General features: G+C 38.4%; 6 protein-coding genes and 1 pseudogene across 8 annotated transcripts in view; 3 read left to right on the top strand and 4 right to left on the bottom strand.

Moving 5' to 3' along the window:
* The window catches only part of LOC105052939 (putative disease resistance RPP13-like protein 1), a 16,845-nt gene extending 7,906 nt beyond the window's left edge, over nt 1-8,939 (top strand). Inside the window, exons 2-3 of the mRNA XM_029266973.2 lie at nt 3,776-6,786; nt 8,355-8,939. Of these exons, the coding sequence (XP_029122806.2) occupies nt 3,776-6,786; nt 8,355-8,403 (3,060 nt within the window). The 3' untranslated portion in view covers nt 8,404-8,939. The remainder of the gene's footprint in view (nt 1-3,775; nt 6,787-8,354) is intronic.
* A 12,371-nt stretch (nt 8,940-21,310) lies between these two features.
* Nucleotides 21,311-24,672, top strand: LOC105052940 (probable receptor-like protein kinase At1g80640). The gene is made up of 10 exons (XM_010933924.2): nt 21,311-21,678; nt 22,340-22,504; nt 22,608-22,858; nt 22,949-23,081; nt 23,170-23,233; nt 23,345-23,441; nt 23,552-23,654; nt 23,795-23,913; nt 24,026-24,115; nt 24,201-24,672. The coding sequence occupies exons 1-10, from the start codon at nt 21,498-21,500 to the stop codon at nt 24,363-24,365; spliced, it is 1,368 nt and encodes a 455-aa protein (XP_010932226.1). The 5' UTR covers nt 21,311-21,497; the 3' UTR covers nt 24,366-24,672.
* A 12,369-nt stretch (nt 24,673-37,041) lies between these two features.
* On the top strand, nt 37,042-111,367 carry LOC105052941 (endoribonuclease Dicer homolog 4). 2 transcript variants are annotated; one of them, XM_010933926.4, is made up of 25 exons: nt 37,042-37,683; nt 37,872-38,049; nt 42,001-42,111; nt 55,882-56,022; nt 56,102-56,174; nt 63,358-63,422; nt 63,538-63,681; nt 63,771-63,899; nt 77,264-77,399; nt 79,875-79,971; nt 83,294-83,486; nt 84,309-84,469; nt 84,584-84,790; nt 84,910-85,175; nt 85,278-85,552; nt 85,648-86,084; nt 93,005-93,105; nt 94,336-94,541; nt 94,693-94,902; nt 98,056-98,520; nt 98,665-98,937; nt 104,163-104,492; nt 106,439-106,796; nt 106,916-107,030; nt 110,888-111,367. In XM_010933926.4, exons 1-25 carry the CDS (start codon nt 37,541-37,543, stop codon nt 111,042-111,044), a joined length of 4,971 nt encoding a protein of 1,656 aa, XP_010932228.2. In that variant the 5' UTR covers nt 37,042-37,540; the 3' UTR covers nt 111,045-111,367. The 2 variants fall into 2 exon arrangements, with proteins under 2 accessions (XP_010932228.2, XP_019708963.1); XM_019853404.3 differs by having other exon boundaries at nt 93,002-93,105.
* On the bottom strand, nt 45,882-52,956 carry LOC140851962 (uncharacterized; annotated as a pseudogene).
* Nucleotides 111,368-120,056: 8,689 nt separating the features above from the next.
* On the bottom strand, nt 120,057-131,037 carry LOC105052942 (uncharacterized). Its single transcript, XM_010933927.4, has 4 exons — nt 130,204-131,037; nt 128,329-128,735; nt 121,876-121,974; nt 120,057-120,520 (listed from the first exon to the last, which is right to left on the bottom strand). Exons 1-4 carry the CDS (start codon nt 130,888-130,890, stop codon nt 120,310-120,312), a joined length of 1,404 nt encoding a protein of 467 aa, XP_010932229.1. The 5' UTR covers nt 130,891-131,037; the 3' UTR covers nt 120,057-120,309.
* A 623-nt stretch (nt 131,038-131,660) lies between these two features.
* Nucleotides 131,661-138,029, bottom strand: LOC105052943 (plasma membrane ATPase 4). Of its 2 annotated transcripts, XM_010933928.4 has the most exons (14): nt 137,344-138,026; nt 137,117-137,236; nt 136,923-137,021; nt 136,692-136,829; nt 136,289-136,603; nt 135,874-136,200; nt 135,155-135,274; nt 134,777-134,899; nt 134,261-134,675; nt 133,656-134,170; nt 133,387-133,560; nt 132,901-133,083; nt 132,604-132,791; nt 131,661-132,150 (listed from the first exon to the last, which is right to left on the bottom strand). In XM_010933928.4, the coding sequence occupies exons 1-14, from the start codon at nt 137,389-137,391 to the stop codon at nt 132,054-132,056; spliced, it is 2,862 nt and encodes a 953-aa protein (XP_010932230.2). In that variant the 5' UTR covers nt 137,392-138,026; the 3' UTR covers nt 131,661-132,053. The 2 variants fall into 2 exon arrangements, 1 of the variants encoding a protein (XP_010932230.2); XR_012135010.1 differs by lacking the exon at nt 131,661-132,150 and having other exon boundaries at nt 132,640-132,791; nt 132,901-133,096; nt 137,344-138,029.
* Nucleotides 138,030-142,402: 4,373 nt separating this feature from the next.
* LOC109506370 (uncharacterized) overlaps nt 142,403-144,179 on the bottom strand; it is a 4,769-nt gene continuing 2,992 nt past the window's right edge. The window contains exons 2-4 of the mRNA XM_073245141.1: nt 143,022-143,256; nt 142,814-142,917; nt 142,403-142,695 (exon numbers count right to left, since the gene is read on the bottom strand). Of these exons, the coding sequence (XP_073101242.1) occupies nt 142,647-142,695; nt 142,814-142,917; nt 143,022-143,256 (388 nt within the window). The 3' untranslated portion in view covers nt 142,403-142,646. The remainder of the gene's footprint in view (nt 142,696-142,813; nt 142,918-143,021; nt 143,257-144,179) is intronic.

Genomic DNA, 144,179 nt, shown 5'->3' with positions numbered 1-144,179 from the left:
AATTTGAGCTTCTGTAGATACCTAGAAAGAATAAGATCTCGGACCTCATATTCTCTTTGAGATTGTCCAGCGATCAGTTGCGAGTCAATAAACACCTTTAGGTATTTTACATTGAGATCTTTGACGATCTTCAATCCGTCCAGCAGAGCTTCGTACTCAGCTTGATTGTTTGAAGCTTTAAAATCAAACTAAAGAGCATACTTAGTCACCATCCCATCGATGTTGGTTAAGATCATACCCACACTGCATCCTTGGGCGTTTAAAGCTCCATCCATATGTTGAATCTAGGCTGGCTCTGAAGTTTTTTCTTGAGGTTGATATTCGACTTGACTATCATTGGTTGGCGTACACTCGACAATAAAGTCGATGAGTATCTGAACCTTCATTGAAGATCGAGAAATATAAAAAAAATCGAACTCACTAAGTTCGATCACCCATTTGGTCATTCTTTCCGAAATGTCTGACCATTGAAGTAGGGTTCTCAAGGGGGGATCGATCAGGATTTTTACTGAGTGGGCCTGAAAGTAAGATCATAGTAGTCGGACAGTTGTGATAATCATGAAAATGACCTTTTTGATCCAAGAATATCTTACCTCGATCCTATATAGCATCTGACTTATGTAGTAGATGGGATTTTGCACTTTATTTTCTCTTGGATCAGTACCGAGCTGATAGCTTCAGAAGTTGTTGTCAAATACATGAATAATTCATTGTCGATATTTGGCCTTATCAGAAGTGGAGGAGAGTTTAGGTATTGCTTCAGGTCATCGAAAGTCTTCTGACACTCTTCCGTCCAAGTGAAGTCTTTCATCTGTCTGAGGACTTTGACGAAGGGGAGGCACCACTCTATGGATTTGGAGATAAATCAGCTTAAGGATGCAACACATCCTGTCAATTTTTGAATATCCCATCAAGAAGTCGGAGGCTTCATATCGAGAATAGTCTTGATCTTCTCAAGATTAGCCTCGGTGCCTAGTCTTGTCACCATAAAATCAAAAAAAATTTTCGTCGTAACACCAAAGGCACACTTAGTCGAATTTAGCTTCATCTGATGTCTCCTCAAGGTGTCGAAAGTTTCTATCTGATCATCAATATAGAGAGAAGCCTCGTTGTTCTTCATGAGTATGTCATCAACATAGACCTCCATGTTACGATCGATCTAGTCTTGATCGACCTAGTTTTTAAAGACTTTATTGATCAGTCTCTGATATGTAGCTCCGACATTTTTGAGATCCAAAGACATGACTTTATAGTAGTACAAATCTTTATCGGTGATAAACATCATCTTCTCCTCATTCTCGAGCATCATTTAGATCTAATTATAGTTGGAGAAGGCATCCATAAAGCTGAGTAGCTGATGGCTTGATGTAGCGTCAACTAATTGATCGATCTGGAGGAATAAAAAGATGTCCTTAAGATAAACTTTATTCAGGTCGATGTAGTCGATGCATATTAGCCATTTGCCATTAGTCTTCTTGACCATCATAACGTTCGTGAGCCAATCTGCGTAGATTGCCTCACGAATGAAATCGGCTGCAGCAACTTGTTTACTTCTTTATCGATAGCCTTCTGTCACTTGAGAGTGAAATTTTTTTTCTTTTGTCTCACCAGATTGTACTTGATGTCGATATTTAGTCAGTGGACAATCACATCAGGAGAGATGCCCAGCATGTATGAGGTAGATCAGGCGAAGACATCTGCATTCTTCTTGAGAAAGTTGATCAGCTTCTCCTATAGTTTGTCGTTCATTGAAGATCTGACCTAGATGATTTTCGTCGAGTCTTCGACATTAAGGGGCACTAAGATGAGTCACTCTATGGGTTCTCCCCAACTTTCTTCTTCTCTTTGATCCAGTCCATCGTCGATGGAAAGAGCTTCAGTTGGCTTCTTTCCTTTGATGATGGTTAATATTCTCGGACCAATTGTTGATCTCCTCTCATTTCACCAATTTTCTTGTCGAAAAATGCATGAGCAAGTGGTAAGTTGAGACAATCACTCAGACTACATTCAATCCAAGTCATCCCAAGATAACATTATAGGTGGAAAGTACCCAAACTATGAGTAAGTTGAGTCAAACAGTCGATTATCGACGTGGTTGCCTAGCAGTAATAGGGAGTTCTATCTCTCCTTCTACTTTGATCGAGTCGTCAGTGAATCCAATTAAATGTATGTTAACTGATTTTAGTAAGTCAGTAAAAAATCATATTCGGGAGAAACAATCGTAGAAAATTATGTCAGCTGAGCTTCTATTATCAACAAAATATCGTTTTACATCATTATTAGCTATTGTCATAGATACAATAACAGCATCATTATGAAGAGTTTGGACCTCTCGTAAATCTTCTTCGAAAAAAATGATGTCATCATTTGCCCACTGATATGTGGAGGAGCTTTCTGAATCATCTGGCCTCCGAAGTCTCAGACCTACCAAGATCATGTTGATCACGCCCGTTGTAGGTTGAGCATGAGTTTCTTCGTCAGGATGCGGCTGTGGTTGAGGATCACCAAGCAACTGCACAGATCGGTTCGGTACGTACTTTCCAAGATATTCCCATCTTATGAGGTCCTCTATCTCATTTTTCAATTGGATACACTCTTTAATATCATGACTGTGATCATGATGAAACTGATAGTAGCACTTTCGATTGCAAAATATTGGCTTTGACTTCATAGGCTGGGGTCGTCGAAGGTAGTTCTCTCCCTTTATCTCCATAAGAATCTGCACACAAGGAGTGGTTAGTGGGGTATAAGAATCATGCCTGCTACCGAAGTTTTTAGCCTTTGGACTTGTTCTAAAAGGTGGGGTCTCCTCAGCATGGGTTCGACTGAGTCCCGTGGAGGTTCCTTCCTTCTTCATCTTCTTCTTCTGATTTTTTTCTCGGACTGATTCGATCAGTTGCACCTTTCTCGATGCGAATGTACTTTTGTGCATGTTCGAGGAGTTCGACAAAGGACTGAGGAAGTATTTTATCTAGAGAATAAGTAAATTTGGAGCTTCGCAGTCCTCGCTTGATGGCCGCGATGGCTGTAGCCTCACCACAAAGTTTCGAAGAGATTCTCCATCTTGCTGCCTGATGAAGAAAATGTTGTCGAACATCCGTAGCATCCTCCGGTTGGTGCCAAAGTGCGCCACGAAGAGTTGTTCGAACTGCTTGCTGAGATTCTTTGGGATATTGGGAATATCCTGGGCTAGAACCTTCTCCAGAAGAATCAAAATCGATATGTGGAGCATATCGAGAGTCAAGATGTAATGATCGGCTTTAACTTGCTGTACCAAGGCAGTAAATGGTTATGTCGGTAGTCAAGATGTAATGACCGACTTTAACTTGCTGCACCAAGACGGCAAATTGTTGCTGGTCCACTGTAACTATCAATCGTGAAGCACTGGACTTGAGGGTCATCGGAGGTACCTCATGCCGCGATGAACGTCAGACGGAGTATTCCACTTACTAACAATCAGTCAGATTAAGCAAATAATATTTGGAGAGATAGGTCATGGATCTCAATGATGGCCTCGAACTTTCAATGAAATTGGCCATCCAATGAGATCGACCTTATAACAAGCTCCTCAACAAAAAAAAAAAAAAAAAGAAAAGAAAAGAAAAAGAAGAAGAAGAAGAAGTAGTCAGTTAAGTGCCCAAGATCTACCCCAACGTCTATAAAACAAGAGAACTTATATTTATCTTTCGAAGGCGGCACTAAAAGAAAAAAATAAGCATTTGATAAGATTTCGTTTAAAAATCTAAATCTTTTAAAAATTCAAATTTTCCAACAGGTCGAATCTGAGGTTGTGGGAACAGCGATCGATGGTGATACGCGGATGCTGGTAGATCGGTTGCTGAAAACAAGCCATGAAAAGAAGGTGCTCGTTTATGCGATTACCGGGATGGGCGGGATCGGTAAAACAACTCTCGCTTGGAAAATCTTCAACCACGAGATGATCCAAAGTAGCTTTAACCAGATTCGGCCGGCGTGGGTGTGCATATCTAAAGCCTATGAGCAAACGACTGTGCTGAAGAAGATCATCATGGCTTTCAAAGGTGGTCGAGATGAGATCCAGAGCTCGGACGACGAATTGCCGAATAAACTCCGCCAGCTTGTTACTGGGAAGAAATTTTTTCTGGTGTTGGACGATGTTTGGAGCATAGAAGTATGGGATGAAGTGCTGAAGCCACTCCTACCGGATGCCGGCCCCGGCAGCCGTATCTTGATTACCACCAGGAACACAGCCATTTCAAAGGGCATGGACGCCGAACGCTGCCACGCGGTACAGAAACTGTCTTCCGAAGATAGCTGGTCCCTGCTTTGCAAGATGGTGTTTCGGGGGGGCGGGGATGAGAGACTGAAGCAAAACTTGAAGCATATTGGAATGAGGATCGTGGACAAATGCGATGGCCTTCCACTTGCACTGAAGACCATCGGAACAGTGCTGAGAGGCCGGGACTTGATACAAGCCGAATGGGAGAAGGTTGCCGGCGACAGCACCTGGTGGTTTGAGCAACAGGGGGATATAGAGGGAATCGGTAAGCAACTAATGACAGAAGTACTGTATCCGAGTTACGAGGACCTATCTTCCCAGCTAAGGCTATGTTTCGTCTACTGTGCAATGTTCCCCAAGGATTGTATACTTCGAAAAGACATGCTTGTCCCTCTCTGGATCGCGGAGGGATTTATAAAGGCGAGCAAGGATTCATCGGTGGAAGACACGGCGGGAGAGTACTGGAAGCAACTGGAACGGCGGTGCCTTCTGCAACCAGATCCCGGTCGTTATGACCAAGGCGGATTCAAAATGCACCCTGTCGTCCGTTCGCTCGCTCTGTACTTGGCACAGGACGAGTGCTACTCCGGAGACGTGCGGGGATTAAGGGAGAACCAGACGGCAGACGTCACTTCAAGCTCGCCCAAGAGACGCCGCGTGCTCATCAAGGATGCGGAAGGAGTATCCATTCCCGAAGTGATGAAAGAACCGACATGCCTGAGGACCATCATCTTCCTCGACACGCCACCGCTTCAAGAAGTCGCAGAGAATTTCTTCGAAAAGTTCACTTGCCTACGCGTCCTGGATCTCAGCGAAGCACCAAATTCCAAGCTTCCAGACGCTGTACAGAATCTCATACACCTGCGGTATCTGAATCTATCCCGTTCTCAGATGAGCGAGCTCCCGAACACTATAGGGACGCTCAGGAGTCTTCAATTCTTAGGCCTGGCAGAGTGCACAATGCTTCGGATCCTTTCGGATGCTATTTTAGAGCTACGCAACCTGCGGGTTCTGGATGTTGATGGAACACAGCTGGAAGGCATGCCTAAAGGAATCGGGAAGCTTCAACATCTCAACAGACTTGTTGGATTCAGAGTCAATAGCAGCACAAACAATGCTGACATAAGTGGAGCAGAGGGTGGTGAAAGGCAGAATGGCCGGCAGCGAAGTCCAGCTAGTTGGTGCAATTTGGAAGAACTAAAGTCCCTCACCCAACTCAAATTTCTCGCTGTACAGAACTTAGAGAGCATTTCAAGCATAGATGAAGCAGAAAGAGCAGAACTATCGAGCAAATCTCGTCTAGACGACCTCCGATTAATTTGCAATCCGGCACAAGAAATCATTACAGATGAAGAGAAGAGGAAAATTAAGGAGGTCTTTACCAAGCTCCGCCCGCCAACTCGCCTACAACGTCTTCAAATAGGCAGATACTTCGGACTCGAGTACCCTGGCTGGATGATGGGTGGCGGCATCGGTTCGCATCTTTCAGACCTGAAGCATCTAGAGCTGAGCGATTGCTTTTTCTGCCAGACGCTTCCACCACTGGGATTGCTGCCTCATCTGGAAACTCTACATATTTCAGGCGCCAATGCCGTTAAAAGAATTGGAAATGAATTTCTTCTGGGTGATGCAGCAGCAGCAGCAGCAGGGCAAGCACAGCATCGTTTCCGCGCCTTTCCAGAGTTAAAATACCTTACACTGAAAAAGATGAATAGTTGGCAGGAATGGTGGTGGAAGGGGGAGGAGGAGGATCAAGCTCTGCTGCCTCGGCTCGAGGAGTTAGTGATTGAGAGGTGCGGCAAATTGATGTCCCTCCCCAAGCACCTCCTGCGCAATGTGACTCGCTTAACCATTGAAGATGCCTACAATGTCACAGAAATTGGTAACCTCCCTTCTGTCAGGACTCTAATGATTGCTCGCAGTGGATTGGGGAGGATTCATAATCTTCTAGCACTGGACGACTTGACAATTGTCGACTGTTTTCACCTGAGACGCATGGAGAAGATTGGTGAGCTTCGGTACCTGAAGTTGCAGGATCAGAAGATGAGATCCCTTCCCAACTGGTTGCGGAACAACATGGAAGGCCAAGAGCAACTGCACTCACTTACATATGAAGGTTTTAAGAGCATGTTTGCCAGCAGTGACCGACAAGATTTCGTTGCAGCCAGGAAGTTTGAATTTATATGCAGCGGTCGGCTCCTCCAGAGGTGCATCAAAGATGCACCTGAGTCTGAGTGGCCTAAGATTCAGGACATTCCATATGTAGAAGGCTACACCATGGACAAATCAAAGTATATCTTGTATGACAAATCCAACCCGGACCATAATTTCCATACCAATATAAACAAGGAAGAAATAACCAATGAAACAACCACAAACAGTAGCAGTGACCTCGCTTCCCCATTCTCCATTGTCATTCTTTTATTGCTTATAATTGGGGTCACTAAATTGGCGTTTGACTACAAAAGCTTCCTTCTTCCCCTCTTGATGAAAGCTGCTGCTGCTATCCAAAAATTTAAATACACAAGGTATGGTCATTCAAACACCTTTTCAAAATTTCCAGCATATTGCTTTTTCTTAAAAAAATCAGCATATTTCACTCTTTAGTTTGTTACTGTAGTTCTTTTTCTCTCTGCAACTTTATTTCATCGTACCAACAAATTTACTTCTTGTGGCCATTGTAGAAAACTTGTATTGAAGTTATTATTATTACCATGTGTTTAGTTTTAAAATACGTTGTGATTGTCTTGAGTACTTTTATGTCAGATTTTTATGGTTGCTATGGTGCATGATTGTGAGCAGAAGATATAATCAAAAGCTGTTATATATTTTTCACCTTGATGTAGTTTCGTCGGAATAAGCTATGGCTTTATATACTACCTTGGTTTTGCAATACAATGTCTGTGTTTTGGGGAATATTAAACATTTCCGGTGGCTGGCAGCATCCCGTAGTTCATAGATGAAATCCTCTGGTCCACTGCAGGTTTAACTAAAGCAATCTGATTTCTGACTTTGCCTAGTAACTTTTTGGCTCCCTTTGCTGAGTGCATTTGTTCAGAAAATTAGTTGCATGGAGTCTGTTTTCCTGGATGATTTTGTGAAGATTTGTTAGGATCAAGAATAAGATATTGGGATATTCCAAGCCCCTAGGAGATAATTATGTCAAGCGCAGTCTGGTAGGTTAGAAAAATGATCATCAATTTTTTCTTTTTTTTGATGTAAAAAAAAAAAAAAAGTATGTTTGTCTTTTTGTAGCACTTGTAACAGTCAACAGGCTATCCCTACAACAACAATGCATAACAAGCCTTTATTTTGTGCACATGCATCTGGAGTTCTTGCTATATCTTAATTGATATTAATGTAGTGAATTTTATATAGGAAATGTTATGGTTGGAAATATTATGGTTTAGAAAATCCCTCTTTAGATGTGATGGCCTTTTCTCTCCATTAGTGAATAATGCTATGCAGATTTTCATTTGCATCGAGAAGCATGACTTCATTTGTCTGGACAAAATTTAACAAGGCTTTTTCCATCATTGCATGATTTCAATGAAACTCGCTTGTTGGCATTATAATTACTTGAAAGGTGAATCTCAAAGTGGGCGGATGCAGCATGAATATATAGCTATACTTGACACGGGTTTCTCTTTAGTTTCTTGGTCAAGTACTTTGATTCCTCTACTTCATAATAATACTCTAGAGTTTACACTTGAGAGTCTAAATGTGTATCTCACAAGTCACCATATTTCTATGTAACCTACACTTTATTTATTGACTAGAGAATGTAATGTTCCTTTGTGCCATGTCATCAGGAGTAGTTCCATCTTTTGTTGATGAGGTCATGATCAATTATTGTTGCATGGGACATCCTCCTCAGTTTGATACTAATGCTTGTGTGAAGTATGAATACTTTTCATGGATGGTCTGTATCTCATTAAATTGTTGTGAGATCGTGCATCTTACCCTGCTTGCAAACTTATAAATTCTCGTAGTGCATATTCTCCCAGTTTTGTATGATCTCAAGTTCGCCAAAACTTCACCTTCAACATGATCTTTGATCATTATTTTCATGACAACAATTTTTAAATGTGCCCAGGTTATGTGATGAAATTTATAGTCTCTATCATGCATGGCAGAAGCAATAGTGTTTAAAAGCACATATTTTCCGCGCATAATACGCCACAGAATTCATACTTAGGGGGAAGACAACATGGTGAGTCAACTGGAGAAGGCTGCACATAACAAGGAGATCGATGACAAAGTTATGGTGCATTCTAATGGAGGACGCTGCTTATTTGTGACCTTGTGAATGTGAGATTATAGGCACTTGTAATATTATCTGTTGGGACTTATCATAGAACTTAACTGTTATCGAACAGGTTTGTGGTGGTCAATTTGTGCATTTATGGACTTGTAATATTGCTTTAACAAGCTATGCTAGCAGAGTCGAGGAATTGTATTTTAGAACTTGTTATTTTGTGAATTTGCATATGTATCTTTGCTTGAACTTGTATTATGTAATGTACCTAGATCTGATGTTGCTTTAACAGGGCGAGCCCCGGGTGCGAATTCATGGCCCTGTGTCTTGTGGGTACTTATGCTTGTATAGGTGGACTTGTTTTGATGGACAAGCTGCCTGGAATTTAAGGGAATAGATGCTTGCAAAAAGACCTTCTATAAATTTGTTTACCATACCAAATAAGTGCTTACCTGCTTATTTATTATTATGGCATATAATTGTCTACTCTATCCAATAAGTGCTTATGTTTTACCCTGTAATAGCAAAAGCGTTTAGTTGGTGCTCAGAAATGTTTACTTCCTGCTCTCTGGGGTTACTGTGGCTAGAATCGGGTTATTGCACCTTAATTTGGACTTACTTTCTGTGGATTGCCACAAATTGTGAAGCGAAGTCAATAGAAAGTTTAGTATATCGGCACCAACTAATCAGTATTTATTTTTGTAAAGTTAGTTTTGGTGACATATTTTTTAGGTTTGTTATTGAGATTCTAACTAATTAAACTCGTACGTAATGAGCATCCACCTATAAAGTAGGCTGGAAATCATTGGGCCATCCACAATCAATCAAACTAGCTATTCAATACGTACAACATTTGGCAAGTTATTGTTAGACAAACAAATATTTTAAAAAACTTAAAACTTCCTCAAATCTAGGAACCTTAGACTGTTGATAGACTTTGGTATAACAGGGGTTCTATTAGGACCGTGTGAGGAGTTTGGTGCAGAATGATCGGAACACCTTATGGCATTATTCACCATCCAGGTATGATTTTGTAAGTTCCACTATTTCATCAGGATTAAGTTTTCAATGAATGCTACAATGGCAATCGGTTCCATTCTTGAAAACCTCAATTAGAGTTTTGGTCAGAAGAAAAGGCCTTTGAGGGGGGGAGCGTAATGGTAATTTCTCTTGGGGGGTTTTAAACATAAACCTGAATTTAGACCTGAACCCAACTGAATTCAACAAAATGATTAGAAAGTAAACATTAATAGCTTCAGTTAAGAGTCATACCTATAGAAAGTGATGAATGATTCTGTTTTTAAAGCTGCTACAAAAAACTCAAGAAGCTATAAAAAAAAGAATAATTGAAAACTAAACAACTTAGTTGCTGACCTTTCATAACTTTATCCTTATTACTTTATGATATGCATATGAGTTGTCGTATAAACTTCAAGTCGGAGAGCAATTGGTAAAGCAACGACAATGGAGTTTTGTAGCAAAGTATAAGGAGTTTGAATACTATAGTTGGTTCTGAAAATTATTCTGTTCAATGTCTAGGGAATACTTACAGTGAAAACTCATATAACCTATCTACTTAGAAGAATGTTTGCAGGATAATTTTGCAAGTATGATATTGTAATATGTTATATCAATGTTTTCATTATTTGTAGTATGTTGTGTTTGGGTTTGTCTCTGAATATATAGAAAGCATTTTGCTAAGCAAGATGTTATATTTGGTTAACAGCACATGTAAAATTTTGGAGCCAGTTTTTTTGCCTGCAAGATATTACTCTTGGTGTTTAGAGTTCAGGTCCATCATATAGAAGCAGCTAGAGATCAGGATGGGGTTTGATGTGCTACATGGCAGACTCTGAGAACCATGCAGGACTTGGAGATCATCAAAATCACCATAGCACCCATGTCATGGACCTTAAAAGCCGTCATGATGCATCGATGACATCGAAGTATAACTAAAAGTTTCTGCTCCATGGCAGACTTGAGATGCCCCCCGAGGTATCTCGGTGCTTTGGGCTGCATGATTTAGGAAAAGAATTGGACAATTAGTGGAATGATTTTATTCTCATAACAATTCTCTGGATGCCTAAATTGCATCACAATGCACGAGAAACATACATGCTTCACACTACAAACCCAGGCAACACAAATGCTGCTGAAGTGCATGTTCTCTTTGGATCTTAAGATGATTCCATCAAGTTATATCGAACGAGTTACCGCTAATACTGGTGTAATTTATTAAAACTCAAGTGATTCATGAATTGGCTTTTAATTAACCACTTTACAATACCATTTAGTCCAGTGGGAAGAAAAGAGCAAGTTAGGATTCTCGGTGAAGCTTGTTAACCTGGAAAGTTCCTAGATATGCTAAAATATACGATGCTTATTCTTCTAATTTATTTTCAAATGTTTTAATATTATTCACCTCATAAACCTTGATAAGTTGAAACCATTTCATCAGCAAACCTGATAGGATCTAAATATTCTTGCCCCCTACCAAAACGCATGAGCCAGTTATTGCTTTAGATTCCTTAATTTCGCCAAATCTTCAATAAAGAGAGAATTTGTGGCATACAAATTAATCCAAAGAAATAATGCAAACAAACTGTTGATTGATTCCTTGCAACCCTGGTTAGGTCTTAATCTTTTCACGAAAGATAAGCAAGAAAAAAGAACCAATTAAATCATAAAAGTATATCAAGTTATATAACAAGTACTCAAGTGAGCCTTGGCCCCAAATTAGTTGGGTCAGTGTTGACCAAAGATTAAAGATCAAAATGATTTCTGCTTTGACAAGATTGTTATGTAAATAGTGAACACTGGAAAAAGAAAAACTATGACAAGATTAAAGATCAAAAGGATTTCTGCCTCCAATCACAAGGATCACTTCCCAAACAATGAGACCGAAAGAATATATATGTGCAAATGGGCCGGCCTTGGTAACTTGTAAATAGAACTGGCCCAAACAACGTTTACGTCAACGTGAAACGAGAGAGACCACCGAATCTCGTGGATTTTGCCGTTGGGAAAACTGGGTATTCGGGTCCTTGAAGCCTTGGCCAGCACACAACACCCACCTCCACCTTCAAGTGGTGGCTGGCCCAACGCAAACACACAGCACATACCTAAGCTGGCTCAAGACACTTACCCAACCTACTTGATAACAACTGCTCAGCTGCTCTCGCTGGTATTCTTTGCATCATATCTTTTTATGTTTGACTTAGAGAATGCTCATGCTTCCAATATGTTATAAATTTAGAAAAACTTAATCAGCAGTTCCCATGTTAGTCAATGGTCATACTCTTTAAGTATTCATTAGTTTTTGCTCTTTTTTTTGGTAAGCATTATTTTTCTCTTTATTCTTGAAATTTCTCTTGATGATCGAGTCCTCAGGTCTTCTGTAGCAGTCAATCCTGCGTAGATCAATATGTAGATAGGAAAGCTAGATAGTTATATGATGCATGCTTCAAAGTGCCAAACGAGAAGAGACAACATTGGTGAGCAAACAAATTTATATAACTATCCACGGATCCTTCAAAAGAGCCAGTCTATTGATTTTGAGTTCACCAAAAGGAAAATCTCAAACCGATTAATTTCATTTCCATTGGTTGGCGTGCACCACGATCTCTTAATTGTGTGCTTGCATTTGTGGGGGGTCCTTGTCTTCGGATCAAGACTGAATTCTTTATTTTTTGTTTTTTCAGAAAGTTCACATTATGGAATAGATATTAATTTAAAGAAAACTTTTAAATATATTTTTATAACAGAAAAACATCAAATGTGGACTTAAAAATCACCTGAATGGGATTGTATCATCCGTATCATGGTCGTTCAGATACAAAGCAATACCAATATGGTGGCTGGGATACCAAAATCTAATATGTCGATACATATTGAACATACTAGTGCGAATGGATGGCATGTGATGACTCATGCGGGTGCTTTTTTAGTCCAAAAATGGTTGTGCCTTAAAAAATTCTTTCATACTTATATAAATTTAAAAAAATTTAATAATATCTTATAATTAATTTTTTTTGTAAAATCATGAGTTTTTATAAATGATATCAAAATAAATTTATCTATGATCTATATGGACTAAGAGACATTGCAGTATAAAATTATAAGTCTATTGTGAAGTTTGCGATTAAATTTTAAGATTTGATGGATCTAGATTGTTAACCTAATTAGAATATTAGATCTTAAACAAAAGGCGTATGCGAATTTTTAAATGGATATATTTAATCTCAAATTAATTATGTACTCAAAAGATCTTACGTAAGAGATTAAAAAATCTAAATGACATTTTTTGACAAAGCATTTTAAGTGAAATCTTTAATTATTATAAATTATGAATAAATTTTATTTTTTTCTATATTCTTGATTCCGGCAAGTATACTCTCAAACAAAAATGCTGCAAATTTTGTTAACGACGCTTAAAGTCTTAGCAGCAAAATTAGAAAAAAAACCACAGTATCCCCTTACTCTATCCTTTTGCTTCCCCAGTCTCGGCAAGTCTAACCCACGTATGAGAGGATAATCATGTGAAATGTTGCTTGGTAAATCAAGCTTGGCCATGAACCAATTGGCGTGGAGAGATGCTGTATTCTTGTATACTGGAAAAAGGATTCAGCAAGTTTAACAGGCTAATTTCTAGAAAAAAAAATTTGCAAACTGTTGCTTTGGGCCTGGCACCCACTTATCTCAGTTTGCTGAATGGTGTGTCTGGCATGGTGAAGTCAAACAAGACATAGTAACATCACATCCATCAATTAACATACCTCTATTGTCATAATTGAAATAGCTCCCCCATGGAGTCCAGACTAAGTCTCTTGGAAAATGTTTGGGTCCTGACTAAACTAATGCAAACAGTCAACATGGTATGTTTCCTCTCAAGTTGTTGGTATCACGAGGAAATACATTATTATTCCATGAGACTTAGTTGGCGTTTATCTGTCAAATATTTCTAGGAGTAGGATTCCATCATTGCATGCACGGTACGAAGAGCACTTGTGGCCCACAAGTTAATCAATCACTTAGCAATAATTTGGATTCGAGTTCAGTAAAATAATTGTCCCATGAGCATTGTTACATCCTTTTTAATGGCGATCAAATTTGACCTAGGTCTAATTCAACCAATATTGGTTAAGTATCTGTATGTTTTTCAACCAACTCCCATCCAACCACCCATCTAGGTTGTGGATTTGGTCAGATTGGGATAAGTTGGGACCAACTAAACAAAATCCAAACTAAACGTAATTTCACGTCGATCGAAGTAGATCTTCAATCTCCCTCTATTTTATTTACCTTCAAGCATCTCATAGTTCCTAAGATAGTAGAGGGAAAATGGCCAAAATTGATGAAGATGGGGCCCGAACATACATTTTTGGTAATAATCCCAATTGACTTTTGGGGTGCCCTATGATTAATGGGGTTTGTATCTTTCACACAAATCCACCATTGGATAACCCACCGTATGGATCTAAAATCATTTCAGACTCCGTCATTCATCCGCTTGCATAGATCTCAAAGCGGTGAATATGTGTTTTGCTGTAAAAAAATCGATATGAATCCATCTGTAAATAGTAATAGAAAAAAATCTATATATGGCAGAATATTGGAAGTGATTCATAAAAACTTCTTATTATAATGTTAGAAGATTCTTTCTGGAAATTAGATGATTAAAAATCCAGCCCAAACCAAGATAAAGGTGAGATTCCAACTCAGGCTATTAGTATTGTTGGGGGATACCGACCGACCGACCGACCAACGTCCCGACCGACCGCCCGACTGACCGACGGGCGTACCGACCGATTAACGGTCGGACTGACCGACTGACGGAGGGACCGACCGACCAACGGCCCGACCGAATGACCGACCGGCCGACAGCCGGGAGCGCCCGATTGCCGGACGCCACTACCGGCCATTCAACGGTCCATCACCGACTGAGAATACGTCGGGCGTATCTTTCCCGACCGGCCGAACCCAGAGGTCTGGCGGCCGACTCATATGAAACTCGCCGACCGACGGAGGAGCCCGACGCCACTCTGCTGGCCGCCAACCTAGGGTCGGCCGACTCCTCCAATCGCCGTACAGCCGCCAGACCTTGTCAGCTCTGACAGCAACATGCGGCACGGCCATTTTGGGGCATTGTCCTGCCAGGGGCATTGTCAACCCTGATGATTTGACAGCCCCCACGGCGATGTGACATCTTCACGGCGACCCTGACAGTCTACAGTGAGTTGACAGTTCCTCACTTGCCCGCGCCATTAATGACGGCGCCATACCGTGCTCCACTATATATACCGGGAAAGGCAACAGTGCAAGGGATCGATCCGCTCCGTCTCTCCCAAAAACTCAGACTCGCTCCTCTCTCTCTCTCTCTCAGAGTTCTCTGTCTATATTTCACTGTTGCCCAGTCACCTCTCTGACTTGACCGTCGGAGGGTCCTCGCCGGAGCCACCTCCGGTCAGTGCGGACTTCTTTTTGTAGGTGCACGCTTCTCGGCGATCGGACGACGAGGCGATTGGCCGCAACAAGTATCCAATCTAATATTTTTTTTGCCGCTACTGGGTGATGAACCTTGGCAGGTGGTTTTGAACCGGATACGCTTTGGAGCTAAATGGTACCACTGTTGGGTCCACATCCTAGAAACTTCCACGCGCGCCTCTTATTTGGATGGCCGTGGTTATTGTCCCAGGCTCCGCCCCCTACTCCTCACGTACCCCAGCCGCTCCTTTTGAGTTATGGCCAAGAGCGTCGCCTTCCAGGTCAACCAACGGCTTTGGTGACCAACGTCACGGCACAGATGCTGCCGGGAAGGACAGTAGCTCGTGTTGTGTCTTCTAGCCAACATTTTTTTTTTTCCTTTTTTCTAATAGAGCAAGGAACGTTTCCTTCGTGCCAAAGAATGAGGGCAAATTTCGGTAGTCAACCATGGGTGCAATGTCTACCAAAAAAAAAAAAAAAACAATGGGTGCAATTTAATTCTCCAAGTTTAAACCACTGGATAACGGATGGATGACATGGCTTGGCCTTCCTTTTTCTCAAAAAATATGGCTTCTTGGGATAGGAATTTCTACACAAACTATGGATCCAACATTGATGATTTGATGTACTAGTATCATCACTATGATCTAACCTGCCTTTCCATGTATGGTGTCACGCATGCAATGGGTTGGGCGACATTAAGGGTCCCTGCACATGCATAAGTCTTGAAAATTATCAATCAAAGCAAACATAGTCCAAAAAACTTTGCAAAGTTACCTGAGTAGTGAGCATGTTGGGTTATAGAAACTTCCAAGCAAATATCTAGAAGGGAGAATATTGGAAAGATATGCTTGCCCTTCATGCTTTTACAAGTGTCATGCTTATAGAAAGGTCAACAATGATGCTGATTAGATTATAGAACCCAGCTTCTTGGATTTATTGTATTCTAATTTTAACGAATGCATCCATGCAGGATCTCTATAATATATCCAGCTAATTAGAAAAAAAAGAATATGCTTGCTTTTGTATTATAGCTTTATTTGTATTCAATATTTAAAATTTAGCATTAATAAGTTCTTAGAAGGCTATCTTGTGTAGATTTAGTTTTTTGTGTCACTTAGAAGAGGGTTGGAGAAGCTGCCTTGAAAAATTAGTGCAATACATCCTTTAAGATGGCTTCTAGAGAGGAGTGTTTTCTCTTCTTTTTTTTTCCAGCATTTTGTAAGAGCAAAAAAATATGCGAACAAACTTTGAGAGATAAATCTATAGTAACAAACATTTCGCATTATTCCTTTTTTTTCTTTTAGTATTCCTATCCAATGACAACAAAGATACAAATGCTATTTGGCAATGACAAAGTATAGTGTACTATCTTTCGTCATAAATAATTTTTTCATTGGTTAAATTTATCTTTGTTGGGTGGATGTCTGGCCAGGACACCACCTCCCAAGATCCTTTCAGTACCACGCGATGCAGCAGGAAGAAAGAAGAAACAAAACAAAAGGAAAAAACAATCAAAATACGTGGATCAGCCACAAAAGGACTCGCCTCCACGGGGCATGCAAACTTCACTATGAAAAGAAAATTTTACAAGAGGAGACCTCACCCTCAACCCTTGTACACCCAATTCTCTCTCACCTGAAGTTCCCCTCACAAAAGCTCTCTCTCTCTTGGAGACCCCCCTGAACTCCTGAAGAGCCTGGCGACCGCTGTCCAGGAGCCTCCTGCTCCTTCTCTCTCAGCGCCCTAGCCTCTCTCTCTCCTCTGGTTCGTACGGCGGCGAGAAACCGAACCCCCACATCCCTCTGTTTCGTCTCAGGCCTTTTTAAAGGCTTAAACCTGGGTTTAAACTTGATTAGAGAGGGATTAGGAGTCCTAAACAAAGCCAAAAAACCCCCTGGACCGTCGGATCAAGACCGGAAGCCACCTGGGCCGTTGGATCGCGCTCCGGTCCACGGAATAGTGCCGTGGACCGCGAGAAACGTGTGGGAAACGCCCACGCGGTCCACAGGCCGCGCCATGGACCATCCGGTCCACGGTGGACCGAGGCAAGGGGCCAGCAGGCCTGGGTCGCGCGTCCCGTGCGGGCCTGGGACGAGCGTCCCGCGCGCCGCTGCCGCCCGCCGCCGGTCGCCGGCGGTCCTCCGCCGCCTCGATTCTTGTGCCGACTTCAAAAGCTCGTATCTCTTCCATCCGAGCTCCGATTCAGGTGATCTTGGTCTCGTTGGACTCCATTTTTCGCCACGAACCTCACTGTGGGCTCAATATGGGCTGAATCTCGAGGCGTCAAATCCTAACAATCTCCACCTCGACTCGATATTCGACCTCCTCCAAACTCCGAGAGCATCTGGATCTCCTCGCTCCCATGCCCTGGGGCAATCACCTGCTGATCATGGATGGACAAACATGAGAGTCGAGCCAGGCTGCTCGATCCCATCTCCGTCGTATGCTGTGCTCCTCCTGACCTGAGTCCTGCTCGGGGCATCATCCTGCGGCAATAGGAATCTTACCTTGCGACGTCGCCTCTCGTCCTCTCGAGTCTCCTGTCTCGTGCCCGATCCGCCTCCTGGAGCTCCACCTCGCTTTGGGCTCCACCTGACTCCCGATGCTCCACCTCGCACTGGGCTCCCTGCCAGGTAATAATGTCCTCTGCTCCCCTTCTTCCCCTCCAGCACAATCCTATCGCCGCATAGCACCCTCAGGATTCCTCCACCAGCTACCGTCCTGTAGCCTCTCGAATCCAGTCTGCTAAGTGAGATAAGATTCCGCCTGAAATCGGGGTATGTATCGGACCTCCCCCAATCTCCTCACTGCACCGTCATGTGTCCTCCAGCTGACCGTCCCAATGTCTCTGATCGCACAGCTCGATCCATCCGGCAGATATACAGTGCTCTCACTGTTCTCCAGGGAGTCAAACTGCTCCTCTCTGCAACACACATGATAGGGGCATGCAGAATCTAATATCCACTGCTGGGAAGAAGTAGATACCTCGTCAGATATCTTCAGGACATCTCTATCTGAATCGCTGTCGGCCGTCGCTACAGCAGCCACCGTCCGATTTTTCAGTTGAGGGCAATCTCTGGCTAGATGCCCCAACTCCTCACACCGGTAACACCTGGTTTTGCTCAAGTCCCTCCTGGACTTAGACCGCCCTTGTTGCGATCTCCTGTCGCTCCGTCTACCGCCTTCTGCTCCTCCAGAAGCCACCAAAGCTGAGCTACTGCCACCTGAGCTCAAAGCTGGGTTCTCTCTCCTGAGAACCTCATTTTGGAGTATCGCCGCGGTGACCTCGTCCATCTTGATAGTGCTCTTCCCCACTAGAAGAGCAGTCACCAAGGACTCGTATGAAGGGGGAAGCGACGCCAGCAAAACCAGCGTCCTGGTCTTTTCCTCAACGTTCTCGCCAACGCTGAGAAGATCGGTGAGGATCTTCTGGAAGTGGCTCAAATGCTCCTGCACGCTCTGTCCCTCAGTCATCCGCAGTTGGTAAAACTGCCTCCAGAGGAAAAGAGTGTTGGTGAGAGACTTCGCCATGTACAACTCCTCGAGCTTCGACCACAGCACCGTCGGGGAAGTCTCGCTCAACACATGGATCACCACCTCATCCGCCAGGTACATGCGGATGGTACTCACCGCCTGCATCTGTAGCCGTTTCCAATCCCGTACCTCCATGGTGGTCGGCTTCTCATTGCACAAGAGAACATCGATCAACCCCTGTTGGATGAGCACGTCTTTCACCCTTGCCTGCCACAAGGAGAAATTGCTCTTACCATCGAACTTGTTGATCTCCATCTTGATTGTTCCTGTTTTCTCCATCTTCAGTCTTGCTCACCACCACTGCAATCTGCGTCCTTGTACTACCTTGCTCTGATACCACTTGTTGGGTGGATGTCTGGCCAGGACACCACCTCCCAAGATCCTTTCAGTACCACGCGATGCAGCAGGAAGAAAGAAGAAACAAAACAAAAGGGAAAAACAATCAAAATACGTGGATCAGCCACAAAAGGGCTCGCCTCCACGGGGCATGCAAACTTCACTATGAAAAGAAAATTTTACAAGAGGAGACCTCAACCTCAACCCTTGTACACCCAATTCTCTCTCACCTGAAGTTCCCCTCACAAAAGCTCTCTCTCTCTTAGAGACCCCCCTGAACCCCTGAAGAGCCTGGCGACCGCTGTCCAGGAGCCTCTTGCTCCTTCTCTCTCAGCGCCCTAGCCTCTCTCTCTCCTCTGGTTCGTACGGCGGCGAGAAACCGAACCCCCACATCCCTCTGTTTGCCTTTTTAAAGGCTTAAACCTGGGTTTAAACTTGATTAGAGAGGGATTAGGAGTCCTAGACAAAGCCAAAAAACCCCTGGACCGTCGGATCAAGACCGGGAGCCACCTGGGCCGTTGGATCGTGCTCCGGTCCACGGAATAGTGCCGTGGACCGCGAGAAACGTGTGGGAAACGCCCACGCGGTCCACAGGCCGCGCCGTGGACCACCCGGTCCATGGTGGACCGAGGCAAGGGGCCAGCAGGCCTGGGTCGCGCGTGCAGCGCTGCCGCCCGCCGCCGGCGGTCCTCCGCCGCCTCGATTCTTGTGCCGACTTCAATAGCTCGTATCTCCTCCATTCGAGCTCCGATTCAGGTGATCTTGGTCTCGTTGGACTCCGTTTTTCGTCGCGAACCTCGCTGTGAGCTCAATATGGGCTGAATCTCGAGGCGTCAAATCCTAACAACCTTCTTATTGGTTGAAATTGAATGCCAAAATTATGGTTAAATAGAAAGATAATGTATCGCATGTTCTTCTCATCCTAAATATTTTTTTCTGTAACATAAAATTAAAAATTTTGCAGAGCAAATTTGGTGCCTGAAGGTTCAATGAGAAGGTAAAGATCAAACTTTTAACGAAGATGTAATAGTTGAGATAGAATTATGGATTAAAGAAGATACTGTGCTGCACATCCCAAATTAAAACAAATATTTTCACATGCTTTTATAGGTGCATGTTAGCATATATTTTTTGCTTGCAATTAAGAGCATGAGTGCTAGGATTTGAAAATTTTTTAAATAGAGATATGCGGCATTAACTATATTTAATGAAAGAAGGTGCACATCCATATTGCCATTCCTCAATTGTGGTAGCTTTTTTTCAGAATATCATAGAGATATGGTGTATTAAGACCAGGGTTATCAGCATAATCTGATGGTTTAAATGGACTAAATTTCTAATAGAGATTAGACACACACAAATATATATATTTATATATATAGATAAAGGCATCCGATAGGCATCATAAATAAAGAACACAGAGGTAGCAAAAAAATAAAAATATAAATTCAGGTATATTTATATATATATAGATAAAAGCATCCTATAGGCATCATAAAAAAAGAACATAGCGGTAGCAAAAAAATACAAATATAAATTCAGGTCAGGTTATATCCTCTTTCTCGGTACAATGCACGGAAAATTTAAATATGGAAAAAAAAAAAGGTGGTGCCGTGGTGGATGCGATTTCAGTCAAGGCTCAAGATATGCATGATTATTTGTCCTGGACAGCTGTCATGCATTTTTTTTTTTAATCCATTAACGAGCGCAATAAATAGGATCGAAACCTATACCAACATACCGCTATCTAAATCAATAAGACCATGAAATTATAATAAAAATTAGAATAATGTTACTGTCACGGAGCTTGTCCATTCCTCCCTTCCTGATCCTTACTTTCAAAGAACCATCAGAATATATCTATGCTGCATTAGCGAGCATTTTCCCCACCCTTGCCGATTTAATTTTATCTAATATTTTTAATCCGTAATTTAGTATAACACTAATCGAATTATTAATTTTAAATAATATTTCAATAATATTAAATAATATAATAAAAAAATTCAAAAATAATCAAAATAATGTTAACCGATGCATCAGCTATCTAAGAAAAGAACTGTATTCCCCTTTCCATTCAAAAATAATTTCGATTTTTCATACGAAGGAAAGGATTTCATTATAATTTAATAGATTGTAAGTCTAGATTTTAGAAATCATGGGATGCAAATATAATAAACAGAAATCTGAGAATTTTTTTTTTTAATGATCTATTAGGCTAATAATTGAATTCTAGATTTTATCTCTCTCTCTCTCTCCACCTTACTGTGCCTTTGGTAACCGCCACATGATTGCACCTTTATCTGGCCCCATGGAGATAAAAAGTGATCTCCTGCTTTCCGTGCAACAGTCCCTGTCCCACCTTTATTTAAAAAAAAGAAAGGAGGAGCCCCATAGAAAACAAAGAAAAGAAGCCTCAAAAGATCCAATTCAAAAGGCCGAGAGAGAGAGAGAGAGAGAGAGAGAGAGAGGAATTCAAAACAGAAAAAACCAAAGTGATTTAAACTGGGCTGTTGCCATGGTTCACCATTTGGATTCCCTCCGCACTTTGGTCTCTTTATCTCCCGAACTGGCTCTGGAGATTTCCTAAAACTTCTTGCTGTCTTTTTTATCAGTGGGGGAGGAGACATGAGGAGGCCACCATCACCTCTTCTACTCCCTTGCATTCTGGTCTTCTTCTCCTCCCTCTTTCCAGCTCTCACCCATGGCAGGGGCTCCCCCGTGCTCTCTCCCTTCTTCTCCCCCCTTCCCTCCCCTCCAATGCAACCCATTCCCGTACCTCCTCCGTCTCTGGCACCATCTCCTATAGGTAATAATCCAGCAAGTGGTCGCTGATCTCTCTGTTTTTTTGTTGTTTTTTTTGGGGGGGATTAAAAATTTCTAAGCTTTCTACACTACCGCATCTTGTGAATCTTTGCTTGTTTTCAGTGTATTTTTTTTTAATGTCTTGAAATATTGGCATCATTTTGAACATGTCTCTTTAGGTAGCATTTTGGCTGGTTATGGAAGAAAGGCTGCTCCTTTTTATTTTAATCCTGTACAGTGTTGCGAAGATGGCAACTTTCCGATGCCATGGCTGCTCCATAACCAACTTCTCTCTTAACGCTAAAGAATGTTAGCAAGTTTAAGAGAAAAAAGGCAGCTGCTTCTCTCTCTCTCTCAATCCTGTGTTTTTAGATCATACTATTTCAAAGATCGCAGCTTTTTCAGGAAGGAAAAGTTTTTCCCCCTTTGATCATCTTCTTAAACTGATTCCTTTTCCTTTTGTTTTAATGACTTGTTTTGCATTTTTTTTTATCTTTCTTCCTCCGGATCTCTATATTTTCTCGTGTGATCCAAGATTTGATTTTTAAAGAGGAAAAATAGAATAATCACATACCTAGGAAACAGCACTTCTTTGGATGATAATTTTTTTGCTTATTCCTTGGAGCATGCTAAGGTCCACGTATCATGTGGTCTTCTGAATGCAGTGACGCAGATCATAGTACGTCACCACCATTTCCACAAAGAATTGATTGTGGCAATCGTTCTGGCTTCTGTCGCGGTGGTTTCGATCATTATATCAACATTCTGTGCCCTTCTCTTTTGGCGAAGAAATCGCCATGCTCTTGATTCGAAGAACATTCAAAGTTCAGGTTTATTCTCCTCCTGCCTTTCATTTGGATCTGTGGACATGATCGTACAAATTGTTTTTTAAGTTCCATTCGAACTTAAAATGTCAAAAATTAAACATTGTAGATGGTGCTAGAGGGCTTACACTCGGTCCAATATTGAGCAAGTTTAATTCGTTGAAGATGACTGGCAAGAAAGGATTGTTGGCTATGATTGAGTATTCATCCCTGGAATCGGCAACTAATAAATTCAGTGAGAGTAATGTCTTGGGAGAAGGAGGATTTGGGTGTGTGTATAAAGGTTGCTTTGATGGGGGAATTCTTGCTGCAGTGAAGAAATTGGATGGTGGTGGCCAGGATTGTGAAAGAGAATTTGAGGTGAGATCTGTCGATCCAAGTCATGCTTGTTTCTGTTCTTCACTGTGACTGATGTCTTCACATTCAATTTTTTCTTTTTCTTATGATCAGAATGAACTGGATTTGCTTGGAAGAATCCGGCATCCAAATATAATTTCCCTTTTGGGTTACTGTGTTCATGGAGAAACAAGGCTTCTTGTTTATGACTTGATGCAAAATGGATCTCTGGAAACACAATTGCATGGTATGCTAGTACTTATCTTTTCCTTCCAGTGAAATGAAGCAAAAAAAACTGGATTTTGGCTTATTTTCTCTTTTTACTACTTTGGTAGGGCCATCTCATGGGTCAGCTTTAACTTGGCACATTCGCATGAAAATTGCACTTGATACAGCAAGGTTTACATTTTAAACGACTTTACCTTGTCCAGTTATGGTCTTTAGCTTTTAGTCTTAACAGTTAGCTCTTACGGTTGCCTCTTTAGTTCTTATAACTTTGATGCAACACAGAGGATTGGAATATCTCCACGAGCACTGCAATCCGCCTGTGATTCATAGAGATCTAAAATCATCCAATATACTTCTAGATTCAGAGTTTAATGCCAAGGTGTCTATGAATATCTTTATGTCTTTTTATCAGTTTCAAATCAATGTTCTCCTCTTCCTTGGTTAGACAACTAATTTCTCTCTCTTTTTTTGAATTGCCTTTGGGTCCAGATTTCAGATTTTGGCCTTGCAGTGACTGGTGGAAACCATCACAAAGGCAATGTCAAGCTTTCAGGCACTCTGGGTTATGTGGCTCCTGAGTACTTATTAGATGGTATACTGGATCCCTCTTATCCTGTTTCGCTTTCTCTCTCCTCTGATCCATCCGCATTTAAATTGTTATATATTTATATGCAGTTCAGCTGGTTTTCTTTGAATTAAAGTCACAGGTTTTGTGTATTGCGGAATTTTCAGGCAAGCTTACTGAGAAAAGTGATGTTTATGCATTTGGAGTAGTTCTGCTAGAGCTTCTGATGGGAAGGAAACCAGTTGAAAAAATGGCACCATCTCAATGCCAATCTATTGTCACATGGGTATTCATTGGGTTTAACGTTGCCTATCCCCAATTTTCAATTGGACCCTTAGGTGTATTTGATGTCAAATAGGAATGTGACAATTTTCTGACATAGGTTTTCATGTCTGTAGGCCATGCCTCAGCTCACGGACAGATCAAAGCTTCCCAACATAGTGGACCCGGTGATTAGGAATACAATGGATTTGAAACACTTATACCAGGTTTATAATCTGGACCTAGTCTTGTTTATCTATGTAAGTACAAACATCAGTTTTTGCCAACCAGAACGATGATGTCATTGTGCAGGTTGCTGCCGTTGCTGTGCTGTGCATCCAGCCAGAACCAAGTTATAGGCCATTGATAACTGATGTACTTCACTCGCTTGTTCCTCTGGTGCCCACAGAACTTGGAGGGACACTGAGAGTTGCAGAGCCATCTCCTCGTGCAAGCCACAAGTCTTCTTCTCACTAAGCACACAAGTGGGTGACAAACTGGATGAGTGTTGCAAGCCCGCAAGGAGTCCCAAGGTCTACAATTATTGACACGTAGGTTAATTTACTCATATCTGCACCATTTCTTGCCTACCATATGTCCCAAGTCATTTGCAACCACTTCTTCCATTCTATTTTAGTTCACTAAATGGAGGTTGGTTCACTTGAAGGAAAAATCTCATTTCCTCCATCACTGTTGTAAAGGTCAACTTATGTTACTTTTTTGCAATTGGGAAGAAAATTTGCCTGTACAGATATGAATTAGCCAGACATCATTTCGGAGATAATTTTGAATAAACTTAACTTCTTCATTTGGAGATCTTAATTCTGAAGTTGATGGGAAATAATTTTCAATTAAAACATGTGAAACTCCTGATATTTTAATGGGCAACCACTCAGTGAGCTTTTTGACCTAAGTGCTGCCCAAAAAAGGTTTGCGTGAACTCTACTTCTTGTGCTACTGTCTTTAGTCCAATCTTTGTTTTGTAATTTTAAATGCATAGAATCTCGTGATATCATAATAAGTAATCAGCTTTTTGTTTTTTTGGATCTATATGGTTGTACTCCTGTGAAATAAAGAATGGGTTCAATCTGCTTGGTTAGTGACATAGACATTGTGAAATGACTGGCACCACTTGTAGATTTTTAAAAGAATTTTAGAACATTTCTGCATGTGTCAATGCTGCAATCCTAGGTGTTGTTTCTGGACTCCACCAGCCACCACTCGTCAACTCACCCTCAAAACCTGGAAACCGAAGAATCAGAACAGTTTTGTTAAAAAATTGCTGGTTTGTTATGAATGGATGCTTTCCTGGTAGCTAGAAAGAATTGGACTTCTGTAGCATATTCGGAAACCATTCGAAGGTTTCATATTCTGGATTGTTCTGTGACTCATCATACTTAGGCACCGGCATGACTTACGGGTTTCGAACTGAATTAATTCAATATTCATGATCTATCAAATTTGTAACTGACTTGTAAAATGTGAAGCAAAAGAAGTTTGAAAGATATTGTTCTTCCAGTATAAAAAATGAAATGTAAGTGTGTTCTCAGATGTTATGCAAGTTGTATACCTTTTAAAGAAGAAAGAAAGGAAAGAGAAAGAAGAAGCAAAAGGAAAAAAGAAATAGAAGAAGGGATAAGAACAAGAAATAAAATGGAAAGGAAAGAAAGAAAGAGAAGAAAGAAAAGGAAGGAAGGAAAGAAAGAAAGAAATAAAGAAACAAAGGAAATAAGAAGGGAAGAGAGATCAAGGATATCTGCATGGATGCATGAATGGGATCGCCATCAGGATACGACGGGATAGTGGTGCATCCCGTTCTATTGAGAAACTGAGACACTCCTGCCCCATGGGATTTAAAACTTTCCAGGGAGCAACCTCAAAGAGAAGGCCGCCTTGAAATTGATGCTGGATTTCTAGCTATGGCAACTTGGCTAGGAGAAGGCCTGCTTCATATTCAGCAGACTGGTTGATGAGTACCCTGCTCATGCAACAGTGAAGCAACCATCCAAGTTTCCTCAAGATTTATAAAGATCATAGATATGAGGGAAGAATGCAAATTTTGTATTGGGAGCTGAATCTCTCTCTGTTTTGAAGCATGTGAATTTGATCAAGTGGTTTCAAGGTTTCTTAATGGGAATTTGTATCTTCACTTTGAATTGCATCTGATCTGTTAATATCATTGTTGTTACCTTATCTGTAAACTGCTGATTGCAATGTAATATTTTAACATACTTTAATAGGGCAAAGACAGTGAAGAGTTAAAGATAGGAAAGTGAAATACAAGTTCTTTTCTTGATAGTGCATGATTCTATCAGAAGTATTTTCATTTCTTCGATTGGTTCATGATTAGAGGGTGAGATTTGGCGCACATTGTAGGGTTGCTCTATTGTGATTTGGAGGTCATGGGTTCGAAACATGAAATAGTCTCTCCGCACATGGGGTAAGGCTGCATATGTTAAACTCTCCCCAAACAATACAATGGCTGGATCCTTGTGCATTTGGTCACCCCTTTTTCTAGTCAGATTTATGATTACTGTTGATGTAACCCAATGTAATTTGTCAACGAACATTATCTTTAAGTTATTTTCACTACTCTGGTTAATCATCAGATGAATGACGTGAGCCTACTGGCAGTGATATCAAGCCCAATTGATTAAGAGATGTTGTAGGTTGCTTGCATTTTAAGTAGCTAGTTAGGCTCTCTGTTAACCTAGATTGGCTCCTGGAAATATAAGCTCATCTGGTAGCAACGGAACAAATTACGTCGGGTTTAAGCTCATTTCTGGCTTATCAATGGGTTTACCATGTGTGTTCGAGCATGCCTATGCTATATTTGGAAGGTAGGTCTGTTGCTCCCATGGCTGTGATTTTTTGGCATGCTTGTCAAGGTATCAGGGGATGTTTGTGGACATGAATTACGAACTCACAATGTTATACCGATTTCATTCTGGAAAAAGATTTCTGTAGAAGATGACTGGAGGAAGTCCTCAGATATTGACAAACTGCAGGATAGCTTTTGATTTCTTCCACAGTTTCGAGGTTTCTACCTAGAGCGTATCCATTCTTGAAGATGTTAAATTATGTCAGTTGATAAACATCATTACCTTCTCTGCTAGGTGTCCCTAATGTGCAATGCCATTATAGTAAAATAGGAAAGGAGGATCTTCTCATGGCCCTGAATTGAGAGCATACCTTTTGTTTTAGTTCACATTTTCGAAATTTATATCCTTACAGTTATCTTTATATTATTCAGATCTTACACTGTGCCAGAATTTTACATATCTCTTAAAGAATGTCAGGTGTACTTATGATGATCATAATGAAGACCTGTCCACTGCTTCATTGATGATTAATTAAAGTCAAAATGATAATGTTTTGTCAGTTTCTTTTTGTGATGATAGTGTTTTATGCCAAGTGAATTACGTGTAGAATGGGAACAGGAAAAATTCTGTTGTTTGCTTCAAATTCCAATGCCAGCTTGCATGTGCACAGTCATATTTCAAGAACTCAGATAGAATACAGTTCTCTTAGATGTTTGAATAAATTCATAGATATCATCTGAAATGTGTTCTTTCAGTTCGATTGTCTGTGAACTGATGTGACAATTGATAAATCGGAGGAGGGGGATGAATATATAAATCTGTAGTTGTAGAGAATGTCTGGAAATTATTCCAACAAATATTATTGAATGCACTTTTAATGAGAATACTATATGAGGTGAGAGATCCTGTTTAATTTTCCAGAGAATGTTTTTGGTAGGAGGCAGAGCCTCAGACAAGAAAAGAAAAAGAAAATTATAAAGGGCAAAGAAAATTCTCTTGTGATGGTGCCAGTGACAAAAATTATGATGATGACAAAAAATGTAGCAATATTATATTCATCTTAAAGTTAAGCTATACCAGGCATCGAAATCCATAGACTTAAGAATGTTGAAGTGGTTGTTTGTCCGTGAAAGTGGCAACATGGAACCGATTAACGTGGTATGTTCATAAGTTTTATTAGGAGAGACTTTTGAAAGGCATGGATGGAGGCAGATGATGCATGAGGAAAAACTTGTTTTCACTTGTGGTATAGTGGTTGATGGCACTGGATGCAGAAGAAAGATTCATGAACTGAATCAGATGAGATATGGCTTGGCTGGTTTGTGTAATGGTGGCTATGTAGCTGAGGATCTAAAGTTAAGCATATATGCGTTTCTAGGAGTTACTAAATCGTCAGATTCTTACCGTGGAAGCAGGGTTTTCGGAAGACGGATGCTTGGTGCTAAAGACTAGCTATTTGAAACTCTACATTAGTAATTGCTCTCTGCAGCATGAAGCTTTCGACCTACTCTTTGGTTATTTTTGGGTGCATTTTAATCCTTACATAAGAAGCTGAAAGTTATGCAATTTAACATAGCCTTCGGTAACTTTGGTTTGGAGCTAAATTAATAGCTTAGAATAACTGGTCACTTCAGAACGTTAAATTGAAAGTCACCTCACAAATCTAGCCAAGACAACATCATTGTTTCTAAATTTCCCTAGCTTATGATTAATTTTTTCTGCTTACATAGTGATGAGATATCTAGTTTCCATCTCACCACCTGCAACTTCCCAACTTAGGTGGTCCAAGGATGCTATGTTGACACGTCCTTTTCTTCTGAATATCTAGCAATCGGTCATTTTGCTGTTGGGGCAGATGCCAGGTTGGTAAGGGATTTAGAACAAGGCAACTTCAGACAGTAGAGAAAATGACACACTTGATGGCTGTGATATCTATGGTGGTTGGACTCAAACAAATACAATCATGTGAACCAAAGCAACTGTTTGATAGGGGTGGTGTGCTGTATGTATGTGGCCATGTGCTGTAGCATTTATTTATGCTATACATTACCATATTGTGGGTGGTTGGTATATTTAATTTGATAGGAGAAAAATACAGTAGTAGAAGTAGCCCTCTCTTGAATTTTTTTTTTTTTTTTTTTTATTGTCAACATGAAACAAGGGATGGAATGTGTTCCTCATTCTACCTATTATGATTGTGTGAGTATCTGAGTTCTTTTTCGCCAATCAACTCCCATATTGATCCAGGTCGCCTAGTTTGACTTAGATAAAATTGAGGATGTCAGCTTACCAAATTGATAAGATATTTGGTAGGTGTACCAAATGAATTGAAATCAGATCTCACCTTCCCTGAGGTACCTTTGCTATTAAGTCCATTGTTGTTTATCAGAAGCAAAAAGCCAAAAACATAGATAAAATTGTTTTCCAAGGACTGGTATAATTGTATAAATTCGTTTTGGTTTATTCTCACAAGCAAACGGGGCTTTATACATTGGATTAATGTTGTAAGCATGGGACTGGATCCTGCCACCAAGGTCGGTTAGATGACCCTGGAGGAATTCACTCAAATCTGGCTTCATATCAAACTTCTTTTTATCTTTTCTTAAGAACAAAAAAAATCAATATCAACATTCTCTTTTAATCTTATGGATGATAATTTATTCAACGCTGCAGTCATTCAGTCACCCTCTATCTAGATGTGGTCCTTTTTATTCTTCCCAAGTTGCCCATTTAATATAAGTATAAGCTTTAAGTAAATAACTCCTAGGACTAGAAAAATAAATTAAAAAAATCTAATTTCTAACATCTTATATTTGAGTTGGGATCATCCAGCGTGCTGCATTTTCATTCATCTAGGTGATGGATGGCCGTAGCTCATCCTCACGACTATAATATTTGACACGTACTGTGACAATCTCTATGTCCGAGATGAGTGACAACCATCTATTAACAAAATGAATGATACGGTGGCTATGCAGGGACGCGGAGCAGCACCTATGGTGCAAAACATACATCACAAAAGAATCTGAACTCCTGTTCACTATCAGTGAGTCATCACCATTCATCAAGGAAATGGATGACATGGTGTCTATGCAGGGACATAGAGTAGCATCTATGGTGCACAACACACATCACAGAGAATCCGAACTCCTCTTGTTAACTTTATGATTCAGACTCCAAATGGGTGCGTTGGTGAAGCTTGGAGCTTCACGTCGGCATGTTTCCCTGACCACATGCATCATGCATGGCACCTACTATACCGTAGTAAATTTAAAATCATCCGTGCATGACGTTTGAGAGTGCTGAGAGGGGCTGATAGCCATCCGTTTCGCATACCTGCATTACCCAGGCCCAAGCTCAGCCCTCCGATTTCTTTAGCACAAAAAAAAAAGGGAAAAAAAAGAAAACGGAATTAAAACTCGTGAAAACGGAGTTAGGTCTCCTTATCCCTCCAAAGTACTTCATCGTCTAATCGTCGTGACCCGCTCGCTCTTGCACGGCCTCGATCGCGTCAGCCTTCTTGAACGGTCTCTGAGCCCTACATCTTGTCTCTAATCCAATCTCCGATAATACTTCCCTGCTTCTTTCGCAGCTTTGCGAAGGAGACTTGGAATGGAGGGCCAGTTGAGGCCGAACCAATTGCCCGCTTAGCAAATAAAATCTGGTTTCTTAGGCAGTCCCTGAAGCAGTATAGTAGATAGAGACAGTGTTATGATCCAGCCCAATAACCCAGCCCACAAAAGCCCATCAAAAAAGAAAAATTGAGGAAGGCTCCCGTAGGGAGCCTTCTTCCTCCCGACCGGCTCCTAATCGGAGTCGGAAAGCTCACCAGTTTTCGACTCTATTTAAGGAGGAGACTCTTCTCCCTTCCCCCATCTAAGAATCCCGAGGCAAAACGGCGAGGATCGTCGAAAATCACTCGCAAAAACTCGTCTCTGTGCCCGTCCAATTTTCTCGCCGAAAAACCCCGTCGGCGTCGAAGGTGAGCCTCCTCTCCTTCCTCTCTTCTCCTCATTTCTTCTCATGCCGGTGTGCACGCTCGCCGGCGACTGGAGTCGCTGGATTTCTTTGAGAAAGAAGTTTCGGTTTCGTTTGGATTTGGATGCTGGTGGTCGCCGCCGGCCATCGGATTTGTGTTTCCTTGAGCAGTGGGTTGCTGCCCTCCTGCCGATGGCCGCCCCCATGCCGGCTGCGCCGCCAGTCGACTAGCCAATGAAGGGATTTGAGATCCCTGTTTCGGTCCAAGGCAAGTCGTGGGAAGAAGGAAAAGAAAAGAAAAAAAAAAGAAGAAGAAAAATAGAAAAAAAAATATAGACTCTTTCTTCTCTCTCTCCCTCTTTTCTCTCTCTTCTTCTCTCTCTAATTTCTCTTTCTCTCTCTAAATCTCTCTTCACTTTCTCTCTCTACTTTCTCTCTCTAAAATTCTCTCTCTAGGTTATTTCTCTCTCCTAAGTTTTTTAGAATTTTAATAAGAATGATGATGAATTAAAATTGATCCAAATAATGAATTTTGATCTGTGATTGCCGGACGGTATACCGACATCAATCTTGATCAGACTTAATATTTTTCAAGATTCTATTTTTTATGATTTTATTGAATTACATATGATAATTTCAGCATGATTTGATCTGATCGATCGGATTTGTTGAATCATATCGTCTGAAGAGTTCAAGATGAATTTTTTCTCTAAAATTTTCTCTCTCTAAAATTATTTTTTTCTCTTGATCGATTTCTCTCTCTAAAAAGATTTATCAATGAGAAATTTCTTTTAATATTTCTGATCGAATAAAAAATTCTGGTCCATGATTGTCGAGTAGCGTACTGGCACTCACCTTGATTAGATTCGATATTTCTCAATTGATTATCCATGATCCTGATTTAATCATGATTTGGATTAGATCATTTTGATTACATCAATCGAGATGTTGGACTTTGGCATTTGATTAATTTGGATTGTACCTCATGAATTCTCTCTCTTCTAATTTTTTCTCTCTACTTGATTTTATGAAACCAATGAAGAAACCTCGATCCTAGCGCTTCGAATCCGGTTTGATTTGATAGTCAAACTTTGGATCGTTTATGTCCTAATTAGATTTTGATTAGATAAAATTAGATGATTGGATCCAATCTAAACCGTTGAAATATGGTATTCGTATTCTTTCTGATTATTGAATTTGATTTCGTATAAGTATCGTTGACATCTGATAATCGGATATTGTGATATGATTTATGAACCGAAGAATTTTAGAAGAAAATTTATTGAATTATGTGAATTTATTGGAATACATTCGAAGTAAGTAATGTTTCACTTTTTTTAGATTTATCAATAAATTATAATATATTTTTCTAACATAATTTGTGAAACAATGATGAATTGGAGGAATGATATTTTGTTATGAAAATATCTTATTCGAAATGTTATAATGAAGCATGATTGAACATATTGATTTTATGATGCATTATATTGATTGATTTCGATACTACGTGATTATATATTTTCTTATCAAAATTAGAATATGAAATATAATTTATGAAAAATTATGATATAAGAACAATATAAATTGACAACCTGACTATATAAAGGACCCCGCCAATTGGGACATATACGTTGGCAATTGATTTGTCCTGAGAGTTTATGTCGCCAGTGAGACCAGCGACGTGTCGCCAGAGAGACCAGCGACAAACCGTCAAAGAGACCAGCAGTTCTAAAGGACTTTGCTGTCAGATGATTCGCAGCTCACCGCAAGAAGATACGCGGTGTTATGACCCTGCCACAGGGAAAATGTGATCATAGCTTATGATTGATGAGAAAAACTTAAGAATGAAAGAAATTGAAATCTCGAAAGAAACTCGAATTTTTGAAAAAAAAATAAATTTGGCATGAACTATATTGTATAATCGAAATTGATTTCAAATTGATGAACTCTATATGCTTATTTTCTATAAATGATTATTTACTTAAATATCTAATGAAATCTGTTGAAAATGATCATTGCTTATTGGGCTGTCTAGTTCATTACCTCCTATTTTACTATTTTTACAGATGTTGATGAATTAAAATGATACAAGATAGGAACGGAAGAGTGATTAGAAGCAAAACTTCTATACTTTTATTTAGACTAAAAGTCTTGTTGAATTTAATGTAAGACTTATTGAATATTGTAAAAATTATTGAGATATTAAAGTTGAAATTTAGATTGTTATCTTTTTGATTTAAATTATTGACTAATTGTTCCGTTGTGAAGTATTGATATCATGATAAGATGCCTTGCATATTTATGGAAAGAGTTTCCTATAAATATGTGGTGGTTGTCATGATCTTCGATTCATAATTTCAGATTGAAGATGTGAAAGACAATTAGACGACTCACAACCAACAAAAACTGCACGTCTTGCTGAAATACATATATGGGATGTTATCTAAGAATCCACTCCACTAGCGAGTGATCGGAGATGGTCGAAAGAAAAGGCTAGAAATGAGTCACACATTCTGGCTAAGGCTGAGAAGCGTATGAACAACGAAGATTAAGATATGCATGGTTCAAAGGAGAGGGTAATATAGTTTTTTAAATTTGGCACAGAGTGCGACTGCCAAAGAAAGGTAGCCCTCAGGGCCCTGGCGCTTTAGGCCCGTTAGAATCTTGAACGGGATTTCTAATATTTTTATTAAAATTCTGGCTGTAACGGACTTTCAACTATGATCGATCGGTTGGTGAGTAATGGGCAAACAGCTTTCATCAGAGAGAGTAATTGCTGAAGGCATGGTGGAAGCACAGGAACCATCCATCATTGTCATAAATCAAAGGTTGAGGATATTGGTCCTCAAAATGAGATTTCCTAAAAGCTTATGATGCTCTGAACTGGAACTTCGTTTTGGATTCTTTGGAAGCTAGGGAATTTGGTAGGATTTGGCCAAGTTGGATTTCTGCTACTCTACAAGGTGATTCTGGTGTTCTAGTGAATGAGAGGGGTAGAGCGATACTTTGGAGGAGAGATCTCAAATAGAGCGATCCGCTATCACCTTTGAAATTTGTCGTGGCGGTTGATGCTCCAACCAAAATTTTTAATAAAGTACAGGAGGTTGGCCTAATCAAGGTTTAAGATCAGATGAGATAGCAAAATTCTGCAAGGCAGAGAGAAGGTAAGTGGTTGCTTTGGATTTATTCTCAATGCACCATACTTGAGTGCTTGATCGAGGATCAATTTCTGTAAGTCAGAATTACATCCAGTTTTTATGTTTTGAGAGAAGAGGATGGGCCTTGGTGCAACGGTAAAATAGCTACATTATGGACTAGGTATCATGGGTACGGAACATGGAAACAGTCTTCCCGCACATTCACCAGCAAGAGGAGAATTAGAGTCTGAAAGCAGAGGTCTCATTTTGAGGACCGTGAGTGAGTCGGTGGCTATTCATGATTGAGGGATAAAGCAAGGAGGATACTGAATCTTCTCTTGCTGGCCCCATTCTGGATCATATTATCCAGATTGCTAGCTCCACCTCTAATCCTTCCTAACCATGTACTTTCTCTCAATGCTCTGTTATTTTTGTTCCTGTTGTCGCTGTTTCTCAGTTAGCCATCCTTTGTTTTTCATGTTTGCGCTTCTCTTCATCTTCTTGATGAATTGCCCAGGCACGACCACGTTTCACCTCAAAAAGAATACAATGCACCCATAGCCGGATGCCTATAATTTCAGTTGCCTTCAAGTTGCCCCAGCAAATGCAGCATTTTCAATTTATTTTTCTTCTTGATGAGCTGAAATACCAGTATTAAACCCATGGGCTAAAAGCAGCATGGGTATGTGTCCTAACATAGAAGAGCATATAAGAAAATAGCATATCAGGAGATCATGGATGGCTCTCCTTAGATCACTGACTTTGGGCATAGCACACGTGGGCTCACTGATGTGAGTCATCGACATTGGGATGCGCTAAAACAAAACGGAAACCAATTTTCACCAAAGAAGAGAGCAAATTGAGAGCAGCAGCGGCAGCAGCAACTGTAACATTAGTAGTCATAGTAGGACCAACAATAACAAATTAAAACAACCTGGATCCACCACTTTGATCTCCGATCCGTCACCAGAGATGTGTTTGCTAATCGCCACATCATGGCATCCTTGCGTCGGTAGAAATGATCTGCTTCCATTTTCCATGAGTAAGTCTCGAAGCTAGCCATGAACAATCTTTCTTTCCTAAAGAATTTGGACCTGGGTAATTATATTATAGATGGGTCTCCTTCCGTTGTTCTTTTTCAAAAAATATTCTGACTTAAAGGCGAATCTTTTGTAGGATGTAAAACAGCACATCAATACAAAAGATCAATTATCTCCAGAGTATTGCAATAATTCAAACTAATTATTTCTGAAATAAGAGATGAGATGGTACCAGACTCTGGGTGCATGGCTTGTGTTAGTGAAAATGAAATACACGTCAAAAGGATATAAGATACAATATTAAAAGGGTGCTTGGTTAGAGAAAATGAAGGTTTAGAATTGGAATGGATGATTTTCATTTCAACCATTTGATCAGGAAGAATAGAGTCCTATTCTGATTCAGCTTTCAGGGTGGAATAGAAATGGCCTAATATACGTAGAACTCAATCTCCATTCTCTCCTATGAATTCAAATTTTCATTCCGATTTCGGCTATGAACCAAATATTTCGGAAGATTTGACTATTTAGATTCTGATTCCAATCCATTCTGATTCTGATCGCAAATCAAGTATCCTTTAAAATCTTGTATAAGAGTACAGAAGACATTGAAATTTAGAGAATGCTTGACTAGAGAGAGTAGGGTCCAGAATCAAAATGAGAGTAAATGACTCCCATTCTAATCATTTATTTGGATGGAGTCCCATTTCAATTCTTGAATAAAATAAAAATGGCATAATCTATCTAAAACTCAATCTCTCCTCTCTAAAGATTAAAATTTTCATTTTGATTCCGATCACAAACTAAATACTTTAAAAAATTAGATCATTCCGATTCCAATCTATTTTAATTCTCATTCCCATTTCGATCTCAATCACAAACCAAACATCCCCTTATAAGCATTCAAACTCATATTAAATGCAAACAGGTCTGCATATGCGTATTTGCATGTCATATGTGTCCATGCACAGCCAACATTCATACATAAATATGGGAAACTATGAATTAACATAGTGGCAATTGAGTCAGCTCGAATTAGAATCAATTTAGATTAGAGATGGATTGGACCAAAAATTTATCAACTCAAATTTAAAATTTACTTATTAAACAGATTAAAAATTAAAATCTGAATTCCATTTTTTTATTAAAAAAAATAAATCAACTTACCTGCATAACCTGTTAATATATGAGTGAATTAGGTTAAATTTATTAATCAGATCTTAAATAAATTAAATAAATTTTAAATAAATTAAGTGGGTCTTAAACATGTTAATTGTTAAATAATCATGATCCAGTCCAACCATTAAATGGCCAAAATAGGTTAAATGCCAGGATTTGAAAGCGGAATTTAGCCTGTTTAATACATGGCGTTTGGGTTGAGTGGAACCACACTTTAATCGATTCCTGGCCGGGCGTTAGTCACAGGAGGTGGCTGGAAAGAACAAAAAGAGGAAGGCCGATGGGAACCAAAATAGTGGAGGCGGCTGTAGTAAAAAATAGGGATGACTTACAGTTCGAAATCCGGCCGAGATTCCGGCCGGCAACGGTGCCTAGCGAAGGGCGAGGTCGGGCGAGGTGGCGTCACTTGTACCTGCTCCGGCGAGGCTGCGATGAGGGCAAATAGCAAGGAAAACGGAGGACAATAGGCAAATAAATCAAGAGAGAAATTCCAGCAAAATCGGCGGTGGTTTGTGACAAGGGCCCAGGCTTGAAGCGGGGCTTAGGGTATCCTCACAAGGGGTGGCAGGCTCTCTAAATAGCCATCGCAGCTAGGGTTTCCCAGCTTTAAGGCTCACGGAAATCGGACTCCCACCCGGAGTCGATAATGAAGAGAAAGCATGTTTCCGGCCTCGGCGGCGAAGTGGTGGTAGAGGTAGGACTTGGGGCGACGAAGTGGGCGGGCGAGGCCGGTGTCGAAGAGGAAGGCGAGGGCACACTGGGCGTTGGAGTGGCCGGCGGAGGCGACGGCCTTGATGTCGGAGGCTGCGGAATCCATAGCGGCGGTGTCGCAGGAGGAGGCGACGGAGAGCATGGCGCGGACGCCGAGAGATAGAAGGCCTCGCGAGGGTCATCGGAGGAGGAGTTGGATGAAGGGGTGGAGGGCGGAGGTGATGGGGAGGAGGGCGAGGAGGTGGTGGAGTTCAGAGAGGCCGGCGAGGCATCGCGTATCCTTTGAGAAGGGCCGGTGAGTGGTGGGGAGAAACGAATAGGGGAAAGGGAGAGAAGAAGGGCCAACGAACCAACCACGACCTCCACGCCCATGACCGGCTTCAACCTGTTGACCGTGGATAAATCAAAGCCGTCTACACTAAATCGGACGGCTTCAACCTTTAGAGAACTGTAGCCAAAAACCAATATTATAATAATATCCCACAATCTCATTCTATTTTCCTCATAATCTTTATGCGGACCATCTCCACCATTTCACTTTTTAATCCGACGGCAGCCGTTACATTTCCATAGAAATAACTATGCGCATCTAAAATGATAGACTGCATACTCCATTGACCAACCCCAGCTCAGCCAGCTATCCGAATAAATTCGCTTACTTAAGCGGGGGGGGGGGGGGGGTTCTCGCGTATCTTTCTAAGGAACGCACCTCACCCCCACCCCACGCAAACAAAAAAGCGTACGGTTTTTCGCGTGCGCTCGCTCCCTCCAAGTTCTTTTTCTTATTTATGTTCCCTCCGCTCCTCCGTCTTTTCGTGCTCCCCTCTCCCTGTCAGGAGAAGAATTCTCGGAAGCTTCTTGGAAGCGTCGCCATGGACGGGAGATCGGAAGCTTCTCCTCGAGTCAAAGATCCGAGAACCATCGCGAGAAAGTAAGCCATTTCACTCCGATTCCCAGTCGATTTCACTGTGATTATCTATCTCGAGTGAATTTCTAGACTTTTACCTGTTTTTTTTTTGATCTTTTAGGGCTTTTGTGTGGATTCGTATGATCTTGTTTTATTGATTTCTTCGGGGGTTTTTAATGGGTTTATGAATTGTTGCCCCCCTCGATTTCTAGGTACCAGTTGGAGCTATGCAAGAAAGCTGTGGAGGAGAACATCATTGTGTATCTAGGGACGGGGTGTGGGAAGACCCACATCGCGGTGCTGCTCATGTACGAGCTCGGACATCTCATCAGGAAGCCAAGCAAGAATATCTGCGTGTTTCTTGCTCCAACCATCCCCCTCGTTCGCCAGGTGTGTGTATTACTGGTTGACAGCTTTTATTCTTTTAGTCATGGGAACGCCAGTTCCCTCTGAATAACTCTGAGGGGTTTGCTAGTAGTTGTCGTGATTGTGTTATGATGGTTTTGTTGAGTTCTTGCGAATTTTAGATATTTTCTATAAAGATCTTAGTTTTTGGTACCGTTGATTGGAACTTATTATCAATCGCATCATACCCAGAGTTGATGGCATGGAGATATTAGTTGTTGGAACTTGGAACTGTGGGATTCTCGAAACTGTATGGAAAACTTTTTTAGTTTGTTTTCCTTGTGTACATGGGATGCCATAAAGTTTTTATTAGCATGTTATTGGTATATTAGTGTATTCCACAAGTTGGGTATGAAGAAATAATGTGGAATGACCTTCTAATTTTCCTTTTCTTTTTTTGAACATTTTGTTTGCTATCCATATTAAATCAGGTAAGATTGAAGAATTTCTATAATTTAATTGTGCTGCTTGACCAGAAAAGAGTGCAAGCTCACATGCTCTGTTGGTTATTTTAACGGAATTGTACAGATGGAGAATTAGAGGCAACAAGAAAAGTTACCCAGTAATGATAATATATATTTCCCTTCTCCTAATATTTTCTGTATTTTGGTATGTGTTAAATTTGTAAACTTTTTAACATTGAGCATCATGCTGGAACAGTCACAGCAATCATATATTGTGAATGATCTTAGATATACATTATAGTGCAAACAAGAAAAATATCAATAATTAAAGTTTAAACCTTGAATTTTAATTAATGTTACCTGGACACTCATGTCTAGCTTAAAAAATTCATGTCGGATGCGTACCCGAGTCAAATACACATCAGATACTTGGATATTTATGAAGTTCTGAGGTAGTCAATTTTAAAGATTGGAAGAGGTTTGAACTCTTCCAACAATGAGCGAGTTGAACTCTTCCAACAATGAGCAAGTTGAACTCTTCCAACAATGAGTTTGACCCTTTGATTTGATATTGGAAGTGGGTAGTTGTTCTTTTTCAAGATTTGTTAAGGGTTTAGGTATCAAAACAACTTTGCCAAATACTATTTCGCTAATATCCTTAAGTTAGTTGGAAAGTTTGAATGAGAACATGTATATTGAACAATCTTAACAAACAATATCTTTTTAACTTTTCTTTTTAATGTTTAAATAGATAATATTTAAAGGTATAAATATATAATTTAGTTAAATATATATATAATATATATTTAAATTTATATGTTTAAAGGTATAACATATGGTTATTAATTCTCGAGTATATGGAAATATAAGCTAGGTTTCTACTGTCGCATGCCATGAGCCTTGAGCACCGGTACATGCCATGTGCCATAACATCTTGACACATGGCACGAATTGGCACACAGTTAAATAGTTTAGCATGTCTAGATAAGCTATGTAAGTTTTCATCTTCTTGTTTATAGCAAGTCTATCCTCCTTCCAGGTACTTTAAATATTATTTTCTGGGGAAAAAATAATACCCTATTATCAATAAGCATCCTATTTTTGCTTGCTGATTGCTGCCTTATGTGCAGTACATTACTTAGAGTGTTTTGTAGCATGCAATGCCACCATATTTATGTATTAACAGCCATGAAAAGGTCATGATTCTTAAAATTCTACTATTCATTATTGAAAGAAAGCAATAAAATGTAGCATGAATAAAACCAATAATTAGCATGTTTCATATCTTGGGTTGGCACAACATGTGTATATTTCGTATCATGTCAACACTTGGGATCACTAGTATTAAAATATAGCAAGTCTTTAAAAAGATCCATAATTGGCAAACCAGGGTTTGTTGTATTGGTATTGGAGCTCGGATTGGTTGGCCGATGGTATGGTTCAGTATGGCCCCATTCTGTTCCATATTGGGCCTGAATTGACACAGAGAAAGCGGAGGGAGAATGAGAGAGAGGAAGAGAGAGGGAAGGAGTGAGAGGGAGAGAGGGCTTCCGAGGCCGTCAGAAGGCGGAGGGAGGGAAAGAAAGGGAGATGAGGCCACCGAAGGCCTCTAGAGGGCCGACGAGGTTGCCATGTTGCTAAGAGGTGGTTTCAAAGTCGGAGGAGAGGCTCCGGTGCTTCATCCTCTTCTCGATCGAAATAGGGGTCTCTGTTTCATATTTTATAGTTTTTATCAGGCAAAGTCAGCAACATGGTTGCCGATTTCGCCATTTTATTTATTTATTTATTTTTGATTTTGGGTTGAAGTTGGCAATTGTTTTGCCGACTTCATTCAAAAATCCAAAAAAAAATGAAATAGTGAAGTTGGCAAGTCACCTGATAAAAATAAAAAAAAAAACGAAATAGGGGTTGAAGCACTTGTTTTGATTAGGAGGAGAGTGGAGCCCCTTATTTGACCTTCCACTGATACGGCTAAAGCCCCTCTCGTTCGAATGTCAGGACCATCCTGATCGGCCATCGGTGCGGTTTAGCATGTCCTGAATTGGGTGGTGTGGCAAATCATGGGGTAAACTATAATATTATACTTCTTCAAACTTTCTTAAATGTAGAGCCATTTTAGTCACTTCATCTTATTTGTACATCTGTTTGAAACAAATAAATATATATTTAATTGATTCAGTAAAAAAAAAAAGAGGATCAAATTCATCGTATATCGTAGTTTAACATGTGCATTGTACAACTTTGTAATTTGTTATAAAATTAGCTCTACATAACATTTTGACACACATCAGCAGAAAATAATGTTGAAATTTGAGATAAAACTACAAGGGAAAAAGAAGCAACATTTGTGTACTAGCACATATTTTAGGTGTTATTCATATGCTATCGGTGCTATTCATTTGATCTGGGTGTCATGGGTTCAAAACATGGAAACAATCTCTCTACATGTGGGGAAAAGGCTGTGCAATCTGACCCTCCCTAAACCCTATAGTGGCGGGAGACTAATGCACTAGGATGCCCCTTTTTTTCCATTTACCATTGGTGCAATGGGATGGTTAAATACTAGTAGTATTATGGGAAGATTATACTACATGGGATGAATTTTTAACCTATAATCTGGTATAAAAATGATTTCTTATCATTATTTGGCTTGATTTATAGATCAGGCTTTCAAATCCTTGTATTTAGAAAAATCAACAGGGAAGAGTCCTAGATCATCTAGAGTTGAAACAGAGGTTATTCAAGATGGATGGATATGTATTTAAAGCAATAAATTTGGTTACAATCCTGTGCCACAAAGAATTGGCTTGTGCCAATGTGTAGCGAAGTGATGTGCATTAACACAGGCTAGTATGCATCAAAACAAGCTTGCGCACATGTTACGGTGGATGTATGTGCCATGCTATGTTGATGACTTGCCAAAATAGCATGCATCATTGACACAATTTAGTATAACTGGGCACTTTTCAGTCCTTACTTTAGACTGAATTTTGTGAACCATACTTGATTCCTAAAAACTGCTTCTATTGGGTATAATTAGCTTAAGTGGGTTTTCCCTTTTTGTCTGTCCAGTTTTCTAAACTTGGACCCTAGCTGGTTGGAAATTTTTTTTTTTTTTTTTTTTGGACTTAGACTTGACTCATGACTTTGTTGAGGTCCACCTGGTAAATTTGGGAGGAAGATATCCAGGCTCAGACACTAGAACAACTATTGTATAAGTAAAATGATCTTGCCAGTTTGATGATTCTTAATTGTTTGCCTTATGGATGTGTTGGTGTTCTTCATAACCATGTACAATCAACTTAATCATCTTCTTCAGAATTTGATCATATATTTTAATCTCCACAAGTCCACATTATGTTACTGGAATATGTGATTTAACATAACTTGATGTATTGGTCCGTTTTTTGGTTGGAGGTACAATCTTGATAACATATGTAGAACAATAATAGCATATATTCAACTTAATACAACTTAAGCATAGCCAGCATGGATATTTTTGGGAAAGTTAACATCATATGTTTTTTTGTAGCAAGCTGTGGTCATTGAGAACTCCACTGATTTTAAAGTTCAGTGCTACTATGGTGGCCACAGGCATTTGAAGGATCATGATCAGTGGAATAAGGAGATCGACCAATGTGAAGTAAGCTGATATTATGTCACTTTTTTAATTTCCTTTCTCTCGAAATTAGAGCCCAATATATTTATTTTTATGTTAAATGCTTCTCATATAGATAATCACCCGGAGATGCCTGTCATCATTAAAAGATGAGCTTGACTATAAATCATACCAAAATCTTTTAATGTTGCATCAACTATGAATAGAAGAATAATTTTTACGATCACTGATTTGGATTTCTTTACCAACATGTATTTTTAGATAATGGATTTTCATTAGCTTCATGCTATGTGCTATGTTAAGGTGATTATTATTTAAACAAATTATGATGTCTAGCAGATTGATAGCTTACATTTTTATTACTGTTAGTTGATACCTGAACATTTCTGTTTTGAAATTATTTGCTTCATATTTGCTGTATCAGAAGGATTCACGTTGGATATAATTTAAAAATATGTTTTAGAACCAGAGTGAGGGTATTCATTGTCTTAGTTACCTAAAATTTTAAAGTCAGGGGTCTGGTGGCACAATAGGTTGGAGGATATGAGTTCTTGCAATATACCATTAAAACAAAATAATTCAACAAATTATGTGAGGACCAAAATGCTACTATATGAGACTACTCTAACTAGATAATGTAGTTATTAGTTTTGTATTTTTACGGTAGGGAGCAAGAAGAAAAAATGGTGATCAAGATGCTTTGGGCTAGGTTGGTGGACTCTAGGGTTCCAACGTGGCAACATTTAATGGCAATCAATGGAGGAAGGTAATTGACATATAAATATAAAAGATTATATGGTGGTGAACAATAAGTGATGTTAAATGATGAGCTATGGGACCTAACCTATACTTCTGACTTCTCTAGTTAAAAAAATACCAAAGTAATTAGATATTAATGTAGTCCATTTTTAGGTGTAGGATATTGCTTACTGGTTAGACTTGAATGAATATCCTGGTTAGACTTTTGTTCCTTGTTTTTGCAGACAGAGCTTAAGGATATATGTAAATCATCCAAGTGGGTTCATAAATACTAGACTCAACTTGATAATGGACTTATTGATGTTTTTTACCCCTTGAATGTTAATGCTTGTTTTTGTAGTAAACAAGGCAAGATCAAGATCCATTTTTGGTATAGGGTAATAAGCTATTCAAAAACAAAAGTTATCCAGCTTGCAAAAATGGAAGCTCAGGCTTAACTTGATACTGGGCTGGAGCTTTAATTGAGCTTGAACACATTGCTCATGAATGAGCCTGACCAGCCCAAAGTTTGGCTCAACTCAGTTCAGAGGGGCACTAAGTTGTCTTCTCCAGTTTTAGCTGCTATTGATCTATTTACCTCTAATTAATTTGCCACTATACCACGTTATTTAGGCTTTATGAACTTGTCAATACCTACGCTCCGATATGCCTTCTGGAGTTCTTTAATAATTAAGGAATCTCTTGCTTTATTTGTATATGGTTCATCCAATTTTTCATTAAAGCTGTCACATTGTGTCTTTTCTAGTTAACATTTTGAACCTTAAGATTAGATCGATAGAAAAAATTTGAGCCTTCAGGACACTCTAGGTTCATATGGTTCCAAGAAACCAAATTCATAATTTTATGAGAAGGAAACATTGCTAAATTCAAAGAAGAAGTACATGGTAGATATATGAAGGAGCAGTTTTAGTGCGCATAGAGTTATGACCAAAGTTCACCATCTCGGTATTGGATCCTATACTAGTGCCATCCTATTATAGCATCGGTATGCTTGATATAGTATGCAGTTCAGCGTACCAAATGTTGGTATGCCCTTTGTATCATTACGATATGATACAGTCAGTATGCACAGGTATTGACCGGTAAGGCAAGCCTTGGTTATAATTGTAGTTTGAACTTGCGAGGTCGAAAGCAAATTGTTTTCTGTTCCTTTTTGCAAACGAAAGGAATGCTATTTCGCATGTGAAGTAGTAGACTACCATAGATGTCCACTATGGTAAAGCTGACATCCAAGAGTTTCTATTTCTTTCTTCATAAAGGAATATATATCCTTTTTTTAAGGGAGGGGTGGGGTTTGGGTGGGGTGTAGGGGGATCTGATATTTCATTTAGTGTCAATTATTATTCAAAAGACATGTTTAATCAGTGTTGTGTTCATGTGAAAAAGTGGCTACAGCCACTCTCAACGTGATGCATGTTATTTTATGCTTGCATATTATAGGCACATAGGGAGAGAATTGTAATTTTGCTTTGTTTACATCTACATTTTTTAGTCATCTTTAAAATGTTTTTCCATTTTTATCTTTACAATCTCAGTCATTCTTTATGTGAAATCTAAATTACATAATTAAAATTTTTAATTAGTAGATTAGCCTGACAAAGTAGGTGAAAAGATAATCTAGTGATGAACCATGGCACCTTTCTGGGGCATGTATATGGGCACAATGTTCTGTGGATTTTTCTGTGGAAGCCCGAGTATTGACATTCCACCTTGCTGTGTAAAAAAATCTACCATAATCATGAGCGTTGATATTAAAGAAAAGATAACTATTATGAGTGGTGCCTTCTCTCTGCTTTATATAATGATGATGGAGCAATGAAGCGAAGATATCCTATATGAAACCTTAATGGTTTACTAGTTCAACTTCCATACACTTGTGTCTTACGACCTTAAGGTTAAGCCCGACCTCCAAATACAGTTTACAATACGTATTTATAATTTGGTAAAATGACCATTATCTATTTCTAATTGACGTAGATTTTCTGTATCGGTATCGGACGGCGTGCCAGTGCCAGCCCGGTACGGTATGGTACCGATACCATATTGTACTGACATATGGTACGCCAAAGCGTATCGGTCCGGTATCGGTACACAATTTTTTTTTTCAGTTTTCAATTTTTTTTTTTTGGATGTTGAAGTTAATAATTGATAAATACAATCTCAAAATGGCATTATATTGCATATTATTGACATATTTGGGTTCAATTTGGAGTTAGGTAGCGGTACAAAGACTCTTGATCCAAAATTTCAAACATATATTTATTTACATTATATTTCAATTATGTCATCTTAAAATTAAAGAAAAAATATATAAAATATGCATTAAAATATATCTAAATATTTAAGTACAAAGTGCAATAACTGATATACGAACTTCAAGATGTACTCTGCATTTAATTTCTTGTCGAGTGTTTGTGATGCTCGTAGATGTCTGGATCATTAACGTAGTCTGGAGGGACATCATTTCAACTCTCTAGTCAAGCTGCACCGTACTCTTGAATATTCATTCTATAAGGCATCCTCTCTGGCAAGGTTTCCTGTACCGGTACTGGACTGCATGCCGGTGTCGGCCCGGTACGGTATCGGTACTGTACCGTATCGACACACGGTATGCCAAAGCGTACGGGTTCGGTATCGGTACATAATTTTTTTTTTCGGTTTTCATTTTTTTTTGATGTTGAAGTTAATAATTGATAAATACAATCTCAAAATGGTATTATATTGCATATTATTGACATATTTGGGTTCAATTTGGAGTTAGCGGTACAAAGACTCTTGATCCAAAATTTCAAACATAGATTTATTTACATTATATTTCAACTATGTCATATCAAAACTAAAGAAAAAATATATAAAATATGCATTAAAATGTATCTAAATATTTAAGTACAAAGCGCAATAACTGATATACGAACCTCAAGATGTACTCTGCATTAAATTTCTGATCGAAATCTGTGATACTCGTAGATGTCTGGATCATTAACATAGTCTGGAGGGACATCAGTCCAACCCTCTAGTCAAGCTGCACCGTACTCTCAAATATTTATCCCATAATGCATCATCTCTGGATTGTAAGACATCTCAGACCTCTCACTAAAACTCTGATTCTGAGAAGTATCCTCGGAATGATGGTACGGCTGTGGAGGAGTCCATCCAAATATGTCAGTAGCAAAATTTGATCCGTAAGATGCTCCAGACTGCATTGGGTAGTAACCACTAGAAGATGATTCCTCGGATGCACCATATGCATATAGATCATAAGGTGGCTGCAGATAATAGGATCCATAATGCGAGGATGATGTAGATACATCTATGGACCCTACTCCACGTGCAAGATCGTCCGCAGCTACATCATGTGCTGGACAATCTCTAGGAGTCCGTCGTCTATATGAAATCAGCTCCCACGATCTCTATCGACTCGTCCACCATGATCCCTATCCTGTGTGACATGTGTAAACTGAGACTCATCGGTGAATCGAATGTCATCCTGTGGCTGTGTCTCATAAACGGTGGTCTTTTGTCCTCCAGTTCCTTCCTGATCATCAGATCCATGATTACTACTACCAGTATCATTATCACTCTCCCTGGTGTCCGTATCTGAGCCAGATAGCTCCTATACTCTCGAAAGTGGTGCACGTACAACTGTCTTTTTTTTCCCCCCTTGTGCCCCTCTGTGATTGAGTTTCCTGTGATTGGGAGGATGGATGTTTTCTTGCTGGCTGCCGGAAGGATCGTCTATACATCTCTCGCTCGAATCTCTGGGAAGATGTATCGGACAGCGAGTCATGTGATGAATGAGTCCCTTGTGTCTCCTCAGGCTGTGGCTGATCAGCTGGAACCCTATGTGGAATATTTTCTTCTGCCCATTGCCTTGGATCCACCTGATCTTCCTCGCTACCACACTGGCTGGTCGTGGAGGGGACCCCAGCTCATCAAGCTCTGGCTCCTGCTGTTGACCTGCAAGCCATCCGATGATCGGATCGTCGTCCTCGTCGGCATAATCATCCAGCATCGGATCGGTGTACTTCAACTGAACTTTCTCTCGAATGCATTTTGTCTCAACCTCAGATTGTAGTGAACATATACAAGATTGTCGAGATATTTTTGTGTCAGACGATTTCTCTGTTTGCCGTGGATAAGAGCGAAAGTGGACCAATTACACTCACAGCCACTAGCAGAGACCGTCTGAGAAAGAATACGGATAGCCATATTTCTCAAATTTTTTGCTGACGTTCCAAAATGAATCCACCATTTAGCTGCAAAAGTAAAATTACATATCAAATTTGATGATATTATTAAGCAAAATTACATATCAATCTATGTTGCTTATTATTGATATGTAATTTACCTGGATTCATCTGCTTTTTGCTTACGACAGCTGATGGAACTCCAAAACTGTCTAATCCATCTCTAAACTGTTTCGTCTGAAATAAAATATATTTATTATTTATAAATATATCAGATCGAATTCAGTTGAATAATTACATCTATTTTAAACTAGCATATCTCTTGCAGACACAACAACGCGATTTCTGGATCGGACATCATCTTATATATGACATTGCGAAGAGCAGCAAGAAGCTCGCTGTCCATATCTATTTTTGGAATGGTATACTGAAATCTCGGATTCAAGTAATAAGCTGCAAATAAATTTCAAGACTGATTAAGCACACTTTTATTTTCATGCTTCAAAAAAATATTTTAAAACATTCTTGAATCCAAACTTACCAGACAGATGTAAATCTCTACCCATCTAATAGTCCCAACGACGCTCAATGATGTTAATGAATTCTTGAGCATGCTTGGGATCATTCTCACTGATCTGTTTTTTTGTCCTCTCCATCACTCATATAAAGGCTTGATAGCCTTCACTACCTTCTCAGCCCGCTGCCAAAATGACTGACTCGTTATCAAGTTCTCCACATGACTTCCATCAGTGCCGGCCCTCGCATATCTGCTCTTCTGCCACTCGGCACTGACAAACATTTGACGTAGGGCTGCTTTTTTCTGAAGAAGACTATCAAGTGCTATGTAGTTGGTAGTAAATCGTGTGATACCCGGTCGTAAGATCTGTCCCCCAGTATACGTCCGCATCAATGAAAGAAACCCATGTGTGGTTGTTGATAAATCTAGTAATGATCTGGGCAGTCTTCACTACCTATTGCACCCTGCGAATCTTCCCAATATCCATCAATATAAGATCAATGCAATGTGCAGCACATGGGGTCCAGTATATCTGCGGTCGCTGCTCTATCAGCAACTCTCCGGCAGCCTTATATTATGGTCCATTATCTGTGATAACTTGCACGACATGTTGCTCACCTATTGAATCAATTACCTCCTCCATCAGATCAAGGATATATGTGGTATCGTGCATCTTATCTAAAGCATCAATTCATTTGTGAAAAAATATTTTTTCATCACAGTATGTCAAAAAATTAATGATGCTCCGTCTAGTAGGATCTGTCCAACCATCACACATCACTGTCAGACCGTATGTAGGCCATTTATTTTTGTAAGAAGCAATCCACCTCTACAGATCCTCCTTGTTGCTGTCAAGAAGCTGACCATAGATGTCCTTAGGTCTTGGAGAATCTACACCCTGGCCGGCAGCCTCTATGGTTGAAATAGCAGATCGGTAGTAAGGATTGGTTGCTGCATTTGTTGGAATATGGCTGAAATGAAATCATGATTCAATAGCTCGCTACATATTCTTCTTCTTATTTTTTTTCAGCATACTGTCAATTCTCTGCTGCTTTGAATCCTTGCTGGGCAAAGCATGTGGATCCAAATCCTGAATGCTGGCTCCTGCTGGAATATCTCTGGAGGACCTCCTTCTACTGCCACAAGCTCCCAACAAAGAAGACATGCTGCGTCTGTTCCCTTACCATCAGGCTCTCTGACTGAGGTAGTCCTCCTTAACTCGAATTCTCCCTCACCAGTCGCTGATCCAGACCCTGATTCGTAGCATGATGGTCCGAATCGCTCTCTGTACCGGGCCATCTCCTCTTGTCGGTACTGATCCGTCAAGCTCGTCTGAATGACAGCCTCAATCTGTGCCTCCTCATCATCTGGAGCAGAAACCTCCTCTGATTCTCTAGAATAATAAGAAGGTGGCCTGTAGCTCACGGTCTACTTCGGTCCTTTTCTGTTTTGGTCTTTCCTTCGCTGCTTTCGAATCAGCAAAGTACTTTTTCATCAATTGTCGGACCTCTTGCGGACATTTCTGACACATGAATACATCAGGATAACCACCAGTCAGGTGTTGCTTCAACCTAGTCATCTCTCCTTCTTTGAACTCTGTGTTGCATCATTTGCATCTCCAATGATGTCGAGCCGAAAGCATTTTGCCATGATCCCAACCGATGTCACACTTGGATCTTTCTTTTTACTCATTTCTGCAGGTGTCACAAAATACTAATTATTTTGAATTAACTGTAATATAACATTAATTATATATATTTTTTATTTGATAATATTTTTTATTATTTAAATATTTACAAAAAGAATTTCAAAAAATCTCAAGTTAGATTCAAATATTTCAATTATTTTGAATCATTCTAAATATTATTTTCAATTTCAAAATTAACTCTGATTTTTTATTTTTTAATAATTATTATATAAATAAATATATATTATAAAATAGCTGATTAATTAAAGTGAATGAACGTCATACTCTAAATTTTTTTCTTATAAATATATGCAAGTATAACAAAAACGATAGTTTAATGATAATTAAAATAATTATATATAATTTTAAAATAATTTTAGTAATTATTTTAAAACTTATAAATTCAAAATAAATATGTTATATGCTTCAAATAATATTTTTAAATTAACTAAAATATAATACTATTTTTATATATTTTTTATTTTATAATTAATTTTTTTGTTTAAATAATTAAAAAATATTTTTTAATTTCAAATATTTCAATAAAAATTTCGAGATTAGATTTAAGTAGCTTGAATCATTCTAAACATGATTCTCAAATTTTGATTTTTCCCCTTAAATTTAATTTTTATTAATTTTTAAATTAATAAATATATAAAAATATTTAAAAAATATATAATTAACGAAAATTAGTAATTTTGATGTCATCGTGTAGATCTTTTAAAAATCTATCATATATAATTAAATTATACCAAAATCATAAGATTTTGGCATGATTTTTTCTATTTTCATTTATCTCATTTTTATCCTATTTTTAACAACAAAAATAAAAAAAAATATTTAATAATAAAATAACAGATTATCTTATCTCTGGTCAAAGATCAGCCTCTTCTCAAATCACTCATCCAATTTTACGGAATTTTGCCTTCTTTTCTAAATTGTTGGAGGTCTCAACGAAACCGTTGAGACCAAGGTTGTCCACGGCCACGGGTGTTCTTTGAGAACTCTCAGAGAACATTCAAGGCCCTCCCCCCATTTGAAGTGGGCCACGCTCATTTCTCTCCCCCCTCCCCCCAACTGCGTGAAAAGGCCCCCACTTTTCCCCTTTTTCCCTCCCCCATGTGAAATGGTCCCCCGGGCGGTATGGGCCCGAACCGCACCGAACCGGACTGCTCAGTGCGGTTCGGGGTTGTTTTTCGAAAAACAGGCCCGAACCGAATCGATAAGGGATCGGTCCGGCTCGGTACGTCCTGTATCGGGCAGTTCGGTCCAGTACGGTAAATCCTGCTCTTTAGATTGTAAGGCATCTTAGATCTCTCACTAAAACTCTGACTCTGAGAAGTATCCTCGAAATGATGGTACGACTGTGGAGGAGTCCATCCAAATATACCAGTAGCAAAATCTGATCCGTAAGATGTTCCAGACTGCATAGGATAGTAACCACTAGAAGATGATGCCTCGGATGCACCATATATATATATGGATCATAAGGTTGCTGCGGATAATAAGATCAATAATGCGAGGATGATGCAGATACATTCATGGACCTTACTCCACGTGCAAGATCGTCCGCAGCTGCATCATATGCTGGACGACCTTTAGGAGCCCGTCGTCTATATAAAATCGGCTCTCCACGGTCTCTATCGATTCGTCCACCATGATCCCTATCCTGTGCGACATGTGTAAATTGAGACTCACCGGTGGATCGAATGTCACCTTGTGGCTGTCTCATAAACGGTGGTCTCCTGTCATCTAATTCCTTTTTGATCATCAGATCCATGGCTACTACTACCAGTATCATCATCACTCTCCCTAGTGTCTGTATCTGAGCCAGATAGCTTTTGTACTCTCGAGAGTGGTGCACGTACAACTATCTTTTTCCCCCCTTGTGCTCCTCTGTGACTGAGTTTCCTATGATTGGAAGGATGGATGCCTTCTTGCTGGCTGCCGGGAGGATCGTTTATACATCTCTCGCTCGAATCTTTGAGAAGATGTATCGGACAGTGAGTCATGTGATGAATGAGTCCCTTATATCCCCTTAGGCTGTGGCTGATCAGTTGGAACCCTATGTGGAATATTTTTTTCTGCCCATTGTCCTGGATTCATCCTGATCTCCCTCGCCACCACACTGGCTGGTCGTGGAGGGGATCTTGGCTCATCAAGCTCTGGCTCTTGCTGCTGACCTGCAAGCCATCCGATGATCGGATCATCGTCCTCGTCGGCATAATCATCCAGCATCGAATCAGTGTACTTCAATTGAATTTCTTCCTGAATGCATTTTAGCCTCAACCTCAGATTGTAGTGAACATATACAAGATCATCGAGGTATTTTTGTGTCAGACGATTTTTCTGTTTGCTATAGATAAGGGCGAAAGTGGACCAATTACGCTCACAGCCACTAGCAGAGACCGTCTGAGAAAGAATACGGACAGTCATATGTCTCAAATTTTTTGTTGACGTTCCAAAATGAATTCACCATTCAGCTGCAAAAGCAAAATTACATATCAAATTTGATGATATTATTAAGCAAAATCACATATCAATCTATGTTGCTCATTATTGATATGTAATTTACCTAGATTCATTTGTTTTTTGCTTACGACAGCTGATGGAACTCCAAAACTGTCTGATCCCTCTCTAAACTATTTCGTCTGAAACAAAATATATTTATTATTTATAAATATATCATATTGAATTCAGTTGAATAATTACATCTGTTTTAAATTAGCATACCTTTTGCAGACACAACGACGCTATTTCTGGATCGGACACCATCTTATATATGACATTGCGAAGAGCAGCAAGAAGCTCGCTGTCCATATCTATCCCCGGAATGGTATACTGAAATCTCGGATTTAAGTAATAAGCTGCAGATAAATTTCAAGACTGATTAAGCACATTTTTATTTTCATGCTTTGAAAAAATATTTTAAAACATTTTTGAATCCAAACTTACCAGCTAGATGCAAATCTCTACCCATCTGATAGTTCCAACAGTACTCAATGATGTTAATGAATTTTTGAGCATGCTTGGGATCATTCTCACTGGTTTGTTTTTTTGCCCTCTCCATCTCAATGATGTTAATGAATTCTTGAGCATGCTTGGGATCATTCTCACTGATCTGTTTCTTTGCCCTCTCCTACGAAGCTCATATGGGAGTATCTCTCGCTGTCCACAGCGCGAAGCACCTCATATAAAGGCTTGATAGCCTTCACTATCTTCTCAGCCCGCTGTCAAAATGACTGACTCGTCACCAAGTTCTCCACATGACTTCCATCAGTGTCGGCCCTCGCATATCTGCTCTCCTACCATTCGGCACTGACAAACATCTGACGTAGGGCTGCTTTTTTCTGAAGAAGACTATCAAATGCTATGTAGTTGGTAGCAAACCGTGTGATACCCGATCGTAAGATTTCTCCCCCAGTATACGTCCGCATCAATAAAAGAACCCATGTGTGGTTGTAGATAAATCTAGTAATGGTCTGGGCAATCTCCACTACCTGCTGCACCCTGCGAATCTTCCCAATATCCATCAATATAAGATTAATGCAATGTGCAGCACATGGGGTCCAGTATATCTGCAGTCGCTGCTCCATCATTAACTCTCCGGCAATCTTATATTGTGGTCCATTATCTGTGATGACCTGCACGACATGCTGCTTACCCACTGAATCAATCACCTCCTTCATCAGACCAAGGATATATGTGGCATTGTGCATCTTATCTGAAGCATCAATTGATTTGTGAAAAAATATTTTTCCATCACAGTATGTCAAAAAATTAATGATGCTCCATCTAGTAGGACCTGTCCAACCATCATACATCACTGTCAGACCATATGTAGGTCATTTATTTTTGTAAGAAGCAATCCATCTCTGTAGATCCTCCTTATTGCTGTCAAGAAGCTGACCATAGATGTTCTTAGGTTCTGGAGGATCTACACCCTGGCCGGCGGCCTCTATGGCTGAAATAGTAGATCGGTAGTAAGGATTGACTGCTGCATTTGCTAGAATATGACTGAAATGAAACCATGATCCAATAGCTCACCACAAATCCTTCATCTTATCTTTTTTCAGCATACTGTCAATTCTCTGCTGCTGCTTTGAATCCTGAATGGTGGCTCCTGCTGGAATCTCTGGAGGACCTTTTCCTACTGTCAAAAGCTTCCAACAAAGAAGACATGCTGTGTCTGCTCCCTCTACCACTAGGTTCTCTGACTGAGGTAGTCTTTCTTAACTCGAATTCTCCTCCATTAGTCGCTGATCCAGATCCTGATTCGTAGGATGATGGTCCGAATCGCTCTCTGTACTGGGTCATCTCCTCTTGCCGGTACTGATCTGCCAAGCTCGTCTGAATGGCAGCCTCAATCTGTGCCTCCTCATCATCTGGAGCAGAAGCCTACTCTGACTTTCTAGAGTGATAAGAAGGTGGCTCTGCAGCTCGACGGTCTACTTCGATTTTTTTCTGCTTTGTCCTTTCCTTCGCTGCTTTCGAATCAGCAAAGTACTTTTTCATCAATTGTCGGACCTCTTGCGGATATTTCCGACATATGGATACATCAGGATAACCACCAGCCATGTGTTGCTTCAATCTAGTCACCCCTTCTCCCTTGAACTCTGTGTTGCACCATTTGCATCTCCAATGATGCCGAGCCGAGAGCATCTCGTCATAATCCCAACCGATATCACGCTCTGGATCTTTCATCTTACTCATTTCTGCAGGTATAACAAAATACTAATTATTTCGAATTAACTGCAATATAACACTAATTACATATATTTTTTATTTGATAATATTTTTTACTATTTAAATATTTACAAAAGGAGTTTGAAAAAAATCTTAAGTTAGATTCAAATATTTCAATTGTTTTGAATCATTTTAAACATTATTCTCAATTTTAAAACTAACTCTGATTTTTTATTTTTTTATTTTTTTAATAATTTTTATATAAATAAATATATACTATAAAATAGCTGATTAATTAAAGTGAACGAATGTCATGCTCTAAATTTTTTTTTTATAAATATATGCAAGTATAACAAAATACGATAGTTTAATCATTAATGATAATTAAAATAATTATATATAATTTTAAAATAATTTTAATAATTATTTTAAAACTTATAAATTTAAAATAAATATGTTATATGCTTCAAATAATATTTTTAAATTAACTAAAATATAACACTATTTTTATATATTTTTTATTTTATAATTATTTTTTTATTTAAATAATTAAAAAAAATATTTTTTAATTTTAAATATTTCAAAAAAATTTCGAGATTAGATTTAAGTAGCTCGAATCATTCTAAACATGATTCCCAAACTCTGATTTTTTTTCCTTAAATTTAATTTTTTATTAATTTTTAAATGAATAAATATATAAAAATATTTAAAAAATATATAAGTAACGAAAATTAATAATTTTGTACCACATATAATTAAATCATACCAAAATCATAAGATTTTGGCATGATTTTCTTTATTTTCATTTTACCTCATTTTTATCCTATTTCTAACAACAAAAATAAAAAAAAATATTTACTAACAAAATAACAGATTATCTTATCTCCGATCAAAGATCAGCTTCTTCTCAAATCACTCTTTCAATTTCATGAAATTTTGCTTTCTTTTCTAATTTTTTGGAGGTCTCAATGAAACCGTTGAGACCAAGGTTGCCCACGACCATGGGTGTTCTCTGAGAACTCTCAGAGAACACCGAAGGCCTGGTGCTTATTAAAGCACCAGATCCTCCCCTCCCATGTGAAGTGGGCCACGTCCATTTCTCTCCCCCCTCCCTCCTCCAACCACGTGAAAAGGCCCCCACCTTCCCCCCCTCCCCCGTGTGAAATGGTCCTCCGGGCGGTATGGTTCGGTTCATCCCGAACCGGTGACGAACCGAGCTATACCGCCCGGTTCCGGGCGGTATGGGCCCGAACCGCACCAAATCGGGCGGTTCGGTGCGGTTCGTGGTCGTTTTCCGAAAAACAGGCCCAAATCGGACTGGTAAGGGACCGGTCCGGCTCGGTACGTCCCGTACCGGGCGGTTCGGCCTGGTACGGCAAACCCTGGCAGAGACTTTAAATTTTCTTTGATTTGCCTTGCAACAGAAAATCCGATGTACTAACACACACATCGAAAAGAATGAATTAGAAAGGTCTTCGTGTGAATCGCAATCACGCCAATCTTTTTCAATAAAGAATTTTGAATTTTAAGTATTAATGTCTTGGTTATTGGAACCCAACCAACCTAACGATCTATTAATTACATTATCGTAAGTACAACCATTAAGTTCCCAACCATTTGGGATCAGCTTTGTGGATCCTTATTTGTGAACAATTTTTATTTAGGGCAACTTTTGAAACCTAATATCTATTGATTGTGGAAAGTTATAGAACTTATTTATTATTGTTTATTTTTTGAGTGGGAGGAAAATTATTTGGGTAGTTTGATGATTTGATGTGTTACAAATAGAAATCACTGATTATGATATGATTGTGTTTTCAGTGTAATATAGTCCAATACCTTTTCCAATATGGACCCCATCCTCCCCATCCTCTCTGTACACAAAAAAATAAGAAAAGATTATAGTTTGGTGTGACCATTTTGTGGTAACTGACATATTTATTCTTTCTTCACTACAGGTGCTTGTTATGACCCCACAAATATTGCTACACAATTTGCGACATTGTTTCATCAAGATGGACGCAATTGCACTTTTAATTTTTGATGAGTGTCATCATGCACAAGCAAAAAAAAGGCATCCATATGCACAAATAATGAAGGTGTTTGCACTACTAATGGACAACTATTTTATGCACCAGTATATCTAGATTTTAACATTTTCCTTTGATTGTTCTCTAGGAGTTCTACAAGACTGATGCTATCAAATCTCCTCGTATTTTTGGCATGACTGCTTCTCCAATCATTGGAAAAGGTAATTGGACTATGCATGCATGTCTCAGTCGTTGATGTTTCTTTTTCTTTGTTTTAATATTTTTATCTGTGCATTTCACTGTTAGTTATCAGTAAGGTCTTTTACTAGTGTATATGAAGGGAATGAAATCATTTTTCTGATATATTGTTATCATTCACAAACCAATCTTTTATATTCTAGTTTATAATTATGATGTTGAGGTGCAATTTACAGTTGTTATGTTTAGAGCCTGCAAATTTAGTGTTAAAAAATTTTGCCTAAACAGGCCATCTATGATTCAGCAGTTCTACCTTGAGGGTCAGGTTCCAATTTCACAAGCTTTTTGCAAGCAACACAGTTTTAAGGATAAAGAGAGTTCTCTACTATGGCAATCAGTTTTTTCAGAATATTACAATCATTTGGAAAGTTGGAAGATTCAGACAGAGAGATTTCCTTAAGATTGACTTAACCTGCAGATCTGATCACTTTGATATTTTCGTTCAATTTTGTGGACTGAATTAGAGTCTGAAGACTTTTGAGAACTTTTCTGTGCCTGACCTCCTACTTGAAGTTAACCTTTGTAATTTGGTGTTCAATTTCTAATCTAGCTAACTTTGGCAGTAAAGGGAGGTGCTGATATAGTTGGAACATGATTGGAAGTTTCAGCAAACTTCAAAAGCAAATGTTTTGCTTTCATCTAGATTTTATAAGTTTCAAGAAGTTTTTTGTAAGTTTTGTAATTTGTATTGCAGTGTAACTTTAAAAAAAGTGTAAATTTTGATATAGTTTAGACCTATGCCAGAGCTTAAATCTCATAACCATAATGATCATCATGTGTTCAATTTTCGTCGAATAATAAAATGATATATAGCCAAGGATTTAGGTCCTAACGATACGTCCCGCGGGATGCCGGGATGGGATACCATCTCATGTGTCAGGACAGGGCTGTTCCACTCGTGTCTCAGCATTCCGATCGAGACGTTTTGGGATATTGCTTGTCCCATGTGTCAGGACGGGACAGGATAATGATGCGTCTTATTCCATGGGAAAATCGAGATGGTTCCATCCCACGAGATTTAAAATCTTGTATATAGCACTTATATTTTCTTCAAAAAAAGGATATTGTAGTGATCTGAAATATGATTTTTGAAATTTTAAATTATTATTCTTTAGGTGCCTTTGAATTAAGCTAAACACTATAGACTCGTTTGGTTCTTGGGAAAAAAATTCACTCACTGGAATGTTTTTCTTGGAAAGCTGATTCTTTAGAATATGATGCATGGGAAAGTGATTTTGGCATGTTAACTTTCCCATATTTTGTTGACCATGAAAAAGTGGCATATTCCGGAGTGCCTTATGTTTGGTGGAGCATCTATTTTATTGGAAAAACTGTGTAAAATACCTATTATTTCCTTAATAAAGGAAAGGACCTTACATTCTATTCATGGCTTTAAGGGCACTTTTGAAAAAAAAAGATCCTAATTCTCTTCCCCAGGGGAAGCCAGAAACGCATGTCCCACATGGGTTTTTTCCCTATGAAACACAGAAAGCTTATTTCCATGTGAATGCCGCTTTCCAATCTCTCTCTTTTGAAAAATCCAGTCAAACAAGAGGGGTTCCTTCATTTTCCTGTGGACCACACTTGCCCCCCCTCTTGTTCCCATAAACCAAATGAGTCCTATATGCCCAAGAGGCTGGATGTGACATGGCAAACTTTTGTACAATGCCTAAAGTTCTCAAAACTAGGGCTGGAACTTCTGGATTTGCTGAAAGTAGTGAATTTGAAGGTCACTAAATTTGGAACATTGTTTTGTTCCTTGATTCAGAAGATTAATTGGTGGAAGAGATGTGTAGGTTATCACAGCAATTTAAGATATTGATGAAGAGTGTCGCAGAAATTGTTGGACTTGGAATTAGTCGACAATGAGAGAACATGGTAAGGTTACCAGGACGGATAAATAATCCTAAGCTTTTCTGTCTTTATGGATGTAGTGCTGCTTAGAAACTTGCCAATAGCTGAGGTGCATTGAGGCATGCTTGAATCGCAGTCGTTACAGAGCATCCAACATGATTCTTTCATACTGTGTGACATCACATAGAAAACTTATGCAGACACTTATCCATGTGCATGGTCATCACATTTGCATGAGAATTAATATTCTTGTGAATATTTTTGACTTCTTTGCATTTAAAAAGCAAACCATAAATTTGAAAGGTAAAAAAACTATGAAACCCATTCTTAGAATAAACATGTGTTGTGAATCTGCAGGAGCAAATCGTTTAATAAGCTAGCGTTACATCATGTAATGGGAAAAAAGGAAAAGAAGCAAGGGCAGTCCTTGTGGCTGGTAATGGATCAGTTATTGGTTCAAATAGTCATATAATAGATTATATCCATAGTCTGTGGTCATATCCATTTCTATTTGGTGAATACATATATCTATGAGACTGCCAAAATATATTCATAGTTCTTCTAAATTAACGTTGATATGGACTGGAATTTTGTTTTTTTGGAACATAAAAAGATGGGAGTCAACTGTGGTTTCTATATTCTCTGCAAGCAAAATAATTGTTATAAAATCAAATATTCACAATATCCATATGTATTTCAAACATGCACAAATGTGTTAAATAAAAACATAAATATAACAATAAATGAGTAAATCCAATAGAAATCTCAGTCTTTGAAACTAGAAGTAAAACAAAAATATACCATTAAGATATTTTGTGTAGCTCAATATAAATATGTATTTAGTTATCTATAGGATTCAATTATAATACTAATACGGTGTAAAGCGAGGACTTTAGATGCCTGTAACAAAACTCATCATTGAGGATTAAAAATTGCAAACCTAGACTTTTTGACGTGATCTACAAGATTTAAAATGTTATGCAGAAAATCCCAAATCACATGTTTTAGAGACTGGTTGGTAATGCATCAAGTCATCTCAAGTCAATGTGCATTATCCTGCCTTTGTAACTATATAAGAGAGCTTTTGATTCATAGGCAAGAGGCCTTTGATATCTTTTGTACATAGGCACTCTATGCCTTGCAGATCACATACAACAAATTAGATTTGGATTTCCCAATTTTCAACATTGAAAATTTTCCTTTCAAGCCTATGTCCCATTTTGTTTTCATATCTGAATAATACATTATTATCTGTCTGTATTTGATATCAGGAAAATGTTAGTCTAGTTGCTTGGCTTCTCATCCCTAAGGGCTTGCCTTCCACATGGAGTATGGTTCAAACTTGAGCATTTCTCAAAAAAACTATCAGGAAAATACATTAAAAGTCAAATTTAGCCAGGTCTATGTAGATGTGCGCATCCATATCTAAGAAGCGGATATGGTCAACTGATATCTAATCTATTTTTGGCCCCAAAGCTATATATTGAATACTAAATGGTTGTTAAGAAGCACAAAAGGTTGTGATATACTTTCATGTGGAATATTGTTTAAATGGTCTTAGAAGCATGAGATATAACAAGTGCTATCATAAATCATTTTAATTAAATGTCAGTCATTAGGATGGTCTGGGTCCAAATGATGCAACTAGTAATAAATGGAATGTTGTGTATTGGTTATGGTTCGCCAAACTAGCCCAAAATGGGCTATTCAGGGCATGCCAAACTATATCCGCAGCTAATCGGTACAATTTGGGAGTTCGATTCGGAACGCCAGCGAAAACGAAGCGAAGGAGAAGGAAAGAGAGGAAGAGAGAGAGGAGAGGGAAGGAGAGGGGAAGGCCTATGGTGGCTCACTGAGGCCGTCGGCCGTCGAGACTCCGGGTCTTTATGGCCTTCCACGAGAGAAAGTGAGAAACTGAGAAGAGAGAGATAGAGAGAGAGGGGAAGGGAGGGGAGGCCGTCGGAGGGCTGTCGGACGGCCCAATACTCTCTGCAGTGGAGGATCGTGGAGGACCCCAGCGGCCCTTCGGTGGTCTCCGTGTCGCCGTTCCCTCCCTCCTCTCCTCTCCCTTCCCCTCTCTCTATCTCACTCTCTTCTCATTTTTTCTCGTGGATGATTGGGGAGACCTCGATGGTGCTCCGGCAGCCTCTACAGCTCTCCGATGGCTACTACAGGTGTCGTCGCCGGCCTCCTATTCCTTCCCTCTCTCTCTCTCCCTCCCTCCCCCCCTCTCTCTTTTCCTTCTCGATTCATCTTCTATTTTTGTATCACTTCGGGCCTGGTACGGTTCGGTATGGGAGCATACCGACTCGTACCGCTAGTTGACTGGGATGGTGCCCGATTTCGAGTCGGTGATCCTTATTTCTTGGTACGGGTATTTGCTAAATTATTGAATTTTCTTGATGAGTAACTTCATCATCAATAACTTGCAGTGTTTTAAAAGGCAATTGCGGTATTCAGACAGTCAAGGAACTGCATAATGCATGAGCTGCCTATGCAGGTTGTGTATTTTCACTATATAAAATTTAATAGAATATTTTGAGTACAAAAAGAAACAATAATAACAATAGTCTATATTTCTTGGATAATTGATATAAAAAATAACAATAGTAATAGCTAACCATTGGTGCTTATTATTCGATACTTTATACTAATATTGGTCGTCATAACTTAATTGAAACCGACATCTGCCATAAGCATTGGTTTGAAGTTTGAACATGTTTCATCCGGATAGGCCCACATAAGTAGGACACATATTTGGCCCTATGATGTTAAGCGGGTTGCATGTGCAGTCATACAATGATAATTAAGCCACACATGTGGCCGTGTATTGCTTGGTAGGATGACTTTTTGGTCCGTATAAATGCTGTTTTTCAAGGGACTAAGTATGCACCCTTGTGCACCATATTTTATTGCTTTGCTTAATGATCTCACTTTGTCCCCCTTCAACAAAGTCACATATAAAATTAGTTTAAATATAATAGGCTGTACTGATACTTAAGGCGTCAAAAAAATGGATGTTGAACAATTAGATTTTGAGGTGCATATCTTACTGGAATAAACTGAAAACATGGCACATGCTGGATGCCCTAGGTGTTGACACATGATGATGGTGCTATCATGGCATGATGTTAAGAACTTCCTGCAAATATTACAGTGCCCATTCATAGCATGCAGTCCTTATGATACATATTGCGCTGGTTGCTTATTGGCACTAAATATAATTTCTGTTTAATGTGATCAGGCTATATATGTGTTTCTCTTGTACTGATTGATTTGGATTTTAGAATGATAAATTGGTACATACTTGTACTGCAGTTTCCCATTTAGAACCTATATCTGACCATCCTAACATTGTTTTGTTTCCTCTTGCCATGTAGGCAGCTTCTTTAATGTTTTTTCATCATGCTTGACTTGAATGATGAGATTGATTCATAATTTAGCATTGACAATCCAAATTCTTCATCGTGTTTGAGGATGAAAGACAGTATAGCCTTTTGTTTATGAATGTATTCTTAGAGCTACAATACACGTTTCTGCATCACTGAAATATTCAGATACACATGATTGTTGGTTCCTGGTTATCTTATTGTAATTGTCCATTTTAATGGTCAGCTTGACTTGAAACAAGCTATTCTTAACACTCTTTAGGTGTCATTTTTTTTCTCTTCCCCTGAAGGAAAATGAAAGGAAAAAAATGAATGGAGAGAGATAAATCTGATGCAAGGTCCTTCGTGAATCACCATAAGAGCATTGATCTGATGCCACGACGAGAATAAGGTTTTCCTAGTTATAGGTGTTAGTTTCCAAGATAGTACAAAACTAAATGAGAGAAAGGAGGGTAAAAGGAGCCAGAAAATGAGAAGTGTAAAACATAAGGACGATCCTATGTACCAACTGATTCATGTTTTTTTTTTTTTTTTTGCATCTTAGATGAGTATAAGATTTTAAATCCCGTGGGACAGGGCTGTCTCGATTTTCTTATAGAATGGGACGCGTCGCCGTCCTGTCCTGTTCCAACACTTGGGACAGAAGATGTCCCGATTGGCATGCTGGCGCGACGGCCTGTTCCAACATATGGGATGGTACCCCATATGTGGACAAATACCCTCCTTGGCTTCCTTAAGACTTGTTTTTCTCATTTAGATAGCTTGGCCAAATTTGTATTTGGATTTTGTTAATATTTCATGTAAATTCCCAAGAATATAGATGTTAGGCCATTTATGCTTGTATAAATCAAAGTGTTTGACAATAAAGAAAGCACACATACGTGGGATGAACCAAGTGGAGATTAAAATGTTGAGTAGGTGCATGGTAAATTTGGGATGGCCAAGGGCAGGAACAGGAAGCTTAAGAATCTCATCAATTGGGTGTTCTTATTGTTTTGTGTAAATTGCTTGAGAGTATGAATGTAAGGCAGGGTATGCCATATAAATCACAATGCTTGGCAATAAAGGAAGTGGACATGCAAGGGTTGAGCAAAGTTCAGAATAAAATATTGAGGTAGATGCGTGATAAATTTGGAATACCTTGGTTAATAGTGAGGAGATTAAAGGAAAGCCTTACAAATCCTACCAAATAGAGGGTAAACTTCAGATGGTTTGATCTGTTTGACCAATCATTGAGAAGGCACCGAATAGGAGAGGGATGTAGTTGCAAGTTAAAGCAAAAGGGTGGAGGTCCAGGCCTAAGATCACAAGAATGGATGTGGTGTGTAGTGATATGAAGAGGCTTCTTTTTTCATGGACTTTACCACTGGTATAAGTGAATGAATCTGCTTTTGGGGCCCTCATGTTTTGAGTGGTTCTTTGTACCTGATGACATCTTAACAGGACTAGGGTTTTGTTGCTTATGTTGTTATTCAAGTTACGGGATATGAGAAGAAGAGAACTACAATTTTTTCTTTGTTACTTGTGGTCATCTACAGTTTCTCTCTATTTTTTCTAGAAAAGTTTTATATTATACTTTTCCAAAATTCTTTTTTTGTCGGGAAGAATTCTGAAAATGAATTCATATCTGAAGCTCAAATTGAAAGCATTGTCAAATTGTTTGGTCTTACATGTTGTTATTGTGTAATTTTCCACTTACCACTAATCAATGTGTGATAGGAGAAGGTTTGAATGCTGACTACTAATGAAGATTGTGTCTCATCCAGAACAATTTACTTTTACCAGCTACCTATCTCCATTTTTTTCTTTTGTCCTCCCTAAAATGGAAGTGGTTGTTATGATCTAAATATATGAGCCTTTTTAGATGTCTTCTCTTGCATTTAAGCATCTAAGCAATTTCCAGGTGGGTCCAGTCAATTGAACTATACCAAATGCATCAACAGTCTTGAAACATTACTTGATGCCAAGGTATGTTTAGATTACCACCATAAATTGAGATAGGATTTCCACGAAGTTGTCTTTGCTTATTTCTTTCTTTCTTTCATCTGATAGTAGTTTGCCATTTTCTCCCATGATTTTATAGGTGTGCTCTGTTGACGATACTCTAGAACTTCAAAAAGTAGTTTCTTCTCCGAATATAAAGGTTTGCTTCTACGATACCGCTGATCATAGTGCTTCGAGCCTTATAGGAACTTCCAGGAAAAAGCTTGAGGAGATAAAACTCCAGGTTAATTTTTAAATATGCATGTTCATGAAGTAATTTCTTTTTGTTCAAAGTAGGCTTCCCTTATTTTTATATCTTTGTCTTGTGAGTAGTGTATCTCGATGATAAGGGAGAAGGTACATGATCTCAACAATCTCCAGAAGAGTATAAAGGGTCTGTCCAGGTTGCATGATAATTTGGTTTTCTGTTTGGAAAACATTGGTTTTTGTGGGGCAAGACAAGTGAGTTTATTTATTTATTCTCAATACTGCCTTTCTACTTTTTACAACTTGTAGTACAATGTAGTTTCTTTTATACTTTTAAAATTCATGTCTTTTCATGTTCACTTTTTATGTATCGGAGATGATTCTGTATGGTGGTCCAATGTGTTTATATTTGTGAATTGTGGTATTCTCATGGGTTATCAAACTTAAGTTATCAAAATTGTCACATTGCTATACCATACACTTCTGGTTTTAGAGTACAACTCCATCATTTTGGGTTTTGACTTTGAGATTCAAAGCCTTATTTTGAATGAGACAACTACCTACCACCTGTTTCTAGTAGGATCATGATAATTCTTACTCTGCCACCATGCCCTTTCACGAGTCACCTTGTGATATTTTTAATTACCTTATTTTGTTGGATGGATTTCAAAAAACAAATGATCGGTTTTTCAATTATTTGTTTGACAAAGAAGTGCATCCTTGGTCTTCAATTAACCATTGGCCCTTGGAGAATCAAACATTCCTTTTGGGCAGCCATAGATTCTGTCTTGAGGGGTGTTCTTTATTCTTCGATGTCTAGAGCAAGGTTCGACGTTTGGTACCAGACCCTATACTAGTATCATACTGATACGGTGTCAGTATGCCTAAACGGTGGTCAGTTTAGCATATCAAGACTCAGGACACCTCTTTATTGAGTCTTAGTTTAGGATCGACCAAGGATTTAGGTCCCAGCGGGACGTTCTACAGGACATCTGGACGGGATATCATTCCATGTGTTGAGATAGGGTTGTCCTGCTAGCATCCCGATCGGGACTTCTTGAGACATTTCCAATCTCAAATGTCAGGGTAGGGTCAGGCAGCGGCGCGTCCCGTTTCATAAGAAACTAGGATAGCCCTGTCCCAAGAGATTTAAAATCTCGATACTGATATAGTACGGTACACCCGATGCACAGTGGTATGTATCAGTAGAGTGAACCTTGGCCTAGACTATTAAGATTGTAGTTTCTAGGATTTAATATCAGTATTATTTTCACCTTCTTTGCTTTTTTACACATTCTAAGTCTGTTTGCTCGTGTAGATGATCCTTGCTCTAATGCATGTTAAAATTGTAACATATGACAATCAATGTATGATGATGGACATGCATGTTCTTGTTGCATAGTTTTTTATGGTATAGTTTTTTTCTATGGAGAATAGTGCATGTATAATTCGTACTTGTGATGAGATATGCAACCATTATGCATGTCTTATTTCCTTAGTAACAGAATCTTCTACTTAGGATGGTGCATCTACTTCAGGATCTCCTTGGAAACTTGTCCATACGCATACTTATTAAAAAAATTTTAAGATACCCAATTTCCTCCCCCATACTCGAGTTTTTTCTCGCACTTGCACCCCCTTCTGGTGACTAAGGTTATTTCATCTCCAACATGTAAAAGGAAAGAAAGTATCTGAAGTAATTGGCAGTTAGTTGTGATTGATATTGGTTTATGTATGCATGTTAACAACACCTAGCATGAAGAGTGAAGACCATAACATTTGAAATCTTGGTTGAGTCTTGAGTTTCTCAACTTGTCATGATCATGGTAACACACATGAATAAAAATGTTTAGAGAATGGAAATGATGAATTTTAACATCGCTATGAATCTTAGATTAATTAATTCAAGTCTATTTCTTTGCATTTTTGCCGAGCTTAATAATTTAATCTTTATATTTTCGTTCAAGTAATTATGACTGTTGATCACTGTCGTAGGCAGTCAAGAATAAAAATCAACTCAAACTATATAGATAGCGTGAGTCGGAATCGTTTCGTCGGAAATCTAGGGCAATTGCTTTTTTTTATGAAGTAATAAAAGAGAATTGATTGTAGAAGGATTAAAGAGAAATAACATAGCAAGAATTAAATTGCAAGTATAAATTAATTTGTGAAAGAAAATAAGTCAGAAAGATAATCCAGAAATTTCGAATCCACCATGCAAATTAGATTTAATTTTTTCTTTTTTTATGTTGCAATATTAATTCTTGTGATTAGGATATTAGTATATCTTATTTCTAAGGGGTACGGACTGTATCAGTAGATCACAGCTCATCCTATTGAAGTATAAACTATCTAAATCTAATTATAAGATATAGAATTTAATCGAACATATCACGATCTATCTCTTCTGGGCACGTACCATGTCCAGGGATCACGGTACGTCTGTAGAGGATATAGGCCGTGTAGGCTAGATCAATATCTGAGAAAAATAAAAAGATATGAAATAAAAGCATAATTTTATTATATGAAAATTAAATACAAGAAAAAAAATAAAAATTCATTTACAGGTTTCATCATCTTCCTAGGTTGAAAGGATATAGCCGTGCATCAAGACCTGCAATGCTTCCTCCATATTTTTTTTCTAAACAAGAGCCTAAGAAAATAAAATAAAATAAAATTTGTTGCCGTCGCTGCTGCTCTGTTTTCCTCTGCTAATTGCTTCTTTGTTCTGTGTTCGCAGTCACCTTTTTATAGCTGAAATCGGGGTTGAAATCGAGTGAAAAACGGACTCCTATTCATGTTCAAACAGGTGAAACCACGCCCGTTGTCCGATCCCGATCAAACGACCAAAATCCAGTCTCAAAATGTCCTAAATCAAGTTGGCTGCGTTTCTGACCATCGAATCCTTCCCCAGATTGAATGAGAACCGTTAGATCGCGCAACAAAGACTCTCCCAGACTTTGTTCTTCTGTCAGCAACGATTCCAGCCGTTGGATCATGCAAAGCTTGCTTCCAAACCGTTGGATCGTGCTATCTCAGTGGGTCGCTATCGCTTGACATGGTAAAGAGTATTTTCAGCCGTTCGATTGCGTGTTCAGATTGCTGCCAACCGTCCGATGGCGCACAGAAGCCGCCCCGCCCGATGGATCGCGACAGATCGCAGTAAAAATTTCGTGGACCGCACCCCATCGCCTGTGGATCGGTTGGTCGGTCCATCGTGCACCAGCCGGTTAATTGGATCAGATTGGGTTCGATTTTGGCTTGATTTTGGGTTGATTTTGAGCCCAATTTGGCTTGGATTTTGAGCTTCCTTTGGGTCTCGATTCAAGTTCTATTTTAAGTCTGATTTGCTTTAAATTTGAGTTTTTCTAACCCTCGAATCGAGCTCTTTACCTGGACAATTATCTTTCCTGCAAAAGATCAATAGAAGCATCAATTCTTATTGAATAAAGATAAATTAATTAATAAATTGATGCTTTTATTAACATGTTTATGCTACTTATCACACCCTCAATTTGAATTTTGCTCGTCCTCGAGTAAAAAATTTAGTTTTAAGCAGGATTTTTCGTACCGTGCTGAATCGATCGGTACATCCTGTATCATATCGGACCGATGGAGAACCGGCACGGTTTAATCGGTAAATTCAATACACTGATGGTACGGGAGGGAAAGAGAGGGAAAGTGAGAAAGAGAGAGAGGAGGAAAGGGAGGGAGGTGGGAGCCACCGGAGGCCGACGGTGGCCAGCTGCGGTCGTCGGAGGGCTTTTGAGCCCCGTATTGCTCGATTGAGCTTTCAAGAGAGCGAGAAAGAGAGAGAAAGGGCACTTGGGGGGCGACCTATCGGACGGACGACGCCTTCGTCGCGAGGCCCCCGGTGGCCGGCGAGCCGACGTCGACGACTTGAGGGCGGTCGAGCGGACGGAGCCCCTCTGCGGCTCTGCCCCCTTCTTTTTCGAAACAGGTCGTCGTCTGTTTTTTTTTTTTGGTTTTAAATTGATGAAATCGGCAATCCAGTTGCCGACTTCAGAATTTTTTTTAAAAAAAAATCAAAAATAGTGAAACCGGCAAACTATTTATTGGCTTCACTTAAAATCAATTTTTTTAAAAAAATTATGAAACAGGGGCGGCGCCGCGCTTGTGGACTGCGCCCTCCGACGGCCACTGCGGCCAGCTGGAGGCCGTCCGGCAGCCTCGCTGGCTCCTTCCCCTCCCTCTTTTTCTTTCTTCCTCTCTCTATTTCTCTCTCTCCTTTTCTTCTGGTTCGGGTCTGCTTGCCTTCATCGGTTCGCTTCGATTTGGTATGGTACAAAATCATACCGAATTGTACCATCGGTTAGTCGATACGGCCGGCGGTATCGGCTCAAAAAATTTTGGTTCTAAGTACCATTTAGCTTAGGGTTTCGAGTTTCATCAGGCAAGTTAAAAAAAGGCTATTGATGTTCAGTAGAGCATGAGTGAGGTATGTCATTGGGGTATTAGTACTAATTAATATAGAAATTAAGCCAAAAATATTAAATTTTTTCTAAACTTTTTCTAAATTATCCATGCTTTTATCTCTAAATCATCTACTTTCATATGGACAAGTGTAGTATTACTTTCATTTTTCATTTATTGATTTTTTTTAATTTTTTTAATGTTGTACTGTTATTGAGTTTCTTAACCTCTTAAGCTTTCTGTTTGACCCATGTAGTAAGTTTTCAGCCAATGACTCTCGTTGGCTTTAGGGCATTAGATATAAAATATCCCTCGGGCTTACTTGTTCGAATCAAACAGACTACGAGTTAAGACTAGCTTTATAACAAAATTTCTTTGCCCTTCACATCTTTTGATATGAAATTCAATTCTTAGGCAAAGATGTCCGATTACTCAATATAAAGTTCTTGAATTTTTTTTTTATATGAAGAATTGCATAGTTATCCTATACAAGTCCATAGGAAGTAAACTTTTCTTTGACGTTGGTAGGAGAAAATCAGAAATGCTCAAAAAAAAGAAAAAAATTTATTACTATTTTAAACTTAAGTATTCATTGAATTTTCTTAACACTTGATCTCTCGATATCTCACAAACTCTCTAATCCGTGCATCAATTTTTTTCAAAAAAAATGCTTGGGTTCACTCAAATCTATAACCTAATCTGGTACCTAAATGCTAAATACTAACTTATTCGAGGACTTTAATTTTTTTTATTAACCTCACCCCTCAATTTAATTTTCATTGTCAATGGAGTAAGGAAAATAAAATAGAGACGCAAATAAAACAAAGAGAGATACCATCTGGATTAATTATACTCGTTCATTGACAGGTGCTTCCATACAGAGCGTTCCATTATGCCTAACAAAACAAAAATCACTAAAGCAAAGGATTAGAGAAAATAAAAAGTTTGGGTTGTCTCCCAGAAAGTGCTAAGTTTCAAGTCTTAGTCGGACCAAATCCGTGATATAGAATCAGTTAGTATAAATAGGCTCATGAAAACCATGACCTCCTCATTTAGTAGCAACTCAGAATATTTCAATCGTTGTCCATTTGCTTTAAAAGTAGCATCATTGCTTTGGTTATTGATTTCTACAGTCCCATGAGAGAAAACTTCTTTTACTATATAGGGTCCTGTCCATCTAGACCTAAGTTTTTCAAAAAATAAATGTAGCCTAGAGTTATACAAAAAAACTTTTTGATCAGGAGAAAATGATTTTCTAAGGATTGCTCGATCATGAAATACCTTAGTTCATTTTTTGTATATCTTAGCATTTTCGTATGCCTCATTCCTGATTTTCTCAAGTTCATCAATTTCTAGCTTCCTATGTTGTCTAGCCTCGTCTAGATCCATGTTCAACTTTTTGATGGCCCACATAGCTCTATGTTCAAACTCTACTGGCAAGTGACATGCTTTACTAAACATAAGCCTATAAGGAGATATTCCTAAGTTGGTTTAGAAGGCAATGCGATATGCCCAAAGAGCATCCACTAGCTTCAATGATCAATCTTTTCTGTTGGTGCTCACAGTCTTCTCTAGGATTTGTTTGATTTGACGATTTGAAATTTCGACTTGTCCACTAGTCTAAGGGTGATAGGGTGTGGCCAATTTGTGGGTGATATTGTACTTTTTCATTAGGGATGCAAAAGATCGATTATAAAAATGTATTTCTTGATCATTTATAATAGCTCTAGGGATTTCAAAACGAGAGAAGATGTTTTCTTTTAAGAATTTGACAATAACTTTGCTGTCATTGGATCGACATGGCACTGCCTCTGCCCATTTGGACACAAGCAATAGCCACCAGGATATATTCATTCCCAAAAGAGTTTGGAAGTGGTCCCATGAAATCGATACCGCACACATCAAAAATCTCAATGACTAGGATCGGATTTAATGGCATCATGTCTTTTTTTGTGATCCGTCCTACTTGTTGACATCTAGTGCAGCTTTTGCAGTACTTATATACATCCTTAAATAGATTGGACCAATAGAATCCACATTGGAGAACTTTTGCGGTAGTCTTCTTGGATCCAAAGTAGCCACCACAAGCTTAGTCGTGACGAAAGGACAAGATGCTTTTGATCTCATGGTCCGGGATGCACCTTCTAATGATTTGGTTAGGATATTGTTTAAACAGATAAGGATCGTCTCAAATAAAATACTTGGGCAAAGAATTTGTGTTTGTTCTGAGTGGTCCAATGAGGGAGAATCCTATATGTGGCTAAGTAATTGACAATATCAGCGTACTACGGTTTTGTGGTCATAGACATGAGTTGTTCGTCAAGAAAAGATTCTTCTATTGATGGTTCATTAGAGGGTGCATCTGTCAATTGGGATAGGTGATCGGTCACTACATTTTCGATTTTTTTTTTGTCCCTGATTTCTAGGTCAAATTTCTGAAGAAGCAAAATTCATCGGATCAAGCGTGCTTTGGCATCTTTCTTTGTCAAGAGATATCTAATGACTGAGTGATCAGTGTATATAATGACATGTGACCCAATCAAATAAAATCTAAACTTTTTGAGGACAAAGACGATAGCCAAGAACTCTTTTTCAGTGGTTGAGTAGTTAAGCTGTGCATTATTAAGGGTTCTACTGGCATAGTAAATGACTCACTACAGCTTATCAATTTTTTGTCCTAAAACGGCTCCGATGGCGTGATCAGATGCATCACACATGAGTTCGAAGGATTAAGTCCAGTCAGGTGGATGAATGATGGGTGCAGATGTCAGTGCCTTTTTAAGATGCTCAACAGACTCAAGGTACTCAGAAGTAAAGTTAAATTTGACGTATTTGGCAAGAAGATTGATCCATGATCGAGCTATCTTGTTGAAATTTTTGATGAACCTCTTATAGAAGCCAGCATGCCCTAAAAACGAGCGGATTTCTTTAACTGATTTGGATGGTGGAAAATTTGCAATCAGATCTATTATGGCTTTATCCACTTCAATGTCCTTCTTTGAGATAACATGGCCAAGTACTATACCTTCTTTGACCATGAATTGGTATTTTTTTCAATTAAGCACTAAGTGTTTCTTCTTGACCATTTTAAGATTAGTCTTACGTGATGTAGGCACTCGGAGAAGATGGAGCCAAAGATGGAAAAATTGTCCATGAATATTTCTAAAAATCTCTTGATCATGTCAGAAAACATACTGACCATACACCTTTGGAAAGTAGATGGAGCATTACATAAATCAAAGGGCATGCGTCTGTAGACAAAAGTTTCAAATAGACAGGTAAATGTGGTTTTCTCTTGATCCTCTGGTGCTATAGGAATATGATTATAGTCAGAATATCCATCAAGAAAGCAATAGAACTTATGTCCAGCTAATCTTTTCAACATCTGGTCAATGAATGGTAGGAAAAAAATGGTCCTTTCTTGTGGCCGCATTCAATTTTTTGTAATCAATATAGACTCTCCATCTAGTTTGGACTCTATTCGGCACTAACTCATTTGCTTCGTTTTGGATCACTGTCACCTCTGACTTCTTAGGCACTACTTGAATTGGGCTAACCCATAAACTATCTGAAATGGGGTAGATAATTTCATTGTTTAGTAATTTGAGAAACTCTTTCTTCACTACCTCCTTTATAGCTGGGTTAAGTCTTCTTTGGGGGTCTCTAATTGGCTTGGCTTCCTCTCCTAAATGAATTCGATGTTGGTCAATTGAAGGGCCGATCCCTTTAATGTCAGCCATGGTCTAGCCTATGGCTTTCTTATTCTCTTTGAGGATAGCTAAAAATTTCTTCTCTTGGGTTTGATCTAGGTCTGATGCGATGATTATGGGCAGAGTTTCTGATGGACTTAGATACGTATATTTGAGGTGCTAAAAGAGTGTTTTGAGTTCTAGTTTTGGTGCTTCCTCAATTGATGGTTTGTGTATGGTTTATTCAGTCTTACAATTGGTTCGACAGGTGGTTGCCATTGTGGATGAACTCTCTGATCACTAGATAGAAAAATTTCATAAGCTATTTCAGATTCTAATCAGAGATTACAATCAAAATCTTCTTCTCCCAGGTCAATGGGCTCATAGATCTCATTCTGGATCAGGTTTACGTCAACAAGTTGGTCCTTTTTGTTTTTAAGATTGAAAATTTTAAAATCAATGGACATGTTTCCAAATTAGAGCTTCATCAGTCCATTGCGGCAATTGATTAAGATGTTGGTGGTTGCTAAGAATGGTCTTCCTAAGATGATTGGGATGTGATTTTTTGGATTAGACACTGGTTCAGTCTCGAGGATCACAAAATCTATAGGATAAATGAAATTACCGATTTTGATTAGCATATCCTCCACAACTCCCTTAGGTACCCTCATTGATCGGTCTGCCAATTGCAACGTGATTTCTGTAGGGTTTAATTCTCCTATCCTTAGTTTTTCATAGATTGAATAAGGTAAGATGTTCACACTAGCCTCTAAGTCTAACAAGGTCCTATCGATGATGGTTTTCCCAATGACACAAGAGATTGTAGGAGATCCTGAATCTTTGTACTTGATAGGCATGTGGCTCGAAATATATGAGCTCACACTAGCTGTCAAGAAAGCTTTTTTGGGAACGTTGGTGGTCTTCTTCTTTGTGCATAGGTCTTTAAGGAACTTGGCATATGTGGGAACTTGTTGGATCATATCTAGTGGAGGGATATTGACTTTCACTTGTTTAAACATTTCTAAGATTTGATCCATATGGGCTGAGTGTCTGTTGGATCTAAATCTATTTGAAAAAAGAGCTATAGGGTTGGTGGGTGATGTTTTGACTCGCTTAAATTCTGAGGTGAATTCTGCAAGTGGTTTGAGTGGTTCGTCAATCTCTGTTGATTTAGGCTCTTTAGATTTGGTCTGATTGGTCAATTGCTCATGAGGTGGTTCAGACAATGGGTCATCTTGATCTTCGGGTATACCGACATGTTGTCTACTTGTTTCTCAGACCTTAAAGTGTGAATTGCATTTAATTGGTTGATCTGGGCTCCTTGTTGCGGTCCTTGATTGTTCTGAGTCTTCGGGTTAGCCTCGGACTGACTCGGTAGTTTATCTTTTTTTCTTTCACTTACAGTCGTGGCTAATTGATCTAACTGTATTTGTAAACGGGCAATAGCCTGGGTGTTGGAAGTTAAAAGCTGGCCCGTGGTCTGCATGAAGTTGTTTAGTATAGTATTGGTGTTAGCAGTTGATTTTGCCAGGACTTCTAGACTCTTTTCTAGTGAGTTAAGCCTTTGATTATTGCCGAAACCTGGTGAGTTATTTGATGATTGAGTGGGCCTGGGGTTAGACTGAGTGAAGGCTGGTCTACTTGAGTTTGATCCTTGTGATCAAGAAAAATTGGGATGGTTCCTCCATCCTGGGTTGTAGGTTGGTACATAGGGGTCATTAATAGGTCTTTGATAGGCTGCATTCATCTGTGCTACTTCGTTCTCAGTTGGGCCCATCAAGAAAGGACATCTTTTCATTGTGTGGTCTGTGGCATTACATCCATTGCAAGTGGATGTTGAAACATGGTTCACTTGGGTGTCTCTTGAGTTCTAAGGCCTCTATCCTACGGATCAAAGATGCAAATTTAGCCTCTTTAGCTAGGGAAGGTTGAACTTGATGTACACCCCCTCTTGAAGGTGTGAGTCTATTGGGTTTCCTAGTAATCTCCCATTGTAGGCTTTTTTTTGTTAGGTCCTCTAAAAATTGTCAGGCTTCTACAGGCTCTTTGTTCATGAATTGACCCTGACACATTGATTTTAGCATGGTTCTAGGATTTGGGTCTGGTCCTTTATAAATAATTTGGCACAGCCTCCAAGTTTTTATTCCATGATATGGGCACTGTCTCAAAAGGTTCTTAAAATGATCGAAGCACTTCCAAAAAGACTCACCAGATAATTGATAAAATCGATTAATTTCATTCCTAAATTTAGCAGTCTTATGGTGTGGGAAAATTTTTTTCAGGAACATTTTAACAAAACCCTCCCATGATGCTATGGATTGGTTAGGAAGACTGTATAACCACTTTTTGACAGTATCCTTGAGGACAAAATTGATCAGTCTAAGTTTCACAGCATCCTCAGTGAGCTGTTGGAGACGCATCGTGGTGCATACTTCCTCAAATTTTCTCATAAAAATGTATGCATTCTTGATTTCGATGAATTTAGGAAGCATGTTTATGATCTGAGGTTTAATTTCAAAATGGCATCAGTTTGTGGCAATCGGATACATGAGGGTTGGACTGACCCAACTGGATAGCAAAGGTCTTTCGGGATCCGAGGTTCATGTTTGGATTCACCTATGGTGGGCTTAAGGTCTACTGGACTAGATGTAGGGTTTGGATCTATTCTCACTAATTGACCGGCTTGTCCAAGAAGAAAGTTGGGAATTTTCAGTTATTTTTGTATTTTTTTTTAATGGAAGAAAAGAGAAGAGGAAGGAGAGATAGATGAAAAGAAAATTCTAAAGATGAGTTCTAAGGAGTCCTAAATTTAGAGATGATAGATAAGAGTGTTTTAATTAGGGTTAATGTTTGTGGGTTAGTAATCAAGTTATGCAGTCAATCCTAGCTAAGGGTATCCTAGATCTAGACAGCTCCTAACTGTTCCAAAGTCACCTTCGAGCATTCCAAGTAAAAGATTAGCCACTCAACTGGCCAGATAAGTGTAAGATTGGTGGGGATCCCCCTGTTGCTTTCTTTAGACATCAATTGAGTTGGTCAGGTAAGCGAATGGAATCAATTAAATAATCACCTTTCTTTGGGACAGTCTTTGAACCACTTTTTTAAACACCAGTCAAAATGACTAACCCTAATCCGGTCCAACTCTTAGGATTTCTTGTCTTAGTGAGCTCGAGTGTCCTTAGGGGCCAACTTCTAATTGATTTTAAGTTAAGGTTTAGGTCAATGCAATATGAAGGATGGTGGTTTGTGGGTCAAGGAAGGGTGATGAAATTTCTACCTTATCTTATTTAGGATTTGTGTCCTTAAGATGTTTTATAGAATTATGCAATGCAAGATGAAAATGTGGTCAAATTTGGTGATTAGTCAAGAGAAAATTGATTTGTTTCACTTTTTAAGTTTTGTGATTAAGTATCTAATTCTTTAAGTAGATTATGAGGTGTCAATGTAGAGATTTTTTTTTTAAAATAATTTTGCAAGAAAGTAAGTTTGACTAAGTAACCAAGTAAGTTAGAAAGCAAATAAAAAAAAATTAAGAATAAGACTAAAGAAAGCTATTTTTTTTATAAAAAAATAATCACGCCTAGATCTCCGGCAATGATGCCAAAATTTGATCGCTGTCGTAGGTGGTCAAGAATAAAAACCAACTCAAACTATATAGATAGGATGAGTCGGGATCGTTTCTTCGGGGATCTAAGGCAATTACTTTTTTTTATGAAGAAGTAATAAAAGAGAATTGATTATAGAAAGATTAAAGAGAAATAAAATAACAATGATTAAATTGCAAGTGTAAATTAATTTGTGAAAGAAAATATGTCAGAGAGATAATCCAAAAATTTCGAATCCACTATGCAAGTTAGATTTATTTTTTTCTTTTTTTTTTTATATTGCAATATTAATTCTTGTGATTAGGGTATTAGTATAGCTTATTTCTAAGGGATACGGATTGTATCAGTAGATCATGGCTCATCCTATTGGAGTATAAACTATCTAAATCTAATTATAAGATATAAGATTTAATCTAACATATTACGATCTATTTCTTCTGGGTATGTACTGTATCCAGAGATCACGGCACGTCTGTAGAGGGTATAGGCTGTGTAGGCTGGATCAATACCTAAGAAAAATAAAAAGATATGAAATAAAAATATAATTTTATTGTATGAGAATTAAATACAAGAAAGAAAATAAAAATCCATTTACTGGTTTCATCATCTTCTCGGGTTGAAAAGATTTAGCCGCGCATCAAGATCTGCAATGCTTCCTCCATATTTTTTTTCTAAACAAGAGCCTAAGAAAATAAAATAAAATTTGTTGCTGCTGCTGCTGCTGCTGCTCTGTTTCCCTCTGCTAACTGCTTCTTCTCTGTTTTGTATCCACAGTCTTTTTTTTATAGCTGAAATCATGGTTGAAATCGAGTGGAAAATAGAATCCTATTCATGTTCGAACAGGTGAACCCACGCCCGTCGTCCGATCTCGATCAAACGGCCAAAATCCTATCTAAAAATGTCCTAAATCAAGTCGGCTGCGTTCCTGATCGTCGGATCCTTCCCCAGATTGAACGAGAACCGTTAGATCGCGCAAGAAAGACTCTCCCAGACTTTGTTCTTCAGTCAGCAATGATTCCAGTCGTTGGATCATGCAAAGCTCGCTTCCGGACCGTTGGATCGCACTATCTCAGTGGGCCACCACTGCTTGACATGGTAAAGAGTGTTTTCAGCCATTCGATCACGTGTTCAGATCGCTGCCAACTGTCCGATGGCGCATAGAAGCAGCCCCGCCCGATGGACCGCGACAAAGACTGCGGTAAAAATTTCGTGGACCGTGCCCCATCACCTGTGGACTGGCCTGTCGGTCCACCATGCACCAGCCGGTTAATTGGATCAGATTGGGTTCGATTTTGGCTTGATTTTGGGCTGATTTTGAGCCCAATTTGACTTGGATTCTGAGCTTCCTTTGGGTCTTGATTCAAGATCCATTTTATGTCTGATTTGTTCCAAATTTTAGTCCTTCTAACCTTCGAATCGGGCTCTTTACTTTGACAATCATCTTTTTTGCAAAAGATCAATAGAAACATCAATTTTTATTAAATAAAGCTAAATTAATTAATAAATTGATGCTTTTATTAACACGTTTATGGTACTTATCAACCGCTAAAGTGGAAGAAAGGTGCACTCTCTTGATGTGGGGGATCATCACTATGTTTGGTACATGACATTATGACACTTTCGTTAGTTGTTTGTATGGTGGAATTCTAATATGCTATAAATATTATGTGAATGACTTTGGTCCAAGTCTTTTATATATTTCAAGGAATTTCAGAGTTATGTTTTGATGCCTAGACATGTATATCCCTGACAGCATACCATGTGCCTATCTGCATTGTCTCTACCTGCCTTTGAATGCCTTCAGTTAATATTTTATAGGATCTGATGTATCTTCCCAACTTAAGCTGAAGGCTCAACATAATTTTTTTTTTCCTTGATTAATGTGTTGAAGGCCGCACGAGTCTTTCTAGCTGCAGATGGGATTGATGCAATGGAGAGCGAGATAGACAACAATAACAGTGACAAGTGCCTTTCAGACCAATATTTAAGCAAGGCAATCTCAGTTTTAAGTGGTGATTTATTATATGGTATGCTTTATAGTAGACATTTTTAGTTGTTGCAGTATAATATTTTAGTGAAATGTATCACATTTGTTTTTGTCCCTCGCATTATAGTGCTTGTCCAATTTAAGTGATTGAATATTTGCTCTACACAAACTCTGTAGGATTGCATGACATGCATTCTTCTGCAAACCTTCTTAAATATAACAATAGGTAATACTAGAGTCAACGGAAAAAAAGCTTATCAACCACTACCTTTAGAATTGATTATGGTCATTTTTTGCTCGTCTTTATCATATAAATCAATTTAAAATGTAGTAATACATCATATATCTTCACCTCTTATGAGGAAGGTGTTTATCTAAATATTCTATATGTATCAAGGAATGCGGAACCATCTTGAACTACTTGGTTTGGGGTGTTTCGAGTTGTGCCGGCGACGAACTGAGATGGTTCTGATATTCAAAATGAGAAATTAGTGGAAGGGGGGAGGGAGTAAGATAGGGAGGAAGAGAGAGAGAGAGAGAGGGGAGGGAGGCTCACCGAAGGCCGCTGGAGGGTGCGAAGGACCGAAGAAGGGTCTCTGGCTCTCCGCCCTCCTAATTGAAATAAAAAAAATCAGAAAATAAAAAATAGGGGCCCAATGGACTCCTCTTTTAGTCGTCCATTGCCGAAAAAATAGCAAAATGAAAAAAAGGGGCCCGGTGGACCTCTGTTTTGATTGTCCAATGGGTGGAGACCCTCCTTCGGCCCTCCAATGGCCTCTGTAGCCCTTCGGCGGCCTCCAACGACCCTCCCTCCCTCTCCCTCTCTCTTTTCCTCTCTCTCGTTCTCCTTCTCCCCCACCCTTTCTACTGAGTCAGTTTGGTCCTAGCACGGAAAGGCATGGGGCATACCAAACCTTTTAGTGGCTGGCCGACTGGTCTAACCCTAGGTATCGGCATAGGGAATCTTGGTATGTATACACATGCATGGTTATGTGTGTCTAACTAGCAAACATGCACGCAAAATGAATATAAAGCATATAAAAGAACAAAAAATGGTGTTCTATGATCAAGTGGTTACCAAAAACTCATGGCCCATTAGAGAATGTGGTGTTAGGATCAAATTAGATAGAAAATATAGAGTAGAGCTGGTAGGATCAAGTTAGGCCGGCTACGTTATACCCCATACTAATGCATGGTATGATGTTGTGTCAGTATCAAGGTTTGCTGTACCATCTGATATGGAGTATATTATACCATACTGTATCGGTACCGCATCGAACAGACACTATCGTACCATACCAAATTGCATACCAACATTATAATAAGATGGTATCGGTATGGGATCTGATACTGAAATAGTGAACCTTAGTCAGTATAGTATCATCTCGAGCCCTTCTATCATTTCAATTCCTTTTTGGGTCAGTATGATATGTCTGGGACCTGAATCACCAGATAATATGGGTTGATATAGAAAACCTTGGTAAAGGTAATCTTTGATGGACCTAAGCCCTTCAAATGACTTTTAATGTAGTTCTCTACAAAGGTTATTTTAAATAACTACACAATATATTTCACAAAAATAAGTTTCTTTATCTAAATGTAATATTCCATAACTATATGCATTTTATTGAATGGCCTCTTAACTCCAAATATATGAGATAATGCCTAAATTCAACATATTGGTGAGTGCTACTAAAAATTGAAGAAAAAAGTAAATGTTCTTGGCACCAAATAGGGTTCAAAATTGGTAAACATAATGAATTTTGAATAATTGAAATTCAAGTAAATAATATATGTGTTCATAGTACATGATGATTTCACTTATCTAATAGTGTTCAATTTTGCCTATGATTGTTGAAACTAAACAGATAAAGAATAAATAATATATAATACTCATAACTTTTCTTGACTTTTTTATTTTCTTTTATTATTACTATTTTGATACTTGATTGAAACTTTGAATCTCAGAGCGAAACTTTCAAAATTGTCAAAACTACAGTAACTCCATAGAGCCAGCTAAAATCTAAATCAAAACCAAAATCAAATATTTGAACCTGGAAGGGTTGAGATTGTACTCCATAACCTTTGGATAGATATGGAGAGAGGGCCAAAGAAAGACCATTTTAGTTGACCAAACCTTGAGGAAGATGGTTGGGTTTAGGACTTCTTCTGCATTCTAGTTTTACTCCTAGACGTGACTTTTGCAAGGTAAAGGCTTAACAAAGGATTAAAGTATGAGAAAAGCAAAAAATAAAGTTAGGCTCTAGATGTCTAGAACCAGGGATTTCTTCCTCTTGCATATGGGACTGTGTGAAGTTCATGTTTATATTTTTTTCTTTAATTGTATGTTTTAACTTGCACTTGGAAAAAGAAAAAAAGGTAATTGTCTTGTGGATGGTAAATAATTTTATTTATTTAGACTGAACTGTTGAGTGTATTATATAGATGATCAATGATTGATTTTTCATTCAATATCTAGCACATCTGAGAGGCAAGTGTTCTTCTGATTTTGTAGATGATACGAAGGGCCGCTCTGTTACTTTAGAGACTTTAGAAGAACCATTTTTCTCAAAAAAATTATTAGTTCTCATTGAAATTCTGTCATGTAACAGGTCAGTCTGAATTTTTTTAATCAATTTTGTGGATTGTAGGCGTACTTCAAATAGATATTTATTGTATTTTGCTTTCTCACTCAGATATTGAGGTATTGCATGCCAACACTTGCGAGCTTGGCATTGGTATGGAATATGACATGTGCGCCAATGCTTGGTCCATACTCGCAGGCGAAGCATGCATTCCATACAAAGTAGCATGCAGCGATATTTCACTTTAATTCATGTTTCCACTATCATATGCTTTGTAATAAAAATGTCAGTTTTTTATTTTAATTTTGTAGTTTATGCATGTTTATGTACATGTATCCATGGTTATGTGCATCTGCATGCATGAGTGTTCGTTTAGATGTGTGCATGCATTTGTATAAAGTGATTTGGCCCATATTTATCTGTGCCACTGCATCATAGGCCATCAAAATTAAGGATCGTCACTAGAAAGCAAACATAGAAGACTTTCCTTAGTACTGAATCAAAAGATTACAAAGTGGACAGTTTTTAGTTTTGAGATATTTGGTTTGATTCTATTTATGTTTGATATCCTGACTTCTTGGATGTTGGTTCTGTGTACTAGGATCTGTAGATGACAATGAACAGATTAGATCTTTGACAAGAAACCCGTTTATGTTATTATGAAACCGTGTTGTAACCACAAAATGATTAGATTTCTTTAGCTTCAGAGTTATATATTGTTTTTTTATGAATTTTAAATTGTATATCATGATCACAAATAATTTTTTTTATATGACAAATTCAGTTTAGATGACAGATTCATGTATGATTGAACTCAAAGACTTATGAGTTCAAAAGTTTCCCATGGTTAGAGACAAAATTTTGCACATGATGTATGTGCATCAGTGCATGTATAGGGAAACAAGTGTGCATGTGTACAAAACATTTGCATATATTTGTTTATACTTGATGCATGTGTATGTGTATGTATGTGCAAGTATGTATATATGGTGTGACTGAGTCAATGAGTATGCCCGAATTTATATATTTCTTGCTCATGTTTCTGTGTATGTATTTTGTTTCACGTGTAAAATATGTTTGGAGAAAAAATCCGATGTTTCTGAGATTGTAGCTCCATCTTTCATGAGAGTAGTTTAATATATACAAGTTACATGTACTTGTGGCAACTACTAAATTACAAGCTTTAAGGATCAATTAAATCCATTTTTAAAAATCTTCTTAGAACATATACAAATGCAAGTATTATTCCTCAAACTAACATGGTAATAGCTAAGATGAAACAATCTCCAAGTCACCACAATCTTATATCATGGTTTTAAAGAGAGAAAGTGTTATGGTATAGCTGTCAAATTTGTGACATTCATAACATTGCTCGGTAGATTGAATATTTACATCTTTACCATGTTCAAGGTTGGCAGAACCAGTATGGGATCTATATCAGTTGCTTGAGGTGGTACCATGTTGTGCCGACTTGCAGCATATCGATAAAGGGGGGCCGGAGAAGGAAGGGGAGACTGGGAAAGGGAGAAGGAAACAGGGGAAGAGAGAGAGGGGGAGTGAGGGTGAGAGAGAGGGAGACGGAGGGGAAGAGAGAGGGGGATCCGGAGCCCCTTCTCCTTTGACACTGTGTAAAAGGGGTGGGGCTCCTGTTTTGAAATGAAACAGGGGCTGCCAACTTCACTAAAAAAAAATTTCAAGAAAAAAGGGGGGAAAGAGGTTTTGGAGGGGGGAGGGGGGGGGGGCCGGGCGCGGGGCGCCCTGTTTCGAAACGCCGCTGTTTTGAAACGAAACAGAGGTTGTCGACTTCACTTAAAAAAAATTTGAAATGCCTCTGTTTTATTTCGAAACAGGGGCTTCGCCTCTGTTATGCAGCGTTGGAGAAGAGGGGGCTTGAAAGCCCTCCCTATCCCCCTCTCTCGGCCTCTCTCTTTACCTGTCCCTTCCTCCCCCCTCTTTCTCTTCCTCTCCTTCTTTCTCCCTTTCCCCCTCCCTCGCCATTGTCTTGAACTGAGGGATGGAACCATGCTGATCTGCTCTTGGTATGGCTTGGCATGCCTCGATCTGGAGGGTTTTTTTTTTTTTTGTTGGGGGGGGGAGGGGGGGGTGGGTGGGTACAGCAAACCATGACCACCATCAATATCTCTTATAGCTTTTGCACAAACTACATGGATCAACATAAAATTAGCTTTTTGAGTTGTCTTCCTCACATGTCACCACATGTAAAACTCTCATAAATCATCAGCAAATTGTAACGTCATCTATTTGGCATCTTGAACACAAAATATGATGTTAGGCAATTCTTATGTTTGCCTTTTCCTTTTATTTTCATTTTTATTTTCTAGTTTTTGAGAGAGGTATCTTTCCTGCCATGCTTTCTTCATCACTTAGAAAGGAGGAAAAAAACTAAAACATCAGGAGGAAAGCTTCTTAGTTTTTACTATATTTAAATGCTTTTGGTCCTGATGATGAAGAAATTAATGTTTCTCCGAAACACATTTAAGTTTGTTTTCCTGATTATCTCTCTTAAGTGAGCTCCCTAGTGCTTCCATGCTTGTCATAAATTTAAAATGCCTTCCTAACTCTATAAGCTGTGAAAGAGAAAGCATGAGGTTTTTGGTTTGCAAAAGTTTTCTATCACAGTTCTTTCTTTATTAATTAATCTAGAATTAGTGCACTTAAAGAAGTATTATTCATGGTTGATTTAGAACTATGTAAGCTGGACATAGATTGTGACACGCCCCACTCCCCATGCTTTAGTAGCTTATTCAACGCTAGACTTATATTCTATAGGAACAACAGGTGCGCTAATTCTCATGGGCACTAACACATCTTGCTCTCCTTCTCTTTGTACTAAAAGGCAATGCACAGTGTGCACTGCAGCAGTCATGACACATGAGCTAGGATAATTTTATGAACATGTAAGGTTTGTGCATAATATTGTTATTGCAAGATCAAAAAGCACATTCTAGAGTTTTCATGCCCTTCTTGAGATCAAATCACATATAGACTCTAGATGGGTTAGCTGTTGTGGCAAACTCTCCAAGGATATGATAGCATTTTTCATCTTCATGTGCTAATTGAGATCATGAAAAATTTCAAAGTTATTTTCAATCCAACTTTAATGAATCCATCAGTCATCATCTATTTATGTGATATTCTAGCAAATAAGTGGAGCTGATCTGTGGACATGGAAAATATGTGGTTTCATGTCCATATTTACTTGACCAAGAAATTTTATATAGCTGATTATAGAATTTCATCAAGGTAAAGAAAGAATTTGTTCTTTCTTTTTTGCAGTTCTGAGTAATATATTTTTAGAGTGTCAACATATGCTTTCTTTTCTTGACAGGCTACAAGAAAACATGAAATGTATAATTTTTGTGAAGAGAATCATGGTTGCAAGATCATTAGCATATATCCTTGGGAACATAAAGTCTCTTCATTATTGGAAATGTGAGTTTCTCGTGGGATGTCACTCTGGATTGAAAAGCATGTCACGGAAAAAAATGAATTCCATTGTTGAAAAATTTTCTTCTGGTGAGGTACTGTAACAACCCCTTGTTAGAAATGTTTTCTGATAATTCCATTACTACTTAAAGACTAAACTGTCCAAAGGTGCACCATTATACCACTTCCACTGTATTGAATGTTGTTTCAAGTTTATCAAGAATAGCATACATTGGGTGATAGCTAATTTTTTTTTCTGTAACATTTTTGCATCTTTGATTTATTTTTTTTGTTTTAGCAGAAAATTTTTGAATTCTCCATTGAACTGGAAAGGGTTGTATGTATCAGTCTAAAGCGAAGAATATATACCATGAAGACGACGAAATTAGCTTTGGAATCTTGGGCTGTGATTACATTTTTATATAATTATGTTCATGATATAAACCATGTCACTGTATATTTCTTTTACTTTCATTGTGTAGATGTTATGGTTAAATGATAGGAACATTGGACATGAAACTTCTGTTGTTTTGATGATTTCTGATAGACCTATTCTAAGATAAATAACCTGTATGGTTTTCCGTAATATTGGAGTAATCTATTTTTCAATTGGTCAACATACTATTGTTAATATGACTAAAATGCAACTTTAAATTCTCTGTTGATTTAGTCAGGGATCTGATTTTTTGGCCATTGATTCAGAAAAATATGTGCAGGCTTAACGAAGACCTTTCATATTATTCACTGTGTTTGTAAGCAATTTAATAAATGCAAAAGAAAAAACAAGCAGAGGAAACCCATAAACCATGAATTGAACTCCACAAAGAAGTGAATAACACTGAGTGTGCTTGATTGTACAAGAATGCCTTCCTGATCAGCTTGAAAGAATTTTTTGTTTCATATTGTTGATGTGCCAGGTGAATCTCCTTGTTGCTACTAATGTAGCTGAAGAAGGACTTGATATTCAAACCTGCTGCCTTGTAGTGCGGTTTGATCTGCCTGAAACTGTAGCTAGCTTCATACAGTCCAGAGGACGTGCTCGGATGATAACATCTGAATATGTATTTCTTGTGGAAAGGTGCTTTCTTTACGTAAATGTTGTCCGAGTGCTTGAGCACTTGAATTTCTCTACGTTCTTTGTTTTAAAATGAAGTATTGACTAGATCATCTTCATCCATTATTTCTAACTCAGAGGAAACCAGCGTGAACAGAAACTACTGGATGATTTTATGTCTGGGGAGGATATTATGAATAAAGAAATTAGTTGCAGGACATCTAGTGAGACCTTTGATTATTTGGAGGAGGCTATGTATAAAGTTAGTAGCACCGGTGCCTCCATCAGTACTGGCTGCAGTGTTTCCCTTCTTCATCGTTATTGTGCCAAGCTACCTTGTGATATGTATGCAATTGATCAGGCTTTTTTTTTTTTTTTTTGTGGCTTCATTATTTTGTGATCGAAAATTCCATGTCCATGTATCCCCCTCAGTCTGACTTATAAAATTGATGTTTCTGCTGCAGATATTTTATTCCTTCACCAAAGTTCTTTTACATAGATGACATAAATGGGACCATTTGCAGAATAATTCTTCCTCCAAATGCTCCTATTCGTCAGGTCGAAAGTCTGCCCTATCCTTCGAAGGATGAAGCTAAGAGAAATGCTTGCCTTCAAGCATGTAAGGAGCTTCATGAACGAGGTGCTTTAACCGATTATCTTTTGCCTGGTCTAGATGATGGAAAGAAGAACGGATCAACAATGCATCACTCCAAGTGTGACAGTACTGAAGGTTCACTTGTTTGTTTCACTTTGTTCTCAAAATTTTACTGCTATACAGGTGTTCAATACATCAGTTATTTATTTATTTATTTATTTTTCTTGCATTCTCCAGATGATAATCTAAGAGAAGAACTTCACGAGATGCTAGTTCCTGCTGCTCTTAAAATATCATGGAATAATCTTGATAATGACGTAAATCTGTTTTTTTATTATATTAGATTTGTTCCTATCCCGGAGGATAGACAATATCAGATGTTTGGTCTTTTTGTTAAAGCTCCTCTTCCTAAAGAAGCTGAAGCACTGGAAGTTGATTTGCATCTTGCTCATGGTAGAATTGTTAAGACAGGGTTTGAACCTTTAGGGACGTTAACATTTAACAAAGAAGAGGTGAAAAATCTTTAGACTTAGTCAACAATTTCATTCTAATATACATCCTACTTCACATGTAGATCTCATCTAACATTATTCAAAAATTTTTGCAGACCAAGCTAGCAGAAAATTTCCAGGAAATGTTCCTCAAGGTCATCCTTGACCGGTCAGACTTATCTTCTGAATTTGTTCCATTGGGAAAGTATGATGCATCTCAACATAGCTCATCAATCTTTTATCTCTTGCTTCCAGTCAAGCAACAAAGATATGGTGAAAACTTGACTGTTGATTGGACAACTATTAGACGTTGCTTGTCATCACCAGTCTTTGGCCCTATAACAAATTTGTGTGAGAAGGATCCCCATCCGATGAATGATACTTTGGAGCTACTTAATGGTCCAATCAACAAATGTGATGTCTTGAACAGCTTAGTTTTCACTCCCCACAACAATCTATTTTTCTTTGTTGATGGCATTCTTCATGAAACAAATGCCAGCAGCCAATATAGGGGTACAAGAGCCATGAGCTATGCGGAATACTACCAGAACAGGTATATGAATAACGTGCTTCCTATACATGTAGTCATGCAGATTTGGACGTACAAATTTCGATGTGTGTGTGATTTTATATAAAGATCCACCATGTGCTTTTTGGGTTTAGGAACTTATTAGCTATCTTGGTAATTAGATGGTTCTATTTTGGGAGAGGAGGTAGAGAATTGTATTAGTAATATAGTTGAGGTTCAAGCATTTTCTTATCTATGGGGATGTTAGATATGCAAAAACCCAAACAAAGGGTCATAATATCAAACTCTAGAACTTGAACTTAGTATATGAAAGGGAAAAAGCAAGATAACCATTAATTTCTGCTCAGGTATTTAATACACATAGACCCTAAAAGATTGTTGACAATATAAAAAAATTGTCTGCATATTTAGAAAAGATTACAAACTTTTATAGCTTATTAATCCGATCATATCATGTATTGGCAAATAGAAATTAGTTGACTCTAAATTGTTCACATTTTCTGAACTTGTTTTTATGTCATTATAAAAGTAGGTAAGAGCAAGGTTTTAAATCCCATGGGATGGAGGTATCTCGGTTTCTCCATGGAATGGGACATCTTGCTATCGCGTCCTGTCCCGACGACAGTCCTGATCATTCGATCTGGTAGATATCCTCCATCTCTCTCCTTCTTCTCTTCTCTTCTTTCTTTTTTTTTTCTCTTTCCTTTTTTCTGTCTCTTTCTTCTGCCTTTGTTTCCTTTCCTTTTTCCCTTTTTTTCTTTTTCCTTTCTTTCTTTCTTTTTCCCTTTTTCTCTTCTTTCTCTTTCTCGTCCTCTTCTTTCTTTTTTCCTTCTTTTCTTTTTCTTCTCCTTTCTTTCTTTCATTTTTCTTCTTCTTCTTTCCTTTTATTTTTTTTCTTTTCTTCATCTTTCTTTCCTTTCTTTCTATCATCTTTCTTCTTCTCTCCCTATGTAGATTGGTTTCAGAGTCCTAACCTTGTCCTGGTCTTGTTTTCTCACAGGAATGGGACATGATGGTTGGGATGCCCTTTGTCCCATCAGGATGCAAAATCTTGGGTAAGAATCCTATTTAAGTAGGTTTGGTGTGCAAGAGTCCGGCTTTGGATAGATTTTGGGTTGGCCCATTGATAGGTCATAAAGTCACTAGGATTTGCTGGTTTGCTATTTTAAGTGTCTTTATCAAGGTTCAAAACTTTAAGTATTTGAGATACTGTAATGACCAAGAATGGGTATAGCACACACCATATCAGGGACCGTGCCAACAAAGGGTATCGATGGGTATGTTGAGAAACACCCAAACACCCTTGATGTGGTCTTTTGCAACCTCAAGACTCTAGTTTTGTTTTTTTTTTTTTTTTTTTTTGGGGTGGGGGGTCTATTTATGTTTTCTTGTTTAAATATTATGATTTTGCAAAAAGTAATATATGGGTATTGACTTCAGTGTCCTTGTTATGGTTTTTGTGTGTGTGTTGAAGTCATTAACACGCATAAACATCATATAATATTCACATAATCTGCAATCTGAGATACATTTAAAAGATATATATGTTAAATTAGCAATTAAAATGCCAGTAAAGAATGGAAAGAATATATTTATAACATTATCTAACAATAATAACAACGTCTACCAAAAATCATTCAAATGATCATTGTTATCATTGATAATCACATACTTGGCATTAGCTTAGCTATCCATATATGTTGCCCAGATATGCAACCCAAGAGACAGGGAGGGGGGGATAAATTGGGTTCTTTAAAAATTTTTCATTATGTGCAGCGGAAACCAACTTTCTCAAGTGTTTGTGAGGTGAGAGAATAAATGTATGCAATGAAAGCAATGATATATGAATGTAATCAATTAAAGCACGCACAAGCACAACAAACACAATGATTTTTATAGAGCTTCAAAGTCAAACCCAGCTTTTTCATCCCCTCCCTCAGGCTCCCTCCTTGCAAATTCAATCCACTATTCATTAATCCAACGAATACACCAACATCGGTTCCTCATCAACCAATCACCCTTAGCTTACCCATAAGCTAGTTTATACTCCATTTCCCAGGCACAAATAAGCCTTTACACTCCGTTCCAAGGTATACAGATCTACGTATCCCTAACTTTCAACTCCCCTTGAAACTTGACAATTCCAAATACTACAAAAAGAATAAGGAAACTTCTACAAATGATTGCTTCTTGTTTGGGCTGATTTGAACCCTTGTTAGCGTGCTTGAATGTTGGAGGGAAGCTCTTTATTGCGCACATCTAGATGGAATCTCAAGTTAATGCTTTAGAAGTGGTGGACGCTCTTGTATTCAATGCTCGTGAATGTAATGACTTGTTCTCCTCTTTTCTCTTCTTCCTTTCTTGATTTTGGAGGTATCTATATCTTCAAGAATGGCTGGAGAAGCTCTTTTGGCCGTTAGAGAGGTAAAAGTAGGTGTTGGAGGCCATTTAATGTAGTCTCTACTCACTGGAAATCTAGTCTTTGGAGTTGTCATGCGTAGAGGGATCAACTCCTAATCACTTGGGATCAACTGCTGATAGGCTAGGGTCGAGTCCTGAAAGGTTGAAACGGCTGAAAATTACAGTCTTCTGTCTTCGTCCTGTGGCCATCAAGGGGTTGACTCTTGGCTTCTTGTGGTGGACTCTTGACTCATAGAGGTTGACTCCTAACCTGCAAGGGTCGCCTCTTGAAGTAACGAAATTTCAGTTTTTTCTATTTTCACCTTGTGGCTTTCTGGGATCGACTCTTAGCTTATTGGGTCGACTCCTGAACTTGTGCTAGTCAGCTCCTGCATGCCGAGGTCAACTCCTGAACTTGTGCTAGTCAGCTCCTGCATGCCGAGATTGACTCTTGGAATGCAAGAATTGACTCTTGAGATTTTGAAAAATTATAGTCTTTTGTTTTGAATTGTGATCTTTCATGGGTTGACTCCTATCATTCTGGAGTTGGCTCCTCTATTGCAGAATCACCTGAAAGCCTTCAAACACTTCTCTAGCTTTGACATTCAATCTCTTTTGCTCCTCCAAGCTTTCTCAACATTTCAAATGCCTCAAGCTTCCTTATAAAACAACTACTCCAAAATACACAATCATTAGTGCCATACTTATGTTTTCTACTCATCAAAATCAATCCATTGGGTCAATAATATATTTTAAACCAATTTTAATTTTTTTCGAAATCTTTTAAATATTATCTCTATTTTTTTGGTGTAGCAATTTGACTTCTCTTTGTTTTAGTAATTTTGGTTTTAACATTATATTTATAACATATTTCTTAATTAAGCAAAATAGATAATTTATTTAAAATTTATGATAATTTTGGGCCTTGGCTTGAATTGAGCACACTCCAATTATGCTGATTGTGGATCAAATTTTGGTAGCATGTGTGCATCACTGTTGGCAAAATAGTTGTAGAATGGTCGATTCTATGTGAAAGCCCTTGTAGCAACTTGTCCCTTATTCCTCTTCTCTCCACCGTAAAATGGTGGAAAACAAGAGAAAATTGCCTTCTAACCCACTTCTCGAGCATTAGCCAGGTGTATCGCTTGATTTGAGAGCAGTCTGAAATTAGTTCAAGGCAAAACGTCCTTGATTCATCCTGTATTTATTGGCTTTATCTGCCATTTGTTCTAGTGTCTTGGAGATGGTTCAAATAATTTGTGTTCAGATTGAGCCTCCATGTGCCAAAAAGAACCTTTTTGTACTAAGGAAGCTTCAGTATAGCATGTATTAAGAGGTACACATTGAACTACTCGGTATTTCAGACCTTGCTTTCTATATAAGGTTATGTGAGTTTATGAAATTTGCATTTTCAAGAAGGATTGTGTATGGTGTAGATCTTGTGACTTAATTTCAACAATACTAGTTTACTCGTAGAAGAAGTCACAAAGTTTATTTGAAGATCTACTAGGGCTGGATCACAAATAATTATACATGTTTTGGGAAGGTGAAAGGTTTTCTTTAGGCCAGTTTTGGCCCTTCATCCTCTCTTTTCCATCTCTATACTTTTACCTTTGGTTTGTTTATATCATCTTTTTTCTTATTTTTGCATTATCCTTTATCTAAAATTTACTTATACATCAACTACAAAGCCTTTTGTTTAGCCTAGAAGTCTTTAGAACCTTATTGCTTCTATCATTTCTCGTCACAAAAAAAATTTAGGGTTGGTTGGTTTTATCTTTTATTTGCCCTTGTCGTAGAGATTGATCAGTATTATCCCTAAGACCAGAAGAGCTGGTATCTATAGGCATACCTGCTAGCGATTGGTATGATACGGTACCTGTCCGTACCATATTGAACCATGGTGTATCGGAATCACGAGGGAGAGTAAGGAGAGGAAGGGAGAGAGAGAGGGAGGGAGAGAGAGGGGGGAAGACATGGAGGGAGATTGGAGCCTAAAGATTGTTGAAGGTAACACCTACCCCCAAGTTTCAATCTTCCTACTGGACTAGTCCCTTTATTTTGGACTTGGCGGACAAGTTGTCCCTATAGTCAATCTCCTCCCCTCTCCGGTGCCAAATTTTGTCCTGGATCTTTATCCCCAGCTACTTGACTAGTTCCTCACCGGTGAAGTGTCGGTACACACATGTGATGCGAAGGAGAGTTGAATCTGGGATCAAGGCAAATTACAAGGTGAACAAATGCAGGGACATTTGGAGTAGCCTTTTGATCGGCGCATGAATAAGGTTTCAAAAGCATTGAACCATGAAAATGATCCTTTTTTATTGGCCAAACTGAAGCATCAAGCCGTGCCAGTTCCCGACTAGTCTGGGTTGGTACGCCCCGAATTGGCTAGTTCGGCACGATTTGGCTGACCGTGGTTATCCCCTCTACAGGTTGATGGCAAGAAACAATCTAATCAAGCCTGCCCGTAATTGCATCCCTTTCCTACATCTACCTGCATCATCGCAAACCATGTCCGCTTGGTCCTACATCATCATGACTATGGCCACAACAATTACTAGATCCATCTTGTATAATGGAACTTCTACTTTTTGATCATCTAATAGATGAAAGATGTGTTTTTGTGCATTCGTGCTAGTATGTTTTTTTTTTCATGGTACATTCAAGGTTTAAATATGCTTGGTAATCATACGAGAATATGGTATAAGTTTATATTTATAGCTAATTTGTTGGTTCCAATTATACACTAGATTTTAGATAGCAGCAATCTACAACAAGTCATTCTTAAAACCTATTATACATGTATTTTCGGTAACCTTGTGGCTTGAATGTTTCCTAGATCTTGTACTTACTAAAATGGGAGAGTTTACTTAACATATCAAGATCTGGAATAGGATTAGAATGTATTCTGCTTATTTTGTCTAAGGATCTTGCTTGCTTCTACTGGTCTTTCATTATGAAACTTAATATAAGAAAGTCTAACTGCGGATTTCAATTTCAATGCAATATTGAATGAAAACTTAAGACTAATTGTACATTGTTGGTGCTGCACCTTTTCCTTTCCTTTTTTCTTTTTTTGGAAGAGATAGTTAGATGCCTTTTTTTACTACATTATATTGGCATCAGAGTTTAGATCTGCCTTTTTAAATATAGTTAATTTCACTATTTTTTCACAAGAATAGGAAAATTTGTAGTACAATCACAAATTGCCAACAATTTGTATTTGCGAATTGGGTAGACTTTATTGGCCTAGCTGATCAAGTGTCTGTTGCATAGAGAAGAAGAGGAATCCTTAGGTATTCATGATGCAGGTCATGGTTGCACAACATAATGAACTGCATGAAGGCAAAAATGTTGGAAACATAAAGGTTGTCTAGATTATGAGAGATGCAAAATGTAAAGGAATGACAATATCTGCAATCAATCCATCTCATGTTTTCACCAATGATTTGGTTCTCTAAGAATTAAGACATCTGTAGATATGAAGATGTCAATAAGATGAAACTTCTAAACTATTTAGCTGTCAAGACCATCAAGCAGATGGATCAATTTTGTGCTATTACTTCAGAATGAGGTGCTTTTGGAATGCAGGTGAGTTGCTTTAGCGGAACAGATTGGCATATGCACCTGGATGGTTATTCTATAAATCAAATGGAACAAGTGTTTGACTGGATAAACCAAATAAGTGGCCTTCTTTTCAACATGTCTTATGTAGAAGCAACACGTCAAACTGATCTATTGGACTGCTTAATTGTATGTTATTGTCAATATCCTCCATTGCCGATGTTGTCTTGAGGGAATAAGCTTGGATGTTATTGTCAAGGTTTTATGTCCCGGTGGGATGGGGGGTGTCTTGGCCGTCTTGTCCCATTCCTATGAGAAATCAGGATCAGGACGGGCTCGAGACTCCGAAACGCATCCCACATGGGAAGAGAAGAAGAAGAAAAAGGAAAGAAGGAAGGAAAGATGAAAAAAAGGAAAAAAGAAAGGAAAGAAGAAGAAAAATGGAAAAAAGAAAGGAAGGGAGAAGAAAAAGAAAGAAAAAGGGAACACAAGAAAGGAAGGTAAAAGAAAAGAAAGAAAAGAATGAAGAAAGAAAAAACGAAAGAAAGAAAGGAAAAAAGAAAGGGAGAAAGATAGAGGATATCCACTTGGATGCATGATCGAGACTGCTGGTGGGACGGAATGGGACAGCGGGGCATCTCATTCCATTGAGAAATCAGGACATCTTTGTCCTATGGGATTTAAAAGCTTGGTTATTGTTGCTTATAGATACAATGGATAGACCACCTAATAGGCACATTGAATGCATAAAGAAAGAAAATATTATTTTTTTGCCATACAGGCTAATGTTTATGATGGTGTCCTAGGGTAATTGGACTATGAGGTGCTTTGTATCTTTTATGTTGTTGAAATTGCTCGCTGCTGTAATTGCTGTCCTTTTTCTTTTGTTTGTAAATTTGCTTCTAATATTACTGCTATTCTTGAAGCATTAGAGTAGTCTGAATATTGTTTAATAATTCGATGACTGTTAATAGCAGGTTTGGTATTGAGCTATTGCACTTAGAACAACCATTTTTGAAGGCCAAACAACTCTTTTCTTTGCGTAACTTGCTCCATAATCGATTACAAGAGAGCACAGGTAATCACCCTGGGGCATATTGTTTGTTATTATTTAATATTTCCATTTTATTTGCAGCCCTTTGTTTATTGCAGTTTGCACAGAAAGTACCATTCCATCATATTTTCTTCCATATGTTGAGTACTTCCCAACATTTAGCTTCAACTACTCCTGAAACTGTTAAATTATGGATTCTATTGATAAAGTATGATAAATACTTTCTTTGAAATATTTCTGGTGCTATCAGCTTTGGCACCTATATGACATCTATGATATGGGTGCCTTTGGCCGATTCAGTTGTACCATACTGACTTGGTATGGTACCAGTACAGTGTTGAGGCTCAGTACACCCTTGTACCAACACATAGTACAGCTGCCATCTTGACTGAAAGTGTACCATACTACCATGTGTTGTATGGAAGTGTGCCTTACGGAACCAACTTGTACCGGTACAGATTCTGGTACAGATGCTGAAAATCATTCTTTAAAGATGGCTTTTATGCTTCATAATTGTTTAATTCTGGCAACATCCATATTCATTTGTATGGATTGTTTCATTAGCTCCGTATCCTTATCAAGAACACACCAATGTGGGAAACTCTATCTGCAGTTTGCTATTAGTTTGAGGGGTGCTAGGAATGTATGTCATGTATCCTACATACAAATATTATGGCACTGAGTATGAAACGTGAGTCTATTGGATGCTAGTGGTTGCAATTTACAACAACTAAAATGCCTAATAGTCCAAAAATCAAATGCTTTTCAGCTTATATGGTCTCTGTTCTCTAATCTGTGCATCGAGTAGTTAAAAAGCTAACAATTTTGACCTGTAGATACAAATATACAATTATCTGATTTATGATTTAATTGGATACATAACTGTTTATACTTTATATGCATATTGATCATAGTCGATGAGCGTAGCTTTTGTGCTCAATGGTAACAGTTAGGTACATCCAACAAATTTATCTCTTGGTTTAGGCTATCAATTTTGCTACTTAGTTCGGTGGTCATCTGGGTCTTTGCTTTGCAGCGTGGGTGAACCAATTCTAGTGATCCCTGTATGGATATATTTCTAACTCAACTTGTTTAAGCGCATATAGAAGTTTTAGACATGGAAATTGTGGACTGGTTGTGATTAAGGCCTATCCAGTGTATGCTTACTTCTAGTCCTCTTATTACTTGAGTTATGATTTTTCCCCCTAATGGGTTTATGTAAGTGGCTACATTTTCTTTTGTCTGCAAAAGCAGAGGCCCGTGAGATGGTGGAGCACTTTGTGGAATTACCTGCAGAACTATGTTTGTTAAAAATAGTTGGTTTTTCAAAAGATATTGGCAGTTCTTTGTCGTTATTGCCTTCTTTGATGCATCGTCTGGAAAACTTGCTGGTGGCTATTGAGTTGAAGGAGGTGCTTTTAGCATCTTTCCCAGAAGCCTCTGAAGTTCGAGCTAATTGTGTAAAGCCTTCTTTTCCATTTGTTAATATTGTTTTTTGCACTACTATGTATATTTTTAATTTGATGAGTAACTTGTTTTAGTCTTTAAATAATTTTTTGGTTTTTATGCACTTCAAAGCCTCTTTTTCTGAACCTGACAAAAATGTTTTAGATTCTTGAAGCGCTCACTACAGAGAAATGCTTGGAGCGTCTTTCTCTCGAGAGGTTTGAAGTTCTTGGCGATGCTTTCTTAAAGTATGTAGTGGGTCGTCACAGTTTTGTTTCATATGAAGGCCTAGATGAAGGCCAATTGACCAGGAAGCGTTCTAGTATTGTGAACAATTCGAATCTTTATGATCTAGCAATTAGAAAAAATTTACAGGTGAAGTTACTTCCTATAGAATATTTCATAATTTTCATTCATATCCTGTAAAGTCAGAATCTTCTCTAAATAATATATATGCTCATTTTTTTTGGCTATAGTAATGCACAGTTGCTTTCACTTTTGTTTTCCGATGTTGTCATTCTAGAAATGGAAGTGAAGGTTCTGAAAGGATGATAGTGATATCTTAATAGCATCTATAGCTGTTGTACCTTTTCTCCTCTGTTTTGAGCTCATCAGAATTTTGTCATGCTTTATTCTTCATTTTAAAGTCTTAAAGCATAATCCCATATTACTTCCAAAATGCGCTAAGTTAATCCTCTCCTGCCTCAGCTTATAATGATAATTTGATAATGAACGAAATATACTTGCAGTCCTCACAGACACATAATATGCTATGAAGTATGAATTCTCTTTTACCTTGTGGTTCTGATAATTATTATTGGAAACCAAGCTCCAAAGAATCACATATCATGCCTCCATCAGTGAGAGCCTGATATGATTTGCATATGTTGCTATACTGTGATGACACTTGACAAGCGTGGTAAACCTTTTTGTTTTCTTTTATATATATGGATTATTTTCAATAGCTTTTGTTTGATCAATACATGACATGTGTAAGCTTCTGAAATACATGAATGATTCTGTATAAACCTGTCAAACACTAGCAATATTGTTAAATGTCAAAAAGGTAGTTTTATATGGAAACACATAGAGGATTATTCTTAATGGAGATGGAACTTACAGATTCAAGAATTACCATCTCAAGAAGGCTGGTCCATTAAAATCTCTTATATCAGTATGTAGAGCTATATATCGCAGCCTATTGATTGATATGCTATGTTATGATTTGTTGTTGACTAATATTACGTCAATACATTCTGTTAATGATAAATGGGTTGCTATGGTGCCCAGAAAGCCTCAATATGTTACATATCATGTGGCATGGTTTGACAAATCCTACTAGCACACATTAACGACTTAAACTGAAACTTTTAATGTTATGAAACTTCCTTGAAGTACAAATAACAGCTTCATCTGCAACTTTCTTTTTGGACCTATAGACCTAAAATAACAGATTGTAACTAATAATGTCTGTTGAATGATATCACCAATAATATGAACCTAAAATTATGCATCTCCAGTTAAAAAAAAAAATGGATACACATAAGACTATGAACCAGGATAAAACGTATCCAGTTCTTCAAAGGATGGTGATTGGGGATCTAGAATAGGTCAACATCATTACATTGTCCTCCTTTAGTTTTTGTAGCAGGAAAAATAAACTCTAGATGACAATTGACTAGTTTCCTTAATCCATGTTAATTATATGTTGTCTCCAACCGAAACTTAAAGAGAGCTTGCAGCTATCATATGCATTAAGAAGACAGATAAGAAATCAGTGTGATATAGATTATCTAATGGAAGAAAAAAAAAATAATAGAACCAAATGGAATGAACCTTTTCCCTGTATGCTTGACTAGACAAACCCAGCTAAGTGTTATTAAAGTCAGAACTGGATAAAAGATGTGCCATCTTATTCTAGAAAATTTATGAATATTTTTTACTTTTTACTTTAAAATGCTTTACCTGCCATTCTTATGTTCATACCAAGAGACTTGGTATTTGATTATGAATTCTTGGCCTTAAGAGGATTTTTTTTTTTTTGGGGGGGGGGGGGGGTGTGGTGGGGAAGCAAAAAGATGAATAGAAATATTTATTCTGTAAGTTAATATTGTTTTTGTTTAGCTAAAATTTTTTATTCTTGGTAATGTTGTTTGACTGTAGTACTCATTCCTGGAATAAGACAGTTTATGGCATGCTTACCCTTGACATTTGCACTCATTCACTTGAGCTTTTTTTTTTTTTTCCTGATATATATTGTGTCAGATAATTATGTCTTTAATGAAGAACAATAATAATACATAATAGAGCATGATTTTTAAAATCAGCATCATATATCTTATAAATCATACATGATCTAGCTAGGGGTAACTCCCAGGTTATTTTTTTCCTTTGCTTGATCTCATTTGATGTGCATGTATAATAGAGAATTTACAACTATAAAAAAGTATCATAAAATATTAAAGAATCATTTCTTAATGCAAAAATGTTATTTAGCATATCTTGACTACTGAGTCATTTCTTAATGTCATTGGAGAATTAACCATGTCAGACATTTCTGAATATCTAAATGTACTTCTGAGTCACCTTATTAAAATAATTCATATATTCTAGACATGGTTATAAATACCGGTATTGAACCCCCTATTGGAATAGTACAGTGCCAATATTGATGGTATGTATTGAAACCAACAGCTTCAAACAAAAAAAAAAAAAAAAGAAAAGAAAAGAAAATGGTTGGCATGCACCAGTACAGTTGGTATAGCACCATCTGTATGTACCAATATGAACCAGTATCGACAAGTATGGCTGGTACATATGGAACCCACTTTTTGGCATCTTGGCAACCATGCTGGTGCTTGTTTCACATCAGAATGGTATGGTGCTGGTTGTACAGTTGTATGGCACTATTCTGGTGGTTTTTGAAACCATTATGGTGGATCTAGGCCTTAACCTATTGCGAAAGACACCCAAGAGAACATTATTTTATCAATATCAGATTACAAGTTGTGTGTGTATGTTTGTGTTTTTACCGCTTTTGTATTATAACTTGGAAATCGATTTCCTTAAGTGAATTGAGGATTGATGATTATTGTTATGCTTTTGATTCCGTGAAAGCCATTGTTATGCCACACTTAGTAGTGAAAGCCCAGTAGGCTTCTTTATGCTCTACTTTTTTTGTCCTGAACTCGCACCATGTATTTTAGGATATTAACGATGTTTTTGTTACCGATCAGGTAATTTTATGTCATTATTTTTAATTCTTATGCATATAGTCACCAATATTTATGGGGTATTTCTTGCTGTTAGTTTTACATGCGTTTTACCTTTCTTTAAAACATGCTATAGACATTCTTTCTTGTACAGTGTGTAGTTTTAGATTATTGCAGATCTTAGATCCAGGTGTTATGGCATCTATCATTCTGAACAAGCAACCTTGAGATTTATAAGGATGCATCGCTACATCAAGATTTGCCAAAAGTTGGATTTCTATCATATCTTGAATTTTGTCTTTTTTCTATTTTTTAGGTGTACATACGTGATGAATGGTTTGACCCAGCTCAGTTCTTTGCACTAGGCCGTCCATGTACAGTTGTTTGTAATGTGGAGACAGAATCAACAATACATCAACGGGGAAATAATACTACAACATATGGAGCAGAAGCCATGAATGTGAAATGTACTAAATCCCATCATTGGCTGCACAAGAAAACTATTGCAGATGTTGTGGAAGCTCTTATTGGAGCATTTCTTGTGGAGAGTGGATTTAAAGCTGCAATTGCATTTCTTCGGTGGATCGGGATTCAAGTTGATTTTGAAGTTTCAGATGTTTATAGAGCTTGTGAATTAAGCAAGAGCAATATGTCGCTCATTGATGGTACAAATGTTGCTGAGCTCGAGCAGTTGTTATGTCGTACATTTCGGTACAAGGGTCTTCTTATGCAAGCACTTGTACACCCTTCTTATAATAAGCACTCAGGAGGATGCTACCAGGTTAGTATTTCTAGTGAGAAGCATATTCAATGATGTCATATGAAAATTAATGTGATTTGTTTGGGTGATTTATTTTATGAGGGCTGCAAAGATTGTAACCTCACACTGACAGTTCTTGTTGTACCTTTCTGCTTTCTTATCCAGAAGCTGGAGTTTCTTGGAGATGCTGTCTTGGAGTACTTGATAACATCCTATCTCTATTCTGCTTACCCAGATCTGAAGCCAGGTCAAATAACTGACTTAAGATCGATAACTGTCAATAATAACTCCTTCGCACATGTAGCGGTGTGGCGATCTTTGCATAAATATCTTATAAAAGATTCAAACAGTCTCACGGAGGCAGTAAACAAATTTGAGACTTTTATTCGGTTACCTGAGTCGGAAAGAGACTTGCTTGAGGAACCAGCATGTCCAAAGGTTTTTCCCTTGTTCTTGGAGATTATATGTTCATTTGTAATCAGGCTGAGTGTTTTGCTTTTATTGCTGTTTATGTAGTATCAGTATCTTATAAGCATCATTTCTCCAAAAAAAAAATAAAGAACTTACAAACCTGAATGATTTTTAACCACTATCCATTATATGGAAGCAACGGTAGCAACCTGTATGTAGTATAATTAGACATGCCAAAAAAAGTTTCCTCCTGTCTTTTTCATATTCCCCCCCCCCTCCCCCCCCTTTTTTTTCCAATTTTCTTCTCTGTTAATTCAGCATTTAGGCCATCTGATTCTCCAATCAGAAGTAACTAAGTCAGATCAAAATGCATGTATGTAGTCATCCCAGCTATAGGGACGAACTAGAGGAACATGTTATCTCAAATGCTATCCAATTTGCTCTATGTTATGCATAGGATCTTATAAGGATTCTTTAGAAATGTGAGGGCCTTAAAATGATTGCAAGGGAACTTACATGAACTTGTTCTTGAAACTGATTCAAATCCATTGCAAAAAATCTGGAAGATGCATTGGGAGAAAGATAGAAGAAATAGTTTGAAATGTTTTTAGCTTCAATATCTGCATTTTGTATAAATTCTGTGATTTCCAGCTATTTGTATAAATAATGGAGATAATAGAATAATTATAACAAAAAAGAAACTTGAATTCCTGGCATGACCTATTTATTTTAAACATTTTGGATTTGTGTCAGCTGAACCAAATCAGATTCAACTGATACAAGAATTTGGTGGAAGTGCTGTGATATGTAACTGGATTTCTGGTGTCGGGTTCCAAGAGATATTATGGATGAATATGTTTTGTTAAACTGGATTTCTGTTAAGCATGCATCAAGTGATGGTCTTGCTTTCTTTTCATTGAATGCTCAAATTCTGAAGTCTGCAGTAAAATGAAATCCAAAATGGTTATATCTTCTAAATTTCAAAAAGTATGTGGTGAACAAATAAATTGTAAGAAATAAAGAAGTTTATTCTTATGATTAGTTCTCCTTTTCTGAGGAAAAGATTTTGAAAATTGGGAAGGTTTAAATAAAAAGTTTGATTCATATGATTGTTGCACAAATTGTTTAATCTATTAAAGATCATTAATTCCCATGATAAATATTTTGAAGTTTCTTTCTTTTTTGGATTTTCTTTTTGTAAAGAAAGATTGGAATCTTATTAGGTGGAAGATAAGTGCTAATGACATGGACTTCTAGTAATTTTCTATACAAATGATGGTTTCTTTTTTTTTTTTTTTTTTGATATAAAAGACTAAATGTTTGAAAAGGTTGCTGTGGTATGCGGGTGGTCAAGGGACCACATGGCACATGTTGTGCAAGCTGCATATGCAGCTGCATGTGATTAGTATTTTTAAATATTTAAACAAATAAAACATATTAAGTGTAATAGTAGAGGGTGGTTCTTGAAGCAATGGTAAGGTTGCTCCATCTTGATCTGGATGTCATGGGTTTGAAACACGGAAACTACCTCGCCACATGCTGGGAGGCTGCATCCATTCGACCCTCCTTGAATTCTGCAGTGGGGGAGCCTCATACACCAGGATGCCCTTTTTATATTAAGCATAATAATAGCAATATTTTTATAAATAAGAGTAGTATTACTCATAATAATGATTGACAATTAGTTTATCTTACATAATTTTTAATAGCAATAACCATAGCATAATTGACATATTGACATTTTATTATATTCCACCTTGCTTGAAACTGATGTGTAACCCAACTGTTTAACATGGGCCTGCATAAGAGTGGTTCACATATGAGGTCACACAATGATAAGGGGCTACATATGGCATAACACAAAGATAAGCAGCCCAAAGTTGCCATCCATCTTTTTGGCTCCTATGCAATGTGACTGTCTATAGTTGCTGGATACGATCAAGAGACAGCCTGAGCATATACAGCCTCATTTGCAGCCTCGTATTTTGAAATACTGAAAAGGCTTGAGCAATACCATCCTTAGCATGATTACTAACCCCCATCCACACCCCTCTGGTGATGATTATCAAGCCTGATAGGCCACTCACTACATATCAACACGTGGTTCTGACTTCTGTTATTGAGGTATCATATTGCCAAAAAAAAAAAAAAAGAAAGAAACCATTAACTGTTACATTGATAATTGATATGGAATGCTACCAAAAAAATAATACTTTATATCTTCATGAGTTGTGATTCCTTAAGACTCTTGTTGATTATTATTAATATTCATATCTTTGCTATATGCTTGCTTGAGTTGATAAGTTCATTAACAGACATAACACTAAGACACTTCAAACCATTATATCATGGAACATTTCATAAAAGTACAAAACTATCTAGTGCTTCTTTCAGATGCATATTTTTCTAAAGAGCTATAATTATTTTTAATTTTGTTTTTCTATTTATTTGAGAAACTAATTACTACTTTTTTTTACTGAAACCACTAAAACTATGGTAAGAAACACCCAAACATTTATTTCATTTTGAATTGAAGCTAAGATCAAAACCTGAGTTAAACCTTCTTTTGAATATGATCAGCGAGTGAGATTGCATATCAATCCTATATAAAGAGGAAAATGATAGATCCTTAAAAATTTGTCCCTCCAATCTGTTTTTACATATTATATTAAAAAAAAACATTTGATAGGTATGTCGAGATACAAATGCTAAAGAGACTAATGAGGGGAATACAAGACACCTGAAATGCTTATATGTTGAAAGCCATCAAGTGGGAGATCTCAAGATGAACTAGTTAACAATCTATTTATTTTAGAATGATAATTTTAAAAGTTGTAAAACCACAATATTTTACTATTCTTATGCTAAGATCTTGTTGAAAGCCGTCAAAAAGGTCTACAATAGCTGGTTGTCAATCTAGACATTTTAGAGATGGTAAAATTTGAAAGTTACAGAAATGTAGTATGCTATGAGCATTACTAAGATTAAAGTTATCGAAACACCTTGATATGGCCTCGAGCGAAGACTAGCTAAATGTTATTTTTAGGAGTATGTATTCATTCTCCCCCTCTTGCTCTCTGTCTCTAAGGAGAAAAAAGATAAAGGTAAATCAACTAAAAATGGGATTGTGTTTGCACACAAATAAAAAATAAAAAAAAAAAAAAAAAACATAAACATCACATCCACACTCTTGAATCAGCATGTCCATCAGCAGTGCATGGTTCTAGTGTTGAAAAATTGTTGGACTTAGCCCCCATTATATATATACATAGACGCATGCACACACGCACACGCACACAGGGCTACACTTAAGTGGATCTCTACTCAAATTTGGACAGGTTTAGATAAACGATAGGGATCCCACATCAATGATTTGAGCTGTTGGATTTAAGCTACTATTTCTAAACTGCTTATGCATAAAAATCATGGGATTTGGAGACCTCTAGCATTTGCATCAAGTGATGAAAAAAGTGAATAATGTAAAACAATGCATATTTTTGTGGACCGCTTGATGCATAGTCTAGGGGGTCTCCAAATCATATGATTTTTGATGTGTACGCAGGTTAGAGATAGTAGATCACATCTTACGGCTCGGATCATTGATGTGGGACACCCATCATCCGATCTAAACTTGATCGGATCTAAATGGAGGTCCACTCATGTGTAGCCAAGTCTCTCTCTCTCTCTCTCTAAAAAGCCAGTCTCAAGGCAATTTTCTTAGTCTAGTTGTTGATTGAAAAAAAGAAAAACAAAGAGAGAAAAACTGAAAGTTTATGTGTGACCTACTAATACCAGGACTTCTAATCTAACACAAACTGAAAGATCAATTCCATCGCATTTATAAGTCAGGTGACTTATGAAAAATCACATGAGAACTTAGAAGTCATGTCAATTTAATAAGCTACATTAGCGAAGTTCATAATTGATCCATCCTAATGAATCATGAAAATCAATGTGAAAGTAACATATGAATTAGAAATAAAAATCAAGTGTACCATTAGACCTTTATCGTTCAGCTGGATTCCTCTTTGAGTTCCTTCCTTGTAGCTGTACATCTCTAAGACCTTAAAAGAGGCCCTTGTTCTATTTCTATCATCGTTCTATAGTTGGATCTTTTTCTCTTGAGCACAGGCTTTTTCTAAGTCACCAAGTAGAAGATTCTTGTTCTGATCATGGTCACCAACACTGGGACCTCGTCCAGCTGTACCCCATTGAATGATTCTTGTCCTAGTTTGGCACTGCAGAACAATCTTTATTCAACTAAGTCCATTTGGCAAAATTAGAGATAATAGATAATGTGCACATCTTTGCATTTTGTGTGGATAGGCCAGGTTCAGTGGCAACCCGTGTTACCTGGATCATTCAATTTATCCTAAATTCCTGAGATCCAACGCTCAGAAACAGACATTGGTATGACACTTGGACATGGTTCTATAAGAAGAAATCTTTAGATATTAAAAGGATCCAACACTTGGGCACATTCCTGCACCTGACACCTGAATCTGAGTCAATGTAATGTAGGTGGAAACAATCATATCTACCCACCAAGTTTCCACACCTTCTGAAAGTACCTGATATCAGCATGCATGTTGCATGTTCTTCCAAAGAAGGATCTTAAGGAATCAACATTTCTTTTTTCTTGTTGTTTGGGAAGAAGGAATCTACCGCAAATTTATTATTTGTTGGCATTTATGTGCCCAAACTGAATTTCATGAGCAAAGCTGAGCAATGATAGCATGTTTAAGATAATATGCAGAACACTCATGGTATTCTTTTCCTGCAGATATATTTTTTTTCTTCACACACTTTTATAGTTCTGCCCTTGCCATTTTGATATTCATGAGGTCCAATCTTTATTATGCATCATAAGAAGTATCGAATTAATTTTAGAACTTGTTAAATGCTAGCCATTTTTCTATCATGTGGCACTTTGTTTTTAGGTGACACATTTACTCTGCATTCATCAGTCCTTATTTTGTCCTGTTATTTCTGATAGAATTTGGCTTCTTTAATCCTAGATATATGGATATATTATGTTGATAAACTAATATTGAGTGAGTATGTATTTAAGCTTAAGTAATGGTTTGCATCAGACTGTTCAGGCATGCATCCACTGGAGCAGTTGTTTCTCAAACTTGTCACTTTTCTATAGTATGCTTTTTTCCCTGTTTTGCTTTAGAATCTTCTAAAACTATTTCATGCTTTCTACGTGGACTAATGGATTATTTCTGCTTTGGACCATAACAACACAGGTACTTGGTGATATCATCGAATCTTGTGTAGGTGCTGTACTTTTGGATACAGGATTCAATTTAAAGCTTGTTTGGAGGTTAATGATCACACTCTTGAAGCCGGTCTTGAGTTTTTCTAGCTTACAGCTTAACCCTGTTAGAGAACTCCGAGAACTTTGTCAATGCTATGATTTTGAGTTGGGACTTCCAGATCCAACAAAAATAAAAGAAGGCTATTTTGTCAAAGTAGAAGTGGATGCAAAAGGTAACCCCTTGAGTTGCACTGCAACCAACAAAAACTCGAAAGCTGCCAGAAGAATGGCTGCACAAGAAGCACTTTCTAAACTGAAGGTGAGCCTATTAGAGCTGTCCAGCCTTCTGGTTTGGTTAATTTTATATAAAACTGATATCCCTATACATCCTTGTCATAATAATCTTGACTATGTGAAACTGCTACATGTTTAAACTCTTAGGACTGTTGAAACTGCTATAATCTATCAATTTTGTTTTAGTTGTCAGTCTTCCACATTACACTTCAACAAGTCATCATCTAACAACTTTAAGTAATGGTATTGTTCTCTAAATTCTGTAAACGTTTCCATTTGCTCTTATGATCAAACCTGAGCATATATAATTGAGCAATATTTATTCTTTGTAGCATACCTACTTGTGACATCCAGATGTGACAGTGACCGGATGTTGCTTTTAAACTCTCATATTAAGGCAAAACATTTGAATTTGATGCCTACATTCTTAGAGAGAAAGGACACAATTGTATGGGATATTCATGCAAGTCTGAGGAGATGCAATTTGAAGCAGCAAGACTTGATAATCCCACACTCATCTTGCATAGAGGGTACTGCAGGGACAAAAATCACTTGTTTTGCTGATATATCTCAATGTGGATTCAAGAAGTGCTGAGATTCATATATGACTCTTTAATTGCATATTCAAGCAGAAATCCTATCACATGACTGGCGAATCTCCTGATTGTATAATTGTCTTTATAACTGATTGTGCTTATGACTCTGAAATTGTTTCAATATTTTTATAGAATTAGGGGATCTCGAGTTGTGATCTTTAGTTCAGGGCGGAATTGGAGAGATCCAATCTCTTGATCATGTCCGCCTGTGTTTTGTGCAATGGCTGTGACTAGAGGCTTCATCAGTGTCATCCAGCCCTTCTCTCTCTCTCTCCCTCCTCTGTAAAGAATAGTTCCTAAGGTGGAAGCCATTATCATGGTCAAAGCCTCCTTATTAGTTGAAAATATACTTCTATTGTGAATCACTGAAAAGGACACCATATATTCAACTGGCTACAGTGATCCTTCATCAGATCTTAGCTCCTCTTCAAGTGCACTTAATGCATCCACATCGATCTGCTTGCTTCCAATGATAAGCAAAGTCAAACCCAGAAGAAAAATCTTACGAGCACCATTTAAGTTAAACATTTAATGTGTTTACTGATTTGAGTGCAAATCATCAAAGCAAATGCATAGCCAATGTTGCAGCAATCAAATTATAGCGAGTCATAAGACAAATAGATGAATGGGGATGCCATATGTGAAGCCTGACAAGGAAGACAACAACTCATGAAACAAAAGAGCAACTCACCAATACCATCCTATAGGTGAATTGCAACCCAACCTACTCCCTCTACAACCTATGCAAGTTTTCTTGCCCTATTCCAAATTCACTTTTGTAGCTGTTGACTAGCAACCTGCAAAGCTTGCAAGGTCTCTGATTGGTTTTGCAATAAACAGGATAACAGTATATTCTTATAATAGGTTATAGACTGTCATCTCAGATATTCGCACCCATGGCATTAGCCTCCATGTTGCTTTCAAAAAAAGTTGTACAAAAATCTATGTGACTGTCATCACCCTTTATCCCATTTTGGAATCCTTATGTTTGTTCCCTTTTTTCAACCATTGATCTTGAAACCTATGTTACCCTTTAACTTGAATCAGTTTTTGCACCAAAGGATGCTGGCTTGACATTTTTTATTTGCTTCCAGCTGGGTTGTCACTGTAATATGTAATTGTCATCAAGAATTCTCAATAATCTTTTCCGAATTTAGTTTCTTTTCTGAATAAATTAAATATGACCTGTGGCATGATATGGACTTTAAATCATTATAACAGCATGCCTCTCAAGTTTTACGGAGGCCTGATCCCAAGGTATTATTTAAATGCCAAAAGAAAACTTCTGAAAGCTGCAATATCAGAATTATGTTCACTGATTGTATATCCTTCATTTTGGGGATGGCTTGCTGAAACAATTGATGTGACTGTGCAGGCGCTTGGTTACAAACACAAAAGGAAGTCACTGGAGGAAATTGTCCGGTCAACTCGGAAGAAGAATGCAGAACTTATAGGCTTTAATGAAGAGCCCATAGTAATAGAGAATGCTGATTCCATTTCATTGGGGAAATTGCAAATTCAGGAGTTAGAAGAGACTCCACCTATGTTTGATCTCCCAGAGGCAAGAGAGTCTCCTTCATCTTCCATCAACAAGTTTTCCATTCCATCAAATGCAGAAGGAAGACCTAAGGCTGCAAACAGTGAAGCTCACAGAAACAAAGATCAACATGAACCAGTAATAGTGCTTCATGATTGGACCGATGGAGCAACTGAGAATCAGAGGGAGATCAATGGTACATTGGATTGTAGTAGTGTTGGAATTTTTCCTTTTTTTCCCACTGGAACAAGCTGAATACGTGCATAGCATTCATGTAAGAAACTATCTTTAATAATGTTAAATTTTATCCTATAGGTGCTTTGGGTCGCAAAATGGCAAAGTCATGGCTGTTTGAGATCTGTGCTGCCAACTATTGGAGTCCTCCTTCATTTGAGTGCTGCAAAGATGAAGGACCAAGCCACCTAAGGATGTAAGCTCTTTAGTACTTCTTGCAGTCATCTCCTAGTAAAGCTGCTCTTCTCTTTTCTATATAATATATGATAGCATTCAGAATGGATAGACTATTTTTTTTTTTTTTTAAAAAAAAGCTGCTCATTTGTATTTATTATTCTGCACATTCTGGAGTCCAATCCTGCTGCAGAAGAGAGAATTCTTTATTATGCTGATAAGATCTGCCGTCTTACTGCCTACCATCACTGGCCCAATGCCCTAGACATGAAACATGACAATAGATTATTTCCAGTAATTAGCTGATCCATTCCCTTTTTTCAGTTCCATTACTAATTGTCCTGAGAAAGCAAGTGTTGGAATTGAATGTATTTATTACAGTATGTCATTATTTTGAGAAAAAATAATTGCCATACGGTTATTATACCTAATTAGAAATACACTATTCTAGATGAGCATTTGCACTTCTTAGATTCAACTCATATACACATTTAACAAGACTAGAATATGCCATGTCTTCTGTGCATGAATGGAGACTGATGACACCAGGACAGAGCACTTTTTAGATTCAACTCATATACACCACCAGAGAGTTTAAATGCTTTGAACGGCAGAAAAACAGGGCAAACCATTTTACAAGACTTGAACCATTGGAATCAAGGTTTGTGGACAGTACCTGGGCTCATGACTGCCGGCGACCAGTTCACTATGGTGTGGTTCTGTACTGACCATACCAGGACATATTGAAATAGTGAGAGGGAGGAGGAAAGAGAGAAGGAGAGGGAGGACCTGGGGTTCAAGAGGGCTTGGGGTTTTATTACAGGGTTCAAACCATCGTGACCATTTGAACCATCCCGACTCTTGACTAGTTTGGTCTGGTAGAGCCTGAACTGCCTGGTTCTGGACAGTTCAGCTAATCTTTGTTGGAATGATTTCAGACGAGGTCTAGATCTATAAGGCTATTCAGATGTTAGGATGGAGATAAAGATGCAGCAAAACTTCCTTAAAATGGTATGTATCTAACTCAGTGTTAATATTATAGAGTTGTATATGGAGCTTGAGTAGAAGAGGAACACGGATGAGGAACTAACATGAGCCCACGTGGCAAAGTTGTACATAAGTTGTGAGCCTGAGAAATCTGAGCAAAAGAGGTGCACCTAGGTAATGCTTACTGTATTTTGGGAAATTGAAAAAGTGTAGAACCAATCAGTTCCTCCGGAGCAAAAAGGGGCACACTTAGGGGAGTTTCCTTTTAGTAATAGAACAGATTTAAAATGATGCATCAGAGGACAGCATGATTGTATGCACTATATTCGAGGCAATTATATGTGCATCCATGCTATTTATGTATGTATATGTGTGTGTATATATACATGCGTGCTTGTGTATGGATGCATACACACATGCACACTATAGAATAAATTTAGGGAAGGTGGAAGGCTGTAATTTGTTATTGTTGCGGATAAGATAGAGGTTTCAATTTGTATCTTTTGTGCAAAAGAATGATTTGTCTTTTTTTCACGATGCACCCATTGGATTGCACAATAGTGCTACGAGATCTGTGCGGGAAGATGAAAGAGTTCGGAATGCTTTGAGATCTGTGTGAGGCATGATCCAATGGTTGATATCAGTAAAAAAGATCGATCATTCTTTTGCATGGAAGATACAACCTGAACCCGAAGATAGAAATGGGCACTTATGGGCCTTAGACTTTGGTTGATTTCCTAGTCTTTTTTTTTTCGTTTTCTTTTTAATGGCTAAAACAGCCACAGTTACATTTACATGCTTACCGTATAGGCACCAGATACATCAGTGTTTAATATGCTCTAATGCTCCTGAGGAACATTATCACCCAAAATTACAGTTGTTGAAGCCTTTGAGCCAGGTTACAATCCAGTCAGCGGTTTCATTTGCCTCCTGAAGAGTATGGCAAAGCTCAGTATCTTCAAAGCCCTCAAGCAAGCATTGGCAATCAGCTACGACCATTCAAATAAGGGAAGGGGCACACCCAGTTTTGAGACGGCCAAGAGGGTGAGATAATCACCTTTCAGGATAACCCAAGGGAACTATTGCCAGCAAGCAATGGCTAGGGCCTCACCAAGCACCCAAGTCTCAGCGGGAATTGAGAGCTTAAAGTCACCTTCCAAGTTCATTGTGGATGAGAATTGATGGTCTTGCATATGGTGAATCTAGACCAAAAGAGATGTTAGTGTTAATTCTAACATGAAAGGGTGAAGGTGGTTTCTACCTAACCCACTCAGGTTAGGCAGGGCAACTACAATTGGTTGATGCTTCTTATAGTAAGAAAGGGCCATGTGCCAAGTCTTAAGTGGCCATGCTATGTGTTGGCTCCCTATAGTTTTCAAAACAAAAATTTGATTCCTTGATTCCCAAATGAGCTACTGTGTACCGGCTATAAGGCTTGTACACCAAGTTGGATCTTGGAAGGCCACCCAAAATTGAGAACTGTGCCATCCTCCATTCTGAAGCAGGGTCTGACCCCCAGCTTTCTAGCCTGCCATTTGGCAAATGTTCTTCCATATAGCCTTGGATGACTGGCAGTCGGAAAAAGGATGTGTAATATCTCAGGCAACCCCACACCTGCTACATGGGTCATCAAGTAAGAAAACATTAGCTTCCCCCAAACATCTGTCAGCAGTCTTCCCAAATTAATATCCAACGAAAGTTCTTTACTTCAGGGGCAACTGGTAACTTCCGTGGCCTACTCCACCCCTGCTACTAATCACCATTGCAATTTTATTGTTCACCAGAAGAAACAAAGCTGTAGATGGAGTTGGCTAGCCCTTTACCGTGCACAGTAAGAGCCCACCGCCATCCATCCTGAACATTGGTATAGGAGATGGGAATGCTTGAAAACCTTCTTAATAGTTTGAGCATTAAAAACTCCCCAAATCAATGACATTCCAATCATTCTGAGTTATGAGCTCAGATGCAAATATTTTGTGCATATCAGGGTTTATAAAGGTAGGCTTGTACCTGATCAGTGTCAAATAGCCATGAATGATTGATCCTAGATCAAGGTATTCTGTCCATTTCCTGCACACATAGCTAGACCAGTCCTTATTTTTTGAATACAGCCTTAGGCAGCTTACAAGTCGGATTTCACTGCAGCAATCTTCAGAAGGCTTACCACAAAATGTGTTCACCCAAGACAGGTGGCATTGTTGCCAGACTTACCTTTGAAATGCTAGCTTGCCCTTGTTGCTAGAAATTGGCACTCTACCATTTCCTCATCAGATCCACAGCTATCTTGGGGCCCAGCCTAGCTGTCGCAATAACTCCCCCTCAAAAGCACCGTTTTTCCCCAAGGAACATTTATTTGGACCCTGTCGATTGCATTATGATTCCATTGAGGGTAATATTAATTATGTCCTTTCAATTAGAAAGTCAGGCTATAAATGATAACTTGCAAAAGAAAAGGCCGATCACAAAAGCTTCTGTCCTTGTACTAGTGTGTTAATGTCTCTCTGTGTGCACATGCGTGAATTTAGGATCAATTAGGAAGGTATTCTCTAGAGCCTCCTCTGTCAAATTTAGCATCGGGCATCTACTGTTGATGTTGGGTTTCCTCTATTTTCTCTACCATCAACCTTGACTTGATTCAATTTTTGGCAATGTGCTAGAAGATATATCTGACTGCCTCTGCAATCAATCAATGTGTGTGTGTGTGTGTGAATTTAGGATCCATTAGAAAGATATTCTCTAGAGCCACTGATGTCAAATTTAGCGTGGGGCATCTATTGTTGGTGTTGGGTTTCTGTCATTTTTCTACCTAATTAGGTTTTTGACAGCAGTGCTAGGGAACATATATCCAACTGCTTCTACAAATCAATCAGCCACTGATCTGAATATGTGCAGGTTCACTTACAAGGTTACTGTTGAAGTTGAAGGAATTACCCCAATACGCCTGGAGTGTTTCGGTGAAGCAAAGCCGCAAAAGAGAGCTGCTGAAGATCATGCTGCGGAAGGGGCATTGTGGTGTCTTATGCAACTTGGATATGTAAATAAGCCCTAAGTCTTGTCATTTTGGTCAATATTTACCATCATTTATACAATCATTTTGTTCTTCCCCGGTTCTTGGAGTAAATATTACCAGACCAACACAGCCTAACCAACCATGAATATGCAGCTTTTCAGCTCCAGTTTCCATATCATTGTTGTACATAATGTTGACCATAGATGAGATGAAGCTCTTTTTTGGTGCCCCATGTATATAAGAATACAGAAGGGTTTGCCGGAATTTAAAACAAGTTATCAAGAGCTACATGTACAGAAAAAGATCCTGTAAAGTATCCATCTGCAGTACAGTAAAACTGTAATTTTCAAGCTTGCGCTTTAGATGCTTGTTATGCGAGTGCAAATGTTTGAGCTCGGTTAAATGACATGGGAATGCAAGTCATTAAAACGCATGTACCATATTTATGTGAAACAGTTGCAGGCTGGCCACCAACACTTCCGATGCTGCTGGATGGTTCTTTTCTAGTTCTACCACAAACGAGAATACCTGTTTCTCAAAGCTTACCACAGTTAAAGTTGAAAAGAAACAGGGCGAGCATCATCAAGTAGAATGGAGCAGCCATGCTATCAACCGTCTGATGGAATAGATGTCGTCCAAGGAGAAACCAGCTAATCTCAAGAATTTGAGACTAAAATTTTCGATCAACTCAAAAACTTGCCAACTGAATGTCTTAAAAGTTTGTGTGGATTTGCTAGGAATATGGAATCGTCACCCAAGCTCTCACGTATTCATAGCAAACCTATACTTTTCTAGTTGTGGAGCAGTCAATATTCAACCTGTGTCAGCCTGCGGTCCCACACAAAAGAAATCAAGGCTTGCGAGATACTTTAGCCAGAAAATTATTTGTTCAAGCTAACAGTTGGTCGATGCACATCTACCTCCACTTTGTGAGTTAATTATTTAGATGGTCGTCTATTCTTTGGATTTCAGTTGTATCTTGTGATTGCCGTACTATTATAAATTAAGAAATAAAATATCAAAATAAATAATTTATAAAGTAAGAATATTTTATAATAATAATTTTTGACCGTAGATAATTGAAATATCGTATTATGCTATATTATGCTAAGCTATACTATTCTATGTTATATTATGTTATGTTATACCTATGTTGTGCCATGCTATGCTATGCATACTATGTTATATTATACAATCTTATGCTATTTTATACTCAATTGTGCTATTTGATACTATATTATTGTATGTTATATTACTATACTATATTATTCTAAACTATATTATATTGTATTATACTATTGTCATGTCTTCGATTCAAGATCGTGAATCAAGAATTATGATAATTACTGCATACTCATGAAGAATTTTCTCTACGAGTATGTAAGGTAGATATTATAACACAAATAGCAGAATAAATTTAATTATTAAATTTATATTTTAATAATTAAAATCTAATTTTAATTTTTCACAAAGTCCAATGATATTCAAAATATTTTATATCTACTTCACCAAAATTTTCAATCTAACATGTAGACATCAAATTCTGTTACTAATCATTCTCCCATAATAAATTTTTATGTCAAACTAGTTTTCTTAATATATCAAAATAGTAAAATATAAAGTAATGAGTTAGATAGTCCAATAAGTAATGAATATTTTAATTAGATAAATTTAATAATAATAATATATTAAAAATAAAAATATAAGATACATCAATTCAACATATACAGTGCTTTCCAATCAACAAATATGCAGATCCAATTTTTTTAAAATTTAAATTTTATTCATAAATCAAATTCTTTTAAAACGTTACATTCATCTTGATAGTCATAAACTAAATTAAAGTGCTACTTTGTAACCTTCAATGGCTGGATATTAAAGTATCAATGTCCAACCTCAACTAACAACGTATCAAATTATCGGTATCTAATAGCCTCACTAATGAGGTATCGAACTACCAATGCATAATTTTCATTAGTAGGATATCGAAGTATCAGTGTTTAACCATCCACTAGTAAGATATCAAAGTATCAGATATAACTTTCATTGATAAGATTTCGATGCATAGTCAGCTTGTGAGTCAAAATCCATCTTAAATCAAAATATTTTTTTTAAAAATATATTTCATATTTCATGTCTAATAATTCATCAAACCATGCGACATCAAAATCAAGCAGGTATAATTTACATCAAATTCAATTCATTCGATAATTTAAAATATCATGTATTAAATTCATAAATCATAAATAGTTCAATATGAAAAATATTTTTTAATTTATCTATAAACCTATAAAAAATAAAGCATTATTTATTTTTGCATAAATGATTAACTGCAAATCTAATCAATCAGGACATATCTTTTTCAGAACTTAATATTCAAAAATTATATTTCTATCAAAATTTAATCATGATTATCTTCAGAATAAACATTATGAGTTTCAACACCATCACAAGGCTAGTCAAGTGAAAGCGTACGAGATCCTGATCGATCTAACCACACTGATGTCATCTAATTATATTTGCACTAGGATATAGATGATTCTAAAAATTATGGGTGATCAAATCTAGAAATACTTGATCTAGTGAGGATGGGTGCTGGCACACTGCTTGGTGATAATAAATCAGGATCCTTCACTAAAGTTGATCAAAATTATTGAGAGCATACTTTTACTGAATCAAACTATCTTAAGAGATGGTGGAGAGAGGAATAATCTGGAGAGAAGCTAAAGAGAGAAAGTGGAAAAAAGAGAGAATGAGAGGAAAGAGATACTCTTTTTTTTTTCTTTTTTTCTTCTCTTTCTCTCTTCTTCCCTTAGAAAATTGGAGATTAGTTTCCTCTTCTTTCCCCAGAACAGAGGGCTTCCTACTAGCCGTGGTTGGGGTGACGGTGGCATTGTTGAGAGGTTTACCACTGGAGGTCGGCAGTGAGAATGATCGAAAAAGGGAGAAAAAATGATGAAAATTCTAAGAAAAATCCGACGCATCACGCTGGGTTCTGGACGATGATGGTTCGAAAGAGGAGAAAGGTCAAGAAAGAAGAATAGAGAGGATTGGAGCCTTTCACCTTGTCTCCAGTGAGTTTTCATGGCCGGCATGGTGAACCCAATGATAGCTTCTAAGAAGGAAAGGAAAGAGATAATGGCGGTCAGTGATCCTTGGTGCTTCGAGGTGCTTCGACAGCCTCAATTGAGTCTGACTCCGATCAGGAGTCATTAAGGAAGAAGACTCCCATCTGAGTCTTCTTCAAGGGCTTTTCTTTCTTGTGTGTTAATTCATGCTATTTTATTTTTGGGTTCGATCCAAGTTGGTGGGCCAATCAAATGGACCAAACCAAATGCTCAAATGGCTGGGATATCACAACTATACTATGCTATATTATATTGTATTATACTCTATGCTATGCTATGCTATGTTATACTATACTATCCAATACTATGTTGTACTACACTATGCTATGTTATCCTATACTATCCAATACTATGCTATACTAAATAATGCTATGTTGTGCTGTTTCATGCTTACTATGCTGTTCTATACAATGTTATGCTATGCAACACTCAACTATGCTATTTGGTACTATACTATGCTATGCTATACTACTATACAATGCTATATTGTACCATCCTGAACTATATTATACTATGCTATGCTATATTGTACTATGCTATACTCTATGCAATCGTATGCTATGTTATACTATAGTATCCAATGCTATGCTATACTATGCCATGCTATGTTGTATTATGCTATGCTATGCTATATTAAACTATACTATGTCGTGTTGTGCTATGCTATGCTATACAATACTCCGCTATGCTATCTAGTACTCCACGCTATGCTATACTATACTATATTACAATATGCTATATTATAGTCTATACCATACTATCTTATATTATATTTTGCTATGCTATACTATAATATCTTATATTATCTTATGCTATTCTATGCTATACTATACTACAAGTATATTATATTGTACCATACTTTATACTATAGTATATAAAATAAAAATATCCAAATTTTGATGGAAATCGAGGGTTCAAGATATTTGCGGCGACCTAAGCCGATGAAGTCCCCCCTGGACAGAAGAAAAAGAAGTACTGCTACTTCCACTACGACCACGGTCACGATATTAAGGAATGCTACCAGCTCAAGGATAAGATCGAGATTTTGATTCGGAGAGGCTACCCTAGCAAGTATGTTTGGAAGCGGCGAAATCAAGCATTTGATGAGGAAAACAATAACAACCGGCCAACTGTCGGTATCATCAGTGCCATCTCCATCCCAACTGGTAGCGTGAGGGGCAGGAGACCAAATTAAGGAAGAAAAGAAGATAGTGTTTGGAGGGCATTGTTTCCTTCCTAATTTTTGCGGGAAGCCAATGGCGCGTTGTCACACTACCGATGGTAACCAGCCATAATTAAATACAATTTTAGTTTATAATAAAAGTTTAACTAACATTTTATTTCATAATACTTTTTAAAGGATAAAATTGCCAGCCGATCCAAAAAGAAGCAAGAACAGAGCCGAGGCTATGTTGAACAACCCTTGGCCCTAACGATAGTGCCTTAAAGGTGACCTTGAAAAGCTCATAAGACTCACGATGACCTAATCGAGGAAACTGGGTCCTCTACTGGACCCCTCATGTGGATGAGGTCTCGAATTTCAAAGGCTTAGGGGCTGAAGGTGGCTTGATATCCGAGAAAGAGTGAAAATCTTTTTGAGGCTTTCTAGAATGTGGAAGTCTTGTCGATGCAAAGACTCAAGGATACCTGAGCCAATGCCTTACCTTGCCAAATAATGTGGTGCTCCTTGTCCATAAGCGGGTCGAAATGGAGACCACGATAATAGAGATGCAGGACTAATCCTCCAAGGACCCCACATAATTCACTATAGCTGACATGACCCAATGAAGCCAATCTGACCTACTGAAGCCAACTACGGCCTATTATAGCCGACATAGCCCACTGAAGCCAGCCACGGCCCATTGTAGCCGGCCTGGTCCACTGTAGCCGACCTACCTCACTGAAGCTGACACGGCCTATATAGCCGATGTGGCCCATTGAAGCCAACATGACCCACTAAAGCCCGCCACAGCCCAGTGAAGCCGACCCATCCCACCATAGCTGACCTGGCCCATTGAAGCTGACACAGCCCATTATAGCCAACTTGGCGCATTGAAGCCAACCCGACCCACTAAAGTCAGCCACGACCCACTGAAGCGGATACTATCTACTATAGTCGACATGGCCCACTAAAATCAGCCATGGCCCACTGTAGCCGACATGGCCCACTGAAGCGAGCCATAGTCCATTGAAGTCAACATAGTTCACTATAGCTGACATGGCCCATTCAAGCCTATTAAAGCCGTATGGCCCACTGAAACCACATGGCCCATTGAAGACTAATGGGAACTAATCCTCCGAGGACCCCATACTACCAGCAGAAGTTGGTGACGATAATAGGAAAAAGGGTTAACTTATCGAAAGACTCCACCTGAAGAAAGAAAAAGAAGCACCGGATGACACATCAAAAAAAACTTCAATAAAAGGAGTACTTTATTGAAAAGGTTTGTGTACATTCTGAAGAAACTTATTACAAGTTAGTTTCAATCGAGTGAGGCTCGTTACAATAAAGAAGCACAAGCTGAGCCCTGACCGACGCCACCCTTGACGAACAGCATAGAACTCCCCATTTTGTGATGAGCACCGACCTTCACAAAAAGATATTGGGATGGCATGGCTGTTTTCTTTATACAAACCATCCGCCTTCTAGATATTCCTTCTAAGAGGGACAGAAAGCTACACTAAGGGAGATGAGAGACAAGTCCTCTAGGAAGGCTTAAGACCTTTCTCTGGAGGATAATGCATTAGAAGCCTTTCAAAATCGCCATGGCCCTATGGCAGAGCGGCAGGATTTTCCAACACCTTCCGTGCCAAAATGGGATCCTACTGAAGCATTTCTTGGAAGCATCCTGCAATTGATCAAAGGAGAAAGGAGATCTCCCAAAAAAGAGAAGAGCACCAACGATCCTTCAACACTAGACAAAGCAGCACCACTACGACATTATGGAAGATGATCGAGGCAATGTCAATCCCAAGTGGCAGAACCTCTACTTATAGAGGAGGTAGGCTCAGGCGCATTCAAATGCCCCATTGATCGTGCGACAAATGTTGCCATCCAAAAGATCTTAGAGACCGCTTCCTGGAAAGCAGGTATCCACGTTAAACGTGAAGCCCCACTGGGTCTCTTTATTATACAGTTTTCTACCATACAACCCTTGAGACGAATCATCTTCTCTAATCCACGGAAAATGATATGACACCAACAACATCAAGCACCTGGTGTGCAAACTAACTCATAATTTTCAAAAGTTTATTCACCACATATTGATGAAGCAAGCACTTCAAATAAGGTCAAAGGAGATCTTGGCTCGAGTGCAGAAATCGATCTTGCTGACCCATCCAAACCATTTGAGCTCTTGATCGAGGTAAAGAGCCAACTAACATAAATATTATAAAGAAGCAAAAGGCTTCATATGAAAGGTAAACACAATAAAAATATACTTTTCATTAATTAAAAAGTTTATTTATAGAATTACACAAAAAAATAAGGCACCAAAAGCAAACAAAGACAGAAGAACTAGTTTTCATCCGAAGAACAAGCACCACTCTCCTTGTCATTGTTCTTGGGATGGAGGCAACTTAGGTCCAGCTTCGGGGCTATCCGACACAGGCACATCTTATAGTCCTCAAAGCCCCAGATGAACACGACCAAAGATACCTTGACGAGATCATCTTAAAAATCTGTCAAGGCTTTGTATTCTTCAATGCATCTGAACCTGACATAAACAGTAACCTCCACTCCAGTCTTGGCGAACCCCCCTCTGCCCTCGGACAAAGAAGGGTTTGCCCTAAGACTTGTTGACCCTCCAGAGGAAGGTGGGGCCTAATTCGATAGAAAGGGACCCTGAAGCGACTCCAATGTAACTAACTCATCTCTAGTCCCCACTAGGGATCGTGGTAGATCAGAAGCAAGAAGCTCCAACTGGATGCTTCTTGCCTTCTTGAATGAGGGCTCTCTACTCAGGGGGCTCATTCTCTTCTTTACAACCAACTTGATGGAAGACAGCGATGGCTTCATGGCTATGAGACAAGAAAAGAAAAATCTTCCTTTGAAGACTACTGCGATAAAAGAGCAATTGACAGTTAGATGGCAGAAAACCCTATCGAACGGGTGGTCTGTTCTACAGATCATCGATGGTGCATATTCCATCATCGAATTGCCATATCTTACCATATAGCAAGCCCCGACAAGTCCAGGGCAATCTCCAGATTTTTCCTCTCGAGAGTGTCATCCTGTGACTCCTCGAGCTCCCTCTCTAATAAAGATATTCATGAAACGACGCATCATAAATCTCCAAAAGTCCTTCCTTCCAAGTGTAATAATACGGACATGTATAAGGGGGAACTGGATTGACGGTTCAACTATCAAACAACTACTTCCTTCGCTTGAAGCCAAAAGGCTACTTCGAACTTGGAGGTGAAGGGCATGTGTTGAGGCAGATACCCGCCAACCGGGATCAATCCTCGATTGAGGCGCATCCAAGATGACATGATAAGGTCGCACGAGGTGCGGACCCAAAACCATCAATTCGATCGGCCGGTGAAGTCTGCATTTGACATCCACGACTAACACCCTCGATTCAGAAGAAGTATGAGAGATTCTTCTCAATGAAAGGTCAGGATGTAGCCTAATGACCTATAGAGCTAAATCTAAAAACTCACAAATTCGACTAATGGCCTAGGAGCTCAACCTCCATACAAAAGAGATATAAGCAAACACAAACAACTCGAGAGAAAGACAAGCCTTAAGGGAAGAAGGAGAACTCTCTCGACCCTTGCTATCTTTTCTTTCTACTATTTTCAAAGCTTTAGTTAACTTAAACATTGAAAGATCCTTTGTCAGGACACCTCCGACGAGTGTGGACTTTCTTTGCATATACTCTTTGGCATCATGAATATTGGACGACATCCAACTCCAGCCACATCAACATCTCTCCGAAGCTTTGACAACAGTAGACAATTAAAATTAATGTCAATATTTTTCTATCATAATTATTTGATAAAAATATCATCTTAATTTGATTACCAAACAAATATTAAAATTTCATACTATTTCAAAAAAATATAACTGCCAAATAGCAAACTGCTTTTTATTACAAGTCCAAAAGCTCCGCTCAAAGATCGACAAGCAAGTTCTACTGCCTATAGCAACGTCAAACGATTATGGCAGCATAAAACAATCAAAAACAATCAAAAAGCCATTATAGCAGCCTAAAGTTTTAAGAGCTTTTCATGATTCAACCAAGCATTGTCAAGGTTGTTGCCCTATCAAATTTCAACAAGATGTTCACCACTGAATATGATGCCAATTAACTCAATAATTCAAACCATTACTGGTGTACAAGGCGTGGTGATATTAGAAAATATTTTTTAATTTAATCACAAGGATTATTCTGGATTTTTTTTGAGAAAATAGAGGGAATATTGCCTAATTTCTGAAAAACCAAGACCCCCACCATGATCTGTCCATTTACCTTTTTGAAATAATCGTAAACATGTTAGGCACGCTACACAGGACAACTAATGGAGAGGAATAGGCATATGTCAGCCTTGTGACAAAATATTGGGATTTTAAGAATAAGTGAGAAAAACTTCAGAGACCATCTTCTAGCTTATTTTCTGGTTATTCTATCTTTCAAATATGATAAACCCACCCATCAATGATAGTTACATAATGAATTTGTGATTACCAAACATCAAATGTCTCAAAAGATACCTTTTAGTCAAGACTTTAAATGGATCTATTTTAAAAAATATAAGCAACACCAAACATGTCCTGAAAGATTAACGCGCGACCAGTACTAGGACTACCAAACAAAAAGAATTTTCTAATGAAATCCAACATTCCTTGCCACCAGATTTGAGCAGAAGAGGTGTCAGCTGAGTACAATCCTACGATCGGAAAGATACCTTGTCAACCATATTTTATGCCCTAAAGCCAACCGGAATATATTCATTAACATAAGCTAAGAGAAGAATTTTATCTGTTACAATATGCATTAGCCTTTCAACTCACATTCCAGCAAACTTCTACTGGAACTAACAAAATAGTCATCAGGTCAAACAGCACCAGTTTTAACAGTTGAACCCCTTCTTCATTTTACATGTTGGAAATCAATATGAACAGTTGACTGGCTCTAGTGCTTGAACAAGGCCTAGATAAGCATTTATGATCCTTAAGATTTTGTCCAGAGGTATACCTTACCACCAGAAGTGGCACAGGCCAGAGAACCATGTTTACATGGATGGGCAGCAAACCGGCAGGCTATCGAAGTCATGTGCTCGCTTTCCAGAGGTGTGGTAGTTCTCTCACTGACTGAGATAACATCAACAGCCCTTCTCATATTACCTAAAAACAAATAGGAGTCATCCCATCCCCAGATTGCTCTGAAACAGAAGAAAATCCATTAGCTATTGTAGTGATGTACAAATAGCATTTAAGAGACTGAAACAAAAGGCTAATATATTGAAGTGCTGAGTTAATCAAGTTCCAACTTAACAATGGATCAACGATCAGTAAAATCTATGTAACTAAGAAACTGTGATATAGATGCCATGAACGAATGCTGAGAGGAGGTTCAAACAAATTCTACAAATGCTGCAGCCTTGTTAACTTAATCATCAGTAACCGACCCAAATGTGTGCACACATGTGCATGTGCATGCATTGTGGTGTGTGCATGTGTAATGCATGCTCGAATGCAACCTGACTTCAAAAATTTTCACACAAGATCAAGACAAATATATAAAGCATTATTGCAAATAGACCGAGAATCTCCCACATTGGATGTCTCCTATATCGTCAGTAATACCTATTTCAATTTATAGACATTGTTGCACTCCATGAAGAATTTTATTCTTTTAGAATTTAAATTAATGTGTAATAGAAATGAACACTCTTTCTGCTTAGTACATTACTATTTGGCGTCCTAAATATCAAGCTTAAAGTTGTTTTGCACAAAGACTTTATTCTATATACAAAGATCCTCAAGTGGACACTGAAGTTGCCAGTACAAACAGAAAGAACACTTATTCAAGACAAGCAATCCATCTTACAAGATCCTGCCACACGAGCCTTTAGACGTGATAGGCGCAACTGCCAGTTATAGTAAGTTAAACATATGTATGTGTCTGCAAAAGCACGTGCTTGTGCACATATGTATGTATACATGCAACCAAAACCAGAAAAAAAAATAACTCCAACCGTGTTGGTACCAGGATGATGAAATGTTAAGAGTTACACTAGATTGAAAGCCAATCACTTGAGGAAGCACAAACAAAGAGAGCTTCCTGATTTGATATGACTGGCAAATAAGGACTCCCAAAACTACCCCAAATAGTTGAAGACAAAGTTAACAATTATTGTTGGTTAGCAAATTTTAGGCAGGTCATTGCTTCTGAAGTTTTCCTCAATTAAAATTAAGTATAAAGGAAATAAACAAAAGTAATATGACATCATAATCATAGAACTATTAGCCCACTAGGTTTGACCAAACAGTGCCTAAATAAAATGAACATATTCTCCCTAGGCCAATAGAGAACCAATACCCTGAAGTCATTTGTTTGAACCATAGTACCATCTCCAGGAGTCATATAATAATAAATGAGCATCAAAATGGTAAAATCTACCAGGGAACTTGTCTTCAGCAAGCTCTAAAGTCACTTATTGGTGTTGAAGCCTATAGGCAATTCCAGGAATAAAAATCATATCAGTAATTTTAGAGATTATGTAAATAGTCATACCTGAATGATGATAACCATCTACCAGTCTGATTGTTATGTCTGATCAGGGTTAGGTCATCGAAGTTGTTGCCACTCAGAATTCCAACACTATCATCAATACTGCATAAAAGCATCAGTGAGCAACCATAACAACAAAGGAAGAATTGGAAAGCAAAAATGTTAAGAACGATTTATTGGGACATATTACATTCATTTTTATGCCAAACTTCACTGGTATCATCTAGGAGAAGGCACAATGTACCAATGCTATTGTGCCAATGCACAAAATTAAAATTATTAATTTGTGACATGAACAAGAGATTAAGTAATAACTAATATTTGCAGCTAATTATAAAGCAGAGGTCAGATCCAGTGTAAAAGATGATAGCAATCTCCGATTAATATGTGGGGCACGCATGTTACAAACAAAGTAGGATCCTTTTTCTGAGAAAACATAAATAGAAGAATAAGAAAATTAAAGGAATAAGAACACTTATATAATTAAAAGCTCCTAAATACACATGCCTAGCAAGTAACAGGAGATGATATCAGAACTGCTAAAATAAATAGCAATCATTCAAAAAGAATAACATTACACTCCACAATATTGTGGATCATTTTCTAATCAAGCATCCATGATTTTTGTTCCCCCGAGATATTCATCCATAACAATGTGACTCTAGGCTTTTCAATGAACTCACAATTGCATACTGCCTCACCTGGCAAATAAGGTTCCCTCCACTATATTTGGAACCAAAATATCAGAATTCACTTTGATAATTCAATCAAGTAATCAACAGGTTCACAAACATATGCATAGACTACAATAAAACCTTACACATGATGATGATGACTGCTGTTTACAACCTGATAGTCATTGAAGTGGAGACAAAACATCTTGAGCCCATGGTGGAAGTACCCTAAAGATTCATCAATGTTGATACATAACAAGGGGCCGGTGTTTTAAAAAGTAGTTGTAGCATGTGAGAAGTCAAGGGACTACATAGTGTGCATGTGGTATGTGGCTGCATATGCGCATGCATATGTGGTTATTATTTTTAACTATTTAAAAATAAATTAATATACTCTGTACAAAAGAAAACAACAATAATGATAGTCATTTTTTTATGGATGGATAATAGCAATATTAATAATAGGAACAAGTAACAACTAAAAGTTTTGCTTATTACTTAAAATTTAAAAACCGAAGATTATAACATAATCACACTTTTAATATCCGTTTCAGTTCCACCTGAAACCCATATCAAATACAAACATCGTCGTAAACCCACTTCACTTACACAGGCCCATCTAAGAGTGGCTATATGTGTAGTTCCAGAATCCTAAGTTATGATACTAAATAGGCGACAATATGCCATGCCATGTTAAGCAGACAGCCTTTTTGGTTCACATGTGGTATGACTGTAAATAGAATTGGATATAGACAACACAGTGTGGTCAAATACGGCTCGCGTACGAAACCATGCACCATTTTAAAACACTTGAGTTACAATATTAAGTAGGCCGCACGATGCTGTGCAACGCTAAGCGGACAGCCCTTTTGGTCCACATGCGGTATGACCATATATGCAATATGCATATAGGCAATGCTGTGAGTTCAAGGGACTGCATATGCATATGCAGGTACGTGAATGAAAGTATTCACTATTTAAAAACACTGCTAAGGATATTTTTGGAGTATTCATTCTCATGGAATTATCCTTTTTCTTTTTTTTGCAAAAAGAACTTATGGAAGAAGCTATTATAAAGAGGATTGGAAGAAGCCAAGTCAGGTTTGTGTTGGGTCATACACTAGCAGGAGAGAAGCTCCAACCAATCGCGACAAATTAAACTCAAATCCAAATATAACCCATTTAATAAATGAGGAACATTATATAACAGAGGTAACCCATTGATTGACTTGTCACTTAAGGACCATTGCCTTGCTGCCTTGCGACAAAATCATCATTCTTAGGCTACTAAACAAACTAATATATCTGCCTGTTAATCAGGTGAATGGTTTCAGTAGCTTGGACAAGTAGTTCTAGAACATTTACCAGTTCAAGCTATAATCATGTTGATGGAAATGGATTATTTAAGGAACATTTTGGGTCAAATAGGTCAAGTCTGGGATCCTAAACTCAATCCACTTGATAAATGGGTTAGCTAAGCCAACTTTGCTATGATCCAAGAGAAGTTTTAAAAGGTAGCTACAATGTGTGGGTAATGAAGCATGTAGAGCATCGTGCACCTGAATGGAACGGCCAATCCATATGTGCATGCATGCATGTGGTTTTTAGCCCAAAACCCAAAAATCCAACTAGAGTCCACTAGTAGGTAAGTACTAAATACAAACCTACTTATTTAATCTTCTAATGTGAGACTAGACTTAAATGACTCGGTTCAAGAGAGAAGCTGTAATGGCTCAACACTTCTGCAAAAAGTTCAGGAAAAATCAGAAGAAATTAAGCAAATCAGTTACAAATTAAAGTCCTCTAAAAGGTACTAAAACCTAATAATAATACTTATAACATTATTAACAATTAGTATTGCTAAAAAAAACAGCATTCGAGCCCACCAAGCAGCCAATCTCCACTTGCATGCACTTGCTAAGAGGTGAGCAGAATGTGTGGTTTCCTATTGCTAAGCAAGTTGCATAAGTAGCCCAACTCAATATAATACCTACATAGGGAATACACCATAGCAAAGAGACTACATCCACATCCGCAACTGCATATTCAGCACCACAATGACTTTAAGAAAACATTCAACTTGAGTCAACCTTGTGGTGATTATATCTCACTTAAACCTAGTACTTCAAGTTAGCTTCAAGTTTGCATGTCCTTTCAGTGATAGCAAATCCTAAGTCTACAAAATAGTTATGTGGCATGATATAACATATGATGTCTTATACTGCAAGGACTAGGAGTAAGGTGGATAACCAGTTTAAGATCAATGTCCAAGATTGATTAGACTTAAGTCATGAAATGATAAATCATTGAATTATAGATTGCACTGGCATATGGCAGAAACCTTTGTTCACAAACCAGCCACTCACTGATGGTTGAACATCCTTAATTTCATACCCTAAATATGCTCTTTGTTGAAGTGTAGACTCAGTCATTCATAGTATTCAATGACCCCTAACTTGAGCACATATTGAGAAGTCTAAGGACTGTGCTGGAACTACATATTTATGGATGAAGACCAATAGGAACCATTAGCTTATAAGTGGAGGTGCGACTATCGAGAAGACAACCCACCTCTGGATTGTCGACATAAAAAATAAGCCTTGCTTGAACAGAAGTCCTAGTTCAAAGCTTTTGAAAGTGTTTCCAGACATATATAAAGTCAGGAAAGAGTTCTCATTTGCCTAATAAAATGCTAGCACCCTCTTGATGTTAGTTCTACAGTTAGTTTAACTAATTCTTGGAGACCATAACAAGGTACTAGGTGGAGGGAATACATGACATGGGGGATCATTATGTACAGGGGAGAGGACAAGACACTATGCTTTATTATTTGGGAAGCCCCACCACAACTGGGGTCATCAGTTAGCCCTGCAAGCCTAAGCTCTACTAGGCCTAAATTGAATTAGATAACATGTGTTGCTCTAGATTGATTTGATGATTACAAAGCAGATTGAAGGATACAATAATTTTAAAATGAAAAAGTCCTTATGCTCTTCAAGGGCAAAATCGTAATTTCACTAAAATCCTGATTTGATAGTACCATTTGGTAGAACAAATGATTTGAAATCTATTGGTGAAAATTTCATTGTGTTTGGACTTATATTTTTGAAGTTATGAAGGTTTGGAGTGCATGAGTCGACTCATGAGTCAACTCATGGCACTATGAGCTGATTGGCACGCAAAAATTACCCATGGCACGCTAGTTTTCTGGCTTGGCACGACCTGTGAGTCGACTCATGAGTCGACCCACAAGGCATGAGTCGACTCATGAGTCGACCCCTGCTGATTTGAGCCAAGAATTTCCAGAAACGCATTCTCTGGTTTTTGCAACAGAAGTCGACTCATGAGTCGACTCATGAGTCGACCCCTGCGACGGAAAATGTCAGCAACGGCTATTTTTTTGCCCGTTTTAATTGCCTTTTATGCTTCCTAAAAATCCTCTAACGGCTCTTTATCTGCCTAAATTGTTTTCTCTTGCTTCTAATGCTATAAAATGCTTCAAATGGTGAAAGAATTTGCAGATTAAATAGCAGATCAAACGTGAAATCAAAGACAAGAGAGAGGATCCGAAATCTGCACGAAAAAGCCTGAGATCAACGAGATATTTGAGAGAAAAAGAAAAGAGGATCCAAAATCCACACGTGAGATTGTGAAAGAGATTCAAGAGCTTTCAAAGAGAGGATTTGTCACGCCTATTGTTTCAACTTTGATCTAGAGATCGTTCAAAGCTTTCAAGAGATCTTCAATCAACGATCAACCTCTTCTCAAGCATTCGTTCAAGCGTTCATCTACCTTGAGAAAATCCTAAAAGGGTTTCTTCATTTGAGTAAAGTTTTTATGGTTATATTCGCTCATTTAAGGAGCTGTTATTGTATTAATCTGTGCTCTAAATTATCTTACTCTTGTAAGTAATTGTTCTTGTTTTTGGAGGATTTCCAAAACAAGGAAAGGTTGATCCGAACCTGAAATCGGAGTGTTTGGGTTACTTGTACTCGAAATAAGTGATCTAGCTGAGATACTAGTGTCGAGTTTCCGACTTTGTATTCAATGAATAAAGCATAGTGGATTGAAATCCCAAGTAGGAGCTTGGGATGGATGTAGGTGCAAGGTTGCACCGAACACTATAATCTTGTGTTTTTGTGTTTTTTTTTTTTTTTTTTATTTTGCATTCTGCTTAGTAATTATATTAATTAATCTTTTTTTTATCATAGTTTTTAATTAAGTTAAATTTTTAGAATCCAATTCATCTTGGTTGATAGCTGGCACAACATGTCACCTATAAGGCAATAAAGATAACATGATAACTGATTCTGAATATGCATTCACAACAAACTCCCATGTTAGCAAAATCTCTGGCTTCCTTTTAAGAGAAGGAACAACCCCTGTTAGAGAAGCACTAAAGAACCATTCCAGGATGCACGACTGAGTAATGGGCACGAGTATCTAATTCACAGTAGATCTGATTGGTTTATTGACCTAGAGTGTAAAATGGATGCTGATGATACCATAAACTAACAAAATATGCACATGCATGTGACTAAATAGTACTGATAATAACAACCAGCAATCCTTGCACCAGCTATTTGGGTTTGGTCCTAAGCCTACACGGGAATGTTGGCAAAAGCTGCTTGCTTTGAGGGACTAAAAAATTGTTTACTCTGGATATGAGACAAGGGAGGTCAACATGGTTAAAGGTTGGTTGAAGAAAAGTGATTAGGCATGTAGAATCGGATTAATCCTTCACTCAAACATCAACCTCTCGCTCAACAATCTTGAGGGATTCTATACACTATTTTCTGGTTATCAAATGTTGGAGTGAAATAATAATTGAAAAACTTTAACTAGAGATTGTTTTCAAATCTTCGGTGCTTGGGAACATCAATTGCCCTCTGATAGTTTGATAAAAAAATGGAAGACAGAAATCACAAGCTCTAAATCTAACAAGTCCATCAGATGACGTTAAACAACATACGATCATGTGAGTCACAAGTAGGTGCTTCAGTCCAATGGTAAATATTGATATTCAACAAGGGAACCTGACCACTAGTGTTGCAAAGCTATTAGAGAAAATTCAAAGCAGGCAACTTCACGCTCTGGTGTCACATAGATGGAAATTAACATAGAAACGGCAAGAGAACACATCCCAGTAGCATTATATGTATGATAGGCCACAGCATCATAAATCCTTATCTACAACTTACCTAAGAAAGAAAGAAGTGATCTAGATTAACATCCATGTAATCAACATGTTGAATAAACTCCAAATGCAACACATATTTACAAACTTATGTATCTATTCTCATTACAGCCACAGGGGACTTATGCAATTGTATTACATGTATAACCTATCCAACTAACAAGACTTCTGTCCCAACCTTCAATCATCCACCATCTACGTCAGAAACTTCAAATGTATGTGGAAATTATGTGCAAGCAATTCATGGTTCTTTGCATTGCTAAAGATAACATTAACACAGTCTTAAGGAGAGTCATATCCATATTATACGTGCTTTCTCATGGTATCTTGCAGCAAATAAAGGAATAAAGAAATATTTGCTATAGTGGAGCATGAAAAATTAATGCACGAAAATATATGGTAAGATATTATCTACTTCTGCCTCAAATAAATATATCTATGATTTAACAATAAAATCCAGAGGTATTGAACAAACCAGGCTTATCGATTCTTGGCCATCTGCTGCCAGAAACAATCATATTGAAAAATATACTATAGATTTTAAGCATTCTAACAATTCCAAAAACAATGCAGGATAACACTTACCTTGTTGTTGCAAGGAAGCTCCCACTGGGTGAGAAATATGCAGAATGAACAGCTCTATGATGCTGAATAGTCTTCAAGCATTCTGGTCTATCAGTCTTTATACTTCTCAAGTCCCACAAGCAGGCCCTTCCATCTGTTGAACTTGTAGCTACCAAGTTTGAGTGTTCTGGATGAAAATCTATTGTATTAATCCTTTGCTCATGCAGGTCCCAAGAACTTGAGACTTTCCCCACCCTCTCATCCCACATCTTCAGCTCCCCCAATCCCTCACCAAGATACAAGTAGTTATTATCATTAGGCTGTGGACAAATAGAGTAAATAGAAGTATCACTGTAATAGATCATATTGAAAGTTTCCTTCCCGATATCCATCAAACGAATGAACCCATCATAGCTGCAAGTAAAAACCTGCATAACAAAGCCACAAGCATTTAACCATTTCACTTTACAAATGTGATCTACCTGCTGAATTTTCTGCGTGTGTCGTGTGTCGTGTGTGTGTTGAGAGAGAGAGAGAGAGAGAGAACATGCATTTTATCAATAACCAATTTCCACCAATATGCATGAAGACATTTTGACTATAGGTTGCTACATAAAATTAAGGCATTCACTTTAGATCTATTTTTTGCTTTTTAAGTCTTAGCTTGCCATACGAAATTAAGGCATTCACTTGAAATCCTTTTTTTTCATTTCCTGTTGAAAAGCAAAGAACTAGTATAAGCCAGTCTCTTTGGCTGATTCCAATCGATAAAAACTCATTCATATGTAAAATGTGTACATCTTATGGCACTAAAAGATAGTTAACCCCTATTATCGGGCCATAATCGTAGAGTTGGTGGGCAGTTTATGACTGCTAATGATTGTGGTATCATGATTGAGATTCAGATATACCGACTGTAGATCGGTGTCTCATATTCTGCACTAAAAAATTGTCTGTAGTAGTGCATCGGGTTGCTTGGATTAGTCGCCGTTTGATAAGGTAATGCGAAGTCACCGATAGTCGATCGGCTTACTGGTGGGCGGTCGGCGTACCAATGGACAATCGGCCACTTGTTCTGTATTATCAATAGAATGTCGGGGTGATAAACCCTGTAGATGCTATAGTCGGACCGATAATTCCCGTGGTGGTCTTATTTTGACGGTCCAACATCTGTTGCCGAAGCAGAGTCGGAGGGCCGACTTTGAATCGAGGGGAGCAGATCCAGTTGTCCCAACAGTTGCCCCCCACTCCCGAGTCCAAGATGACTCGACACTTAAAAAAAAAAAAAATCCCCTTCTTCTTTTCTTGGGTGGAACTGGATTTATTATGTCAATCTAGTGAAAATACATCCATGTGAATCAGAAAATAAAATAAACAAAAGAACTGAAGGAAGATCCGACCCAGCAATCCAGGAAGTAGTTCCCATCTCCTTTCCCCTTTATACACACAATGGTATCGTTCAAAGCAGCATATTAGGCATGAATGAAAATTGTGATAATGTGATTGCTTTTAATCATATATTCCCATTCAATTTCAAAAGGTTTCCAAAGACGATGAACTCTTAACAATTAAATCTCACTTCCAGCGATGGATGAAATGTCTTAACCTAATCCCAAGCAGTATCCGTGCAGACCACTCTATCTACAGTATTCTTACAACGGACAGTATCCAACAACTGCTAAACGATCCATCGTCATAATATATCAAGAAAGTTAACCAGCTTGTTTGCTGTAGATGACTTTAAAAGGGGAAAAACTCTAAAGAAGAGAAATCTGCCTCCACGTGGTGAGGATGATCGATCAAAAAATAGAAATTTTGCATCTCTTTGAACGGTCATAAACCTATATATATTGATATCTTGAGGAAGAATTAAGCGGGGGGAAAAAAAATCTGTACCTTTGTCGGGGAGAAGGGATGGATCGAAATCCCCGACACAGGAGCCGAATGTGGAGCGTAAACATAGACACCATCTCCATCCCCTTCCCTATAACCCACATCCCAAAAGCCAACATGCCCTAGCTTGTTGCCGGCAGCAATCACCGTCCGATCTCCGAAGGGGAAGAATTTTACAGTCAGTATCCGTTCAGACAGAACCTTACCAACATTGTCCGGTCTCAGCACCAGAGACGACCTTGGATCGAACGGCCCTCCCTCCTTCCCAATATCCGAACTTGACCTACCGGAGGCCTCCAAGATTGCGTCTTTAAAGCCGCAATCAGATGAACCGGGCCCCTGAATGAAGACCTCGCGCGCGAGGAGCGGGCCGTGCTTCTGGACGGCGGTGGCGGCGAGATCGGACGGCGGAGGAGATGGAGCGGCGTCGGAGGGTTGGGGGTGGGGGGATTGGTCGGGAGGGAGGCCGCGGGTGCGGAGAGAGCGGCGGATGACGATGGGGGATTGTGGGGAGGGGCAGGATTTCTTGCGGTCGGGGGAGGGTTTAGGGGCTTTGGAGGAGGGGCGCTTGAGGGAGGCGGAGAGGTCGGCGGCCTTCCGCTGGAGCAGGAGGGAGGCCATCATCTCGCTATTCCGGCGGATGTTCTCCAGCCTCCGGCGCTCGTAATCGTTTTGGGCTCCAGACGCCATGGATGAAGGGGACCGAGAGCGAGAGCGAGCGGGGGGGAGAGAGAGAGAGAGAGAGATGGGGAAGCGAGGTCGGTTGGGCGAGGCTTCGAGAGGGTGGCGAAAGAATATAAAATGGCGGGAAATGCAGAAGGTCGCCGGGTTGGGCTACACTTTCCAGTCATTTTGCAGTGCAGTTGGCGGCACACGCGACCGACATTCAAAATCTAAATATCGACTAAGCTTTACAAGTCGGCATTTTGTTTTAAACATTCATCTAACTTTGAGAAGTCGGAATAAAAAGCACTAAACCGCGCATAAAGTGTTACTGACCTCATCTCTTAAATTGTGTAGTTAACCCAATAAATAATGGATAGCTGATAATTGGATGAAGCAAACATCCTAAGAGACGCAGTGAATTCAGTGAAGGTGATTAATCTCATGAAGTTCTAGTGCACCAAACTCAGTAAAGGATTAGTCTCATGAACCAACAGGGATAGAATGCACCACTGACAAAATCTTTCAAGACAAAATAGTTTAATACATTAACAAGGAAGAAAATTTTGCTTACCATGCAGTAAATTTGGATTGTAGGATGCAGCGCAGACAACATTTAGTCAGGGCAAACTTTAGGTGAACTACATAGCAAGTTAAGACATGGCTAGGATGGTCATGAATAGCTTATTCATCTATGTTTGTCGCTGCCACCACTGAATGGAAAGAATGAGGAGGGGAAAAGAAAAGGGCAAAAATACAACTTCCTTTTCAGAATAATAATAATAAAAAAAAAAAGCTAAACTGAAGACAAGAATCTTGAATAAGCTTTCAAATATGTGTTTGGATGAAGAAACCATATCCCTATTAGCAAAACCTCTCTCATACAGAGTAAGAGAGGAGGAAAAAAATATATATGATATCAAGAAAAGGAATACAGAACATTGTTTGATATTAATCTAGCGCATTTCAAGCTTGCATTTTTTTTTTTTCCCTCCCCTGATCACCTTTGGTATGCAAAGCAAGTCAAGTCCATTCTGATTTCTATGGTTATTGTCTTCCAAAACTGCTGCTTACCACATCCATTCTTTATGAATTCCTTCCTTACAACAAAATTTAAGATGGAAAAAAAAAATTATTCCAAAACCAATTTCTCCTCCTTTGATCCTTCTTTTAGTACAAATCGATCTTCCTTAAACTGTATAGTGCTGTTGGATTGTCTCAATGTCCAGTCCCTTCAGCTTCACTACTGACTCGACATGTCCCTTGAGCGTGTGAAGCTCTCTGAGCCTGCAAGAAAACATTTCTCGTGCATCATACGTTTAACCTTCATGTGTTCCTCAAACCCAGAGTCCACCAAGGAATAAAACATCCGTAAACATATAATTCGACATTTAGAAAAACATTTTTTAGGGTTTGAAAAAGAATTCACAAAATCATACGGATTTTTGTTTAAACAAGGAAAAAGATTAAAAAGAAATATGTAATCCTGGTATATAAATAACCTCATGTAGAACAGAGATATTGACAGCGATATATGATGTCATGACTCCAAGTTGTTTCATGAATAATGACATGTCATTTCTGAATAATTCGACAAAATATGAAATATGAATGGTTATGAATAACTTGGAGGCCTTATGAATAACTGATACTGGCTTTAATTTTTCTTAGAAGCCAGTAGAATCTGCATTAAGTAAACTGTTAAGTAACCTTAGCGTTTCCAAACTTCATATGAATTACCTGGCAACTTCAGCCCGCCTCTTTGCCTGCTCAGCAATCTCAGACAACTCTCTGTAGTTGTTGCTCTTCTCATTAAAGAGACTGCCTGAATCCTCTGGTGGGTGGAGACCATGCAGGGTTCGCTGAGCTAGCGCCCATTGTGCCTCCCGTTCTCCCTTCCCATAATCTGGCTTGTTAGTGAATGCGGTCTGCAATACCGATCCAATTTAATCAGCAACAAAAATTAATCAATGTGACACCACATTAATCTAATCCTCTAGTAATTGATGCAAGAAATGAAGAGAGGAGAAGGACTACCTTGTTCTGGAAAAGGTTGTCCCAAGCCTGGCCACTCAAAGAATAGCGAATGATAAACTTGAGGATGTCAAGAGGGAAGAAGGTAACGATGGTGTAGAGCCATATGACTCCTGCCCATCCCCATCCAATCCCATGGATTTGCGCAAAGCCCCAGCTTGCATACACCGCAATGACTGTGGCAACCTACCATAACACACTATTAATGTCAGAATGTTAGGTTTGCTTTATCCTGATCCTTTTAACCCTTCTCTTGGAATAAGGGAGTTTGCAAAGAAAACTTAGATAACATGGGGAGACGTTGAAATAAAGGATTAGGAGGAACTAGCAGTGGTAGAGGATGCATTGCTTTACCAGGACGAATGACGGAGAATGATGTATAAAGCCTACTTCACTTTACTGGAAGAAGGATCATTCATTATCTCTATCCTACAGTTATTACTATTGCTTGCAATAAATGAATTCATAGGATGAAGAGAGGATGCTCACCAACTGTGCAGCTACAAAAGCACCAACAAGCAAGAGACCAGGGCGCTCGACAAAGAACCATCCCCTTGACCGGGTGACAAAGATAAGCGCCTGGCTTATTATGCTTACTTGAAGGTACAGAGCTGCTGTAAGCTCATCGGTGTTGTCTCTTATTGACCTCACCTTGAAGGCATTCTGAGTACGTAGGGTACAAATTGCATGCATGAGTTTCATATAAAGCACGTGGTAGTTAATAAACACAAAGGTAAATGATGGAAATTACTACTCACAGAGAAGAAGTCACTCTCTTGTGCAATCCAGAAGAAGAGAACCGTCATGAGGGCCAGGTAGGTGCCAAGAACGATGCCGGTGGCGAAGATCTCGCGAAGCTTCCAAGAGTCAGGGACAGGGGAAGGCTTGACACGGTCCTTGGAGATGGTCATTATGGTGCCATCATTTAGGATGGCGATGATGAGAACCATGAAAGGTGAAAAATCAAATTGCCATATGAGGGCAAGGAGTAGGAAGCCAAGAACAATACGGATGGTGATGGAGACTGCATAAATGGTGTAGTTCTTCATGCGTTGGAAGATGGCACGGCTGGTCAGCACTGCACTAACAATCACACTGAGACCAGGCTCCGTCAGCACAATGTCAGATGCACCACGAGCTGCGTCGGTGGCATCGGCAACTGCAATGCCGATGTCAGCTTTCTTCAGGGCAGGCGCATCGTTCACACCATCGCCTGTCATGCCGCAGATGTGCTTCCGGTCCTGCAGCCGCTTCACAATCTCATACTTATGCTCTGCATTTTCAAAGGATGTCAAATTCTCTTAGCTTGTGTTGTTAGGATGATTCTTCTTGCTAATTAACTGCTGTTGCTGCATGTTGTTACCTGGGAAGACACCGGCAAACCCATCAGCCTTCTCGATGAGCTCATCAATGGGGATGCCACCACTGATGGCATCCTTCTTGTCTGTGAGAAGGCTGGAGGAGGGGTACATGTTGGTCCCCATGCCAAGCCTTCTTCCAGTCTCCTTTGCAATGGCCAGTTGGTCACCAGTGATCATCTTCACATTGACCCCAAGGTTAAGTGCCCGGCGGATGGTCTCTGCACTATCATGCCTCGGTGGATCGAAGAGAGGGAGGAGGCCAATGAATTGCCATGGTCCACCAGGGCTCTCCTTGTTCGCCTCGGGCACCTCCTGCTTTGCTACTCCCAGAGACCGGAGCCCACGGTCGGCGAACTTATCGATTATGGCATGGATTCTTTTCTTGGAATCCTCTCTCATGTTGCAGAGTTCAATGATCTGAGAAAATGAATAAGAAAATACCAATCATAGGATAGCAAGCAGATGTGTGACTATGAAACTAATGAACCTAACAACTAGTGGTCTTAGTGTGTACGTACTTGTTCAGGGGCACCTTTGCTGATCCGGTGCCACTTGCCAGCAGAGTCAGTGTAGGTGATTGCTGTGCGCTTGTCCACTGGATTGAAGGGCAAGAAATGCACCTCCTGGATCCCCGCTCTAGCCTGTGACATGCATATAACTCAAATTTAGATAGAAGTGCATGAAAGTTGGAAAGATTAACACTACTAACTGATGCTTAAAGTTCTCGGAGAGGTTGTTGCCAGAGACAAAATGATTTGAACCATAATGGTATAAAGATAGGTCAGGATCTTCTGAGCTTAGATCTTTGCTCTATACCAAAACCCCATTGATGCAGAAAGGTTGGATGATGATAATGTTGATAGATAATTACAGTATAGATGTTCATGGCTTACTACCTCCTTCGGGTCAGCCAGCATTCCAACAACGGAGGCATCAATTGCATCCTGGTTTTCAACCCGGGAGGCCCTTGCCGAATATAGGACCACAGTGTCCTTGTCAATGTCTTTCACAAAAATCTGCAACACAGCAATAATAGAGCAGCAGTAATCTTCAGCTTTAAGAATTCAAGCATTATAGGTATGTGCCTTGATCCCCTGTGTAACACATGGATACTTATTAGATGAAAAATTTAACCATGATATGTTAAGAGGGATGAGTATGACGGATAAGAAAGATGAGGTGTTACATTATTAATGCAATCTAAAATAGAATTTTATGTTAAATAGATATTCAACCTTTGGTATGTGTTCAGATACAAAACATATGAGATATGTTCAGTGATGCAATGTATGTTTGGTTTAACCATGAGAGGTGAGAAAAAGGTAAATGAGAAGAAGCAAGCAAGATACATTAGTTCAGCTTGATTTGGTGGCAACTTGATAACAGATTATTTCAGCCCGGCCCCCTACCTATTGTGAGGGAATACCAAAAAGCAAACTAAAACCTAAAGTAAGATGGAGACTCTGCAAGAAAGAACTTGCACCGACATGAGGCATATCCCTTGGGCCACAATCAAGTCCCTAAAAGATTTTTCAAGCTGGAAAAGAAAGGATACCAAATAGATTGAGTAAGGCTTGTTAATTATCATCACAAGTCCAGCCACGCAATACTGTACCTCAATCATGTTCTTGTCTACAGTGAGCTTGTTTAGGGTGAGAGTCCCAGTCTTGTCACTACACAGCACGTCCATCCCTGCCATCTCCTCAATTGCTGTCATCCTCTTTGTAATGGCCCCTTGCTCAGATAGCCGGTGCGACCCAATTGCCATTGTGACTGATAGCACAGTGGGCATAGCAATTGGTATTCCTCCAATTAGGAGCACCAGAAGGTTGTCGATCCCATCCCGATACCTTCGGTGCTGAATTGGGTACATGACAACAATCTCCACCAGCATTCCCAGTCCGATCGAACAGATGCAGAAATTACCGATCGCCGTGAGAACCTACACGAAGCAGCATGAATTCAATTAAGTTGAGGTGCAGTTAAGGAGATATGAGGAGGAGGAAGAGGAGAAGCTTAGGCTTCAAGACCTTCTGAAAGTGGCCAACATTGTTGGTGCTATCGACAAGGTGGGCTGCCTTCCCAAAGAAGGTGTGAACGCCAGTGGCGATGACAACAGCCTCAATCTCACCCTGCTTGCAGGTGGAGCCTGAGAAGATCTCATCACCTGGGTTCTTGGTCACAGGGAGGGATTCTCCAGTGAGAGCCGATTGATCAATCTTGAGTGGATCACCATCCAGGAGGCGTGCATCTGCTGGGATAATGTCGCCAAGCTTGATGCTGATAATGTCTCCCGGGACAAGTATCGCTGCATCTTGCTCCGACCACCTTCCATCTCTCAACACCTTCAACCGGCGATGACCGGTGCAATTGAGTAGCATAAACTAAGTAATGGAAGCACGTAAAAGATATATGATGGATGGCATTGCTCACCTTAGTCTTTGGAGCAAGGCCAGCCATGAGGGCGGCAGCAGCATTGCCTGCATTGTTCTCCTCGATAAAGCTAATGGTGGAGTTGATGATGAGAAGGACAACGATACCAACGAAGTCTTGCCAATCAGGTGGTTTACCCTGTGGATTCATGACAAGCATTTGTAACATACCATTGTAGTTCCTTCAACAGATGAAATCAAACAGTGGACATATGGAACTTCATATATATACCCCTCCATTGGCAAGAGCGATGGCCATGATGGCAGCAATCTCCATGACCCATGACAGTGGGTTCCACATGAAGCCCAAGAACTTGAGGACCTTGCTCTCCTGTTACAATGACCAACAAGAAAGTTGAGCTTTAATCTTCCTTTTCCCCACTTGAATTAAGAAGCATTGGATCGAGTATGATTTGAACAAAAGACCTTTTTCTCTTCGAGCTTATTGGGGCCAAAGATCTTGAGACGCTGCTCCCCTTCTGCAGTGCTGAGCCCCTCCCTGGAGCATTTCAGCTGCTCGAAGACTTCGTCGATCGGAATCCGCTCCTAAAGGAGAGAAACAAAGAGTTCGATGACTCAAAGGTCAATTTATGAAAGATGTGCCTAAGCAATGAGAGATTGGAAGATCGCGCAAGGGAGAAAATGATACTGACAAGATCGACATTCTCATTTTTGATCTCTTCCAATGAGATGCCAGCCATTTTAAGGGAGAAGGTGGTGGTGGTTTAAAAAGGAAAAACAAAAAAGAAAATGGAGAAGGGAGAGGAGCAGTGTGTATAGGAGAAAAAGAGAGGAGGAGCCCTGCTTTTGTTCTCTCTTCTCTTTGCTGGCTTGGATAAGGCCTTCACGGAGGAGGAGAGGAGAGCGTGGTTTGTTCAAGAATAGAACAAGGGGAAGAGAAGGGTGGGGAAGAGGGAGTCGGTTCTTCTCTTGTCTAGATTGCCATGCAATGAATTCGGGGGATGGTGAGAAGGGGGAGGTGCGCTCAACCCGGTCCATTGGCTTGGAGCAGCGGAAGCGGGTGACGTCGTGGACTGGAGGCCCGGAATTCCGGATTGGTGTGGAGGAGATGAGAGCCGATTCCTACGGGTACACTCAATAGCCGAGCTCCTAGCACTTCGGCTGCCGTGTTTTGTTTCTGGCCCGCGTGGAACCCCTTCCGAGCCACATCTGCAATTCATGGTTATTAGAAACCACTCAAGGAATGAGTTGGACTGCACAGGGCCACACTATTTGAGCCCCCCAACCCAAAATTCTTTTTTGGACTCCGGATCATACGTAGGGTCGGAGGTTTTTGAAAAACACAGACCTGATCAAGAGCCCAACTCGAGCCACATTTGCAATTCATGGCTATGATAGGGTGGGCATGATCCGATTTGAACCAATTTTATACTCAAATCTAAGCTGAATCAGTCTTAAATGGTTTGACATTTCTATAAATCAAATCGGATCAATAGAAGATTGAAACCAAACCAAACTAATATGATTTAAATGATCTGATTTGATTTGGTTTGGTTTACCGATTTATATTATTATTATTATTACTACTTTTGTAATTCATGAAGATTATTTTTTTTTTCATAAAAATATCATTAAGAAATTTATCTATTAAAATGATTTAAATTGATATAAGATATTGTCACTCAATAAAATAAAATTCTTAAATAAACATCATCATTGAGATTCAGATAAAGATCTCAAGATATTACAAAAAAATAAACAATAGAATAAGTAAGTCACTTAGGATTTAAGACTTAGGATTTAAGACTAACAATACAAAACAAATTGATAAATAACACCATAAATCTAGAATTATTTTCTAATACATTAATACTCCAACATAAACAATATCCTAATCAAAATGACCTCGTTTTATTAAAATCAGTCTGGTTCGATTTGAGAACAGTTTTATTTACTGACAAATCTGAATTAATCCAAATTATTTTTTGTATATTAAAAATCAACCAAATCAAACTGAATAAAAATTTGAAACCAAACCAAACCACCGGGTTGATCAGTTCAGGGCCGATTTTTGCTCACCCCTAGTAATTGGAAACTACTCTGGGAATGGGTAAGGCTGCATAGGGCCACACTCTATCCAAGTCCAACCCAAAATTCTTGCTCAGACTTAGGATTGGAAGTTTTTGCAAAACATAGACCTGAGCAACAGCCCAAGTTGAACTCAATTGGGCCAGCTTAATCAAATTCTCCTTTGTCGGCTCTCTTATCTTCCACTTAAAAAATAAAAACAAAATCATCCGGCCTTAACATTTTCATCCTCCCCAAGTCTATCATCACCCCCACCCCTCAACTCCTGCTCCTGCTCCTCTCCAACGAAAGACTTCATTCGAGCCCATCGAGTTCTGGCAGTGGCGATGGCCTCAATTGGTAGAGCGACCTCCAACCCAACAATGGCAATATCTACGATCATGATTACTGTAGCAACTACAACTGGCGGGCAACCAACTACAACTACAACCATCTTAACGAGTTCCGATTAAAGATAAAAATTTATTGAATAATATTCATCCGAATCTATTTTTATATTTAAATCTATCGAATATGGATAAAAATTTAAATATCTAATTAATATCGTATCCGTATTTATATCTTTCTAAAAAAAATTGAATATAGATAGACAATCATCGAATCAATATCCGAATATCTGATTCTATTTATAATCTTATTTAATTTTATATAATACTCATAAATTAAAAAAAAATAAATAACTATATTAACATACTATTAACTCAATATATCAATCACTTAATAATACTTTAGTTATATGGTCATAAAATTTAATCATCTAATTTATATCTATATTTTTGATATTTGATCGAAAAACACAGATATAAAATTTTATATCCAATTAATATTCATATCCATATCATTAAATAAAATAAATATGATATACCATCCATATACAATCTATTTTCAGCTCTACTTCTAATCGGTTAGCGCCGATGCCGGCTACTGGAGGTTGAAGATCGTGTGGGGGATTATGTTCGGCACGAACCAGACGTACGTGACATGGCCCCTGCCATCTAGGTCCCCATTTAGCTGTGATCCCATCATCGCAGCAATGAAATTGTACCATATATGACGACTGAGGGCCTGGAAACCGGTGGAGGAGGCCGGTGCCGAGAGTGGAACGGGGAAGCGAGGGCCGCAACCGGAGCTGGGTGGACGACGGTACAACGGAGGATGGAACAAAAGAGATTTTCTTGAAGCGTAGAGTCCATTAACCTGATGCATCAGACACCGCCCTCGTATATCTAAACCATCCGAAGAAAAATTGGACCCTTAATTTACGTTGGGTTGGGTCGCCAGCAGTTACATTATATTTACAATGCCAACCATATCTAGCTCGGCGATTCGATCGAAACGGATGATGATCAAATATGCAAGTATTTTGATGCACCCATCACCTGTCCATCGGCCACCACAAGTATTTTCTCCCAGCATTAATTCATCTTATAAAATCCACAAATCCTACATTGATGGACAGATTAGTGCACACATTATAAACCACCTAATAGTTGATTATAAGGACCCTCTACCCAGCACAAATAGAAGAAATACAACACTAAATGAAATTTTAACTGAGCCTGCAAAATATGAAAAAGCACCTACAAACACAATACAACAATTTCCAGCTCTAAATCCATATCTTCTGAAAACAAATTTATTCCATTGCAATATATCCTGAATCTGGATTCAGAAGTCCTACAAATAAGCCACATGATAATGTCAATCGGTGTTACTGCTGTAAATAGTGGCTAAATTGGTTTATGAAATTGGAATCACCAAGCAAAAGAAAATCAATGGTAGGTAACATCCACCTTGAGACATGAGTACCTTAATAAATCAAGACTTTCTCCAAAGATCAGCTCACATGTACGTTATACAGTTTCCATTGTGAACACTACAGTCAACACAGGCCACATAAAGGTACAGTTGCCAGAATATTTCAGGCCTAACCCCTTAATTTTTGGATTTTAGACTTTCCCTATTTTTCGAAATTTTACTTGTCAAAGCGACAAGAAAAGGTTGCATTTTATTTCCCAGGATTTTATTCATGCTCATCTAGAGTATCATCATTTAGCACCGCCATTCTGTATGATAGATGCTGGATAACAAATATGGTCACTTTTCAGCAACTCATTTTTGTGTTAGAACAGTCTAGTGCACAAAATCTTGTCCATAAATCATATCTTATTCCATTTTTATTGATTCCCAAATTTTACATCAGCAACCATTTAGATTTGTCATCCTTGACGGTAAGTCACACCTAATCAATCTAAAACACATAACAGTAAATTCACTCATGTAGAATCAAAAATGTCTATTGCTAATCATATCTGAAATTTAAAGAAATATAAGGGTGGAAAGATAACCCATTGGGTTGTTTGACAGTCTCATGTATCTTTGAACAGATAAAACTGATTTTCTGTAAAACAGATTCTACAAAAAAACAGGCTTTTCAACAAACACATTCTTCAAGTTTTATAACTTGCCTGAACATATGAAATGTTGTATTGAAACGCAGCCAAGCAAGTGTTTTCATAAAACTAATTCATTTTAAGCTTTGCATAAATATATGTAGCAAAACTTGTCAATTAAATGGCCCCTCGGTGCTCACTCAAACATGCTTTCTGTTCAATCAATATGACCTCCTAGTATGCTGGCGTTCCAACACCTTCAGTAAGGGATGTTTCACCCTTAACCATGAATCACATCCGATCAGTCAAAAATATATCACAGGTAAATAATTTATATCCTAAATATCCGTTGTTAACTCATCTCTGGAAACATGTAGGAAAAATATGTGTGAAAGGTTGACTCTTAAAAAGACTGTTTGGTTGTCTGTGCAGTTTCTTGAAACACACAGCCATAAAACCTGATTTTTTGAAACATATCTATTTTTTTTTAAACAAAAAACAAGCAAAATTGTTTGTCCTGAATCTCAATTTTCAATTTGTTCTATGACTCGCCTGAGTTTATAAAATTAATTAGCAAACCTATTGTTACTCACTCAAACATGTTTTCGGTTTGAGTAATACATCCTCCTAATATGCCACTTTCTTTTGCACATTCTACAGATCTTGCATGAATAGAAGAAGCTCACAGTCAATAATGCATCACAACATTGGCAGGATGTTAGCATGCAATAAGAATCAGCACAGATTAGAAACCTACCAATGAAAAAGTGAGCATATGAAGATATCTAAAAACAATATGAGGTCAACTGATCACATAATACTTTGTATTTAACCTAGACACCATTTTATGGATCCTATGCCCTCATCCCATAATTACAGGTGCACATTCTTTTCACGGTTAATCAAACTAGTGCTATATCTAATTTTGTGCAACACATAGTAGAACCCGAATCCCTTTTAACATACAGCCCAGTACCAGATATAAATACCTAAGGGCACCTGACATTAATTGGTGATCCTTTTGCAATTACCAAAGGACAAACAAAAGAAAGCACAAGAGTAAGAAATAAAGAAGTACCGGAACAATCCACAAACCAACAGACAAGACAGGACCATGAACAATACAATCAGAAATAGCTACAAACTAATCCAGGACCCATCAATGAGGAGTATCAAAATACATAAAATTATAAGAAAAAAAAACGCATATGTTGTGAATCACCGCATCAGATAAACATCCTCTTCTATGAAGAATAATCCGACACCTAAATTAGAAAATTTTAAATATTTAACATCCTTAGATAATGATGATTAATTATCAGCATCAGAACAAAAGCAAAGCTTGGCAGAGCCAAATCCAATACTAACATCACAAAATACTCCTGTCTTATCCAAGGTTCATTTTTTTAACTCAGAAAAAGGGAAATCGCAGCTAACATGTCTCTCACTAAACGAAATTAAGCAACAAAGAAACCCTATCTCGAAACAAGAGATGAGCACATCCCGGAGCATCCTCAAAATCCTAGCTTCGTGCGGCGCCAGTGCCTGCGCTTCGCATTGTACCTAAGATAGACCGAAAAAAGACAACTTTAAAATAACCAGCGCTATAGGGTACCAAGATTCATCAACAAGACCATCAAGGAATCAAATTAGAAGAGGAAACGAGGAGAAATAGGAGAACCTGATGGTGTTGTCGGTCCTCATGCGGATCCAGTGGGGGATCGGGCGGTTCTGCCTCATCTTCTTCGCCAGCTTCTTCTTGATCCTGAAGGTCTTGTGCGACGGCTACCATGAAGAAGAAAAAAAAGTTCAGAAGATTGGGCGAGGGATCGCACCGAAGAAGGCGAAGCACTGGCAGGCAGAAGAGAAGAAGAGTGATAGGAGCATACCATCTTGGCTGCTGGCTCTGAGCTCGACGGCAGCGGCGGAAACCCTAAGCAGACGGGGAAACCCGGAGGGCTTTTCGCTTTTATATGTAGGAAGGAAGAGAGATGGGGATCGCGGCTTGGAAAACCTAGATACCACGAGGGTGGTTGGGGATGGGTGGGTCGGCCCAAGACGGCCCGAATACCCAGCCCATCAACTGTGTTAGATCTCCTTGGGCTTACTTCAGGCCCAATAAATCTAACATTGAAAAGAGTGAGCGTTTCATGAAGCTTTAAAACAACAATAGAGAGAGAGAGAGAGAGAGAGAGAGAGAGAGATACAGAGGGGGGGGGAATACAGCGAGTTGGAGATGTTGGATAGACGTAGCACGTAGGTTTGAGATAGCGGTGGTAATTAGGTCAGTTCAGGTCAACATGGATCAGATCAAAAAATCATCAACTCAAATTTGATATGTTTATTAAACAAATCAAAAATTCAGACTTAAATCTGACCTGTTTATCAAATAAATAACTAGACCCAATTCATTTAATTTATTTATTAAACATGTTATATTGGTTAAACGAATTAAATGGATTAAATAGGTTAAACAAATCAAAATAAATAGATCAGAAACAGATAAGCAGATCTTAAACAAATTAAATAGATTTTAAAGAAATCGAATTAAATAAGTCAGAAATAGATTAAACAGATTTTAAATAAGTGAAATAGATCTTAAACAGATTAAATGGGTTAAACAAATTATCTGATTCAATTCGATCTGAATATTAAATAGATTAAACGAGTCAAATATTTAAAATCTAAATTCAACCCAAATATTAAACGGATTAATTGGTCGATCTGTTTATAACCCTAACTTACTTAGCCTATATCTAAATATGTTTATAGTGGATCGAACATAGATCGGATTGATGGATCGGATCATATTTTGCCGATCCTAAATTTTGATCTAAATGCTAGGTCTAATAAACTATTGGATTGCACATAGAATTATAGATTGAGTTACGCATGCGAACTCCTTTCCTTTATCGCACACATATAACACATGCCAAAGGTTCTCTATACGGTATAAATTAGTGTAAATGACTCATACATCACCACCTTTGTAGCTTGGTGTCCATCTCTGAGCTTGGTTTCAAAATAAAAAGATGATAGATGAATTT

Source organism: Elaeis guineensis, chromosome 10 (assembly GCF_000442705.2).
Source record: "Elaeis guineensis isolate ETL-2024a chromosome 10, EG11, whole genome shotgun sequence".
Taxonomy (NCBI): Eukaryota; Viridiplantae; Streptophyta; class Magnoliopsida; order Arecales; family Arecaceae; genus Elaeis; species Elaeis guineensis.
This window is presented reverse-complemented; position numbering and strand designations above follow the sequence as displayed.

What these genes read in the sequence shown, in the direction of transcription:
- LOC105052942 (XM_010933927.4), bottom strand. Translation starts at nt 130,890, where the DNA reads ATGGCGTCTGGAGCCCAAAACGATTACGAGCGCCGGAGGCTGGAGAAC. An exon ending in ATCCCTTCTCCCCGACAAAG is followed by an intron (nt 128,736 to 130,203) that starts GTACAGATTTTT and finishes TTTGTTATGCAG; the next exon opens with GTTTTTACTTGCAGCTATGA. An exon ending in AGCTTCCTTGCAACAACAAG is followed by an intron (nt 121,975 to 128,328) that starts GTAAGTGTTATC and finishes GCTTTTATGCAG; the next exon opens with TATTGATGATAGTGTTGGAA.
- LOC105052940 (XM_010933924.2), top strand. Translation starts at nt 21,498, where the DNA reads ATGAGGAGGCCACCATCACCTCTTCTACTCCCTTGCATTCTGGTCTTC. An exon ending in ATTGTGAAAGAGAATTTGAG is followed by an intron (nt 22,859 to 22,948) that starts GTGAGATCTGTC and finishes TCTTATGATCAG; the next exon opens with AATGAACTGGATTTGCTTGG. An exon ending in GCCAATCTATTGTCACATGG is followed by an intron (nt 23,914 to 24,025) that starts GTATTCATTGGG and finishes TCATGTCTGTAG; the next exon opens with GCCATGCCTCAGCTCACGGA.
- LOC105052943 (XM_010933928.4), bottom strand. Translation starts at nt 137,391, where the DNA reads ATGGCTGGCATCTCATTGGAAGAGATCAAAAATGAGAATGTCGATCTT. An exon ending in AAAATGAGAATGTCGATCTT is followed by an intron (nt 137,237 to 137,343) that starts GTCAGTATCATT and finishes TCTCTCCTTTAG; the next exon opens with GAGCGGATTCCGATCGACGA. An exon ending in TAGACAAGAACATGATTGAG is followed by an intron (nt 135,275 to 135,873) that starts GTACAGTATTGC and finishes GCTGTGTTGCAG; the next exon opens with ATTTTTGTGAAAGACATTGA.
- LOC105052941 (XM_019853404.3), top strand. Translation starts at nt 37,541, where the DNA reads ATGTTCCCTCCGCTCCTCCGTCTTTTCGTGCTCCCCTCTCCCTGTCAG. An exon ending in AAACATTACTTGATGCCAAG is followed by an intron (nt 63,423 to 63,537) that starts GTATGTTTAGAT and finishes ATGATTTTATAG; the next exon opens with GTGTGCTCTGTTGACGATAC. An exon ending in AAGCACTTTCTAAACTGAAG is followed by an intron (nt 104,493 to 106,438) that starts GTGAGCCTATTA and finishes GTGACTGTGCAG; the next exon opens with GCGCTTGGTTACAAACACAA.